This window comes from Lottia gigantea (assembly GCF_000327385.1).
Source record: "Lottia gigantea unplaced genomic scaffold LOTGIsca_96, whole genome shotgun sequence".
Classification (NCBI taxonomy): domain Eukaryota; kingdom Metazoa; phylum Mollusca; class Gastropoda; family Lottiidae; genus Lottia; species Lottia gigantea.
Window position 1 is genome coordinate 111,716 of NW_008711113.1, and position 144,179 is coordinate 255,894.

A 144,179-nucleotide genomic window follows, 5' to 3' on the forward strand; every position below is an offset into this window, starting at 1 on the left:
GAAAAGAAATGGAGTTTTGTATGAAATGAAATGGAGTTTTGTATGAAATGAAATGGAATTTTATATGAAATGAAATGGAATTTTGCACCTTATGAAATGAAATGGAATTTTGCACCTTAAGAAATGAAATGGAATTTTGCACCTTACGAAATGAAATGGATTTTAAACCTAAAAAAATGAAATGTAGTTTCATGCTCTATATGAAATGAAATGAATTGTACACCCTGCTGTTTTGCACCTGCAGATGAAATGTTTGCTATTACATTACTTACCAATAATCCTTTTACCAACAATCCAAAACTTTCTTCTACCAATTTATCAGCGAACTCCTGAAGTTGATTGCTGCAAAATTCAAATGAAATGAAATTATTGATGGGGATAAAAGAGACAGGTTATGCAATGCAGTGTGCAATGAGGGAAATTTTTTAACAGTGTCATTAGTATACTATTAGTATATCAAAAACCATTACCTTATTTCCAAAATGATACAGTCATCTGAATTATACGTTTTGACAGTCAACATGTCATCTAGAACTCTCATATCATAGACACCATCATCATCATTGCAATCATCATCATCATCATCATCATCATTTCCCATTACATCAGATGCTTTCTTCATGAACAAGTCATTGGCCTAAGAAATGATCAAATGTAGTTTTAAAGATGGGTTCCCTTATTTTCATTTTTGAAAATGAAAATGGTAATACTTATATGAATAAGAAAGTAGAGGTGTTCTAATGACTTGGAAAAATACCAGTTTGTCTCACATGTCCATAATTAATTCATAATTAGCTAAATTAGAAGAGAATTACCAGCAGAATCCACCAAGAAAGGTCAAAAAGTCTTTTTTTGTTTATCCAGACTGTACATACATGGGCATTTATGATTGATTATGCAATAACAACAAAATGATATGATTAAGAATATATGATAATTCATTAGTAACACTAAATAATCAAATAGTTGGCTTAATTTGACACTAAAAAATAAGGAAACCCATCTTAAAGGCTTTTTTCATTTTTCAAAACAGTCACAAGTAACAAAAGAAATGAGCTTCTTTGATGAGTTCAAGAGACTTATTTGGCTTTTGGAATGGAAAATCTAGGAATTTTTCCAAATTTTTTTCCACAAGCTTTACTCCCCTCCTTCCATTTGTTCCCCCCCCCCCCACCCCAAAAAAAACCCCAAAAAATATACTCACATCTTTAAACAAGAGAGCTATAACTTGACCTCCAGAAGAACTGAACTTAAACTATAAAAAAAACAACAAATCTTCAATCACATGGTTTTGATTGGTTAATATTCACCCCTCATACAAATCTATTTGGATAAAGTGGACCCTGATCCAATCTATTTATTGATAAAGAGGATGGATGGTTGACTAAGAATATTTCTAACTTACCGAGTCGTCAATTTTTAAATTGTTGAGTATTACATCACTAAACTGAGTATCAAATATTAACCTTAAATACAAAAACAAAACAGGTTAAAGGGGAACAGTCAGCATTTTTGGGTATTGATTTGGGTCTTTATTGTGCTTTAATAGTCTTAAGAAGTACTAAAACGAACGAAAATCGTCATAATCCCTTCAAATATACCTCAAACTAGAAATTTCACTGTCTATTTCTATAATGTGTTTTCACTAAAATTCGAGTTGATTTTACAACTTTCAAACGTGAATAATTATGGATACACATAGATTTGAAGGCTCCAATTTTGGCTTGATTTTTTTATTTAAACCTTTCAGATACATCAAGGATTATTTCTATAGATTTTGGTGTATAGTTTTCACCAAAAAAAATTCAAAATACAAAAAAGTGGAATGTCCCCTTAAGGACACACGATATGTCCATAAATTTGTGCTGAAATAAGACACAAATCAAAATGATCTCCTCTAGGCAAAATTTTAAACCCACTATTAACTTACTTAATTACTTTGTTTCGCTGCCACTGTAAGGACTTTTCACAATTTGTGGTCATATGAAGTAAATTTCTTAAGAAGGCAAAACAGTTGTTGATCATATGTATTATCTCTTCATCACGATAGTAGGCACTGTCCTGAAACCAAATATTAACAAAATAATTAGAAGTGGTAGCATAATCAGCCAAAATGAAAAATGAATTGAATGGAGTTTTACGTCCTACTTTTCTGCACCATATGGGATAATAAAGACAGGCAACGCCATGCAGGGTACAATGAGGGAAATTTTGCCACAACAGCAGCATAGGCCTGCACAGCCTGTCACACAGGGCCTTGGTTTATTGTCCCATCCGAAAGACTAGACGCTTTTTCCATGTCAGCCCCTCTTACCTGCATCACTGACAGAGGGAAACCAGGTGGAAAAATCCGAAGGTTTTATTTCGACCTATGCCAGGATTGAACCCTGGGCCTCCAGGTTAGTGAGCATAATCAGCAAAAGATAATTGCACTAAGATTCAGAAACACAAATACTGTTTAGTCCAAAACCCATATATTTTTTAGCAGTGGGAGAAAGTTTGGAGCACTCAAGGATATAAACTAATGTTTTTGTCATGGTTACCAGTAAAATCTATTAATATTTTAAGTAACCAATTTGTATTAACTTTTAGATTAAAATTATGGTGATAATAAAGCCAAAATTATTCTTGGTGGGTTTCTTATTGCCTGCATCAATTGTTAAAAATTCAACTTGTAAATGCAGAAATCAAATGAAAAACATGTTGGTTTTACAATGTTCAGGGATTATGACTATCAAGTAGTGGAATCTATACAGAAATCAAATGAAAAACATGTTGGTTTTACAATGTTCAGGGATTATGACTATCAAGTAGTGGAATCTATACAGAAATCACATGAAAACATGTTTGTTTTACAATGTTCAGTGAATATGACTATCAAGTAGTGGAATCTATACAGAAATCAAATGAAAAACATGTTGGTTTTACAATGTTCAGGGAATATGACTATCAAGTAGTGGAATCTATACAGAAATCAAATGAAAAACATGTTGTAAATCTAGGTATATTACTATCAAGCAAGGAAGTTTGTATTTACCTCTTTGATGATGGTGCTGATCATCGTGACAATAGCTGAGAGTAAATCGTGATCCACACAGAAGGCACGTGACTGTATATATATATTGTTGATATCCAGTCCTAGCCCTCCTTCTAATGGACTACCATTATTTATCACAAGTGATTCCACCGGATCTGTTAATTTTTTTAGCAATCTGCAAATATATTTGATCATATTAAAGGGACAGAAACAGTCTAATAAACAAGATCAATAAGCCAATCAGTAATACCATTCACAGCTCACCGTCGAAATTTGGGGTTTCAAATCCATGTGTGTCGAGAAATAACTGCGTTTGAAAGTTAAAAAGACAAGTTGTCTTTTCTTGAGACAACGCCATATATAGAAAATACATCTATAGAAATAGGAAAAGAAATTCCTTCTTTGAGATATTTTTGAAGGAATAAGGCGATTTTCTTACATTTCTAGTACTTCTGAAGACTATTTACATATAAGATTTGAACGACATATAGAAGCAAGGAGCACATAGACAATATTATGGAATATAACACTCTTCTTTAATAAAGTTGGGCACATAACGTTTCAACACTTCATCAGCAGACGACACGTGTATATTGTGTTGAAACGTTATGTGCCCAACTTTATTAAAGAAGTGTGTTATATTCCATAATATTGTCTTGTGTTTTGTTATATTTACATATATTCAAGACTCAAATCTAACCTCAAGATGTTAATCTACTTACTCGATGGCATTTTGAAAAGTTTCCAAATCTTTGGTACTTTTAAGTAAAGGCACCAAATCCTGAAAATGAAAGCCCCAATTGTAATGGAGATTTTTTTAGAGGAGGCTGCATTTTTCAACAGAAATTGGCTGCTTCACACAATAAAAGTGACAGAGTGGAAAAATGATCATAAGAATTAAGATACCCCATTGTTAATTGTAAAACCATTTGCTAATGTTAATTGTATACCACTTTGTTAATGGTCATAATAATTAAAATACTCCATTGTTAATTGTATATTAATTGTATACCACTTTGTTAGTGGTCATAAGAATTAAGATACCCCATTGTTAATGATATATCAAATTGGACTCACATTTCCAATAATGTTGAGAGTTGAAAGGACTTGACGTGATTGAAGTTTTTCAGAATCGGCTTTCAATATCCGGATAATCTCCTGCAATATTTCTGAAAACAAATTTTTGTCAGTTAAAGGAATTGGAAAGAGGTTCTCATGTCTTTTTATATGTATTTGGGTCACTAACAGCATCTATTTGCATCATTCCGATGTTAAAGTGATACTACAAATTAAGAATTTTGAACTTGGCGAATAAGAGCCTGTAGATATATCTGGTGTCATAAATAACATAACAGAATCCTTATATAATCCGATAAATCCAAAAAACTTAATAATTATCAATAAATATGTAATTAACTATTGAAAAACGCTTAATATCAAGATTAAATGTATGAATATATACTCATATTGACCTTTTCCAGGCCTTTGCTAGAAAACTTGTTAGATTACAATAAAGAATAAAAATATTAGAAAATGAAAAAGATCCGAAATTATTAAATTGGATTGGACATGATGTGGTAATTCTGAATCTCTGGACTTACTTAGCCACTAGACTATACAATGGAATAAAAATCCCCAACAAAAAATAAGAAGGGAAATTATGGAAGTCTATGGAGCTTACCTGGGCACTCTGTTGAAGCTTTATAGCTATTTTTAGATTTATAACCTAAACATGACTGGAGAGCCGAGAGGCCATTACCATTCATCATTTGCATCTCCATGTTGAAGATTATTAGTTAGTTCTGAAACCACAAAATGGTCATTATTTCGTATTTTTTAGTAAAAACATGAAGTTTAGAAATAAAAAATCTGAGAAATGTTCTTGTCCATGGTAGATAAGATCCCCTTTCATTAACTCCCTGAAGGGAGCCGCGGTGGTTCAGTGAGTTAGAGGCTTGCTCGCTAACCTGAAGGTCCAGGGTTCAATCCCCGCATAGGTCGAGATAATACCTTAGGATTTTTCAACCCGGTTTCCCCCTGTCAGTGATTCAGGTTAGAGGGGTTGACATGGAAAAAGCATCTAGTCGTTCGGATGGGACAATAAACCAAGGCCCCATGTGCTACAGGCTGTGCATGTTAAAGATCACTCGACAGTTGGAAATTGAAAAAGAGCAGGCTAATGGCAAAATTTCCCTCATTGCACCCTGCATGGCGTTGCCCGTCTTCAATAGCTCACATGTTGCAGAAAAGTAGGAAGTAAAACTCCATTCATTTCATTTCATTAACTCTCAGAAGCAATCGCTTTTTTAATCATTTGTTTATCTTGTAAATCTCTCCAGAAAATTCCAGTTTCTGACTCTAAAGTATGACTGGTCAAAAAGAATGGCACATTTGTCCCTTTAAGGACAGCACTCAAAAGAAGTACCGGTATCCCTGTAAGGGAAATTGTTTCCAATCAAATATCAAACCCATTAGTTTTTTAGTCCTTTAGTGGAACATCAGGTAATGGGCTTGATAGTGCTGACACGATATTATCGATACATGAAGATACCTTTTAATCCATAAAAGTTGGTGAATGGAATCACAGATTTTTTTTCACTGACTTGACTGAAATTTATATATCTAAGAGAGTGGGCATTAACCACTTCTATCAACTATATTACCACATATCACTGTTATAAAGTTCCAATTTTTATCCAATTCTACCAATCGTACCTTAGTTTTAGAAACAGGAATTTTTTAGCTAAGCTAATCATTCACCATCAAAGTTTTCTGAAGACTTCGCCATATATAGAAAACATCGAAATAGAAAGTGAAATTTCAAGAACTAGAAAGGATTATGTGATTTAAGAACATTTATAGTACTTCTGAAGACTATTTTCATTCATTCAAGATGAGATTCAACCACTGCAAATACTCCTACTGTAAGCTTAAAATCTAATGCCTGAAAGCATTATAGTCGATCTGCCAAGTCTGCGGTCACAAATAGGGGGCAGACTGACCCAATAAGGGTTCAAAAGCCCTCCCTGTACCCCCACGGGTGCTGCCACTGATTATGGTCTAGTCTTTCGGGTGGAACTATTATCTACAGGCTGTGTACATTAAAGATCACTTGACAGGTGGAAGTGGAAAATGAACAGGCTAATGCAGCTGTCATGGAAAAATTTCCCTCATTGCACACTGAATGGCAATAAAATTCATCATCATTAAGCCAATTCATTTCATTCATTTACTTAAAGAATATTATGACTATATCATATCGACTCGAATATATATATATCTTATAAATTATATATATAATATATACTCATAAATAAATTATGACACGTGACAGAGTGTATGAACGAATAAATTAGAATAAAACGGCTTGAATTGTTCATATCTTCCAAAATATGATGATAATTCGTTCAGAAGACACTTTTAGACACTGTCATACCCCAAATATGGACCAAATGTGCCCAATTTTGTCGGGTTTGGGCTAAAACGGGTGTGACCCATTTAATAACAATCGATATGTTATGAAACAAAACTGAATAGCCTACGTATATACACTCGAGGTTAACCTTGAAATTTTCAGAATTTGACAGCCCGTTTCGCAAGGATTCCGATTGGAATGGATCAACAAGGATTTAACAAGGTTCCAAAACATAAATCCCCTAAAGCTTACCTTTTTTGCGTGAATTTTTCACTTTGAGAATAGATTTATTCCGTTTTAACCCATCTACACATCTACCTATAGAGTATTATGGTTGACAATTTTTCACATTTCTAATTAGGTCACACGCGTGCGGAAAGTGTCGATCGAATCTCGATAAGGTAAATTGAAAGTAGAGAATAAATTAAACCAATTGACACTTCGATTAAACTTGTAAAATGAAAAATCTGAAAAAATGTAAGAAAATCGAAAAATGTTAAGTGAAAATTCCAAAGGAGAAAAAAGGCATGGTGAACTCAGAATTATTTTTAATTTTTTGTTATCTCATTTCATCATATTCAAAATAAAATTCCTATTACATGCCATTTGTCTTAAAATGGGGACATATGTCAAGATATATTCTATTTACTAAGCGTGGCAAATAGACACTGTCCGTTAAAAAACTTCGGGTCCTTTAGAAATATTTTGGAAATCTTGGAATTTAGATATTGTCTTATGACAATTTGCCACCCCACCCCTGTTCAATCATCCCCTCTACCCCCAAGCAGTTCATTGAAACGCTACTGACATACGTACAAAAGCCAGTTTTAAGAACCATTGGTTTTATATTCTTTACTATTGTCAATTCCGTCATCATTAAGCTGGCTATATATATAATCAATATATAATCAATTATCACTCTATTACATCTATTAATAGTAAGAAAGTTCCTGGTTGATTGTACAGTATACTTGGGATACCTTTAATTCCATATTAAGGTGGAGATTTGTTTTAGTTGTTTATGATATAACAATTGCTTCCACTGAAATTGTTAGAAACTTTTTATAAGACAGTGGACATTAACCACTTCTATCAACTATATTACCAAATATCACAGTTATGAATTAATGTATATAGAAATTATGAAGATAAAATGTTAATTTTTAACCCATTACCCCATAACGTGACATGTATCCTATCGTGACACTTGTATTGTGATACCTATCATATCGTGACCCTTGTATTGTGATATGTATCGTGACATGATTGACAATACCCAGCACTAAGACAAAAGACATTTTGTTTCAAAGTATATTTATTTTTCAAATTATTCCCTCAAAATCTTTTTAAAAGAAAATAACAAATTTATTCAAATATAACAATTATAAGATATAAAAATAATACAAAACTTTATTAGTAATTCTATAACAAGTTATTAACAATATTTATCAAGCATTTAGGCAACGTATTTGCTCAATCACCTAATAGAACTCACTTTTAAAAGGGACCAATTTAACTTAAGTTATTTGATAACGAGTTATTGAAATATATATTGAGCATTTAGGCAATGTTAAAGGGAATACGTGTTTAAATATTTGCTTTACTTTCTTAAAGAACTCCATTTAAGCTGTAAGTATCACTTTGTAAAAGTAAAATTTCATGTATGGTTTCTCAACAATCCAATAAAACATTAAAAGAAAACTTATTTCCCAATCAAATGCATAGAGTCTCACAACATTTAAAAATAAATATGGATTGAAAAAAAAATCTAAAAAAAAATCTAAAAAAAAATCATTGCAATAAAACTATTTGCTAATAATTAACTTGTTTATTATGTTGACATCCCAGTTGCAGAGTGGCACCAATACCCCATAAAGGATTGCATGATAATTATCAAGAGATTGTTTCTTTTTTGGCATTTTACCTCCAAATACTATAAAAAATATACCAAAAAACTGCCAAATTCACCAATTCCTGTTTAACCCTGTAAACACTGTAGTGTGAAAAACCTTAAAAATCCATCACACACCGTGAATTCAAAATTATATAACTTAAGTGTTCAGCTGATGTGACATCACTTGGTATTAGGGGGTGAAAGTCATCACCAGTCTGATTCATAAAAGCACTAATCGAGGCATCAGAATTTTATGTAAAAACCACTTAAGACATCCCTGTAATTACCAGTATATTGAAAGAGTTAAGAACACTGAAAAAGCCCCTATCTATTTACAAATAAAACCATTGGGGCCCAAATTCACATATCCCCCCACACCCTCTAAAAAAAGACAGAATTGCAAAAAAATAAAATCAGCCAAGAAGCAATCTAGTCTCTTTTGACAGCAGCCACTGTTTTATCTTTAGAAGTGTCAATGAATTCTTTACCAGTCATGTCTGTATAGTTTCGACATTCTCTGATGGCTGAGTTGGGTACCTAAAAAATATGGGGAATAAAAATAAAAAGACATTTGGTCATAAAATTCCACAGAAATAGTACAAACTTAAAGCCTTCATTGCTTTTTTAAAATGGTCAAGGGTAATAATTAAACAAAAAAACAAACAAAATGCATTGTGCGATCAGGTAAAAAAAAAGAAAATAAATCTCCATTTCATGTGATTTCATTAAAAAGTTGTCTCTATCACGTAAAAATCCTTACATGGATGTTCAACGTCACAGAGACCAATACATAACCAAATGGGTAGCTTCTGTGTTCAGAATGTATTACTGTACCTTATGTAATTTAGTATATTGAGGATGATGATGTTCATAAACTGGATTATTGCTGGCTTTATTATAGGCCGGTATAAACACCCAGCGTCTCATGTCACTGTGGTTTGGAGCACTGGTGTGAAGCAGATTACAGTGGAAAAATAGGGCATCACCTGGAATTGAAATATAACGATGATTATTGAAGGGTGCATGAGTTTGATGACATTTACCCTTGATACAACAGTAAATATCTCAAAAGATAGCTTGCTAGGCAATGTAACGTACGCCCACTGGCAGCTGTCAGAAATGATTAAACAGTCTTTAGTGACTACAGGGTTGCACAATATAGCTAATAGAGTGAAACGTCAAGTCAGACACGATATTTCGTTGAAATATTATCCGATCATCGCGAAAATCAATAGGGATCATCTTCATAATGACATTGACATACAAAATAAAAATCAAAAGAATCTGTAAACAATTGTAGCCTGTAGAGTGAGCACGAGTTGCACAATATAGCTAATAGAGTAAAACGTCAGACACGATATTTCGGTGAAAAATTATCCGATCATCATGAAAATCGATAGATCATCATGAAAATCAATAGGGATCATCTTCATAACGACATAGACATACAAAATAAAAATCAAAAGAATCTGTAAAGAATTGTAGCCTGTAGAGTGAGCACGAGTTGCACAATATAACTAATAGAGAAAAACGTCAAGTCAGACACGATATTTCGGTGAAAAATTATCCGATCATCACGAAAATCAATAGGGATCATCTTCATAATGACATTGACACACAAAAAAAAATCAAAAGAATCCATAAAGAACTGTAGCCTGTAGAGTGAGCACGAGCCAAATGTGAACGGACGGACGGACGGGGTGATTACAATATACGCCCATCTTACGTCTGGGCGTATAAAAATATCTCCCTTTAGAAAATTGGCCGGAAAAAGGGACTAATACATACAATAACAAAAAAGAAAGAAGAGACCAATTTTTTTACTAGGATACCAACTAAGGTTCACAAGGAGTCTTTCAAGAGCTGGTCCTTGACCAATCCTCTCTTGGATCTTTCCCAGATTATCCATACTCATTTACTGATGGCTTGACTATATAACATATTCAGTGTCACCAGACACTCACACACCGGCCTAAATTAGAGCCCACAACTACCATCTGTTTAATGTAACCAACCTGCATCAAGTTCCACATATTTGTGAGGAAAGACTTTCTGCAATTCTTTGACTCTTTCCATATCGGCGCCAGTCTGTCCAGCAACCATCAAATGTTCAATACGCCCACACTTATGCGATCCGTCCAAAATCTACAAACAAATAAATTTTAGTTTGCAATATTGAGTTAAAAAATGTTGTGGAATAGCTTAGTCAGTAGCAAGTCTAATTGTCGTCTGCTAGGCCATTACGTTCTGTATCTTAATTGGTTTTTCTAAAAAGTTAAGAATGAAAATCGTTCATATAATGTCGTGGGCAATATCGATTTTGTCATTACAGTTTGTTCTTCATTCTATTGGCCGTTGATTTTGGCCTTACCTCCAGGCAGCCATTTTCTTTGATACATTTATCTATTGGTAAAAATACACTGAGCATATCTGGAAACAGGCAGCCATTTTTATACCAGTAGCTAAAAGAAAAAAATATATTTTGAGGATGGCTTGTAGCCCAGTTGGTTAGAGTGTAAAAACTCTTTAGTCATTTGCATGGTTATGTCAGATATATGACGGTACATCAATTAGAGCATTTGTGAATTTGGCGAATGCCTGTTTATGTCTAACAAATGGTGGTTGTGGGTTCTAATTGCAGTAAGTGTATGAAAGCGCAAAGTCATTTTTCCAACGACCCAGACCATTAGTAAATGGAATAAAAAATATCAAGTAAAGATCAATGCCTAAAGGTTTGGACAAAGACCAGCTTGTAGAGTGGGAATGGTGCACATCGAAGCTATCAGTGTCCCAAAAAGTTTAAGAAACTGCTTGACAATCCCTTTTTAACACTTTTTACCTACCCATAATCTTGGTGCCAAACATGGCGTCCACCAGTTTTTGGATTTTTCATCATTAGTTTAGTATGGTAGTGGTACACCTCACCACCTAGGAGCTAGAATAAAACCACAATATATCAGTCCTAAACTTTCATCTTGGATCATAATCAACAGACACTGACAAATTCAATCTAAAATCATCAGCAACATCAATCAGTGTGCAATGTGAGAATTCTTATGTAACATCAGTAAAAGTTAACATGTCATGAAGTGTGCAATGAGGGTAATTTTTTTATCAGGATAGCATAAACTTTGCTACTGAGGACCATGGCACTACCATGAAGGCGATGGAATATCAGGAATATCACAGACCTGTTCTGCAGTTCCAGCTAGCTTCTCAGTGCGTACCAACATACCAGTAACATCATTTCCAGGATGGCTCCACAATGCCAGTCTACTGTATCCATTTTCACCATCTGGTAGCTACAACATTATAACATGAAATAGAATTTGGCCAAGAACCAGTTTCAATGCAATGCAGTTTGTAATTTTTTGTAAGACAGTGCCCTTCATCTACAGTTTTCCCATTTCCAAGAGCACAGCACAGCCTGCAGCAGATGGGGCCTCAAAAGGAAATGATCTTCCTTGTTGAACACCTGATACCACACAATGATTTCCACATGAGAGTCCTAATTATGTTAAAAGTAATCCTCTTAAAAAATTCATGAACAGAATGCCCCAACTTACCCCATAAGCACTGTCTGTAAGGTCATTTTTACATTCGACAGCTTTTTTAATATTGTTTAATTCTTCAACATCTAATAATCCTCTAGAATAAAACAAAACAATGCATAATGGAATCTATGCTTGTGTATGCTAATAGGCATAAGACAATGCATAGACATAGACATAGGGCATAGGCAGAAACACCTTTAACATCATTGTTCAATCTAATAAAAGAACAATTTTGTTTTCATTTTTATGTTAGTCAGTAAAACTCTAAACCAATTTCAAAATTCTCATCATATTACACACGGAAAAAAATTGTCTTTGAGCCACCTTGAAAATTTTGTGGTCCCTTCTAGGTCCCAGTCCCGTTGTTAGGGAGGAGTCCGTGAATCAAGTCCCAGCAAAACCTTCAGCTCAGCAGAGATTGATTTATTTTCAGTGTCTTTGTACAAAATCAAAAATATATGTATTTTGATATGTTTTTGGCACCTCAAAATTGTCAGAAATGAGTTCTCTTTAATTACAAAATCTGAGCCCCAGCACCAATTCATTCCTGGCGAGGGGGCTGCTAGGTCCCCTCACCATTCATAGAAACACCACTGTCATATATATCCACTTTAAGGTAAAGGAGTGGAAAGATAAGTCTAGTCAAACTAACTTGATGATAATATATCCCCCTTCTTCATAATCATTTTTCATTTGGTCTGTAACTTTAAAATCTTCTGAATATTGGTAAGCTGAAATTTGAATGAAATTTTTTTGGCATATATCTCTCGCGAGAAAACCTAAATACTCTTAAAATCTATAATGGCCACCCCATAGTTTGGCAAGCATTTTAGGATAAAAAAAACTATAACTCAAAGTAAATTAGACTAAGTTAGATAGTTTGCCATCATCTTTTTTATTTTGCAAGCACTGACATCGGAATTAAGTTAGAAACTGATTTGCTAAGAAGCTTAGGCTAACTGCAATTCAACCAACCAGTTAGTGTACTAGATTAAGTAATGATGTTTTTGACAACTGCACTCTAAATATTAGGCAGCAATAACATTTATAATCCTTGTGGACGATATGCACCTACTTTCCCCTACCGATTTCTCTCCAACTGTCATTTTGCGTTTTGACCTAATTTCTGCAAATGGGGTGCTTAACCATAGAACTGTATACTGTTCTATGGCTTGATACAAAGAGACACTCCCAGTTGAACTGACAGTGAGACAGAAGAATGGAACGGGTTTCCCACAGCAACTGCATGTCGAGTCTAATAAGTTGGCAAGTGCAACTCCAAATGACAATGACATAAAATGACATCTCGAAAAAGTTAGACACAAGCCTCACCTCTCGACATTTTGAATCTTCAACGTCTAACCTGGTCAATGACGGATTTATCAATAGCTGTTATCGGTTTGTTATCGTCTGTTTTCAAGGTCTGTCTTTTTTGTAAAAGGTAAATCCGGTTGGAGTTTTCTTTCCTATTGATAAATTTCGGCCTTGACCTTCTAGCAATATCAAATGCTATATATAGGGATACATGGACGTCTTACGTTCAGACATTTATATAACGGTATTCGTTTCGTTTGGACATAATAAAATCTTACGCTTTTCCAAATACAATTTGTGTAATTCTACACGAGGATGTCTAACAAATATGTTGAAAAATAAGCGATACACATTTTTTTTGGCAGTATCGGGTGCTCTGAAAATGTGAGCATCACATAACAGCTTACAACAACGACCAACGTCAATGGAATTTTTGGATTAAGACTTAGGCCTACCTTAACTGGGGAAGAGATTTTACGCTTCAATTTTAGATTCTGGATTTCAGAGATACCCAGTCTACATCAAAGTTTGTTTATGATAACAATAAGTAAAAGTACAATACTGATAAATACATAGTATAATAACCCAATTTATCACACAACAGTACTGTTCTCGGGTTCATAAAAACGATTTAACTAGTAGCACAGGTTAATAACTATGCAAATCAGGACAGATGTTCATGTACTCTGTACCATGGCATCCTTTTGAAGTTGACTTGAAGGTAAAGTATCAAAATCTGGCAACTCATTTCATAAAGTTCATATTACATAACGATTCGTTGAAGATCCTCCATTGAATAAAACATTTTGATATTGTTATCATTATAAATACGATAGTAGGTAAACGTGCATGTCATCACGTTATTCGCTTCGTTATTCAATATAAGCAGTATTGATCAGTATTGATCAAACGAGTACACTATTAATTTCCCTTCGGTGTTTGAAGACGATATCGTCTAATTGCACGGTGGTTTGTACGGTGGTTGGCACGAAAGATAAAAAGGGGTGGGGACTTCTGATTAGACAGCAGATATTATGCACATGTAAGGTTGTAAACTCCAAAATCGTAGAAACTCCTGAGAAAGGTGAAAATCGAAAGTAACCAGTCTAGATATAGGTCTTCTCGGTGGCGCTTTTGTGAATCATTATGTGAGGGGGCAAAGCATGGGCCACAAAATTATTAAAGTGGGGGTAGAAGGGAGGGGTAGAAGGGATCAAAGCTGGGGAAGCTAAGTTCTAATGCCCATGTTCCCTTCGAAGGAACACACACCATTGCCTCTTCTTAAACTCACGGCAATGTCTGATCACATCAGATGGATGAATCCTGCTATTTTCAATGTTTTATGCCCCATACAATTAATAAGTCAATAATAAGCCCCATCATAAAAAATGAAAAATGATAAAAAGTTCGTAATGTTTTTACACCAAAATCACTCAATATACACTGACAAGCAGACGAACAACCGATTAACTCTTTACGTTGATCTCTTTAAGATGCGAGTTCTGGCGTTTCTCCTTCGTCAACAATTCTTTCCCGCTCGCATCCCATAATACACCACAATCCAATATGGCGGAATTGGGAACCTGCAAGATTCGAGTGTACAATTGAAACATTGAACGGTTCTTCAATAGAGATTTTCACACGGTGCAGAAAAGTAGGATGTAAAACTTCATTCATTTAATTCATTTAGTCAGAACACTGCTATTTCGTTCCTAGTATCGCCAGATTGTTGTTCACGCAAGCAAGAATCAATCATTACCAGTTACTGACGGTGCATGTAGTGTTAAGGATTCCCAGCCCCTTCTCTTAAATAAAGCTCATTGTTGTTGGAGTCTGTAGTGAAGGAAGTCTAATGTTATGTACATTCCTAAGGTGTTACCCAATGTTTTGCTAATTGTACGTGGTGACTAAAAGATCTTAACAGAGTTCATTGTTGTTGGGAACTGCCCTTAAAACTAAAGAAAAATGCACAGGATACCTTATGAAGAGGTGTGTAGTTTGGATGGTGGTGTTCCTCTACTGGATCGTTGGTAGCCTTGTTGTAGGCGACTAGAAAAGCCCATCGTCTCTCCTCGCTGAGATTTGGACCACTGTAGTGGAGTAAGTTACAATGGAAGAACAGAGCATCACCTACACAAATATAATGGAAGTGTTATCCCGACATTTTGGTATTTCTTAGAATAGATATTGTGTGGTGTATTTGGAATTGGTTTGATTCCGAACAGTAATGCTGATGAGTCGAGGTTTTAGGAATAGCTACTTACTATAGCTGGTCGAGTGATGTCTATGAAACACCACTAATTCGTTATGATATTGAATACGATGCCACTAGTAAGGTGGTCCTGCAGATTTGATATACTTAGTTATAGTTTAATGATGTTCTTTTGGGTTGGAGAAGAGGATACTGAAGAATAAGCAGGTATAGTAGATGATGTTCTGTAGGGATGTTGAAGAGGATACTGATGAACAAGCAGTCATTGATGATGTGATGTGGAGATGGAGAAGCGGATACTGGAGAACAAGCAGGTATAGTTGATGATCTGTTTAATGATAATGAAAGGGATACTGATTAACAAGCAGTTATAGTTGACGACACTTTCTTACGCGAAGATGCGGATGAATTAGTAATTATACTATAGTTGATGACGTACTGTAGTCGAAGAAGACACTGATGAACACGCACTTATTACAGGTGATGATACTATCTTAGCATGGTTGAGAAGATACAGATGGCAGGTACAGTTTGATGTTCTGTAGATATGGTGAAGAGATATTGAAGCGGATACTGATGAACGAGTAGTTAAAGTTGATGATGTTTTATAAAGATTGTGAGGAGGATACTGACAAGTAGTTATAGTTGGTGATGTTCTGTACGGACAGTGTATAGGCGATGATGTGCTGATGGTTTGGAGAAGTGTTTATTTGAAGCTTCTGTAGAGATACTGAAGAACAAACAGTTATAGTTGATGATGTTCTGTTAAGATGGTGCAGATGATACAGATGAACAGGTAGCGGTGTGCTGCTGGTTTGGAGAAGTGTTGATTTGAAGCTGCTGGTGCTATTTATCCTGGTGTTAATGATGCCGACAATTAGAAGGATACAGACTGTATACCAAAATTTCGAAATTATGTTTCTATGGATCACTGGACCATATTAGATGATGATGCTGATGCTGATGAGTGTTTACCAGGATTCATCTCCACATATTTCTTCGGGCAAACTTTTTCAATCATGTTGACTCTCTCCATGTCAGCACCGACCAGTTCACCAACAAAATTATGTTCAATTCTTCCACACTTGTGAGATCCGTCCAGAATCTGAAGAAATTTGTGACGTCATATATATACGGTTAAGCATTTCTATAATTACAGGAACCACAGACATCTCAATGAAAAATTGTAATGATGCTGATAGAAGTCTTAAAAAAATATAAACCTACAAACCTCTAGACAACCGTTGCCTTTGTGACATCTATCTACAGCTATAAATACTGTCATCATATCGGGAAATAATGCCGTGTTTCGATACCAATACCTACAGAATACAAGAAGAACATTGTCCGATGACAACGGTAGCGTTATTCGAAGCACCACGATTAGGTAATGGTCAATGAACTGACTCTTTGGTAGTTGCCAGAAAAGGTATTCTAAAAATATTCCAAGCCACAACGGCAGCATATGATGCTCCAATACAACTAACTCTGTGGCGTTTTTTTTGGAATACCTGATGTCATCCTGGGAATTGGTTTTTCAACTGGACCTCTTTTCAGATTGTCTATACATAACTGAGCATTTTATTTGGGTATCACATTTTCACCGATGCAAAACTTTTCAGCTCGATGGTAATACCTCAGACAAGAGTAGTCACTTGAACATGCTTAAGGATGTCCAAATAAGATGCTAATGAAAAACCTCACCCATAATCCTGATGCCAAGCATGCCGTCCACCAACTTTAGCTAATTTCATCATCACTTTAGCATGGTAATGGTACACCTCGCCGCCAAGAAGCTGAAATAATATGCATGTGATTTTCATATTTATGAACGTCAAAATAATGAGATCATTTCTAAAGGAAATAAATCCAAATCTTAAATCTTGTCCTCTTAAGGAACCATTTTGTATCAATAAGTTTGTAAATGCAGTGGGCGGGGGTGGGGACAAATATTTGAGATTGCCCAAATCTCTAATCTAGTTCTCTCTACCACACCCCAACCCTCCTCCTCCCCTCTTGCGCTCCGTCACTACACCAATTTGGTCTCTTCCTTCGAGTAGAATGCCAGGTAAACAAATCCAATAGTATTGTGGCAACTGCCAGCATCATATATTAAGAATCGCGGGTTGTTTGGAAATGCTTGAATTCTTAAATCAAGTTGTCGTGTCAGAACAACATATACCTCGTCCTTCAAACTTTTAATTTAGCATTGTAAGAAAAACAACAAAACAATTGACGTAATGTTTTTAATACAAGACAGACCTATTCCAATTTTCATGATTTATGAACTCTTTAACAGACAAATATCGAGAACTGTAGCTTCAACCAAACCGAGATGTCTATATCAACAGAGACGTTTGGCCTTGCGTTAATCTCGAAAAATATAATGAAAATGAAATGAAATTAAAATGAATGGAGTTTTAGGTCCTACTTTTCTGCACCACATTAGGTTAATGAAGACGGGCAACGCCATGTAATGTACAACGAGGGAAATTTTTGCCTGGATAGTGGCATTGGGCTACTCTTTTTCCGATTTCCAACTGGTCTTTAACGTGCACAGCCAGTAGCAAAGTGCCTCTAAATATTTGTTTTACTAGCTGATTAATCCCAAATGAAGCCATCTATATCACTTTCCAGAACGAAAATCTGAAAAACGTTCGTCTACTACTTAAAAGAGGAGCATACGAGACGCGGACTTTGTCATTGTTATTGCATTGAAGAACTGAACGATTTTTATTCTAAAGACAATACGGATAACTACATGTACTATATTCAGCGTAAGGCGACAATATTCCTTATATCATGCATGGTAACAAAATTGACAAATCTGTGTACAAAAGGAAAAGTTAATTCTAGTTTCATGTATATTAAACTGCTACGCACAAGACCACCCCCCACCCTTTTTTTAAACGAAAGAAAAACTTAGTTGTTATTCAAAGTATGCTAAATCGAAGTCAAGTTAAATTTTCAGCACTATCAAATCGTTTTCGCCCAGTTTAACGTCACGCCAAATGCCCCTACACTGAAAATTTGTATAAAAGACACACGTATCCAATTATCACGCTAACATGCGTTTCTCATTCACGTGTACCTGGTCGAAGGCTTTTATCTTATCTATAACAACAAGTACACTTATAGTCTCAATCAACCAGTCTAACTGTGTTTACGCACAAATGCAATGAAATTTGAATACGAGAGAATTGTGGGTGTAAAAGACTACGGTTCCATAATTATGTTTAATATGACAGTCGCAGTTTGTCTTCCATTCTATAGTACGTTATACTTAGCTATAGCTTTGACTACCTGGGGTTCAAGTATATCTTAGGTCATTGTTCACCAGACGCTTTGCCCATTAGCATTACTGGATCGATAGATATTTCCATCAAAAGCCGTAGATTACTAGCGCGGTTGACAGGTCTGATTCCATCGTTTATATCGAGCTGTTCAAGAGATCTCTCAGCTCCAAGGTGTGTAAGAGACACATTCTTTCAATTTCAGTATTTCCCCGTCATACTAAAGTAGTGGCTATTGCAGTCAGGGTAAAAGTACGTAATAGTTTGTGAAAATAAAATAAAGACCGATGCCAAACATTTCCTTTGCATGTTGCTCACCTCTTCACATGTTCCTGCAACTTTCTTCGATCTCGAAATCATACCAGTGACGTCATCTCCAGGATGTGCCCAAAGAGTTAGTCTTGCAAATCGGTTGTCTCCGTCGTCTACCTGAAACGATCCGGCATCCAATTGGCTAGATATCAAAAATATTGAACACAATAATAGGGAATTCGCAGAATAAAAAGATTATGGAGTTGACTCAAATTTTTGTTTTTTTTTTCTACGTTTCCGGTTTTTCCGGTTTGACAGTTTGGATTGTTTGTCAGTTTTCACTCGATTTGATTTCGTCAGTTTTCACGAATTCAATTTACCGACGTAATGGAGCCACAAACTCCTTCAAAACATCCAAAGTTTCAATTTATACCAGGATATAATCTATATACCAACCACTGCAGAAACCCACTTACTTTTTGAGAATGTTCGGTGACATCGGCACTTTTTTCCAGCGAATTCTTTAACTTATCCAACTCTTGTTCGCTCAATAATTTCCTGCAGAGAAAGGATCAGTTAATAAAAAGTGGTGATGGGAGGACGGGGAACGGGGAACGGGGAACTAGCTATGCAGAGGTATGTCTTGAAGGACCAAAGCGACCTTTGGCCGCTGGCGAAATATCTGAGGTTGCACGAATTCCTAACCTAGTTATGAGAGTCATGCCCGAAAAACATGCATTCGGGGCTGCGATTGATATGATTTTATATATATGCATGGAGGTCAACCCCAATTGGTCCTTTTTTAGTAGTCTCAATTGCTTTGAAATGTTTACCCCATTGCCAAATTTAGCTTCCTTGGAGGGAATTCTGTATCTGATGACTGAAACACGTATTAGCAGCATTATTCAGATCTATTTAATACAAAATTCTAATAGAAAGATTCAAAACCACAGTCGATTGTTACAGTATTAGTCCGGCTTGGAGTACGACCGGAAGTGATGTGAGATATGATTCAAGGTACGTACCTGACCATGATATAACCGTGTTCATTGAAACACATCTTCACATCATTGGAAACCACAAACTCATCAGTGTACTGGAATTCTGGAATAGATGTTGCAAGAGATGAAAGCCAAAGGGAACTCCGATTCCGCCACGGTGGTTTCTAGGCTCCCGTGCCAATTTCTACAATATTGAATCGACTACAGCTCTTTAATTTGTATAGATAGACGACAGCAAGGATACAAAATACCACAGACTGATCAAATGGCTTAACGACCTTAACTTATCAAATTACATTCCATTTAACGCAATGCTCAAAGACGATAATTACCTTTAATAGACATTCTGAAAAGTCTGTTTTCATTCCAAGCTTATAGCTTTCTTCAGTGCACTCGATGATATCGGCCCATCTATGATGTGATATCGACCTCATATTATGTTGTTATCATTTATGATAATATAGATAACAAACTTGTAAATACCGGTAACAAAGTTACATGAACATTTGAAATATTTGTATCAAAGTCGTCCTGAAGAGTTGGATAAAAGGCGAAGGCGAAAATATTCATAAATGAATGAATTGGGTTCTTAAAGATGAGTTCCCTTATTTTCATTATTTTTTTATATGAATAGAAAGTAGAGTTGTTCTAAACACTTGAAAAAATACTAGTTTGTCATGTCCATTATTAATTCATTATTAGCCAAAACAGAAGAGGATTACCAGCAGAATTCCAATGAGTGACAGATCAAGAAAGGTCAAAAAGTCTTTTTTGTTTATCTAGACTGTACATTCATGGAAATTTATGATTGGTTAAAACTCAAAATTATATACAATAAGAACACAATGATATGATTAAGAATACATGATAATTCATCAGAAACACCAATTAATCAACTAGTTTGCTTAATGTCAAAAATAAGGAAAACCATCTTTAAAGCACACATTAGTCCAATATTCACTTTACAATGTCAACAAAAGCCATATTGTTGAACACTGGGAGGAAAGATAGGTCCCGTGTATAATACTGGCACATTATGTTCCCCCCTTAACAATACCGACGTTTTATTAACAGCATAGTTACTATAGCATTAGTGGATCAAACTCTATGGAGACTAGTTGAACCATGCCCACGGGCCCCTTTCCGACATGGGGGTCCCCACCCCCCAGAAACAGAAAAAAATGAAAAAAAAATGTACCAACGTATAAAATTATAATCAAACTAAGTAACCAGCAATATATAAATGATATCTTCCATTAACAGGCATTGAATTTACTTACAGAGAGGTCTCAGAGGAGCATATGTTTTTTAACATTAAAAAACTAACACCTGAGTCCAGGGGCCCGTATACATCTAGTTGAGCCACTTGGTTGTCATTATACGGGAAAATTAAATAACTGTAGTCTGAATAAAATATTCTATATTAGAGTCACCTCCCTTAGATCTAACCTGGAAGCCCGCTAAAATAGCTTTTTCTAATTTGGTGTAGTTTGAAATTACAGTTAATAACTAGTTTTTCATTCAAATTAAAAAATCTAAATCAAAATGCTCAATTTGTACAAATATGTACATTGTAATGTAATGAGTGGATGGTTGGCATAGAGTGTGAGAAAGATTAAGTGTGTGAGAAAAGATGAAGAGACAGAGTGCGAAAAGGTTTATGGAAAGATTTGAGAAAAGATAAGAGAAAAATTGGGAAAAAGAGTGCGAGAAAAAAAAAGAAAAACATTAAGAGTGTGCGAAAAGATTGAGAAATGCTTAAGAGAAAAAGTGTGAGAAAAGATTAAGAGAAAGAGTGTGCGAAAAGATTAAGAGAAAGAGTGTGCGAAAAGATTAAGAGAAAGAGTGTGCGAAAAGATTAAGAAAAGATTAAGAGGGAAGAGCGTAAGAATAGATTGAGCGAAAGAATGTGAGGAAAGATTAAGAAAACCGATAAAAGCACATAACGTTAATTTTGCTGCAACAAAACATTTACAGTTATAGTGTCTGATTTGAAGCAACGGCTGACAGTTACACAAGACTTGTTGTCAAGAACAGACTATAACTATTTTAATTCAACCTATATCAATTAAAAACTAACTCATTGATTTGTAGACGAACGAGGTGTTAGACTTTTTGACGCTACGGATGGCCAAAATAAACTATCAAGATCAAAATGCTCATTTGCATAAATGTAATGTAATGAGTTGATGGTTGGCCTTAATAAAAGTATAAAACAATACAGAATATCTAAATGTAGACCAAACTGTCGTAAACGTGTCAGAACTGTCCATCATTTTGATTGATGTGTTTTGTTTGGCTCGAGGTAATGGCAACCAAAATGTTTTATGCCCATGTATGGCTCTCCTAATTTTTCAATGAATGGGATGTCTGCATAGTTTGAATTCAAGGAGAGGCTGACATAATGCACATAGATTAATGTGATTTTAATTGGAGGTGGAGCTTAATTTTGGAACACAATTAATCTGATTGAAATGCACATGCATGTAGATAAAAAGTAGGTCATGTGTTCACATTTAGGCATGAATCAATGCACAAGTGTTACATGCTTAAAGCTCTAAGGTTCAATGTCCAAACTTTATTGAATTTGAGCTGTTTAAAAAGTACTGTGACGGTTTCTTGAAATTTTGCTTGGTCGTGGCTAACTGACATTTGTCAAGGTGTAGATCAGAGTTCCGGATTATGAAAAAAATAAATGAACTTCACCCAATGACACACTTTTAAAAACTTAAAAAAGCTGCATTGTGAAATGTCAAACGAATTTCAATTCTTTTGTTATTACTGGCATTTATAGTCATTTAACATTCGTAGTAATTTCAAGATCAAACGCGAAGGTTCTATGTATTTATATTGGACAACAGACTGCAGACGAACAGGAAGTGACGTGGGTTTAAAATGTTGTGCGTATTTTAAAGGACAAATCCTGCAAAGATTGAGATTGAGTTGGGCAGGGAGTGTTGAAGGAATGACAGTGAAATACTTTTTAAAATGCCCAATCATAATAAATCCTGTTGTTTCGTTTCGTGGTTTTTCTGTGGGCGTCGCCACTGGTCATCTATAATCTGATGAAATTGGCATGCAGCTCACGTTCTAGATCAGTTAATATTCAACCAATCAAATGCTCTGATCAATAAGATTTCCTTACTTATGTGAACAAATTAGAGATATCCATTATCATTTTTACTTTGTCTGATTTTGCTTATAAACTGAACAATTAATATCATTGATTTCTTGAAGGATCGAAAGTATTACTTCAAGGGCTAGATGCCTAACCAACTCGTGCACGTTTGGGAATCAAGACGACCATAACCGAATTAAAAGCCTCCCCACGAAAAAAAAAAAGCAAGGCAACAATACAAATGTCTTCTGTACTTTTAACAATATATATTGTTTTCTTGGCCTTGACCAAAGTATTGACTTACTTTTTGTTTTTACCCACATTGAGATATTTTTAGTGACAGTTACATACTAACATGTATTCATTGTTCAACATACTTCTATTGTTTAAAATTGACATATGACATTTTGAGCAAGGGTTGTAGCGCAGTTGGTTAGAGTGTTAGAATATTTTCATGACGTCATTTGCTTTATTGCGTCGAATACATGGTGTTCGTGGGTTTCAATCTTGGTATGTGTATGAAAATACGGTAAGTCATATTCCCCAAGAATTTTAACTTCGAAATCAGTCATAGCAATATATGAACGGTGGTTTTAAAGGAATACTACCCCTTAGAATAAACATATTTTTTTATATAAATCTCAAAAGCTGACCAATAAGAGTATACATGTATATTCATTAGTGGACTAACCTTGTGTCATGACTACGTTCGAATCCCTTTAAAATCCGATAAATCTCTCATGCATATGCAATTTTATTGGTCAAGTTTTGGAATATGAATATTCTGTTCAATCTTAGAGTAGTTCCTGTAAGGAAATGGATTAAAAGGCACGACCAACCAGACACTTTTTAATTTTTCATCCCTATGTATAAGTTCATTCATAAATGCACGTCAGTGTCTGATTAAGCTGGGTAAATTGACAGGTATTAATTGATTAGCCTCGTGGGCATACGATAAAACGGTATACAGTCTGTTATCACCCATCTTCATTCAGCAAGGGTTTAAGAAATTGATTTAGCAGTGCATCTTCTTATACCTTGACTGCAATAGCCGCGATTTGTTTGGGTTGTATGTGAGTCAATACAGCCAATCAGAGTCCTCAACAGAAAATCTGTAGACAATAAGCCATAAGTTTACTTCTGTTCTGATTGGATGTATTCGCTGGCATACAATCCAATCAAATCGCTGCACTCGTAATAGCTTGGCATCGCATGCTTTTCGAAAAGGGCGCACTTGGCTGATCCCATTTAAAGGTTATTGTTTTCTTAGACTACGACAGATTTAGGACGGAGTGACTGAGACTATTTTTGTACAATAATTATTTAATTGATTAAACATCTTTGTTTTTGTAGAAATACTCAAGAATCCAATACTCGACATAATTTCTCATTAAAGGGGTCTATTCCTTTAATTTGATTTAAAATCATTCCCATAATCTTATAAGCTCAGACAGATGCTGAAAAGTAGGACGTAAAACTCCATTTCATTTCAGTCCTACCTAATCTGAAATACCCTTTAAGTTCGTTAAATTCAATTCTGCAGTGCTGGACCAATAAAAATGTAGCATTTCAAACCTCTTCTAAAAACGAAGCATTTGATTGGTTGAATTCATAAACATGCTTTATAGGAAAAAGTCTTAAGATCATAGTAGGTGTGAAACATCCCCAACAAAAAATTAGCATAGCGTTAAAAAAACAGAAATTTGAAGATATCATCCCTTGAATACACATGGAACCACTAGAATTATTTTGCCTGGAGGTCTGTCGATACTGGAATTGATGGTACAATGGTAATATATGTTATTATATTGACAGAATTGCGCCTAATTATGTTGACTCACATTTCCTGTCTTGTGTACTTTAGATTAAATATCAAAAACAAATATATTCGTTTCACTTCCTCTTTCTTGAAATTTTAGACAACCAAACCTTGCAACTTTCTTTATAGAAGCAAAGCATTTGTGAAAATTGTAGAGATAACTTCTAAACAGTTTATGTGCACCAGGCACACTGATAACACCGATTTGCATCATTCCAAGTAAAAAAAATATATTACTAGAAGCTTTTGAGAAAGTGACGTCATACTGTGAAGTATTTCTGTAATTACAAGAACCACAGACATCTGATAGCAAATTGGAATGATGCAAAAAGTAGCTTTGATGACCCCGATACACATAGGGTAGCTGGCTATTTAGTGCAATCGATCAAGGATTCTGAAAAGGGCAATCGTATATACTGGATAACCGTGTCTGGAAATCTGAAACTTTCGAAAAAATGCGTCATATTATGCCTGGTTGTCAGAGCCTATAACGAATCTAGCGTCTTATTATCAAAATCTATATCCAGCTATACACCAGTTCGTTTCCCTTCCAGCAGGATAGTATATCATTGTAAATATCTATATGATAGGTATCGAATAAGTCTGGTGACCTCGGTATTTTGAGGATAAAGCTATTAATCACGGAATGTATTTCAAATAAAGTTTGATTTATCTGCCGCCTTCATAAACAATCGATTTCAAAATGAACTTTTTCCTCTGAAATATTTATTGGAAAATGAACCATGCATAAAAAAAAAGTTTGCTTTCGCTTTTTGGAAACGTCGTTAAATAGAATTGCATTGCTAAGCCATTCAGGTGCCAACGTTCTTCGCATGTATTCGACGATGTCACCTTTTTAAGAAATAGCTGGAGGGTATCGGAAGCAAAGCAATTCAATGCCATTCTGCGATTGGGATTGTCAACTTGTTACAATTTTCAAACGAGTCCAAAGTTCGCCCGATATTCAACCACATGTGGGAAATGTTCCGTGTCGTTCCGAAAATACAACACAAGGCCTAGGTGTGCTACAAGCAGGCACTTAATAGTTCTACATAGACGTATGTCGATGTCTTGGCAAAGTGTACAACGGCGTTTGCGCCATTATAAGCCCTTTGGTGTTAAAAACGGAAGACCTTCAACTCTATTACATACTATTCTTACTAAGGTGCAAATTCCATTTAATAATAAAATTATCTAAGTTTTAACACATTATTGTCACTTATGCAACGTGATAGTAGAAGTGTCTAAAACAAGTCATTTGTAGTGTACTTTTCATTTAAATAGCTCTTTATTTCAAACTGTTCAAGGTTACAAGTAGGACTGTAAGGGCATGTTCAAGACAATTATTTAAAATGAATTCGGGTGGTTGGAAGAGGTGGAAGTTGGAAGTGATGACCGTCTTTGGTACTGAAATCCACGAAGTTCCAATTTGAATCATTTCGTAATGATTTTCAACGGCATGGTTCTGTAAATAATGGAAGGGACACCCGACAGAAGCCACAAAAATCCGCTTTTCCGCTTATTTTCGGAAATGTGACCATTATGAATAATATTTAACGTTTTAACCCGAATCTAAATCTTTACCAAGTCTCACTTGACTCGAATTAAAATCTTTACCAAGTCTCACTTGACCCGAATTAAAATCTTTACCAAGTCTCACTTGACCCGAATTAAAAACTTTACCAAGTCTCACTTGACCTGAATTAAAATCTTTACCAAGTCTCACTTGACCTGAATTAAAATCTTTACCAAGTCTCACTTGACCTGAATTAAAATCTTTACCAAGTCTCACTTGACCCGAATTAAAAACTTTACCAAGTCTCACTTGACCCGAATTAAAATCTTTACCAAGTCTCACTTGACCCGAATTAAAATCTTTACCAAGTCTCACTTGACCTGAATTAAAATCTTTACCAAGTCTCACTTGACCCGAATTAAAATCTTTACCAAGTCTCACTTGACCTGAATTAAAATCTTTACCAAGTCTCACTTGACCTGAATTAAAATCTTTACCAAGTCTCACTTGACCTGAATTAAAATCTTTACTAAGTCTCACTTGACCTGAATTAAAATCTTTACCAAGTCTCACTTGACCTGAATTAAAATCTTTACCAAGTCTCACCTGACCTGAATTAAAATCTTTACCAAGTCTTACTTAACCCGAATTAAAAACTTTACCAAGTCTTACTTGACCTGAATTAGTCTCACTTGACCCAAATTAAAAACTTTACCAAGTCACACGGAAGAAATCAGAATATTGCGACAGTAAATCATAATTATAGACAAGGATATTGTCTTTTAAACCGCTTCATCAATTTAACAATAAAAAAACTATGTATCACAATAAACCATACGGGTGTGGTAATAATCAAAAATTAAAGGTATTGCTTTCTCTAAATTACTAAGACGGATATAAGTTCACCAACCTGGAGGTTGAAGTTCAGCACTGTTGAGATACTACCTTCAGAATTTTCAACCCGGTTTACTCTGTCAGTATACAGGTCGCAAGGACCGAGCTGGAAAGATCGTCTAATATAAAAATGGCATTATCACCAACGTTATAAAAAATCTCATATCTATAATTTTAGTAGTGTATAAACTAAGTACTAACGATCTGAACCGCAAAAATAAACCCGAAATCCTTAACAACATAACTTTTCACTTGAGGAAGTATATCAATCATAAGTGAGTAAGTATTTCATAATGAAAAGTGATATCAGGTGTCTAGAAGAGGGCGATAGTCTAGACATTTATAAAACATTGTAAGGTATAAAAATGCAATTTGAAACACAACACAGTGAAAATAACAAGTAAAAAAACTCCAATTCATCACAGTGATAGAAATACGTAAACTTGGATTCTTTCATATTATATTGTCGAATCATTCAAATCTATTATTTATGTTCGAATTATAGCTAAAAACGTACATTCGAAGGCGTATCCAATTAAGATCATCGGGCTATTTAAGTCAACAATATAACAAAGCAATTTCCTTCTAAAATACAATAAATCATAACAGTACAACCTAATAGATATAAGATTTAATAAGATTTAATAGAGGTTGTCAGCAAGGTTGAGATATTACTTCCCTTCTTTTCATTATCTTAATCAATATTATGAGACTTCGTGATAATGAGTTCATTGGCACAGTAAACTTGAACTTGAACACACAGTTTCTAAGTTTGTGAAGTCAATCCCAATCTAAACATAATTGACAGAAAAAATGAAAGTGAAGGTTAAGAGAATGAGAAAAAAATAGAGAAAGAGTGTGAGAAAAGATTAAGAAAACGAGCCAGAGACAAGATTAAGAGAAAGAGTGTAGGAAAAGATTAGGAAAAAGAGTGTAGGAAAAGATTGAGAAAATGAGTGAGAAGAAAGATTAAGAGTCATAAACAAGATTAAGAGAAAGAGTCAGAGACAAGATTAACAGCGTGAGAAATGATTAAGAGTGATAGTATGGGAAAAAAACAGCAGAGAAAGAGGGTGAAAAAAGAGTCAGAGAGAAAGAGCGCAGCGAAAGGGCGTGAGAAAAGAGTCAGACAAAGAACGTAAGAAAGATGGGTAGAAAAGAGTAAGAGAAAAGAGCATAGAGAAAGAGCGTGGGGAAAGAGTAAGAGAAAGAGGAGAAAAGAGTGAGAGAAAGGTGGGGGAGATTAAGAGAATGAGCGAGAGAAAAAAGTGATAGAAAGAGTCACAGTGGTCAACGAAATAACCGGAAATTGTATATTTCGTGCACTTTTATTATAATCGTAGTGTTAACGTTTACAATTTTTCAATATTATGCTATACAGGCTGAAAATTAATACTACTTCGATTCTGTTGACTTGTAGTGACTACCGCTTGAAATATCTTGACATTTTAGACAATATATCAAAACATGGAAATCATTAGCATAAAATAGCCCGTGGTCAATTGAAAATGACCAATATATAAATAACTTACTGGCCTGTGGTCAAGTAAAAGTGACCAACATAATGTAAATAAATGACCTTTCTCGTATTTATAGAAACGGCTTTGTTGACGTTTTACGACTGAATTCGTTATACTATTTTAGTTGAAATGGTAAACAGATCACTTATTTTTCGTTTCCAGTGTAAACAAGTCTATCATCTAAGTTCCGGGTCATTATTCAGATCTGCGTCCGTGATTTATGTTAACTTTATAATGGAGCTTTATGGACTCGATAAGGATGTTTATTTTTTTTTGGGGTGTTTTTAAAGAGTGTGCACCAACTTCATAAAAAAAGAATTTGGATTAAATACTTTTCTCCCAGTGTTCAATAGAGCATGGTGATTTTTCAAGTGTTCGGACAGATCACCGGATGTTGCCCACTGACAATTGCTCACCAAAGACGTGAACAATTTCGCCTCACCTTCTGCCGCATCCCCACCCCCTTAGCTATGGTCTAAATTACAAAAAGAATTTAGTCGTTCAGATGAGGCAAAAACCCTTGGTCCCGTGTTCTAGACTAAGTTTATCGTGGTAGATATGCAAATTTTGCCATGTCCCTCCAAATGTTCAATCTTGAGGACATGTGCAGAAAAGTAGGCCTTAAAAACACCATGTTATTTATTTCTTTGTCTCTATTCATTATTTCACCAACATCTGTCGAGTCAAACCAGTATTTGGCGCATTTACTCAAACATTAAAAGGGCATTCCGCTTTTTGTGGGTCGAATTTTTTGTAGGACAAATTTGTTAAAACTAAACACAAATATCAAGGTGTCCATTGACGTATCTGAAAGTTTTAGCCAAAGCATCCAGCCATTTATTTTTTTAAACGTAAACTATTTCAAAAGTTTACGTAAACGTTCGTTATGCTTTATGGAAGCTGTTAGAGACTAATGTGCGGATTTAGTAAATTGAATAAATAGCATAATTATTTAAAAAATATTTATGAAGTTTTTGTTAATTGAAATTTCGCAAAATGTCCTTTATAGACTATGGTATAATACAGCTATCATAAATTTGAACAATTTTTTTTCAATCTACGAAAAAAACAGAATGTTCCTTTAACTAAAATGACAGAATTCCATGTTGGTTTTTTATGTTTTTAGTTTGTAAACAGATATGAAATTTAAACATCTATAAATTATTTTTTAGTGCAAAAAAGTCACAATTTAATCCCCGTTTAAAATGTATATGATTATGCAACTTTCAAATCACTCAAAATAAAAGTACATTAAAGGGATGTATTTGTCTCTATCTTTGCCCTCCCCCCATTTCTCACTGCCTTCTTCCTATCTCTCTTTGCCTTCTTTCTTCTTTCTGTTTCTCTTTGCTTTCTCTCTTCTACCTCTTCCTTTCTGTCTTCTATTTCTCTTTGATTTATCCTTGCCTTCTACCTATTTCTCTTTGCCTTCTTAGTTCTTTCTACTGCCTTCCCTCTAAATCGCCCTGCCTTCTTTCTATCTATATCTTCCTTTTTATTTCTCTCTGTCTTCCTTTCTAATTTCTCTGACTTCTATTATTTATTTCTGCCTTCTTCATATTCTCTTTGCCTTCTCTCTTATTTGTGTCTTTGCCTTCTTCATATTCTCTCTGCCTTCACCTATTTCTCTTTGCACTTTTGCCCTGCCTCACATAATTTTTTATCTACCTTGTATTTCTCTCTGTCTTCTATTTCTCTGTCTTCTTTTTGTTTAATTAACAAGTTTCTCCTTCGACAAATGTCGCTTGGGGTGGTACATGGACACTACTTTTCAGTTATATATCTCTATCTAAAATAGTGCACATCTTGACGACACGCCGTCGAGAAAACCACCTTAAAGTAGTGATAATCTGGTCGACTTCCGTCTGAGTTTAAGCCTCAATTTTTCAACTCGATTAGTTAATGTTTTCAAAAGATTATCCGAATCCGACCCGACAAGATATAATCTTACTTGAAATTGTAGGACAAATAAATCGTAATCCTTACGTAGTTTTTTTTGCACAAATTATTTGGTAGTCCGAAACATACATACAAACGGCGTGAATTATAATGTACATGTAATGGTAATTTAGAAAAGCTCTTAACCATCCCTTAAAGAACAGACGCAGTGTGAACACTGTGGGAAAGAGTTTGGGACTACCTCATGAGTTCGATTAGGTCATTGATTGAGATTTGTACTTAAGTTTTATAATCCGGTTCGCTATTGGCAATGCTGTAGGAAAAGAAATTTTAATACGACGTTTCTACAATACTTCACTGCACATTTTTAAACGAAACAAATGACGTTTAATCGCCATTGCATTTCTCAATGATCAAAAGGGCAAACTTCATATTTTCAAGAAAAAAGGGCTATTCTATATAGCAGGCCCTTCGAAATGAATTGTTTTTGAGAACAGAATAGTCAAAAAGAACATAATGAAAAACTTAAATGGCACAATTTAACAGCTTTCTCCCAATGTATCTATAAATGAAATCCCAGTTGGGAAGTGGAATCAGGTGTCCTATGTCCTACGTCACAACAAAATGTCGATGACGAGGAATGATCAAATCAAATGCGACGAATTCAATTATTCTGCTCTTAATTGTGCTACTTGAAACACCCTGCAGTGGGCAATGAGTGAATTTTTAACCGGAGATTTCCCTTTATAACTACCAAACTGTGTCGTGTTGTTTTTTAAAAAGTCGTTGACTTTGAAATGTTTTCCCGTATACTGTCATATATTATTTATAATGTGGCCTTAATTCCCGTTATTGTCACTCTTCTTGTCACCGGAGAGAAGATAAAAAAATGTAAGAATGCTGGCAAACAATGTCACTACCCTGATGTGGCATATTAAAAAATGGCTTGGCCTGGAGTCAAGGATATTTGACCGAGTAAAAAACATAACTGTGCCTGAGTTTTGCGCCCTAATTTTTTTTTTGCTCCAACGATTGGGCTATTGAATTCCAAGCAATGGAAATTTGCGTCATTGCAGTGTGCCATGGGGGAAATTTTGCCAGGACAGCAGCATTAGTCGGCTCTTTTTCGATTTCCCACCGTCCTATTTTCTTCAGACTGTACATGTTAAAGACCCCTCGACTGTTGGGCGTTGCCCATTTTCATTAGTACAAAACAGACGCAGAACAATAGGACGTCTACTAGACATCTCGGCTAGACTCTTATCTATATAGTGTCTATTTCTAGCATGTTTATGAGTTATGCCTATGGCATAGGATGTTTTCCAGACTATTGTATTTCAAATATGCATGAAGATCGATCGGGTTTAACTCGGCCAATTGACTGTCTTTCATATATTATAGTTTTAATGGGTGTATGGGTCCAATAGACTACAAGCTTCTGATGCACCGAGTCAATTTTAGCGGACTAAATTTGATTGGTCGAGGACTAAGTTTTCAACCAATCAGATTCATTTAAAAAAGATATGGCGGATATATGATTCTATAGAGAGTTGAGCTCGAAACATTTACTTACTTCCAGGCGAATGTTAAGATAGATTTGCAGTATGAAAAGTGTTCAGGGTTAAATTGAGACCGTTACAAGATAAAATTGAACAAATAGACAACAAGGGTTCTTCCAGAAGCCATAAGGAGTCGTAAAACAAGATCTAAGACGTCTCTTAATGGGTGCTCAAGAACACAAATGCAATGGTAGCTACGGTAAACCGATAGCTGCATCCCTTAAAGAAGACAAAATGTGGAGTAATACAAAACTTATCTCTACGGGCGTTCAAGGACTTTTGTAATCCAAATGGGGCCAACCTGTTCCGATTGTATAACGTTACGAATAACATACTTGCTACTTATATAACTCTATTAATATTCAAATTTATGCAAATTACTTGGGATTATGCACATAGTTGTTATTTTACCAAAATATCCACAGGGCAAGACGCATATATAATGGAGTAATGAACCTCATAAATGTATAAAAATACAAAGCGATCAAATGATAAAAGAAATGAAATAAGTACAAATGCCTCCTTAAGGTTAAGATCGATAAATTTACTATTTTATTGCTAATTTTGTTTATGACTTTCCTTTTAGATTTTGACTAAGATATACATACTTCAAAATATATCCTGTTATGTATATGTAAATTTGCATACTTTTTATACTGAGAATCTTACGTAGCATTCGCCTGCGATTAAATAATGGCGATTTCGATAACAAGCACGAATAGGCTCATACACTTAAGCCGGGTTAAGTGTATGAGCCTATTCGTGCTTGTGATTGGAAATGACATTAAGATATTTCCGGAACAGGGAAACGGATTATATGCGGTTGACTTTAGGTGGTCAGAAGTTCATATTATCCAGTTTCCTGGGGGGATATTGTGGTCTGTACAGTGACTATATAATGACTTTTAGATCGGCCGAGTAAGGGGCCACAGAACTGACAATGGAAAGAGGGGAGGGTGTTAAAGGCAATTATTTTCCTGTAAAAAAATAAAACGAAAAGTAAGAGTTGTGGGGTGGGGGCTTCAAAGTCGGGAGTCATGGGGTCAATATGCCTTCATCGTCTGTCGTATATCTGTGATTCCTGTAAATATCAGAATGGTATTAATATCCACAGAATTTGCGATTGTAACGTCATAAAACACGATGTATCCGATACATATAAGAGGTGAAAAAAAAACTCTTAACAATCCTTTTAAGACGACAATATTAATGAATATATCAATCTGATTATATATAATATAAAGATATTTCCTGGAGGTTTCCGGAACAAGGAAATATGGAATATTCCTCACAATAAATGACAAAAGAATTCAGACAAATATAGAATAATATACGCACTAAACCGAAATGTTCCAGTCAGTGAGATATCGCTATACAAAAGACGACTAAACAATTGGAACTGAGCGTAAACAACAATAAATGAAGGACAAATCTTCATTTTACAGAAGATTCGAAAGGCGTATATAGGTTGGTCGAAAATGGGCACATTCGTTTCAAAATTGTCAACAAATATTAAGAGTCGTGACAAAAATCATGGGGAACCCATTTTGGGACTGGGGGCATCCGAACTATTTTTTCACAAATCATCGACAAATGGGGCTACATTGTTCAAATCACTTAATATGCTTCAAAGACATTAAAAAAAGACACAGGTGGCCCAATATTTTAAAAATCGTTTAAACTCAGCTATGTTGCGGGTGTTTGACATATCCCAGGATGTCATACTTCAAACAAGCTTTTACTAAACAAAGTATATGATTGGGTAAACCAAAGACCCGAACTCCCAGAACTTAAAGGATGTCAACCGATTCATATGTATTGAATTATTATAGTATAAATTTTAACAATAAACTGTCGAACCTTAGATAAGAAAATAGGTGAACGTCCCTTTAAAACATATTTTTTAAGGAAATATACAAAAAGTTATGATATATTATATGACTATTTCATGAACGTCTCGAGGAAAAACGGTAAAATTATAAACCATAATTATATACCCTCAATCTAATATAGGTTACATTTTTATCGGCACGTTTACAGTGTACGTTATGGATAACCTCTCAAGAGGTCGTGAGTGGAGGCAGATGGAAATGAAATGAATGGAGTTTTACGTCCTACTGTTCTGCACCTTGTGGGTTAATGAAGACGGGCAACGCCATGTAGGGTGCCATGAGGGAAATTTTTGCCAGGACAGCGGCATTAGCCTGCTCTTTTTCAATTTCCAACTGTCGAGGGATCTTTAACGTGCACAGTCTGTAGCATCACTGACAGGGGGAAACCTGGTTGAAAAATCCGAAGGTATTATCTCGACCTATGCGGGGATTGAACCCTGGACCTTCAGGTTAGCGAGCAAGCGTCTAACTCATTGAGCCACCGCGGCTCCGGAGGCAGATGGAGCTCGTTACTCTGGAACACCTACTCTACTAGCAATCGAGACAATGTCCCAAATGGCTACAATGCTTATACCAATCTTAATCAAATAAGATGACTATTTGGTATTTGTCCTGATATTTTTTTGTTTCCGTCCGTTGTAATCTAACAAGTTTTCTACCACAGTCGCGTTTTAATGATCATATTTTTTAACCTATCTATGAATGTTATGTAGACTCGTTTCTTACGAACATGTGACGAATTGTGGGGTAGTGAACCCCAAAGTAGAGCAAATGGTTACTAAATTGTGTTTTTTTTTCATTATTTAGTCTTTCAAAAAACTGGAAGCAGAAAAGTAACACATGCATAAGTAACCTGCGTGCGTATTACGTTTTGTAGCGTTCCCATATTACGTTCGTCATTGTGTAGAATGTAAGAAAGACTATTGTGGCATCACCATGCAAAGTCAAAAAATAAAATCAAAAACAAAACTATCAGATATTATTGTGCGTGCATATAACTTTGTAGCAATTTCAATGTCATTTTTCTCAAATACTTTACGTAAATTGTTTTGTAGCGTTCACTTATTACGTTCGTCATGCATAGTGAAAAATGTAAGAAAAGATTATTGTGGCATCACCATGCAAAGTCCAAAAAAAAAAACAATCAGATATTTTTGTGCGTGCAGATAACTTTGTTGCAATTTCAATGTCATTTTTCTCAAATACTTTACGTAAATTGTTTTGTAGCGTTCCCATATTACGTCCGTCAAACTATGAAAAGAAATGATAGTTCATTCCGTGTAGACTATGTACTTTAACAACTTTTCTATCGATTTTTATTCAAACGATAACAAAAGACTAAAAGAAGTCGGTCAAGGAAATATCGATATATAGAAATAAGTTCAAATCAACAAACGTAAGAAATAATTATTTTTTCTGTTGTTCTTATGAGTTTTTACATACATAATTGATAGGTTCACTGACGTACGTTGGTTCAAAACTGCGGGGAGCTTGTCTCTATTTTATTTGCTTGACGTATTTATGAAATTAAAGAATTTGTTTGGACAATGAAATGAAATAGAGTTTATCGTCCTACTATGCTGAGCTTATTATTAGGGTAGCTTGTAAGGATGGGCAACGCTATACAGTGTGCAATGAGAGAATTTGGACAGGATACAGAATTTGTGTACTCTTTGCCTACAGACGGCGTCTGTCCAGAGCCAACATTTTTTATAATTTTAGCAAGTATCCACGGCTTCCAACAAGATTGTTTATGCCTCGAAACGAACTGTTCTGGCATGGAATTGCCTGAAATAAAATCCAAGTAACAAAAAATAACCGCAAAATTCCGAGATAGCGACGTCTTAAGTGCACGGATTCCCGGGAAATCTTTGAAACTATATATCATGAAATTCTATTGAAATTCCTTTGGATCTAAACATAACCCCAAAATTCCCTAATTCCTGTAATTGTTTCAATCTAATATTCGATTTCGTTGTATTTCCCTTCGCTCATAGTATGTATTGTAAACCAAATTTGCATATGAGCAAAGACAATCTTATTGGCGTAATGATTAACCAGAAACCAATTTCAGGACATTGATTGTTGATAACTTGTTACGCTAATTACTACAATCGGAACCTTAGAGTCACGTTTTGTTCGGATTTACTCGTATCCAACTCGCAAAAAAGCAACAATTTTGGCCCAAATTTTGTCGAGTTGAAAATTGAAACTTTGATGGTAGATTTTTGATACACTCGTTAACTCACATAAAAACTTAAAAGATCTAAATATTGTCTAAATTTCTAAAATCGTCCAAAATGTGCTCTCAAGTCACTATTCTGTGCGAAAGACCAAATTTGTACGGAAGTAGTTGAAATTTACGACCTTGCAGTGTCTTAATCCACTTGGCTTGGGTAATGATAGGAACAATGTAACGATCTAGTATTCATGAATTGAATTCCCATTATTTTGGTAGTTTTTCAGAGCGCAAAATTCCAACCAAGATGTCAAATTTGACCCCAATCCTAGTTTAAAGAAAGCTTGACGTTTGTCAAAGCTAACAGTCGATTCTCACGATTTGATATTGTATGTTGGTGCAGAATTCTGCAGTTTTGAGTGTAGCGAAGGGGATTAGCCAGTGCATGTTGAATTTAGAACAGTTTCGTGAGAGATTCCGGTTATTTTGAGTGCATTTGTACGTCCTACATTTTAGTCAGTTTTTTTGTGCCACTTTTCCGAAGTTTTACTGCCTACTATCTGGCCGTGTTTGGACTACGAAAGACGGACAATGCTATGCTGTATGCATAACATGAGGGAAATGTCTTGGGTTTTTTTGATCAGGTAAATGGGCAGTGGGCAATGAGGGAAATCCTTTACTATCCTGATCAAGTAAATTAAGACAGACAACGCCTTGTTGAGGGAAAAAATGTGTAAAACAGCGACGTGAAGTGATTTAGAACAGTTTGGGGAAACAGCGAATGAAATTCTTACAGTGCAATGGTTAAACCACCCTTGTCGAGCTCAAATGGAGCTTTTATCGTTAAAATGGCCCATTTGTACGCTCTACATGTAATTCTTCGCAAATTGCAAAACACTGCGCAATGAGGGAAATTTTGCTACGCAGGTCAAGCTGAGCAAGAAAACAAACTTCGCCATTAAAATGATACATGTATTATGTTGTACAGTAATGGTCTTATTTGTTAATGTTTATGATATTTTCACCAAAGCCACTTATTTTGTGTTAAAACTGTCCAAACACCACGCTTTTAACATTTATTTTCTTCTATTGTAACGTGTCGCCATTTCCTCATCTTGTACGTTTTAATCCTTGCTAAACAGTTAACATTTGTCTCTTTCTTTTTAATTGGCTATAATTTTGTTCAAGTTACAAAGTGGCTAGTAAAAAAGTTTATGGGACAGAACAGAAGGGAGGGGTGGGGGATTTGGTGAGTCAATACAAAAAAGGAAGAAACAACAATATTTGCCAATTAGGATTAACTTAGGTTCACAAAGGGTCCTGGCATTGATATTTTACGGATGGTCTGTACCCATTTGCAGTAGGGTCGACTTCTTCAAGGTCACCAGTCTTTCACTTGCCGACCGAAATTTGAACCCACAGCTACCATTTGTTCCATGTTACCAATCTGTACTGTAGCATGTCCATTTAGAACGTTTTTGGGTATCTGTTATTGGTTAGATTTGCACAATATATATCACGTGACCAGATCATGTAAATCACATGACCAAACCCTGTCAGATTATTGGTTGATAAGTCATCACGTGACAGAACCATGCCAGATTCGCGCAGATTAAGATCGGCGCGACATCTAGCCCATACCTAATTCAATGGTATGTTAAAGGGCCAAGGTTAGACAACTCGACATCAATCATAAACAATTACAAGTATCATTATAATAGTTGTCATAAATCAACTCTTGATGTTTATTACTTGCCAAATACTTGACACAGTTTTTCTTTATCTTATATAAGTACGAAGAGTCGAGTTGTCCCACTGACTTACAATTGAAGGACGTATGTCCAAAACATCATAACTTTAAAACTAATGACAGCTTCAGATATTTTGTTTCATTTATTTTCTTGGGGCTACTTCACTCATTCCATGAACTGACAACGTCTCGTTCATCACATGCGTCAATTTTTAAGATGAAGCTAAAAACATACTGCGTGTTACGTCAAAGTCTCAAGAAAAAGAGTATTCAAACCAAAGAGAGAAAGTTTACCAACTTAAGATCACGAGGATCCTGTCTGCCAACTCGTTCTTGGCCACACACCTGGGCATTCATTTTCCCTATCTGTATATCAATTGGGTCGACTGGAATAATGAAGAATGTTGAATGATTCAAGGTTTCAATACCAACGCCAACCATTTGTTCGACCTGGCAAAGCAAATGACGCCAGCTAAACACCCCAACACTCTACCCTACTGAACTACATACCGTCATCAAATACAAATGTTCTAATCAGTAAGAATTTAGCTTTAGCCTTACTCAGTGACATTTGTACGACTTAACAAATCAAATGACGCCATCTAGATACTCCAACACTGTGCCCTACTGCACAACAACCCCTCATTAAATACAAATGATCAGTAACAATTCACCTTTAACCTTAAGCTTACAGCTCACTCCAATAAAATCAGCAGCTCAAAAACTCATGGAAAAATCGTCAGTTCGTGTGACGGGGCTTTATAATTAGTACAAATGTACGCAAAATATTTCTTTTGAAACATCCTTCGTAATGTAGCAAAAATCTTATTAAAATCTTACAAATCTGTACAAAAAACGTTAATGATCCTTAACCACTTTCGTTCAACACGAACAAATCTTTCTTTTTATCAACTCAAAACCTACTATTTCTTACAATCAGACAAAAATATCCACAACTGAATCGAATGTCATTTCATATCCCTTTTTCTGTCTTAAAGGGATTGTAAAGAGGTTTTCTAAATTTTTTATGTGTATTGGGGACACTGATGGCATCAATTTGTACCATTCCAATTTTCAATCAGACGTCTGTGGTTCCTGCAATTGCACCAAAACTAAGTGTTTGGTGGCATCACTAATCAGAAAGGCATAATGCATTATGTGATTCAAGCATGTTATTGCAATTAGTGACGTCATCAATCAGTTAGATTTAGTGGCATTGCAGGAACGTGTAATAGGAAATTGGAATGGTGCAAATCGATGCTATTTGTGTAGTATATAAAAATTTAGAAAACGTCTTTATCAACCCATTGAGGAGAAATGGTCGTTTATTACTACTGTTTTAGATTTGTCAGAGTTACTTTTTCAGATCCAAGTCTCACGTTCAGTTTGTCTACAAATAGATAAATACGAAGTATCTATTTTCTTGGATCTCAAAATAATTAGCCAAGATCTATCTTAGACTTCTGGTTTTTACTTGACATTTAGATATTTCTATTATAGCCTAAATTTAGATTCTTAAAACTCATCAAAACGAACTAAGTATCGATTTTTCTTGAAATAACACGACCTACCAAAGTGAATTACATAAAAAAATATCATAAAAATCGAATTAACATTTGAAAAAATTATTCTTTCGAGATCAAAATTTTTTTATTTAGTTGATATGTTTAGTACTTTGCAAAAATGAAATACAATACGATTGAATTTGATGTCCCATCGACACGCAAGCAATCTGATTAACATTTGGAAAGTATCGTCTTGTAAGTGAGCAAGGTTTTTTGCTATACAGCTTTTTTTAATTTGTTGAATTGTTTAAGATGGGTTTCCTTATTTTTTATTGTCAAATCAAGCAAACTATTTGATTATTTGGTTTTATAATGAATTATCATGTATTCTTAATCATATCATTATGTTGTTATTGCATATAATTAAGAGTTTTAACCAATCATAAATATCCATGTATGTACAGTCTGGATAAACAAAAAAATACTTTTTGACCTTTCTTGATCGGTCACTCATTGAAATTCTGCTGGTAATTCTCTTCTAATTTAGCTAATTATGAATTAATTTGGACAGGTGAGACAAACTGGTATTTTCCAAAGTCATTAGAACACCTCTACTTTCTATTCATATAAGTATTAGCATTTTCATTTTCATAAATGAATATTAAGGGAATCCATTTTTAATATTTTGCAATAATGAAATAAAATTAGCTAAAACCACCAAAAGAAATACTATCAAAAATGTTCTTCTTTACGTCTTTAGTTTTGCCAAAAATGGAATGGAGTTTTACGTCCGATTTCTGCACATTAAATTAACATTTGAAAATTATTTTGATTTTGTTACGTTTTTTGACTATATGTGCAGCAAGTTCGAATCCTCTCGATCTGTCAAAACTTCTCCACTACTCAGATCAAACTGTGTGCATATCTTTACACACGCTACATGTAACAAGTTTTACTGGCGAATCTTGACGACATTTGTCAAATTTTTCAGAGGCCTGACGACTCATGGGCCCATAAACAAAATTGGGTGCACACTACAAATATCTGTATCACTATGCTTGCATGCAGTAATCACCGATTTCTCGTGTGTTTTGGTTAAATTTATGTTGTCCTCGAGGCAAAAGTGTATTCCGATTTTTTTTCAAAATTAGTCCGAAACTTACTTACGTCTCTGGCCTCTGATAGAAATCAACGAGGTCGACCAGATGAAAATCTTCCACGAAGTATATAGTCCAAAGCTCTTCAGAAGGTGCAAAGGATCAAAACGATTGAAAATCTATAAAATACAAAATTTCAAATAGTAATTAAAGGGCTTGTAAAGAGTTTTTTCTAGTCTTTGTAAGTAGAAATATGACGTCACTAGTCTTGGGTGGCATTTGATAGTGACGTCATAATCTAGTCATGAATTTTAATTGCCGGATTCTCAAAATTCGATTGGTGCAGTGCAAGTGGAAGCTACAAGTGTCCCCAATACTTATACACAGACTAGACAATCTATAACTCTACTTTCGGACTACACGATTATGTGTTTGTTTACAAAATGGCTTGACATTTTAATTTCCAACTTTGTAATATTTTTATGTTTAAGTTTATGATTTTCAAGATTTATAACGACCTTAAGAGGTTGGCGGTGTAAACAAAAACAGTCTAGCTCTAAACTGTGGTCTAATATTTTTGATTGCCCGGGGTACACCGTAACTATTCATTATATCGGATCATTTGATATATAATACAGTAAGCTTTTGAGAGTGACATCAAGAGCCTATATTAATATATCGTTCTTCGACTCACATAAAACCCTTTAATCTTCGTGTTTTGCTATTTACAAACACTGACATCAAGTGGTTGGAATTTGATTGCAGACGGATCGTATGTCAGGTTTACATTTTAAAAGTGATAGAGTTGGATGAAATTATGTTCTTTCTATGTTGCCATGAAATTTGGATTCCTAATCCACCTCCTCTCGTCAAAAACATTTTTTGCCGGTGTTGCTTTGCGAAAAAAGAAGTCCACCTAACGTATGATGCTTAAAGTTTAAAAATATCATGGTTGGTCTCATTTCGCCGCAAGCTTTGACTTAAATCATATGGTTATGAATTGGTTACTTATACTGACATAATCTAATTTTAGATCTTAGACTACTGATCCCTGTCTATCTTCTCCCAAATCAAATCACCTTCGATCTGCATCATTGCTTCGTCAAGGGGAAACTTTTACTTAAACTTTGAACTTTGAAAGACGAGATAATGATCAAAAACGCACAAATTGTTCACGAAATTGTCTACAAATATCGATGAAAAAAATTACCAATAAACATAAATAACTATGTGAACTTTCTGAAAGATGTTGAGTTGATAATCCCAGTTGTTAAGTGGTATGGTGTGTTTTGGAAGGGTCAGCAAGTTCTGTCTCTCAGAAGCGGTTAGGAAACATGAATCAGTACAATTGAGCATAATTCTGACCCATGTAAAATAAAGAGTTTATTATTATTAAACCAGCCTTACATGACACGGTTTGATTGGTTAAAAAATAACGTCATTAGAACGATACTGTACAAGAAAATTTGATAGATTTCAACGGAGACGAAAATATCAGAGAGAAGTCAAAAACGAAATTTTAATTAAATTTTAATTAGATTGGCTCGAAGTATGTTGTCTATCAATTAAATTTTTCTCTGTCAAAACTCGTCCTAGCGAGTATCCCGCATCGCGTCTTTGATGCAGCGTCAGTCACAAGGTGTTTCAATTAACCTACAGTTTATTAATAGATACAAAAAGGTGTATTTTATGATCATATCTGCATATTAATGTAATTTCTTTTCAAATAAAATTGTACCTTTACAATAGAAAGTCGTTTCAAGGAGGTTTGTACAAAACGTAGGTACACTACCGCTATACTTGAAGATGTATTTGAGTCATGCAAGCAAATACCAGCCCCACATCACAACAGGTGTATCAAAAACTACTTGACTGGTTATTTGAACTGAATCCAAATGTAAATGAAATGAAATGAATGGAGTTTTGCATCCTACTCTTCTGCACCTAATTATGCTAGGTGCAACGGACAACGCCATGCAGTGTACAATGAGGGAAAATTTGCCAGAACAGCGGCATTAGCCTGCTCTTTGTCGAGTAGTCTTTAAGGTGCACAGCCTGTAGCACACGGGGCCTCGGTTATTGTCCCGAACGACTAGACGCTTTTTCCATGTCAGCCCCTTACACTCTAAAAAAAAATGGGGGGGGGGGGGAAATTCAATATTAACCACAAAATATCATTTTCTCTATCTTATAAAATTCACGTGGCACACAATACGAACGCCTGAATCCCTTTTTAAATATAAGAAAGAAACATCTTGTGCAAACAATATAATCATACGAGACGAAATGAACTTCATAATATATTGAAGGTTTAATCAAACATTGAAATGAAACACTTATTCACATTTCCCATCATGAATAACTGTCCCATTTTCATAGTTAAAGGGGGTAGATTTCTGAGTCAGCTTTCCATTATATTACTCTCGGTTCGTCTGTAATCACATAAAGACAGACTATAACCAAGTGACAAACTTAATTTCGTATATATAGGGCTGTGACCAAACAAAACGCATATATTAATGGACACTGGGAAAAAGAATTTCTGTTTTATCAAGCAGTTTTAAATCAGCAATCTACTTGTTAAAACTAAACAGATAAGGCAAAGACGTTTCTAAAGGGAACTTAGTTTTAGTGGAATTGCAGGAACCACAGACGGACGTCTAATTGAAAATTGGAATAGTGAGAAAATAATGATGACATCAGTGTCCCAGATTCACATAGAAAATTTAGAAAACCTTTTTTTCAGTCTCTTTAAGTTGTATTTACTGTGATAGTAGAGAAATTTGAAGTATGTAATGCTATGTCTTTAAGGGTTATCATAACCTTTCATAACTCAACATCTTCTTAAGTTCCTACCCATTGTCAATATAGACATATCTCATTATATTGATGAACATTTCACTATTTGTTTTTCAGATAACTAGGTCTGGAATGGGATTTGAGTTGGGGAAGTGGAGGGAAGTGGAGGGGGGAGGGGTGTACCGACCCGACAAAACTGGTAATGGCCAATATTGAGATTTTAAATTCCATGTCCATTCAAAGAGATACAAGGCCTTTATGACGACTCGTGTCTTCTTGAAATTCCTACTTAAAGGCATTTTTGAAGGAATTGTGCGATTTTTGTACATTTCTAGTACTTCTGAAAACTATTTACATATATTCAAGACCAAAATCAACCTCCCGAAATTGACACACCTGTCCCTTTAAAGTAGTAGTTTATAGACACATCCATTTTTTTTTTTTAGTTGGACTTGACTTTTTCATATTGACCTTCGGACAGTCATGTCCATCAGTGAAATAAAAAGTGGCAAAAAACTGGTCAATAGCTGAGATAATTAAGCCATCATTATAATAAAGTACTCACAATGATCCGCTCATTACCGTTTTTAACCCAAAAAACTAAGTTTTTATGTTAACATGGCCATCTATCATATACCAATCACTTTATAACTTATGTAGGCGGTCATTTTTATATAGACATCATTCAGGACACGTCGTTTTTTTTTTTATTAATTAGGACATTCATAGAAATTGATGATAAATCCTGCAGACGGCTATTCAATGAGACGACATTCGGGACACTTCGTCTGTTTTAACAATTAAGACATTCATAGAAATTGATGGGAATTAAATGTCGTCTGTATTTGTCTTGTCGGCTTTGTTTCATATTGAATCTTGCAGACGACCAATGCGGTTTATGACGTCAATTTTGCACAAGCCGCTAATAATATCTAAGAGATAATGACGTAATCAAACGCTTGTTTTTTTGTGGTATTGCAGTAACCACAGACGTCTGATTGAAAATTGGAATGATGCAAATCGATGCTACCAGTGTCCCCATATACACATACAAAAGTTTAGAAAACATCTTTACAATCCCTTTAACACCATTTATCATCAGCAAACACAAAAAGTACAAAAAAGTCAGAAAATTTTATCGACGTATATACATTAATGTATGGTCATCCATCAAAATATCTGAATGTCTGTAGATTGGTCTGCTTTTTAAACGGATGTCGACAATAAAACTTGGTAGAGTATGAAGTAATCGGCTGGGATATGATATGATGGAGTAGATGTACTTGAAATCTCAATCACTTGACAATTGGTAACCCATATCAATATAGGTAATTTATTCACACCTTTCAAGTGTAATGGACTACTTTTATTAACTGGTCAAGAGCGACACAGGTGATCGAACGCAACTGAATTTTAACCACAAGTGTGAAAATCTGAGTTTCTACCAGGTCAAGGCCAAAGACATTCGCGGTTTAACATCTCAATTTTTGAATATTTAGTCAAAATGAGGCAATTATCGACAAATTTTGATATGAGCATTTTGCTTCTATCTTGTCAAGGGTGATTACCGAATTAAGACCGCAGCTGTAAAAAACTGAATTACTACCAGGCCTATAAGGCCAAAGATATCTGCGGTTTAACATCTCAATTTTTGAATATTTAGTCAAAATGAGGAAATTATCGGTAAAATTTCGACATGAGCATTTTGCTTCTATCTTGTCAAAGACGACACAGGTGATTAAACACCGAATTTAGATCTATAATTTTTCGCATGACCCAAAACATTTACAGATTTTTTTTTAGACTACATTTACACATTGAAGCATCTACAAGCTGTATTTAAACTGTTCGTAGGTAAAGTTTCAAAATTTGGACATTGTATATACGTTGTCAATGGTCACAGGTGATCGAACACCGAATTTAGACCACAGGTGCGAAATCTGAGTGTTTACCAGGTCTTATGGCCAAAAATACTCGTTGACTTATATTTTATTTTGACATAAAGTCCAAAGACTACAAGGCGGGTGGTCAAAAATACTTTCGATCTTGGGGCAGATCGGGGTAATTATTTTTTATCTGGTAAAGGGGGAGAGGTATGCAACCAAAAACAGCTGAATCCGTTTTCCATGCGCTAATATATGTATCGACAAACGATGAAAACCTTGAAGTAGAACGTTCCCAAAGAATTCCGATAGTAATGTACTATGTAAAGGAATGGAGCCGAAGTAGCATAGACAAAGGAGTACAAGATAATAGCATATAAGATAATATATAAACAACAATATTTCATTAGATAGCGGAACACTTATACTTCTCCTGAGTTTTATCGTAAAAAAACGTTTCAACAATCTCCATTGTCATCATCAGTTTAATTGTTTCAAATTTCTGTAATTTTTGTAGTTTGAGAAATAATTGTAGTATTTCAGCCTAAATAATTAGAATTTAAGTTTAAACGACTCGAGTAAAATTTCTGATCGATTTACAAGCTCGACTGACCAACAACTGTGTATGTTAGCCATTTAAATACTTTCACAGACCATTAGGCCCTAACTATGTCGAATCGATGTTATCATCGGGTCAAACATTGGATAACCGTCAATAAAACTCGAAAAATACACAAGAAATTTCACGTTGAATTTTAGTTCACCTGGTCAAACGGTGATTGATCGATCCCGAACAATCGGCCTTTCATCTTTTTAAAAAGGTCTTTAAATAACAAAAATTCAAACCATTTTATTCTCTTGTCATAAAACCTTTCTTTTTAATCCCGTCTACTGTCTTAAAACATTTTTATTATCGTTATTTCTTTTGATTTGGTATGGGTGTCACGCAGGGTTCCCTTTTGTCGCTTCAATCATTTACCCGTTATTTAAATGACTTTTCCATTGAACTTTATTTCTTAAAGACAATACGTAGATCAAGGTTATCTTTTGAGCCCTCATGTATTCGTCGATTATGCAAATATATTTTTTTTCTCTATAGGGTGCCCTTTTGATGTAAATTAGATATTAGCTTTTGATTGAACTTTCGAATGTTATGTTTTTATTTGTAACAAATAAACAACAGATTTGAATACTTCAACCTTGTTACATTCAGTACCATGAAAATAATGGATTTCTTATGGATGTCCAAGAAAGAGTAGACTAATGCCGCTGCCCTAACAAAACTTCACTCATTACACAATGCATGACCATACACACGGGCTCTCCCTTGTGATTCTCGTTTTTTTTTTTAAATTTTAATGGAACCTTTGTATCTTTATCATTTTTACGTAACCCAACCGAGATGGTGAGTCGAAAACCCCAGTTAAAGCATGGCATCAGGTGTTCCTTATGGGATAACATGCCCCGCAACGCTATTTGCTTTCCGAGCAAAAATAATCCGACCAATGCATACATTTTTGTTAACTTCGTTGTTTTTGTACTGGTGTTTCTTGTGTGTGCATCACCGCAGTTCAAATATTTTCACTTGTTATTCTTAACCATGACTCGTATGAGCAACTTTCTAAGGTTTTACTGCAAATTTTGTAACACCACAAAACAACGTTGACCACCATTTAAAATTGGCAGTATGAACTAATTCAAAGAGTATATCATAAAATGGTTTTTATCTTAAACGTTTTGAAGACTTGAGAATGAAGATACTTATACTAATGGACAAATTTGGAGAGTTTTTGAAACATTTTTTTTAAAAACGAATAGATTGTAAAGAGGTTTTCTAAACTTTTACAGTGTATTGGGCTTACTGATAGCATCAATTTGCACTATTCCAACTTTCAGTCAGCTCTCTGTTGTTCCTGCAAATCTATTAAATCTAAGCGTTGAACACAGGGAGAAAAGATTCCTGTTAATGTAAATCTTACTCGAAAACCACCTTAAACTAGTTAAAATTAACGACGTAATAATTTGTATAAGTAATTAGGGCGTTGGAGGCCAAGAGATTAATGAAGAAGCGTACAAATTAGAGGAAGTCATTAGTTAAAAGTAGATTACACCGTATGATAGGATATCCTGGACATCATATTTATATGTTATCATTTATATACGAGACGTGCTTAATTAAAGTTCATGAACAAAATATCAAATTGTTTTTTACTTCCGGTGTCATTGGAGATTGACGAAAGGACGAGGTTTTCAGAAACTAAAGTAGCTGGGACGAAAATAGAAGCCATTAATTGTAAAAATCACATTTATTGTCTGTTTTTGTTCGATTTTTCCATCTCGTATAGAGCCAAAATTTTTCCAATCATAACAAAAAGCACATTGATTTATAGGGAGCCAGTAGGTTTTAACGAAAATTTGGCTTGCGAGCATTTATAATGTAACTTGGCCAACGAACTGACAGACGACGGACAACGAACAATATCGGCAATATGAATCCGCGCTGATTGAAAATGTATAACATTCACATGGTTTATGGCATATAATATTCAGAATGACCAATAGCTGAAAACATTGCTTACCTTCCAATTCAGAACTTACAGGTTTCCTATTTGTTTAGTCTAATAAATCACGTAGCTTATAATCCGGCAATGTTATGTATATCCGATTAAAAAACACAATAATGTCATATACTTTTAGAAATATCGAGAATTACTAATCACTTAAAATATTGCTCCGACATCAACCTTTTAGATTATGAATGCCGATGACTGAGTTTTGGCGACTAAACTTATCATTTCATTTGCTATTACTTGCGTAAGAACCCATTGAACAGATCGCCCAAACTCATAAGCTTCATTCAAGGCAATGCACGTGCAATTGATACGTTGACACACTTTCTGTGATGTTTTGATAGTTCAGTCCATTTTGTAATTAGGGGGTTTTTCACTGATTGCCTTGATTTGTATAATAGATTTAAACCTGACATTATTTCGCATATTTTAATATCGCTAAATTCTACAGAAGTAGCTACGATCACCGCTAAGGGGCGATCGGTTTTGAAGAAATCGACAGTTGGCTTAATATAAAGGTAACATCAGAATTATTGGCACGATGAGATCGTTAACGCCTTATAGTGCGTAATGGGGGAATATCTTCATTGAACTTGATGTGGCACAGGGCCACATAAACTGATGTGCGATATTTACACGTAGTGTCCTGTAAGGTGTCGGTTCTCTTAAACAGGACGAAAGAACTCTTGACTCGGATACGGACTTAAATAGATGCACATCAAAGAATGCTGGGAACAGGTACTCCAAGCTTGGTCAAAGTTTTCATTTGCGTCGGCAAAGTTTATATGCATAGTTGATAGCGTCGATAGATTTTAATAAATAGAAACGACAAGCTACCAGAAGGATTTCTTTCAGAGTTCAGTACAAATGAAATGAGTTTCACGTCCTACCTTTCTGCACAATGTGGGCTGATGAAGACGGACAATGCCATGCAGGATGCAATGAGGGACATTTTGCCAAGACAATGGAATTAGCCTGCGAGAGTAAAGTGCAGAAGGACGAATATGTTAAGGAACACATTTTTACTTGTGGCTAGGGTTGTCCAACCATGGTTTATCAAGAGACAACCGGAAAGAAAGTCTATTCAAAGTTGAATGACCTACCATACGACCACCATTCATCAGAAACAATTCATCGTAAACAATGTAAAAACATTCACCATAATTATTTCTATGTACAATGATCTTTATGGTCTTGTTTTCTTCAAAGAACATGACATCAATTAGCTTAACGAAGTCAATGGAAAAACAAGTGGAAATTCAATATGGGTGTGGTGAGATACCGCCTCGGATGTTTAGCAATTGATTGCTTGAACAGTTGAAAATGCTCATTTAGCAATTAGTCAACTTTATCAATAGAAAAATATCAGATAAGATTTGAACGACATTAAAAGAGGAGAGCGCAGAAAAGACAAGGGAATATAATATGGTATAACACACTTCTTTAATAACAGTAAAGTACATATCAAATGAAACATATCAGACGGAAACGCAAGAGCGAGGCGGTGAGACTTTGAAGTTTGCCATTATCTTACATGACCATGTTGTAAAAAAAGTCAACAAATGCTAGCCAAGCAGTCACCAAACAGTCAACAAATGCTCACCAAAAAGTCAACAAATGCTCGTCAAACAGTGAACAAATGCTAGTCAAACATTTAACAAATGTTCACCAAACATTCAAAAAATGCTCGCCAAGTAGTCAACAAATGTTCACCAAACAGTCAACAAATGTTCACCAAACAGTCAACAATTGCTAGTCAACAAATGCTGGCCACACAATCAACAATTGCTCACCAACACCAAGCAAATGTGAACTAAAAATTAACACATGTTCATTTGACAACTAGGTGCTTAATGCACATCAAAATTGGAACTCATTTCGTAGGATAAATAACATATGGTTGTTTAGCACGCGGCTCCCAATCTGTAAAAAACAACTTTTTCTGTCCAGCGTTTATTATGAGACCTTTAATTATTTCCCGGACAGCAAATGACAGTTATTACCCCGTATTTCACGGTTGTAATTTACAGCTCCGTATCAATTACCGTATGTAATGAAGAAAAGGATACACCCAAAGTACGATGGCGTACTACCGGGCGGGTCCGGAACTGAAATGTGTGAGTGTGTTGTGGTGGGGATTTGGGTTTCTGTACAATTAAAAGATCGATATCAATTAGCCAATGTAATGATTAAAGAGACACACCCAAGTTCAATGACTATAAGATATACCGGAGCTGGGTGATTGTGTGTTTGGGGGGAGGGGGGCGAGGGTGTTTGCGGAAACACGACGGAAAATTTGGTCATGGTCTTCAGATGGAGGGATGCCATGTTTTTCATTAAGAACTTTGATTTCAGCAATTACTAGGACAAAACTAAATTGATGATGCCGCTATGTACAGAGGTTTGTCAGCTAGACACACCACAACCACCTCATCCTCACGTAACGCAGCGAAGACGTAGGGAAGTTTCGTTTCATAACTCCTTGATTAGAGGCTTGTAGTGGGTAAACTTTAAACTTAGCGTTATTAATGCCGTAGAGTAAATTACGCTGTGATATAACATACTCGTTAATTAATTATATATTTAATTAATTACAGTTCCAGGAATAATAATCAAAGACAATTTGTTAGGGTGGCGAGATATATTCAGTGCCAGTTATGAAATGAAAAAACGAAATGAAGTGAGTTTTACGTCTTATTTTTCTGCACCTGATTGGGTTGTTGAAGACAAAAATAATATTTTGCCAAGACAGTGGCGTTATTAGCCTTCTCTATCTTCGATTTGCAACTGTCGGTGCATGGACTTGCAACAGGTGCGAAAGTTAGTTGAGTTGTAGGAAGACGAACCTCCCTTTATAATAACGGACTCCTGTCTCTCGGTGTTCAATGATATTTGGGTTTTGTTAATATTGTAAAGTCAATTTTCCTTTTTCTATTGCTACGAGTACCCGAAGCACGGAGCATTGGCCAATGTTTATTTCTGTTACCATACACGTAGTTATATCAATGCCAATTCTATCTATCAATGAACGACTTCATCTAACTGACGTCACTTCCGTTTGTATATTGACAGTCGAATTTAATACGAAAATTCGAAATTTGTTCATGTAAAGGTGAAGGACGGTGCAAGAGAAAATTATCACGTTCTGTATAGCTGACGTGGTGGGAAGAGAGATCCCAGGTGAAAGCACAATGTTTGTACGGCATTCAGCAACCATGTGATGCGTGGGTCGTACACTTCACGAACAATTTTCACGTTAAATTGTTATGACGCGGTCATAGAGTCTATTTGGAGTATTGGCGTGGTCTTCATTCATTCATGCATTCATTCATTCACTCATTCGTTCGTTCGTTCGTTTAAGACATGCTCTGATTGGTTAAAGTCATTAGAACGCGACAGTAGTAGAACACTTGTTAGATTACAACGGAGACGAACAATCTAATCGAATAGCTACATTTACAAACTTCTGTAACACAAGAAATTTAGCTATTACAGTCAAGGTATAAGACGACGTTCGTTTTAGCTTGACATTTTAAAGATGAGAGTTTTCTCAAAGACGATATTTCCACCAGATGAACCAATCTTGTTAATAAGAACGCTCGGTTGGCGACAGTTATCTATAACGTTCATTGAACTTCATTATGAAACCTGGAAAATGGCAAATCGGATCGATTAACCTGGCTGTCTTTGTCCAATTAACGATCAGAATTATTCACTTGGATGATCAGTGTTATCATCTAGAATTTACAAAGCGGATCAGAATTAATTGAAAGTTATTTTGACGTGATATCTGGGGTCATTAGCGGGCAATGCCATATAGTGTACAATGATGGTTAATCAAAGAGCGGTATTACAGGATTACGGAGGTTTATGGACATTTAATTAGTATCGTAGATACTATTTGCTGCATTCCAATTTCCGTTCTGACGTTGGTGATTCCCATAATTCCAGAAAAAAATGGCCACATTATGACGTCACTAACGTAAATACCATTCTAAATTTGATATGGATAAAACGTGGACGACGATGAGATGAGTACTAAAGTTGGAATTGTCTATCACACTTTTTTCTTTTCAGAAATCGCAAAAGTGTTCAACTGCAATTACAATCAACTGGATGGTTCAACATTCCGACCTTTGCCGACGATAAGATTCAATAAGTTTTACAAGGAAGACCAAGAGAAGCTGTTGGCAACTGGTGGCAAATGCCGGTGGCATATGCCATTTTTAGTCGTGGGTGGGCCCATAATGATTTTTAGACAGATTGATGAGATTCCACCAAATTGCTACAAAATTAACGTTCGCTTCCAGACGTTCCAGCCAAAGCTGATATTACAGACAAAATATTTGGTGGTAATCGTAGTAGGATTTGGATCAATTTGGTGGTTTGGTAATGTTGGTTTGGTAGTCCAGAGCGAGTCTATTGGCATGGCAGTGAAGCTCAGAACGTGACTTGAATTACGTACTCGATCTTCTACATACTTCCAAAACTCGTTATGATCAAGGCCGACACAAGCCGATTGTTCTTTAACTTGATTCAATAAGCCACTCAATCGAGCAGTAAATCTCTATTAAGAAACAGCCAATCTAGAATGTTGATCTTGGCTCAAAACGAACACTCCGAGGTTTATCTCATATCTTTGTCAATGTATCGATTGAAACCAGTTTAAAATAACTTTATAATCGAGTTGTCAAAGATATGATATCACAGCTGTAATTATCAGTAATAAATAAAAAAATAGCTTGCCATCTTAAAAATTAACGGGTTTTCAAGAACAAGGGCAATAACTCAAAAACTCAATTTTACCAAGTTTCGTCAAAATCCGACAAGAGTTGTGTTTCATGCGGGGTTATAAAAAGGGTTTTCACGGCCTATTCATTCGAAATTACTTACAATCTGATGAATGAATGAATGAATGAATGAATGAATGAATGAATGAATGAATGAATGAATGAAGAATGAATGAAATCTGTGATTTGTGTTGACCTTCAAACGAACAAATCCTCAAACTTGTAAACGAATTCAAAGTAGATGTAATAATTCAAACTGTGGTCAAGGCAAAGCAAAATTTAAACAAAAATTGCAATGCAAGTTGACGCCATATGCCACGTCATGTCTTTCGACCAGTCCATATCAAGGCAGGTTTACATGGTAATTATAAATGATTGTTAAATTATTGTGAAACGAGGCGCCTAGAATACTGGTATGGCCTGCATCATTGACTATCTTTATATAACAATAAATCATTAAAACATGTGTCCTTGTCACTATGCATCGGAGTTTTCAAATTAAAGGTATTCGGTCGTTTAAATACTTGCTTGGTCGGTGCATGAAACCAAATGAATCGACGTTTTTCCCTCTACATTAAGCTATATTAAGCCGTCTAATTAATTGCTTGGTCCGTGCATGTAACCCTATTGCATCGAAGTTTTTCCATCTACATCAAAGGGATACAGTTGTTTAAATATTTGCTTGGTCTTAAGCTCTTCGCCGTGTATCAGAGTTTTTCCATCCATCTAAAGGTATTCGGTCATCTGAATATTTGCTTGCTCGGTGCATGAAACTAAATGAATCGAAGTTTTTTCCTCTATCTTAAAGTATGGCGTTGTATAAATATGTGCGTGGTTGGCACGTGTAGCCCAATCTTGAGCTCTTCGCCAGGGATCGGAGTTTTTCCATCCAAATTCAAATACATTCGTGTAAAATTTGCTAAATCGATCTCTGGAGCGCATTTGGAGCTGTCATTATCACTTTTCAGATTATAAATTAACGTTTAAACAAAATAGATCGTCATATGTTTATTTGAAGGTATATTTAGGTTAATTCTTATCATTCTAGATCTTATAAAAAAATTCTAACATTTTCAAACACACAGTCAGAAATAATAAATGTATATCTATAACGGAATGTCAATCAAGGTTGTCGAAACTTCTGTCCTTTTCATTCTAAAGCGTTCTTTGAATAACTGAAGTTGAGCTCTAAGAACATGGAAAGAAAATATTTAGACGACCATATCCCTTTAATTACTCTTATTCAAAGCGACCTTGAAAGATGTGCAGACGTCATAGGTCATCACGTGCAGTAACAATGACGTATCATGTGATAATAAATAGTCGACTTCCTTGAATCTTAAAAACTGTTTAAGAAAAGATAACGAGCTTCATGCTTTTCTTATTTGCATTGATTTATAGCTTATTAATATAAGAACCCCTTTTCCATGAACTGCAGAGGTATCAATTGTAGAGCACAAGCATTTGGCAACTCTCGTCGACAATTTCTGTAAAGCTGAATCTATTTTGCAGAGCGCAGAGAGACTCTCTCGTCGAACATTTGCTGATTTTATTGCAGAGCGTTAGCGGAACTGTTTGTGGTAGACCATTTTGCGCTATGCAACCATTCGGCAATCCTCGGCAGTTTCCGTAAAGCTGATTCTGAAATCTGATTGTTTTTTGTTTTGTTTTTTTGTCTGTTTACAGGTAGTCCTGAACGACCAGCATCTGATGTTTGAAGTACCAGAGTTACATGATCACTTGACAATATTCACATAGTTCCGGCAAACAATAATGGCTAGCACACATTACCGTGATATGTTGCAGAAGGCTAGTGGAACTTCTTTGGTAGAACGTTTGCTAAGAAAACTGTCGAGGGACGCCGAATGTTTTTTCGTTTTTTATAAATCATGCACTGTATTCAAAAAAATAAATTGCAACATAAGAGTCAAGTTATCACGTATTATCACGTATTATCATGTAAGACGATCTTTGTTAGTTTATTCAGATAAAAAAGGTTTGCTGGTAACGACGTAACAATGTACATTATATAATATGTAAATTAAATTCAAAATTTGAAACCAACAGGCTTTATACCGGTAATGTGGGCCAAACCATCGAAAAGGTTGTCGGTTATAGCAGTAAGTTATGCATTTTGCGGTAAGAATGCATTCCTCAGTCGTTGAAAATGTAAAAATTGTTATTCTTATATGAGAGGGAGGGAGGGAAGGGGAAGGGGGTATTAAATGCTGATGTCTGGGTCAAATTTCCCCTCATTGCATACTGTATGACTTTGCCTCATTGGCTCAATCTGAAGCGTGGTTAAGATGTGTAGTCGTTCGGATGGAATATAAACCGAGGCCCCGTATGCTACAGGATGTGCACGTTAAAGATCCGTTGACAAGGAATAGGCTAATGCCGCTGTGCTGGCAAATTTCTTCGTTGTACACTGTATGTCAATGCTAATCTTCATGGCATCATTGCATTTAAAAAGTCCACTCAAAGTTAGGATATACCGTTTGGATCTCCACAATGAAGAGTGACAAAATTGGTGAAATTTAAAACAAAACAACATGTTTACTTTCTTTTGACATTAAATATATTTCAAGTTGTTTTGAAAGACATTATAAGAAGAAAAAGGGGGGGTTGACAATTTTTTAAAGGGGTGGGGGGAGAATATAAAAAATAATCTGATATATACATATATATATACACAATAAAAACATTATAAATAACAATTTGCCATTTTTTTTCATTATTCTCATTTTTCAAAATCTTAACAAAAACAATGAACGTATTCATATAACAAATAATGGGGTATAAGATAAAAACAAATTTCTAAAACAAGTAACGTTTAACAATTAACTTAAGAAAGTGTTGTATTATATCTAACCGACTTTTCAAACCACCCATGACTTCGAAAAAGAAAGAAGAAAAACATCGTGAATACCAAATTTTGATATTTACAATGTGACTATTTTCAAGTATCCTTTTTTCGGTCACTTGTGACACGCTAAAACAAACAAAAATGTAAGACGATTTTTACTTGGTTTTGACTGAATTCGATTGTTTTCGTTTTAATGACAGTCACCTAATTCGAATTGTCAAAAGATGGCAGATTTCCATTTTGTGCATGGAAGTCATGAATTTCGTGACTGGAATTCCAATTGCAGTCATGAATTTCATGACAATTCGAAATGTAATTAGTAGGCTATGTTTTCTTTTGACTGAATTCGATTGTTTTGAATCTATAAAACTTTTCAGATCACCCAAATTGTGATGTCAGTTTTCAAAACAAAATAGCTATTCATAAGATTTTTGACTGGATTCGATTGTTTTCGATCAACCAATTCGATTTGACAAACTTTTTAACCACCCAAATGATTTGACAAACTTTTTCAACCACCCATATGAGCTTGACAAACTTTTTCAACCACCCAAATGAGCTTGACAAACTTTTTCAGCAACCCAAATGAGCTTGACAAACTTTTTTGAACCACCCAAATGAGCTTGACAAACTTTTTCAACCACCCAAATGAGCTTGACAAACTTTTTTTAACCATCCAAATGAGCTTGACAAACTTTTTTTTAACCATCCAAATGAGCTTGACAAACTTTTTTTAACCACCCAAATGAGCTTGACAAACTTTTTAACCATCCAAATGAGCTTGACAAACTTTTTAACCATCCAAATGAGCTTGACAAACTTTTTAACCATCCAAATGAGCTTGACAAACTTTTTAACCATCCAAATGAGCTTGACAAACTTTTTCAACCACCCAAATGTGAGCCAAAATTAAGTGTAACAATCTATTCTTATTTGCCAAAAAAAAACAGTTCAAGGTTTATATAAAATTTCTCCATAAAAGGGATAAAACACAGCCAAATTTAGTATCGAAATAGCTCCTGCTCATTTATCAGCTGTCAAACATGCGACAATTTGTCTGGTGACGTTATGTCATATATGATAAATGCCTAGATGCATTAAAATTTTTCATCAAAAGTTACAATCCATAAAAGGACAATAATTGTGGAATGCCCTAATAAATTGTGAGAATTCGTTTTTTCAAAATTCATAATCCATTTACAACCTGATACGAAATTATGTTGGCCACAATGGTGTTTTAAATCTTTAAAATCGCTTCTAAGCTTTTCCAAAATGTGAAGATCGATTATTCGAAATAAAGTTCGAATTTCATTGAACAAAATCAAGTACGCTTGCCATCAAAGCTCATTTTACGTTTCAGTTGACGTTATTTTTTCGAAATTTCGAAATACTACACAAATATCAATGACGTCATTACTTTATGTGTTGTCAATACTTATTTACACAAGTGACAAGAAAACGATCAAATCCGTATATATTATTATAATATTAATATTGCGAAACTTGATTTACAAAATTTGACCTTTGAAGTATACATTTCAGTATTGTGTTTATTTTCAATCATAGCCTAATCGCATTGAAGTCCAACCAAGTGTGGCAAAACTTTGACAAGGAAAGAGTAATAAAATTGATAATGAATTAAATTTTGCCGTAAATAGCTCTTAGGTCACAATTCGAAATCGAACGTTACATTTTAATGAACCGAAACGTCAAACACTTGTCCGAAATACTAAAAACAAATCTTAACAAAGTAATAAACAGAAAATTAAAAACATAATCGAACGTATAACAAAGAAGCGACAAATATATTCAAATTCGGAGGTAAAATATAAGATTACATACGCTGTGTCCGTATATAACTTATAAGTCACACCTCCAACATTTTAATAACAACTAAATAAAGTTAAATAATTGAAGGTAATGACGTATCAAAATTCGAATTTCGTAACTAATTGCTTAACAAGTTTCTAGAACAATTTCGTAACTACGAATTTGGCCTGTAAAATTAGTGCAAAACACTTCCTTAAGGCCGATCCAACCTTTCGACTTTGCCACCCTAAGGACTTTAGAGCTTGTGAATCCGTACAAGGCAAAGTAGACTGGTTTATCTACGCCACAAGGAAGTAGTAATGCTTTATTCTCAATCTATGGGTAACTTGAGATGAAATGTTAACCGGGTTTAACAAAAACATAAGTTTTATCTTATTGTGTCTTCATATGTAGGTCTTATTTAGATAACAGCTGAAGGTTATTTCGACACATTTTGATACTGTTATCACTTCTACAAATTGTTTTGACACTGTTATCAAACTCTCTACAAATTGTTTTGATCCTGTTATCAAACTCTCTACAAATTGTTTTGAAACTGTTATCAAACTCTCTACAAATTGTTTTGAAACTGTTATCAAACTCTCTACAAATTGTTTTGAAACTGTTATCAAACTCTCTACAAATTGTTTTGAAACTGTTATCAAACTCTCTACAAATTGTTTTGATACTGTTATCAAACTCTCTATAAATTGTTTTGAAACTGTTACCAAAATCTACAATTGTTTTGATATTGTTTTCAGATCTCTCTACAAGTTGTTTTGATGTTTGATACAGTTCTAAATTTTGTTTTGATATCGTTACAATTTGTTTTGAAAATGTTCTAAAAATTTGTTTTGATTTTGTTACAAATAGTATTGAAATGTTCAAATAAATTTCTTTTGTTTTGATATTGTTACAAATTGTTATGAAGTTCTCATGAGTTTTAAAAATTTGTTTTTGATATTGTTTAAAAATTTATTTTTGATATGGTTTAAAAATTTGTTTTGATATGGTTTAAAAATTTGTTTTGAATTTGTTACCATCCTCTTGTTTTGAATTTGTTACCATCCTCCAAATGTGGACGTAAACATTCTATAATTGGGTCACATTCTGTATTTAGAAACCATATACAAAAGTAACGGAATAGCGTATCATTTCAGAAAAAGTTTTGCGTCACGAAAAACGATATAATACACAAATTTTACTTAAGTTATAGAAAATATCACCGAATATTACATCTTTAACTTGACTAAGTTAAGTAAGTTAAGTAAGACTATGGGTACCCTATACATTAAGTTACACTTTCATAAGTATTCTGCACTTATAATATCTACAACAACAAAAAGTGTGTTTCCATGTTCGTTTGCAATCAAAGCGATACTGGTATAGCAAAAAGTTCAGTGACACAATTTCTGCGAAGGCATAAACTCTGTTAAAATTGTCTGTAAATATCACAGAAATTATGTGCAGTAGATATCTAAAGCATTATTAAATAATTCTGTTAAATACAGAAAAATGTGTGAAGTGAATGCTTAAAACGCTGTTAAATATTTCTGTAAATATACAGAAAAATTAATTTAGCAGAGTGGCATACTGAAATGAATGCTTGAAAGACCCAATTAAATATACTGTAAATTAACAGACAAAATACTTAACGTAAAAACAACGTAATCTTCTATAATCTTGTGTATTTTTTACAATTAAGTGACAAACACACTTTAATTAGGTACGAAATTAAGTGCTTAGTGCTACTTAATGAAAGTGTAACTTGAAATTAATCCCTAAATTGCACTTAGTATAAACTCCTTTTGTCATCTTATCACGTGGTAATTTAAAGGGACACTGTCGTCTACATACACACTTTATTATCTCATAAAGCCAACAATTAGTTGAACATGTCCCTTTAAATACTCAATAAACTTATAAATAACGTTATAATATAAATATAATTGATGTTTTTATACAAATTTGTCCATTATTTACAATTATCATGATTAGCACACAAATTTGCTAATTGATTCCTTATTTATGTATATATTTATTTTACAATTTGCAAATTCATGATCATTATATAGACAATACATTTTGCTTTGGGCGGCAGATCTGCCAATTTTAAAATTTGCTATTGAAATTGCAACGATGTAATTTTTTTTTGAAAAATGCACCAAATTTGACAAAGTTATATACAAATTTTGAACGATTGCTAGTTCGATTTTGCTATTTTTGCTATCAGATATTTGCAAATCGTATTGGAATACAATATAATCTATACACTATTCAGGGATACGTCGAAAACAGATTTAAAAATTTCCCCTAAAATAGTCCACTACCTTTTCAGACCGGGATATTTTCGACATTTCTTAACGCAAATATACACAATACGTTAATCTATAAGCCGATCCATATTATTGTTTGTAAGTTCTAAAGATCTTTAATTGGACGTCACCCAAAGTCACTTAAAAGTGATTATCGTTAGTGATTACGTCACACGTAAGGCCGTAAATATTTTGTTACGACATTCCTGTCATACCACCAGCCCCGTCACATTGACTAGTACATACGTTACATGCGTTTCAAGTACCGCATCTTTGTCATGTTACGACTATTACCTACGATATCGAGCCAGTTTCCTCGTCCGAATTGTTCGCAATAGGAATTTCACACACGCTGCCCTCCTCCGACACCTCGTCGCTGACGAAAGGGTCCTTAGTATCACCTTCCATGAAGCCGGATTCCGCACTGTCTTCGTCGGAGTCGGTACTTACGGATCCGTCGAGACAGTAACGCACGTCCTCCTCCTGTTGTAAGGAATCAATGTCATTTCCCATTTGTAAGTCGATGATGTGCCTTCGCATTTCACTATTTACAGAAATATTGTCATTATTATCCAATGTTAAAGCGTCCAAAATTTCACTTTCGTCCGATATGCTCGATAAGTCCAAATTTTCATTCTCGTCGAATTCCTCTGCGAGTTCTGCCAGCATGTGTAGTTCCTCGTCTTGGTGATTTTCTGTGATGGAACCCAATCGTGGTGCCGTATTTGATTTCGAAATTGGCGGCTTAAAGTTCGTGCCAGTGCTGAGGAATTGCTTCCTTAGAGGCAGCACCGAGTTGGCAATGGGCAACGATTTGGTTCTTTCCAAAACCAGGCGAGAATTTTGCTTCCTGATTTTCTCTCTTTGAAATTCCTTCAGAGAAAACGACAGCTTCTGATGCAACTGCACGGCCATTGCTTTCGCTTTAGCTTCAGATTTACACAAAACTGCATGGCATCGTAGTTCCATCTTCATTCTTTTGCCCTCGTGTCTGTAAACCCAAACGAAAAGTCGTGGGTAGCTGGGATGGGCTATGCAGTAAGAAATTCGATGAGCTCTGTACTCCGTCAATCCCTGTTCCTTGGTATGCGCCTTAAGACCAGATCCAGTGATATTGAGCTTCATTTCTAATCCAGCATGGGAGCTGCGCATATAGTTGTTCCAGATGGTTCCCACTGGTTTGTCCACACAGCCGTCGCCTTTCATCATGGCGGTTTGGACATTGCCCAAATATCTGACTTTGTAACATGGGTCCCTCTCACTGATATTCAGGTTCTTCTTCCAGCCAAAGATACTCATTTTGTTGATGTCCGACTGACCACTTTAAAATCAAAATTCACAATTAAAGTCCGATTTTACGTCGAATTCAAAATTTCTATTAATAACAAAAACCACGTTTTCACTTCCTATATAGATCCGGTTACTTAAAAAATCCAAATAACTTCTTACAATTCAGGTCCAAATTTAACCAAAGTTTAAAATTAAAAATGGCGTGTAAATGAAGTCCATAGATTTCTAGTTGCCAATAATTGACTGACCTCAAGAATGTCCCACTTTTAATAAAACTGTGTTGACAGTGTGTCACCAGCTGAGAATTCGCCGTGGTTCGACTTCACCTGGTAGAAACAGTACCACAAAACGTGTGTTGAGAACTCAAGAACACAAACAACTGCCGTCTCGGTAGAAGATAACGTCCACTGGAAACCACAAAAATTGGTATACGGTGTCCACAGAGCTAAAACTCTAAACTCTGTATACAATATTATCCCTCTACGAGTAACAACATTTTGTCTTGTGTCTTTTTGAAACTCTACCTGTCGTGTTGAAGGTATAAATAGGTATTTACACGACAAGAGATTTATTGACCCAAGTCACGTGACGCTACCCGACCTTCTCATTGGTTACTTCTGTACGGAAGCAGGACGACAGTGTTAAAGCCAACCGCCTGCGGGGAAATGAATACTTCTAGTCATGTTCGCGCGAAATATTGTCATTTTGTTCAGCTTTCGTCTTATCTTTTATATATAATATACTTTAATTGAGAAATTCTATGGAAAACAATACAATTAGTAGATTACTTTAAGTAGAAGTATTTAGCTCTTATTTGTGTAGTATGACGAATGTACGCCATAGAATCGAACGCTATTTATAGTATCGTACATCATAGGGGCATTGAATACTTTTTGGGAAATACATTTTATAGGACTGAGACCCCCTTAAAACACTGTATGTCGAACATTTTTGAACCGCTACCCTTTACGAAGACCCTTTCTTATATCAAATGATTTTTTAAGGTTTTCTTGTTTTTATATGAGAAGCTGATACGCTTCGCTTCCAAATAAAGTTACAATTTCGTTCTGTTTTTTGTTGGTTTTTTGTACAATTGAGACAAAAAATATCAGAAAAAACAACGAAAATCGAAATCTTATTTTTATTAGATACAGTACGATAAAACTTCCACGTGAATCACTTCTATATCCCGTTTGACGACTATATGAGTCCTGTAATTCTAGACAAACTTGACCAAATATGATGTCATTATTGCAAAAATTCCACTTAATTAAAAGGCATCGTGACAGTGACATCATAATCTAGTTATAGATATTTTAATGCCGGAACCACAGAAGTCAAACTGGAAGTAGGATTGGAGCAAATGGAAGCTATAAGTGCACCCAATACACATAAAAAGACGTTTCTTCAGCGGGCATTAGCAAATAATTTCGAGCATCAACGAAATTTCAGGTCGGCACATCTTGACTTGATATGGGATGGGGTTTTTAATCCTTATACAAATTCATTCACACATACCTTGACCTCGAGGTCAGACCCAGATGTCAATTATTGCTTCATCATCTGGCAATAAAACGTGGTTTCATAACTTTCTTAAAAGTGAGAGATGGCTGTAGCCCGATTGGTAATTGATCAAATTGAATAATGACGTAGGTAACACGAAAAGGTTGTTATCCGCATCTACCGTATCAAGGACAGGATGTCGTATGGCCTTTATGTATAAGGATCTACTTAAAACTAGATATTTATGACGACAATATGGCAAATGTGCCAAGATATTATAAAACCATAAAACGCTTGATATAAGTGGAATTTTGAAATCTGCAGAAGTCTGACAAAAAACTGTGCAAATTGATGATATCAGTGTCCCCAATACACATAAAAAATTAGAAAACCTGTTAATAATCCCTTTTAGTAAGAAAACATGGCTCAGCCTCGCCTTGACGACCTAAGACGTATCTTTTGTTTTTATTTGTGCCTTATGATATTCAAATTTGTCCAGTAAACAAATATTAACCGTCTGTCATACAAGATAAACTTTGAATATAAAAACATTGCGAAATTATCTCAGAGATAACAATAGTATGAATTAATACAACACGCCACAAGATATACTATATAGCGTACACGATATTTAAACATTGATATCTGTTTTATTTAAATGAGGATTAAAATAAGCGTGATTGTGTTCTTACCTTATCTTGTATGTATTGTGTAATAGGAGGAAGAGGAAGAGAGGAGAGGAAGAGGAGAGGAAGAGCAGAGAGAAGGGGGGTGGTAGGGAAGGAAGGAATATAGGTGAAAGAGAGCGAGGGAAGAGAGGGGGAGATGGGGAGAGAACGGAGAGGGAAGAAGGAGGAAGTAGACAGAGAAGTAACAAAGATAGGGATAAGAGAGAAGGAGAGAGAGAGCGAAGGCAGGCGGAGAAAGGAGAGGGAATTAAGGAAGGCGAGAGGGAAGGAGAAAGGACAGGATAAATGACAGAGGAGAGATGGAAGGCTAGCGGAGAAGGAGAATGAAGGAGAGATGGAGCGAAGGAGGAGAGGGAATGAAGGTAGACGAGAGGGAAGGAGAATGAGGGGTAGAAGGAGAGAGAATGGAGAAGGAAGAAGGAGACAGGGAAGATACAAAGGGGGAGAAGAGAGAGGGAAGGCACATGGAGGAGAGGTAAAGAGAAACGGTGAAAGAAGATCGGAGAAGGTGAGGGAAAGACGGAAAGGTGAAAGAAGGTGGAAACTAAAATGGGATGGAAGGACAGAGACAGGGGTATAATGGAAAATAGGGAGGAGGTAGTAAAAGAAGCGGGGCGAAGGGGTAAAGACAGGGGAAGATTGAGGGAAATGGAACGGGAACAGGGAAATTAGAATAGATAGGAAACGAGAGGTGGAAAGGAAGAGAGCAGAAAAGGCACGAGAAAGGGAGGCAATTCTAAATGGTTTTGTAACCCGTAAAATGAACTAAATTATGCATTTTCTTTCCCTGATTCAACCACAATAGTAAGCAGCTTGTCCAAACGAAAGGGAATTTTTATGTGAACCGTATATTAAAGATGTGATATAAATATTGAGACGTCGTCTTTATTTGACGGTTTGGAAGGATGGGTATGACAGTTATATAAACATTTTTAGTAATCGGCTATTTTTAGCTCTGAACTGATGCATATCATTCATATAAGACTTAAAGTTGGATTGCCCCGAGGCATATATTACAAGTTCATTTTAAGGATTAAATCATACCAAAATTACCATTAGAAGCCGAGGAATATGATTTTGATTTGACCAACTAAATCGCATAGTGATATTATGTGTTCGGTGTTCAGTCTTTTACAAACTTAAGGAATTGATTTTTGGGATATCTATGCCCTTTTAGATTTGAGTCAGTAGGGAAAATGACTGTTGGTCACTTAACTTTCGAAAGCTAGGCTTAAAACTGTTTCCATTTTGTTTCTTTAATTTTTGTCCATCAAACTTCGAAGCTTGGATCATGTCAAATTTCTTCGTGTCGTAAACGTTCAATTATCTAATATTAGGAATGGATAACACGAAACGAAATATATTTATATGTTAGTAATTTTGCAAAGTGCAAAAATTGGGCCATATATTTTCAGAGCACAATTAACGCTTTATGTATATCGACTGGTGTTCCATTCCACCCACGAGCAAGGACAAAACGAAATGTATTTTAAGGACAATGTATTAAGTGAAACAGTGCAACGACTAACCCGTGTTACAATTTTATAAAGGATATTCGTGTTTACATTATGTTATTTCCATTGTCTAGGTCAAAGCAGAGGTAAACATACGAATGCGGTATTAAGGTCATTGTGAATGCTTTATGATAATGAGTAACAATTTGAAGGGCTGTTGTATAAGAACATAATCGACATATCTATCAAACACATAACAAGGGTTTAATCCGAAACTATCTATCGTGTATATCGCAGGCTAGTAAAAGTAAATTAGTTTTAAACTAGTAAAATTGCGATCAGAGGCTGGGTAAGAGTCAGCGAGTTTCAGAGTAGTCAAATAGCTATCAGAGGCTAATAAGAGTAAGCTAGTTTTGGATAAGTAAAATAGCTAGTTTTAAACTAGTAAAATAGTTTCAGACTAGTATAATAACTATTATAGGCTAGGTAAGATTCGGGAGGTTTTGGACAAATATCTATCAGAGGCTAAGCAAGATTCGGTTAGTTTCAGACTAGTCCAAGACATTATAAGAGTCTCAGACTAACACGACCTTTAAGTAATATGGTAGGTTTATAGCTTTGTATTGTGTCCATATGACAATATGATTGAGTTTATGAATGGTTTTATAAGGCAAACCCAAGGAATGCTTCGACTCATTATGCAAGTCTAAAGATTTGTTGGCAGTGGCGGAGCCAAGTTGGCGTCCGCGGAGGAGGTGAAATATTTGAGGTTGGCTGAATTTGTAACCTAGTTATGAAAGACTTGCCCGAAAAACTTGCATTCGGGGCTGGGAGGGGCGCGGCTGCCCTCCTCCCCCTGCACCCCTTTGGCTCCACCACTGCTTGTGGAATACCATCTCTTGATGGGCCATCCGCTGAGGAAAACTGCTCACGCTGTTGACACTGTTAACCATTTCTCCTGAATTATCATGGAGATCAACGCAAGCAGATTAATAGCATACAACACAGCAAGATCACCTTCCCCTGCTGAGCCTTCCATTGTGTGTAAATATAATCTTTAACCACCAAGAATAAACAAGAAAACTGTTCACAATGAGGTAGACAATGGGTAATTGATTTCCTTTGTTTAAAAGCACCTCCAAATGCTGTAGAACAATTGAAAGCTTATTCTTCCGGATTATCAAGGAGATCAAGGCAAGCAGATAAATAGCATACAGCACAGCAAGACGATCTTCCCCTGTTGAGCCTCCCATTGGGTGTCATTAGAATCTTGACCGAGGTTTAACAGGAAAAATGCTCACACTGAGGATCATTCCAGCAGATAAAACCAACAATTGTAGGATCTTCCCCCGGCGAGACTTCCATTCGGTGTTAACAGTATACCACTCATTGGAGGACTCTCTCCTGCTGAGCCGTCCATGGGGTTTCATTAGAATCTTTGCATTGGACTTGCCTTTTGTGTTAAGCCTGGAGATCATTTCACTTTGTCAATGAAGTGAAAGATCCCGCTAAGATGTCAATTTAGAGTCGATTTATCAAAAGTGACACGATGTTATTTGGAACACCTAATGCCATTTTGCCATTAAGGTTTCACAACCCCTGGGTGTTTTACCCAGTGGTGACGACAGTGGGGGTACCTCAGAAAAATAGTTTATACTCTAAATTGTACTCCCACTCCGTTGCTTAGAAATTTAGAAAAATGAGCCCAAAATATGTGTCCGAATGCACCAAATCCGCTCTGAGAAATCTTTGATCGTTAGAAGAAATAGAGCAGAATTTGGCTAGTGTGGAACCCCCGATGCCCCACCACTGTGCGAAGTGGCTTATCAACTCGACACACCTTTCATGGACAGACAACTACACCTTCAAAAGATGTACAGCAGCTTGGTAATCAGGGCTAAATGATAGACATGATTATTCCAGTCTGAACAACCTATGGCGGGATGCAGGAGGTCGCTTGCTAGATTGGAATTCTGCGACTGCGTTTCTCAACCGAACAAAATGCTCCATTTCGCGCTGATACATATTTACCAAGAAGAAGTAGAACAACCTGGTAATCAGAGCTAAATGATCGACATATTATCCAGTCTTCGTGATGGAAAAGCTTAATCAATAGATTGTGTTGACCTATTAATAGTGCAGAGCTGTAGAGTACACTTAGAGTACTGTTGATATGATTTGAAGGCATTGCATGCCTGAATGTTACCTCTGGATGACCTTTAAAGGGATTCTGCATAGTTCCAGTTTTTAAAAGGGTTGTAAATTCTAAAACCAAGAATAACAACAACTAAAGCAAGCAAAAAGAAATTGCCAATAACAAGGGTAACACGAACAACTAAAGCAAACAAAAAGGAACTGCAAAAAACGACGATAACAACAACTTCAGCAAGCCAAAAACAAGGATAACACGAACAACTTAAGCAAGCCAAAAGAAATTGCCAATAACAAGGATAACACGAACAACTAAAGCAAGTAAAAAGTAACTGCAAAAAACGAAGATAACAACAACTTCAGCAAGCCAAAAACAAGGATAACACGAACAACTTCAGCAAGCCAAAAACAAGGATAACAACATCTAAAGCAAGCAAAATGAAATGAATGGAGTTTTACGTCCTACTCTTCTGCATCGTGTGGGCTAATGAAGACGGGCAACGCCATGCAGGGTGCCATGAGGGAAATTTTGCCAGGACAGAGGCATTAGCCTGCTCTTTTTCGATTTCCAACTGTCGAGGGGTCTTTAACGTGCACAGCCTTTAGCACACGGAGCCTCGGTTTATTGTCCCATCCGAACGTCTAGACGCTTTTTCCATATCATCACTGACAGGGGGAAACCGGGTTGAAAAATCCGAAGGTATTATCTCGACCTATGCCGGGATTGAACCCTGGACCTTCAGGTTATCGAGCAAGCGTCTAACTCACTGAGCCACCGCGGCTCCCTCAAAGCAAGCAAAAAAACAGACAGTCAAAAACAAGGACACGTAAACAGAAGCTGCACTCACATCAGAATCTGTAGAACAACCACACGACAGAGAGCGTGAATAAGAAGTAATGCTATTATAAATTGTCAATATAAGAAGATATTTTCTAGTTAAAAAAAACTGTCATAAGCTTCTTACTTTTAATAAGCAGATTGATGCTTTCCGGTCTATCGACTTCAAGAACGATGATTGTTGACGACGGATAAAACAAATGCCATAGAATCTGCATTAGATATGTGGACTCCCTGAACGTCATACATGTAGACGTATTACATATTAATGAACCGGGCGTTATGACAAAAGTGAACATGGCGTCATCAGAGAAGTGAACATGGCGCTAGCAGGAAAGTTAACCAAACGTCATCATACGTATTGTATTAGTGAACTGGGCATTATCATAGAAGTGAACAGGACATTATGACAAATGTAAACCGGACATTATAGTAGTAATCAAGGCGTTATCAAAGAAAAAATCGGGCGTAATCTTAGATGATACTGTAAATGAATTCAAATGAACAGAGCTTTACGTCATACTTTTCAGCTACCTATTCAGCATACTCATTTTCGATTTCGAAATGCAGAGCTTGTAGCACATGGTGCTTTTGAACGAATAGATGATATCTCCAAGTCAGACCCTCCGACCAGCATCACTTACAGAGAATGAACGATTGTAAAGTATTATCTCGACTCGGGATTGGACCCTGGAACTTCAAATGAGGAAGCGTCTAGCTCACTGTGTCGCGGTGGCTCTTGGATAATACTGTAAGGTGAATCTGTAGATATACAGAATGAATGGACCGCTGACACGCAATTATGTCATACTGCAAACAGACGAGCCGATAATTAAAATAAATAATGTCTTTAGTTAATTACCAATAACGAGTTTGTCCATTTTCTAGAGATATTGGTGAGAAAAACCTTCAGTTAATCAATCCGTTTTATATCTAGGTCTTCAGGAAATTAAGATAAAGGTTATCACAGATACACGAGAATATCAGTTACATCTTAAAACTTATTAATAAAAGTAGAACCATCATGATAAGTGAAGCCCTACTTTGGGCTAATGAAGACGGACAACGCCATGTAGTGTACAATGAGGGGCCAGGACTTAGACGTTGGGCTACTCTTACAATTTCCTACTGTCAAGTGCATAAAACTAAAGCAAGTAAAAAGTAACTGCAAAAAACGAAGATAACAACAACTTCAGCAAGCCAAAGACAAGGATAACACGAACAACTTCAGCAAGCCAAAAACAAGGATAACACGAACAACTTAAGCAAGCCAAAAGAAATTGCCAATAACAAGGATAACACGAACAACTAAAGCAAGTAAAAAGTAACTGCAAAAAACGAAGATAACAACAACTTCAGCAAGCCAAAAACAAGGATAACACGAACAACTTCAGCAAGCCAAAAACAAGGATAACAACATCTAAAGCAGGATCTAGGTCTTCAGGAAATTAAGATAAAGGTTATCACAGATACACGAGAATATCAGTTACATCTTAAAACTTATTAATAAAAGTAGAACCATCATGATAAGTGAAGCCCTACTTTGGGCTAATGACGACGGACAACGCCATGTAGTGTACAATGAGGGGCCAGGACTTAGACGTTGGGCTACTCTTACAATTTCCTACTGTCAAGTGCATAAAACCGGTGGCATACTGGGGCTCTGGTAATTGCCGCATCCGAACGACTGGATGATTTTCACTGACAGGGGAAACCAGTTTGAAAAATCAGAAAGCATCATCTCCGATGAATGCTGGACCTTTTGGGTAACTCACTGAGCCACCACGACAACGATATCGCATGTAGACTTTTAGTATCACCCTAGTTGTAAGAAAAAAGCTGACGCCTATGCCTGTGCTTCCGGGATTCGACCCGGTGTCGGCTTTCGGCCCTGATACCTATTTTGAAATCCTTCCAATGACCGATGAAAACCTTGCCAAAGGATAAGCACCACATCAGCAAATACCCTCATGTTAGTCCACGTTGACCGATTGTGCCCTTCAAAAGCCTTGGACACAGACTTGAACTGTCAGTGGCTTTTGGCCTTCGACGAGTGGTTAATAAACACAAGGAATCGTCATGATAATTAGAAAGAAGTCAAAACAAAGGAGATGTTTGGTTTCCTGGAGGCTTTGACTGTCTTTGATTCCGTTGGCGATACTTTAGGCTGAGGAATCAAACCAAATGTCAAGTCTTGCCAAAAGGACAATGAACAAGTTCACAAAAGTATAGTCTCTGACACCAAGACTTCTTTTAACCTCGACAACTTCAGTTAGGCGAAGACAAAGTGAGGCTGGATGATAGACGTTAACAAAATCTTGTGTTAGCGCAACGTTTTCCCACTTCTACCATTTTATCTTTTAGTATGTAAATCTCGTATTTGTGACTGAGATATTTAAATTCATGTCGTGGTTTTCAAAAAACTGCCAATCAACTCGATTACACCTAGATATTTTTGCGTTTTGTTTAGTAAATATGAACACACGAGATGTAATTATTTTGCAATGAGGAAAATTTTCAACTCGGTTACACCTAGATATTTTTACGTTTTGTTTTGTAAATATGAACACACGAGATGTAATTATTTTGCAATGAGGATAATTTTCAACTCGGTTACACCTAGATATTTTTACGTTTTGTTTTGTAAATATGAACACACGAGATGTAATTATTTTGCAATGAGGAACATTTTCAACTCGGTTACACCTAGATATTTTTGCGTTTTGTTTTGTAAATATGAACACACGAGATGTAATTATTTTGCAATGAGGAACATTTTCAACTCGGTTACACCTAGATATTTTTGCGTTTTGTTTTGTAAATATGAACACACGAGATGTAATTATTTTGCAATGAGGATAATTTTGAAAAAGACACCTAGATATTTTTGCGTTTTGTTTTGTAAATATGAACACACGAGATGTAATTATTTTGCAATGAGGAAAATTTTGAAAAAGCAACATCATTATCCAATACTATATCCACCCTAATTTTTGTATTTAATTACCTATATTATGCAAACGAAGCATGGAATATTAAGAAATACGGGCTCCTAATGACAATTTTTTTATCCAAACATTCTTAAAGGGACAGATGCGCCAAATTTTTGACCGAACAAACCTTAGTCTCAAAAACGGGAATTTTTAAGCTAAGCCAATCAGTAATAGTGTTCACAGCTCCGTAGAAATTTGAGCCTACAAATCCATGTGTGTCCAGAATTTTCCGCGTTTGAAAATTAAAAAGACGAGTCGTCTTTTCTCGAGACACTGCCACATATAAAATAGACATAGATAGAAATTGACGGAAGCTGTTGAATATTTATAAACTTTTGTTTTCGTTTCATTTAAATTAAGTTCCTGTTTTTGACAACCGAGAACGTTTAAATCTTAATAATTATCAGAATTATGACGTTCTCATTGTCATGTTTGTACGTTTCCTGCTTTTAATTTTGATATACAACCAAATTAACCATATAAAAATCGAAAAAATGGACGGATCGAAATTGTACTTTTTGATTTTGTTAGGTTCTACTGATTTAGCCAGCTCAGATATTCTGTATTTCCAATTTCTTAATTCATCGGTCAAGTCTCAATACCTTGTTTTTGTTGGCCTGTTCCTATTTGTAGTTAAACGGCTATGACGGGTGTGGTGCATAGAAGAGTATGCTTACTTTTCTGGACACCTGATACCACTTTTCATTATGAAATACTTACTCACTTAAAATTGATATACTTGTACATATGAAATGTTCATTAGCTGCTACCAATGATTCGCTAATTATTATGTTGTTTTAGATTTCGGGTTTCATTTTGCGGTTAGGATCGTTGGTACTTGGTTTAGTTATTCCAACCAAACCTGTTAATGTACGTTCGAGAAATTTATGATCGTATATGCATTTCCCTCTCCAAATAAATTTTTTGCCAAAGTCCTAAAAATAAGCGTATCGTAAAGAATCCGTACAAGAAAAACAATTTCGTCCGAAGCATGACAAAAGCTGGTGCAAAATTATATAGCGATGAGAAGTACCATCAGGTGTAATTTCATATTCATAAAGTGAGTCAGAAAGCACTGAATATGTTTTTTACAGATTTTGACAGCCGAAAACTTTTGCACCTAAATGTCACACAGAGTTTATGAAATTTGTCATCGCACTTTGATTTGATTTTTAATACGAAAAGTGCATCACAAATTGCACTGAAATTTAAGGGCATTGGAAATAGTTTTGACATCCGATGAATTGATGCTTTGGTCATATTTTGACGTTTATATTATTTGTTACCTTGCCTCCTTTGAAGTGAATTTTTTGCCAAAATTAGGAATAATATTGAACATGTCGCTCTTTGATATTTAATATTTTGAATTGTGCGTTTTTTCAGAGATCATAATTTTGAAAAGTCGCAAATAGCATCGATTTTTTTGCATTCTGTTTTTGAAAACTTAAAAAGCTCAGACAAAATGGTCATATATTTTGACGTGCAATTATTTGTAGTTTTTTTTATAGGCACTTCCTCGTTTTGGGCATTCCCTTTGAAAACGCTGATTTTTTTTGTATACTTTAATGCGTCACAGACGGTTCAGGATATTGTAAATTCGATATAAAACCTTGGTTTTTAATGAACCTTATGACATAAAAGAATGCAGTGTGCACATCCATCAAAAGATGACAATGAACAAGTGTTCGTTTGATTGCAATGAGTTCATCTCGATCACACAGTACGTCAGAGTGTGGGTGGGCTATAAAAAAAGGAGAAGAAAAGTTCCAACATAAAGTCAACAGATGTTTTGGATATTTATCATCATCAGGACATTTTGTTTTTAAATGGCCGATAATTGTGAATGTACACGACACCGGACACCTTTAGGGGCTGGGTGAGAAGCACGTATAGCAACACAAATTCACATCAGAGTGCCGTTATTATTAGCATTTGTATTAAGATACAAGCAAAAAGAACGTAAACTTCATTTTACGTAAAACTAACGGTGAAAACATTGATCTGAAACAGCCAATTGGTGTTTCATTAGTCAAATTAGTCTCGAATAATATAGTTTATCAAATCAAAACTTATATGTCGTCACTTCCGTTTACTTGACCAAGATCTCTAGATTTTAGGGCAAATATCTGGAGGAATAGAATTTTCTATCACTAACGATGTCAACAAGTTGTTCTGGAATATTGGAATCGCTAATTAATTTTAATTCAAGGTTCCTGGCTTTTAGCCTGGAAGTCTTGGAGACTGATTCTAGAACCTTGACATGGTCGCATATCTTCTGGAATGGACTAAGGCGTAATGGACTGGGGTACAAAAACACCTTATAATACGCTCAAATGATGTTCCAGCACAGTCAAGAGTGGAATGTTCTATTACGATTGACTGATTACTACAAAACATTTTGACGCCTATGGTCGTTTAGAAAATACCCCCTAAGTCAATTAATAAACGGCATCATGGCTAATTTTATCCACATAAATGTAGCTTCTTATAGGGCGGGGAACGAACTTTTTCATACGAGAGGGGTTACAGGTAACCATTTCTTATTCAGGCGTGTGTGTGTGATCAAATTTACAAAACAAAACTTAACAAAGGTTAAGCTTCAAGCATAGGCCTATTGATTAACTGGTTTGAAAATCTGGCGACGAAAAAATTAATTTTAACCTCGTTCCGAAATATGAGGTTTACCTGCTAAAGGGAAACACGGTAAGAATATGTAATAGTTTCATGAGGCTGCTGGAAGCCATAGATTAAATCATATCCAGATTACAGAAAATCGAGGGCGTTTCTACAATCGAAAATTCATTCATAAGAATGTCCAAAACAGCTTAAAGATTTGCTATAGAACGAGAGCTTATTCATAAAGTCAACTGCGAACTGCTTCTTAAACCTTGACTACAATAGCCACCTTTCTTGTTTTAAATTAGTTTGTGTAGGACGTAAAACTCCATTCATTTCATTTCATTTAAATTAGTTTGTAAATGCAGCGATTTGATTGAACGCTATCGAATTTAGCCCATCAGCTCCCTCTAAAAGTGCGATTTGGTTTTTATTGTTTGCGATTTATTTTTCCATTGATAGTGCTTTATTTTTCATTATTTGCTCGTTGTTTCCGCATATATGAGTTTTTTTTTAGTCGAGCCTCTTTGTGCTTTGTTTGTGCTTTGTTTTTCATATTATGCGATGTTTTTTATTGTTTGCGCTTTGTTTTTTCCGTTGTTTTCACAAAAGTGTCATTGACCAGATAAGGCACACATGTTTGTCGCACATCCAGCACAATGTCCTTGATGATTTCGCCAATTATGAATTCGTGAAAAACACCCGAGATGATGGCCACAGGAAATGAAGAAACTCGATAATGATTTTGGCTAATTGAGAAAATTGTTGTCATTCTGTTATTAAAGTAACAGTTTGCATATCGGCAAGATTTTTGTGGGAATGTTTATATCATTGTCGTAATGAAGAGTGCATGAATATGAAAATTGTTTGAAATGAAAGTAAATGGGGTTCATTAACAAGAATTTATCCCTCTACATCCTGTAGATGTAAATGAAATATCAAATGAAACGTCCTACTTTTCTGTACTATGTGGGATAATGAAGACGTGCAACGCTATGCTGCAATGAGGGAAATTTTGCCAGGACGGCGGCATTAGCTTGCTCTTTTTCGATTTCCAACTGTCGAGGGATATTTATCGTGCACAGTCTGTAGCGCACGGGGCCTCAGTTTATTATCCCATCCGGAAAGACTAGACGCATTTACCATGTCACTGACGGGGGAAACCGGACAGAAAGTGTAAAATTGTATCGTTCTGCAAGAGAATGGTCAAAGGGCAACAACTCCAATTAACCACCCTAATTATTTAGTTTGAAACAATGAAGACCCTTCACTAAAATTGCAAATTTTACAGCATAAGACTCAATAAATTGGGCTCTGTTAATTTAACAAACGGAAAACTTAATTTCTCGTGAAAGCAGTCAATGTCCTAAAGGAAGATATCGACATACAGCTTGCAGATATTTTGACTTAATTGCAACATCACATCTACTGATATTGTAATAATGAGGTTCTTGTAGGCATTAATTGTTACATAAGCTCAAAGCTACATAAAAGAGGCCTATGACATTAGCATTTTGTCCTCATTACAGAAGTGTAAAGAGGTTTTCTAGACTTTTTATATGTATTGGGTCATTTAAGGCTTCTTCGATTTGTCTGTGGTTCCTGTAATTTTAGAAATGGTTAACTGTATTTGATGTCACCATAGCAAAAGCTACTGATACTATCTAAAGACCTCATAAAATGTTAAGTGGATTTACAAGTACCATAGACATCATACTGAAAATTGGAATGGCATAAATTGATGCTATCAGTGTTCCAGATACATATAAAAAATTTAGAAAACCTCTTTACTATCCCTTTAAGAAAGTTGTTTTTCTACATAACTAAAGAGACAAAAATTAATAAAAAAACACAAAGATTTTATGATTTCAAATGTATTTATTATGACACATCAAAATCATTTTGCTCGTTTAAGTCAATACGTTGTTTCTTTCTGGATCGATTTATGTGCACATTTACTGGTTGAGAATCTTCTATGATAAACAAATTAGAATCTAGACTAGAGGACTGTTTTATATTATTTCCTGGTTGGGTTTTCTGCACTGGCTCCTCACAGCTGTCTGATTCAGTGTCTGTGAATTTGATTGTGTCTGGTAAGAATTTCTGAAGCAGTCGACTTTTATGTCTTAAAGAGTTGCCTCCCTTGTTTTGTTTCTGCTTTGGTTTTTCTGCCAATGTATAGGCATTATTGTCTGCTTGAGTATTAGAATCAAATGACAAATCGTCTGTTTGATGAGTTTGTTCCTCCAGACTTTGGTCTAGACATTGTTCCTCTGGAATGTCTGCTTGGCAGTGTTCCTGTAGCTGTTCTTCTGAACACTGTTCCTCTGAATGCTGTTTGTCTGGTTGCAGCATATCTGAGGAACAGGGATCTTCGTCTTGAGAGTCAAAATCAAAATCTTGTACGTGTTGTGTATTTAGATCTTCTGTGTTCAGAGTCACATTCAGCGTATGATTTTGGAAATACTTTGTAGAGTCCACACTATCACAGAATTTGGAGGAAGTTTTTGGATTTTGAAGCACTGATTGGGAAATGAACTCTATTTCACTATTCTCTGGGATCCATTCCAAGCCATTGTCTGCCTTTTTTGCATCTTTATTGCACTTAAGTTTCAGATTTTTGACACTGTTTGGAGAATGCCTGCATCCTTTTTCATAATACTTTGGAACTGGCCTTGACAATTCCTTGGAATTTTCAGGAACTTTTGGAATCACCTGATTATATCGGCCATGCTCTGGAAATTGACTGTGAAATTCAATATCACTATAATCAGAATCTTGTTCTGAAATTATAGAAGATGTACACTGTTTTGAATTCAAATGCTTTTTCCAATTGCTTATGCTTAGTTCAGCATTTAACTGCTTGCTTTTCTGTTCTGGACATTGACTCAAAAATTCTATATCATCACTTGAAGTGTCTGATTGGAATTTGTCTTTCCAACGATCCTTATTAGACGTTTCCTCCACGATACTATATCCAATTATTTTTGATTCTAGAGAGGATTTTGGAGGGTTTACATACTTTTCGACAGTTTTTGGACACTGGCTTATGAATTCTATATCACTATCTGTATCAGTTTTGGATTTCCCATTTTCTTTCTGATCTCTACTGAATGTTTTTTCAATATTTTCAACACAAGTATGTTTATTAATTGCCAATTTCCCTGTAGATTCTAGAGGGTTTACATTTTCAGGACATTGACTTATAAACTCTATATCACTATCTGTATCAGTTTTGGAATTCCCATTTTCCTTGTGACCTCTACTGAATGTTTTTCTGATATTTTCAACATAATTATGCTCTTCTATTGCATTTATACTCGTAGAATTTGGAGGGTTTACATATTTTCTCGCTTTTTCAGGACATTGACTTATAAACTCTATATCACTATCTGTGTCAGTTTTTGAATTTGACATTTCAATTCCTTCAGAGTAATTTTTCTGTTTGACATTCCTGTTTTCATTTGCATCTGGTTGACTAACAAAGTCTATATCACTGTCATCAGAATGGTTTCTAACGCAGACTTTTATGTCCTTTTCCTTACAATTTGACGAGAATTTAAATCCACTAGACATTTTGCAGTCATCATTGTCATCATTTGAGGCATCAATGTCACATTTGACCTGACATTTTGCAGAATCATTTTTTATCACTCTGGTGTAAGACAAAGGGATGTTTTGATGCCCTTCTTTTTCATTGCTTTCATCTTGACTTAAAAATCCAAACTGTTCAGTTAAATCTTCTTGCATGTCAACATCAATTTCATTCAAGTCATCAAAACTTTGTTCATTGCTTTGATCTGAAAAAGAAAATTTGAAACATGTACAAAAATTAGGCCTATTACTTTAAAAATACATATGTATATATTGTAATTTCAAATTTGAAGAAAGGTTAATGTAATATGCTATGTAGTAAAGTCATCAGTAGGGCTGGGTATCCATTACCAAATTGAGATCGATTAATGATGGCAGACTACTGATCAATAATCAATTAATAATCGAAATAATCCAATTGAGAAACCCTGTAAATACTGAATTAAAAAAATTAAAAAGTCAAAATTCTAAATTTCATGGGTAAGAAGTATATTCTTGCTTTGATCAGATATTATACTTTATTGTGGGTATGTTATGTGCTGAGGGAAACTACCGTATATTTTTCTGAATATAATGCGCACCCATGTATAATGCGCACCCCTTCCTTTTCCAATAAAAATCGGGAAAAATCCATTTACCCGTGTATAATGCGCACCCCTTGTTTACGAAAAATTTGAAGACAGACTTGGCACATCACAGGGACCATTATCATCCCGTATATTTGACACAATATCATCTATAATATAAACGCATTTCTTTGTACAATTGAGTTGTTGGCCTATCGAGAATTGAGAAGTGATGACTAATCATGTTGTTTTAAAAGGCTAAACAAATCGTGAGTATATAAACACACTTTCATTGAAGGTACTGCATCATTCAATTAAGGTAGGTTATGTGGACAGTGGAGAAAATGTAACATATAATCGATTATGAAATTTGATAATCGAAATTAAAAATTCCTGGCAACGATAATCGATTATTTCGATCATAGTACCCAGCCCTGGTCTACTCTTAATGCCTACTTTCCTGTAATGGGTTTGGCTGGTAAAATAGTACAAAAATTGAACATTTTTTGATATCAGGTACCTCAAAAAGGTCATAAGAATGGGAATACTAAAACACTAACCTGGTTTCGAAGTAAAATAGGACATTAAAACACTCTGTTTGGTATTAGTGTATATCTGTGGTGGTGGTGGTGAATTTTGAGTCAATTTACACAATTTGGAACTAGATCCTGTTTTAACCAAACGTAGTGCTGCACTGTGTTTTTTAATCATAGGAGTAGGCTTTGATATCTGAAAAAAGAATTGAAACCCTAAGGAAAGAATTTATTGCAAGAAACAGACTCAGAACTAAACAAGATTTCCCTCATTGCACAATGCATGGGATTGCACTGAATGACAGACCTGCAAATGCAATCAAATAGGACGTTAATCTATTCTAAGGATGTAAATTTATTCGTAAACTAGGGTGCCACGCCTACTTTTCGAACATATATTTACTTTTTGGAAAGTTGTCATACATTTTGACATCACAATATAGGATCTTATTTTTCTGACAATACCTTACCTTTTTCTTATTTCTAGTTGACAACCATTCGTCACATTTTTCTTGGGCGTTATTTACGTTTTTTGTCTTCATTTTGAATACATGCACAGATGTTTGTTGACAAAATTCCCCGCTTAGACTGAAATTGATCTTTTTATAAACTAAGAATATAAAGGGAGAAAACTATATTAAAATTTTCGACTTCAGACTACAAATAACTGTTCAAATTCAGAACACAGTTAATTTCAAGACTATAGAATACAAACAATTCTCTTGACTTCAGACTACAAAAAATTTCTTAGGCTTCAAACTACAGTTAAGTATGTAAATTCAGACCACAGTTAACTATTCAAGGGACGTTATTAGTACTAAAACTCAGACTACAAACGACTATTCAGGGGACACTACTTGCTTTTTAAATCAGACAACAATTAATTATCTATTTCTAATTCGACTCTCTATTTCTATATATTCATTTAACGGCCAACGATATTTTTCTTAAACAGAAAATTTAAGACAAATTCAGCCCACGAAGAAAGACATACAAAGGAACAACCTGAGGATTCCAACCAAAACTTGCTAAAGTAAAAAGTTTGGTGCACTGTCTACAATGACTCATGAGGTCTGCAAATGCAGAAATAATTCATTATTTTCTCAAATGAAATAAATTTAGAAATCTTAATTTTGAATCGCTTTATAAAATAAATTACTACTAGGCATCAAGTCAAAAGTTTACATTAAATCGTACCTTTAACTGACGTCAAGTGAAGGGAAATTCCAATGTATCATTAACAGTCAAGACGGTACAGTATATTTTGCACACTTGAAAGTTCTTCACTTTTTGTATGAATACAATTTTAGGTAAACAAATGCAAATAATTTTTCAAAATCTTTTATGTTGATTGAAATGGTTTCTTTGATTGCAATTGCATAATTATTTCTATTATTTATGTCCCGAGCCAGCCTGCACGAATAGTTTGACATTCCTTTCATGTTGTTCCGCCATTTTGGGTGACTCATTTTTAATGGCCGACTTGTCTAGATTTCGGAGCTGTTATCAAGTCAAATTGACCCACAGACAACCTCGCTAAATATCGATTTCGTAAATTAAAGGTAAGCTCATTCTTTGGTTTATTATTTAGCTTTGTGGTTTGCAAAATGTGATGCATAAGGACCGTGTTTAGAAGACATTTAAGTGGCCTATGAAAAGGACGACGAAAATAGGCAAAGGTGCACTCTATTACATTGTCTGGAACTTGTGCCAAAGTTTGGATTTTGTCTGAAAAGTTCCAATAGACCCAAGGAACAAACACTATGTCCAAGCATTAACAAATTGGACATTTCATGTGCGTTGTAACACCTAGATATGTTCAATTTCATGTATTTTTAATGATATTTTTTGTGAAGGAGGTAAGCTAAGAAACGGGGTCAATAAGTGAAGTTATGTCCCCTGAACGTCAATTTACGGTTTAAAGGGACAGTCAGAGGGCAATATTTGGAAATGGGTGGGAAGTAGTGAATTTTATTATATTCTCTACTACAATATCAGATGATGGCTTACTTGTAGATGTTTCTCAACTTTAATTATAATTTTAAAGTAATGAGGCCTACTGTCACGGGATAAACTTGTTTAGAAAACAGTTTTAATTTTAAAGTTAAAAATAATTTAATCCCAACAAATCTAAGACAACCAAATGAATCAATTTAACAGGAGATTATTTCCTGTGCCAAAAAATTATTTCATTAACAAAAATTATGGGGAAATTCAACTTTTTAAGAACACAAAACAAATTTGGATATCAGGGTTTAAGCTTAGATCTACCCCAAAATAACAAGATTTTTTTTGTCGCAAGTATCATACAAGACAAATAACAAAAAGGTAAAAAAAAACAAATTCTTCAACAAAATGGTTTAATTTTTGTAACAAATTTCAAATGTACAGTAAAGTTAAATGATTTTAATGAAATAGGGTAAGAATGTTATCTTGTCTTTCTTATCTAAGGAATGTGACCATAGATTATATCTAGTTATTGTAGAGAGTTCACGCTGTTTTAAGCCAGTGTGGAATGTTCTTTGTTTAAGTGAGACATTCTTTTACCTATAGTAGCTAGGTTTAACTAGGCTTCACACCTCACTGCAGTTCAAAGTAGCTAGGACTTGATGTTATTTTATATATTTTATTTGCAAATTGTTTTAGATCCCAAGAGCGTTGTTATATCAACTTTTATCGATTAATTTTATGCAAATTTGAATACCAGCTTGGCAATAGTTGGTCTTAAAAGTTCTTTGAGGGTGATGACCGAAATTAGTCAACTGATTAAATATTTAGACAACTGAAAGCACAGTATTTGTAAAATTACAAAGGTTTTATGATAATGTGCAAATTTTTGTCATAAGCCTTATTCTTAATATGTGGTAAAACCCAAGGTATAGCACCTTTAAAGATGGGTTTCCTTATTTTTTTGTGTCAAATGAAGCAAACTATTTGATTAATTGGTGATTCTAATGAATTATCATGTATTCTTCATATCATTGTGTTCTTATTGTATATAATTAAGAGTTTTAACCAATCATTAATGTCCATACGTATGTCTGAATAAACAAAAAAAAGACTTTTTGACCTTTATTGATCGGTCACTCATTGGAATTCTGCTGGTAATTCTCTTCTAATTTACCTGATTATGAATTAATTATGGACATGTGAGACAAACTGGTATTTTTCCAAGTCATTAGAACACCTCTACTTTCTATTCATATAAGTATTAGCATTTTCATGTTCATAAATGAAAATAAGGGAACCTATCTTTAAGTGATTTGAGTAAATTGATTATAAATAGGAACTAACTAAACCAGGTAGGCCTAGAGTAGTACTGTACTGATTGATATATTATGAAAACCACATTACAAAGTATCCAGTACTCTAATTATATTATATGACTGTAGATTTTAAATATTTGTGGTCAAGTAAGGGATGGTCATATAGTTTACCAGTAGGAGATCAAGACTTGAAATTTTCCATGTCTATTTTAAAGGGACAGTTCCACCATTTTCAGTGGTTGATTCGAGTCTTGATTAAGCTTATATTTAAATAGTCTTCAGAAAGATACAAAAATAGCATACCGGTAACTCTTTCAAAAATACTTCAAACTAGGAATTTCTCTCGCTATTTCTATTTAAGCTTTTATGTCTTTTCTATACAGTATGACAGAGTCTCAAAAAAAGAGGAGTCGTCATTTTAACTTTCGAACATGGATAATCTGGACACGCATGGATTTGAATGTTCAAATTTCAATGGTGAGCTGTTAACACTTTTAGTGATTAGCTTATTTAAAAAATATTCTAGTTTCTGAGACTAAAGTATGATTGGTCAAATGAATGGCCACAAGTCCCTTTAAAAGTTGAAAGTCCAAAAAGAGTAAGCAAATGTCATTCACTAATTATTTTATTTCAAAATTTCCTTCAATTGCATACTGCGAAGACCCAATGGTAACATATTAAAGAGTATTAAATCTATTAAAGAATTTGTTTTGGGTGTGCCCACATTAATGTTGTAATATAATGTAAAATATGTAAATCATTATATAAAATTGTCACACTACTTGAGTTATAATAAAATAAATGAACTCATAAAAAGATGATTTATGAATTTGACACCATATTAACATTCCATTTCAATTTATTTTATTAGAAATTTTTTAGAAATGAAATAGGAGGAAGGCATAAATAACAAAGAAATTTTTATGAATTAGGATACTTAAATTATGAAGGGGAAAGGGAGGAGCATGAACATAATTGGAGATTGTGTTCTATTAGAAAAACAAAAAACACTATTGCAGGAATCAATTAAGCGCCTTGATACCAATAAAATTGGCATGATTGACCTTTTTATGTGTATCAGGAACACTAATAGCATTGATTGCACCATTCCAATTGTCAATCAGATGTCTGTGCCGCATCTACTAATCTAAGTGTTTTATGAAGTCATTATTGCAAAACCTGTTAGTAATATCTATATGTATATATATAGAATGCTTAGTCTAAGTGGAATTGCAGGAACCACAGACATCTGGCTGAAACAGGGTAGTGTATATCAATGTTATTTGTCCCTGATACACATACAAAAAAGTTAGAAAACCTCTTTACAATCCCTTTCAAAAGGACTGCATCAGGTATTCAGAACATGCCATGCAAATTCAACAAATGCTTGAACTTATACTTAAGTGCTGAATACCCTAGGCAAAAAGCACCTACATTCAAAAGTGATTTGCCATTGGCCATACCAAACCTTGAATTTTATAAATTTAATTATTGAAATAATTAGGTCATAGGAGCACAACCTTTAACCTCTTATTGATAATTAAAATAAAATTTCCAGTAGGGTATGTATTATTGTACTCAGTATACTTATAATTGTAAATATTGTAAAATAATTTGGAAACTGGCCAACAAATATATATTAGGTTGTTTTGAATGAAAATATGCTAGGCTAGTTTATTCAAATATATAATATAATATCTCATGATGCTGACTCACGTTTTGGATATAAAATCCTTTCCAGGACAACTGGTTTTGAAATTTGGTTAAGTTTTCATTAAGAATTGAGGCAAAGAAACATCAGAAAATTCTTTATTGATAAGCTAAAGTCATCACTTAAGAAAATACAGACACATGAGAGGAGATGAAATACTTAAGACACATGAGAGAATATGAAATACTTAAGACACATAAGAAAATATGAAATATTTTTAAGACACATGAGAGAAGATGAAATACCAGGTACTAAAGATACATGAGAAGACATCTCTCTTAAGAAAATACAGACACATGAGAGGAGATGAAATACTTAAGACACATGAGAAAATATGAAATACTTAAAGACACATGAGAGAAGATGAAATACTTAAGACACATGAGAAGACATCTCTCTTAAATACAGACACATGAGAGAAGATGAAATACTCAGGACACATGACCTGTTTTTTCACCAGGTGGACTCTTGATTTGTGGAATGTCAGTATAATGTCTTTGTGTTTCACCAGGGATAAAGTTGTTTGATCATATAAACAATTAGGTGAGCAGTCAAGCGCTAAAACTGAGTAAATAACTCTGACCCATTCAGCCTCACCGAAAAATTCTTTCACCGAGAAATGTTTTTCTTTTCAAGTTTTTAGGCAAGTACAAACTTAATCTACTCATTCACCTCTTACATTGTGGTAAATATTTTCATCTGGGTGGGAAAATGTTTCAGTTTTTATTGGTGACTTCAACCTTGTCTGAACACAACTTAGGGAGGTTGAAATTTAGAGTCTTTCTGGCTCATTTAGAAAGAAGGTTTAGAGGCTGCTTACCTAGGGCTTGTATCTCAGGCTGCCAACATGAGTATGTTTCCTATAATACTATTTTGAAATGAGTTAACTTTCTAAAATCTCCTAATCTGGTCAAAAAAATCTTAGTACTAGGATGTCCTAGAAACACTCTTAGAAGTTTTTCGTGAAAAAAAAAAATTAGCCATGCCATGGTTAAAAGACATATTTGTATGTTAAAAATCGTCATTTTCCTTATTTTGGAAACATGACCATTGAAATTTAAAAATTTTCGGTTGGTATTTGGCTGTTTTGCTAATGTTCGGCTGTGAAAAGGCACACATAGTTACCTCCCTTATGGAAATTGTGAGACCTGATAATCTTTATTAAGTGAACTAAACATTGGAATCTCTTCATTATTGACTTCTGAGACAAACTGGTATTGTTCCCAATCAATAAGAACACCTCTGTTTTCGATTTATATAAGAATTAGCCGTCCAATAATGGAATATATATATATAAATAAATGAAATAAGGGAACTGACCATTAATGGAAAGAAATGTTTGGCTATAGATCTCTTTAATTTTGTGAATGCTATAATAATGTAACCAAACTCGCTTTAAATTTTCAAAATTGCTTCTTAGAACATTGAATAGCCTACTCTTCTCTCAAAGCCTTTAAAATTAGAGAAGCTCACATGAAATTAAGTCAGTTTCTTCCAGTACTCTTTAAGAATGATCAATGAATGAAAGTAGCTTATTGTGTATTTTTAAACCATACCAAGTACATATTGCCAAAATATTTATTGTTTTGTTAAACTATCCTTTCCTTTATAGTTTGATTTGCCAAAATATTTAACATGCATATTAACCCGTAAATTAAACAGAACATGATAAATTTTAAAATAGCATTCTGAGTTCAAAAATAGCTTTTGTTGTTTGGTTGGGGGGTAGCAGGAGGATCTGCCAAGCTTGCAGAAAATTGTAGTCCATCATAAAATTGTTGTTTGAATCACAAAATAAATCATTTTCAATAATTTTTAGTTAGTTTTATGGGGCTTTTGAATTTAATTTTGTATTATGAATAATTCCTTAAAACACAAAACATATTAAATGCAATAACATTTATTTTTCTTTGGGAAGGGGGATCCTATTTTTGTTTGCCATGTGATATGATAGGCCTACTGATACAGCGTGAATTATGAATTATGTATGTATTAGTAAGTATGATTGTTTGAAGGGAGTTTGAGCCTTCTCAGACTTTTACCTTTGATCCAATTGCTTATTTGAGTTAATTAATTAATTGATAAGATATTATACAATCAGAGGTTCAGATTGGAGTTTTCTATGTGTAAGCTTATAGTGATCAAATTGTCAGCCAGTGAAGGGCTAGATGAAATTAAAAAACACACCATCACCAAGGGGGATGGAGGGTGGGAGGAGAGCGAGTGAATTGACATCTCCAAACAAACTTACCTCTACCAAAATTTACAGCATGGCTTCTCTGTGTTTTGTAGTCTAGACTTCTGAAATTACATCAAAATTGTGTAAAAACTTATTATGCATAAAAAAATTAAAACCAAAGATAACCCAAAACATTTACATAAAATCTTGTTTTTAAGAGCTAAAATGCATTAAAGAAGTGAAAAAAATGGTAATTCGAAACTAAAACGCATTAAGTGAAAGAATTATGTCTGAAAAACTTCAATACAAACTTTGAAAAATGCACATTTTGCTATGTGTAAATTTTAAAAAAATGGGAATGAAAAAGTCAAAAATTTTGAAATATAAAATTTCAAAATTGAAGCTAAAATTCACTTAATGAAAGTTAAAGGGGAACAGTCAGCATTTTCGGGTATTGATTTGGTTCTTTATTGTGCTTTAATAGTCTTAAGAAGTACTAAAATGCACGAAAATCACATAATTCCTTCAAATATACCTCAAACTAGAAATTTCACTGTCTATTTCTATAATGTGTTTTCTATATATGGCATAGTCTCACTAAAATTCAAGTTTAATTTTTAACTTTCAAACGTGAATAATTAAGGATATTCATGGATTTGAAGGCTCAGATTTTGACGATGAGCTGTGAACACTATTACTGATTATGTAAGCTAAAAGAAGTCTGTTTCTGAGACATGATTGGTCGAACGGATAGTGAAGGTGCTCCTTTAAAATTATTCTTATCAAATACCCATTAAAACAGAATCCGAAAAATGTAAATAGCAGAAAGTCTACAGAATTTTAAAGAGGTTTTATATATATATCAGGATTCGGCGACACTGATAGCATCAATTTGCTTCATTCCTATTTAATTTTCATTCAGATGACCTTGTAGTTCTTACTATTCAACTTAAATGATAGTGTTTTATGACTTTTGCGAAATCTAATTGCCCTTGCTCTACTCACACAATCAAACAATGAGTTTACTAAAAATTTGTAAAGGTGCAAAGTGATTCTATCATAAAATGAAAAGAAAATATCGTCACTTTAAGATAGGAAATCAACATAAACCAAAATAACAAAACTCAATAACAAGAAATAGTTGATGATAGTACTATTTCAGTATCATGATTAGTTACTTATAAACTTTCGGTAAGCCTACAATTATGTGGAAAATGCTAATGGAATGTGAAGCCTGATGATATGGTAAAAAAAAATTCTTGAGTAGTTAAGATGGGTTCCCTTATTTTTATTGATGAAAATGAAAATGCTAATGCTTATATGAATAGAAAGTAGAGGTGTTCTAATGACTTTGGAAAAATACCAGTTTGTCTCACACGTCAATAATAAATTCATAATTAGCTAAATTAGAAGAGAATACCAGTTGAATTCCAATGAGTGACCGATCAAGAAAGGTCAGAAAGTCTTTTTTGTTTATCCAGACTGTATACATGGACATTTATGATTGGTTTAAACTCTTAATTATAAGCAATAAGAAAATAATGATATGATTCAGAATACATTCATTAGAAACACCAATTAATCTAACAGTTTGCTTCATTTGACACAAAAAAATAAGGAAACCCATCTTTAAGGCCAAGTTTAGAAAAGAATGCATTGGTCATCGGTATGCAATGTTTTTCACAAGTCAATTTGGTTTGTGTATTATAAGTGTATAGCAGACTCAATACATTTCTAGTTATAATTAGGCGTGAAATGCCTGTAGCAAATTATTTCTTTTATTAGCTGTTTCACAAGTCAGCCAGAGTTGGAGATAAATAAACAGGTCACTTGGATAGGGGTCAACTCTAGGGAAGCTCTATCTATTCAATTCTCTTGATCTAAATATTTCAAATATGTGCACTCTCTTAAGCTGAGATGATTCAGTTTCTTTGTCAGTTTTCTTTGTTATTTTACATGGCTGTGGGATTTTTTTTTCTTGAAATTGATGTTTTGTTCAAATTTTGGGCAATTCATGGGAAATTATTTGGTTTTTAGGTATGTGGAATTTAGCATCTATAGTTTTCTGAATTTTTGCATTTTTTAGTTAATTTCAGCCATAACATTTTTCAAAATGAAAGTTAGACAACCAGTTTGTCTGCAATTTGATAAAAATGTTATGTCTTACATGCTGTGTAGTCTGCAACAAGGAAAATTTGGTCAAGCTGTGGCCTTTGGCCATTTGACTCTCACACCTTTTGTCCTTGATTTAGGAAAAACCTGTTAGTAATTATCTATGGTGGATGGTACCTTGTTGAAAACGCAAGCAGTTATCTCACCTAGCATCCATGGCCCTCCATAACTGTTTAAGAAATTGGTGTGGCCTTAAGAAATATTTAGGGGAGGATTTTCACTCACTTAACCAGTGAAGTAGAAACTTTAATCTTTTCATTCAAAATTTACCAGAAAACTTTTAGTGCACTTTTTTTATTTTCAACACAGAAGAGTTATGACTCAGACAACAAATATTTCCATTGAAAATTAATTACTCAAATTACATACCAATGCTTTTTATGTTTGTAAAGAATGTTTGGTCTATTATGCATAGTATTTAAAGATGCATTGTCCAAAATCTTCAGAGAATTTAGTTTTTTTACTTTGCTTTATTCTTTACATACAGTGAATAGAGTTCAGAAGGACTGACATGGAAAAAGCGTCTTGTCGTTCAGATGAGACAATAAACCAAGGCCTCTGCTACAGACTGTACTTTAAAGACCCCTCAACAGTCAGAAATCGCAAAAAAGTAGGCTTATGTCACTGTCCAGGAAAAAATTTCCCTCCTTGCATACTGCATGGCATTGTAGGTAGAACCTACGGCAAAGTAGTCTGACAAAAAAATTCAATCCAGAAAAACCACAGACTTCTGAATGAAAATTGGAATGGTGCAAATTGATGTTATCAGTGTCCCCAAAACACATAAAAAGTTTAGAAAACCTCTTCACAATCCCTTTAAGCTGTTCACAGTACAGATCTTTGGGGCATGTAAAATTTCTAGTCTGCCATCCTTTAAGCTGTGCACACCAGACGAGTTATTTGGAGCATGTAAAATTTCTACATGGATTGTTAAGGTGAAGTGTCAAATTGAGACTTGTTTACCCACAGTGAGTGAATGTAAGGAATGTGTAAATAGATATGATATGAATGAACAATTTAGATCAAGTTATTTTAAACTACATGTACCTCTGTCATTGTGATATGTACCTCAGTTTTAGTCAGACATGTTTTTAGAGGCTAGCTTTGTGAAATGTTAGACTAAGGACTATATTATATAAGGATATACTTAATTTGATTTTAAGGATTCATGTGCCATTAACTATGGGTGCCGGAGGTAATTATGAATTTTTGAATTAAGGATACAGTACTTGTTTTAAGGATTGATTTAAGGATTTTTGATGGTCAATTTATTATGGGTGCCGTAGGTAATTATGAAATTTGAATTAAGGATACGGTACTTGTTTTAAGGATTGGTTTAAAGATTTTTGTTGGTCAATTTATTATGAGTGCCAGAGGTAATTATGAATTTTTGAATTAAGGATACGGTACTTGTTTCAAGGATTGATTTAAGGATTTTTGATGGTCAATTTATTATGGGTGCCGGAGGTAATTATGAAATTTTGAATTAAGGATACAGTACTTGTTTTAAGGATTGATTTAAGGATTTTTGATGGTCAATTTATTATGGGTGCCGGAGGTAATTATATAAATTTTTAAATAAAGGATACGGTACTTGTTTCAAGGATTGATTTAACGTTTTTTTAAAACGCTTAGTTGTAGTTGAATTGCAGGAACCAAAGACATTTGATTGAAAATCAAATTTGGTACAAATTGATACTAATAGTGTCCCCGATAAACATAAAAATTTCAAAAAACCTTTTTACAATCACTTTAATGTTCATCAAAAAAAAAGGATGAAAAGTTCTGTAATAAAATTTTTTAATTTTGTGGAAAAAAAAAGAAAAATTCATTTGTATTTAAAGAAAATCTTGATTTAATTTAAGCTTATATTATATGTAAATTAGTAAAATTTGGTGTTTTTTGTTTATTTGAAATATTTGGGTTGAAATGATGAATAGGCTAACCTAAAAAAAAGGAGAGTTATTTAAGTTACAATCCTGTAGAAAGTGATTTATTGAATGTATCAGTGATAAGGTTTATTTAAAGAGATTACCATATAAGGTATGGTTTTAATAAAAAAATGAATAATATTTTGAACTTTTTAGAAAAACTATTTGGTATGTAGGATATTTTGACAATACTCGCTATTATGACAATACTCGCTATTATGACAATACTCACTATTTTGACAATACTCGCTATTATGACAATACTCGCTATTTTGACAATACTCGCTATTATGACAATACTCGCTATTTTGACAATACTCGCTATTTTGCTTGCTATTATGACAATACTCGCTATTTTGACTATACTCGCCATTATGACAATACTCGCTATTTTGACAATTTACTCGCTATTATGACAATACTCGCTAATTATGACCCAAAAAAATGTTATTATAACCTGAATATTTCATACTGGTAATTGTAACTGTACTGCCAAATATTTTTATTAAAAATCACAGCTGCCAGTGGGTGTATATTACCTTGCCTGGCAAGCTATCTTAAGAAGAATATATTGAAATTATATTGCGTTGAAAATAGAAGATGGTCAATGCCATGCAGTATGCAATTAGAGAACTTTTACAGGACAACATCATTACTCTTTTTAAATTTCCAAAACAGAGGTCTAATAGATGACTGGACAGTGTGTGGACAATGACTGGACACTTCTACTAATTAGTATGCACACCTGCTAGTGGTCAATGGTGGTATATACCTCTATTGTCCAGCTGTTGTTTCAAAATATCCATTGTTTAAAATCAAGTGGACACTACATTGCACCTGTCCCAGTCAAGCTTTATGATATGGTTATAGATTTATACTCTTGGAAACCATAGTGATACAATTTTAAATTCAAAAGGATAATTTGAAATTTATACTTAATGGTAGGGTTTTTTTAATATATTTTCTTATATATAACGAGCAATAAACGCAGAAAACAAGTGGATTTTCTATGTCCTGGACAAGTTAAATTAAAAAGTGTCCTTCTTGCTAGGCTCTGTTTTTGGATAAGTATTTATTGGTCTTCATGTATTTAAAGAGATTTTATGAAGTTTTATGTGTATCGGGGACACTGATAACATCAAATTTTCTATTCGATTTTCTATGGCAATCCCACTAAAAAGGAGCATTTTCTGACGTCACTATCACAAAGAGAGCGATATTTTGCAGTAGTGGCATCGTAAAACACTAAGTTTTAATGGAATTGCAGGAACCACAGACGTCTGATTGAAAATTAGAATGGTGCAAATTGATGTTATCAGTGTCCCTGATGCACATAAAGAATTTAGAAAACCTATTTTTTACATTCCCTTTAAGAGAGAGTCAAGCCACATGTACATGCATTATTCAAGAAAAGAATACTCTTTTTTTTTGGAGATAAAATAAATGTCACAGTATGCCCTTGTAAAAGAAATGTAGTATGTTAATTTATGTCAGATATGAAGTAATAAATCTTACTATAGTGAGACAGGGGTCGAGTGTCGTTACTATAAATAACTTGGACTAATATGTTTGGTATTAGTAGGCCAAATGACTTCAAGTCTTTAATTACACCTAGATTTACTTTTGACACTCTTCAGATTTCCTGTCACATTTGTCTACCTGTCATGTCCGTCTGGCTGAGGAAATACTTGGATAATTTATTTCCATTTTTTCGGCTGCGGAATTCAGACTTTTTGGTAATTTTTGGGTTTTATTTCTTTTTAAATCAGACTTACTAAGATTAAAGTTTTAGGTACCCAGTATCAGTATTTAATATTAACTTTTTAGAGTATTTCCTGTCACATTTGTCTACCTGTCATGTCCGTCTGGCTGAGGAAATACTTGGATAATTTATTTCCATTTTTGCGACTACGGAATTTTGACATTTTGGGTAAATTTTTGTTTATTTCTTTTGTTAATTGAGGTTAATAAAGGGTAAAAATTTCAGTATTTTAGTTTCGTTGGCAATTATAACAATATTTTGTCATGACAAGTCATGTTGTTTTTTTTTTTTTAAAAATATTAAAATTTTGTCAGAGTTAGTTTCTTAGCTCTGTCATTTCCGTCTGGCTCAGGAAATAATTTTACGATTTCTTCCATTTTTCGACTGCAGAATTTAGACTCTCTGGGTAATTTTTTTGTTGGTTAATTTTAATTCAGGCCTATTTTCGTTTGGGTCGTTTGGTTGCCTTTCCTGTTTGTTTAGTTCATTAATTTTAGTGTCAAATTAAGCATCTGTTAGATCAATTGGTGTTTCTAATGAATTATCACGTATTCTTAATCATATCATTATGTTCTTACTGCATATAATTAAGAGTTTTAACCAATCATAAATATCCATGCATTTACAGTCTGGATAAACAAAAAAAGACTAATTGACCTTTCTTGATTGGTCACTCATTGGAATTCAACTGGTAATTCTCTTCTAATTTATATAGCTAATTATGAATTAATTATGGACATGTGAGACAAACTGGTATTTTTCCAAGTCATTAGAACACCTCTACTTTCTATTCATATAAGTAGTAACATTTTCATTTTCATCAATGAATTTTAAATTGCTATCTTTCATCATTATGCCATGTTTTTGCAGATTTTTGTTTTAAGATTCTTTTTAGTTAGGTTCTTACATCATATTAAGTTTTGGTTTTTTCAATTTTGTATATTTCAGATACTTTAATACCATGTTGTTATTCAACCAACTGTAGTTATTGTGAATTAGATTATTATCAAGTCTTAGCCATGCAACAACAATATCGTGACCCGCCACCCTACCCTGGTCACTCTAAACAACTCCATCAACCAGGTACGATGGTCTCATTTTTTCTTTTGAAATTGATCGTCTATGTGAAAAATGTTAATGATCGCTAAGATGTTTCTAAATCAGGGACACTGATAGCATCAATTTGCACCATTGCATTTTTCAATCAGACGTCTGTGGTTCCTTCAACTTTCCACAAATAATAACTACCGTATTTGATGATGTCACGAATCGCAATTAAGGCAGGCCCTTCGCGATCAGTGATGTCATCAAACGCTTGAGTTTAAGAGGAATCGCAAGAGCCACAGACGTCTGACTGAAATTGGAAAGGTTCAAATTGATGCTACAAGTGTCCCCAATACACAAAAATAACAAGTTTAGAAAACCTCTTTTAAATCACATTAAAAGGGTAGTAAAGAGTTTTTAGTGTTTAGAAGACAAATATTTAGTTATGTATTATAACCAGTTTGTTTACCTCATGCATAAAGAATGTGTTGTGTTGACTGTATTTTTTGTTGTCATACATGTTATCTATTCATTATGATTCATTATAACACATACCTTTCTTATTACGCAGACTTGACTAAGGGAGATAACTCTGCCTCCGAGACGGCTGTTACTATGGAACAATATCAATGATAGACATGATATCCTAACTTATTGATAATATTTATCATGAATGTATGAAAATTGATGCAAACTCATATAGAAATAGAAAGCTCTTGAAAGGCACAAAACAGAACCTGAAACATGTTGTTACTCAGAGTTCATGCTGTGCAATCTTTAAACAACTGACCTATGTCAGCCTACATCCCTACTCAAATTTGACATAAGTAGTACTTATTCTCTTGTCTGAATTTTGAGACAAGTTTGGATTAAGAAACAACAGTTTTATGGATATAAACACATTTAAACACAACGTTTCATGACACATACGGGTTACGTTACCAGAATGTAATGAAACGTTGTGTTTAAAGGGATACTACGTCTTAGAATACACTGGTCCTATCGCTAGTATTTATGTTCAACAGTGACCATTGGTTAAATAATTATGCATTCCACACTTTATCAAGTTTGAAAAATTGACAATAAAACTATAATCAGAATTTTTTTAAAAAGTGAGCATGCGATGAATCTGTTTAGTTTGAGAAAAATAGAGTCTGGTTAATCAACGCTAAAACAGGAAACTATCATCTTCCAGTGTCTACAAACAAACTTTGCCAATGATTAATATTCGTTGAAAATTGTGTCAGTGGTGGAGTATTCATTCTAAATTATATGAATTGCTTTTTCGCGGAGTTGCTTAATCTCCTACGAGGCATTATTATTCCGTCTTCAAAATATGTGTCTGACAATGTCGAGGTCAGTTCAAGAGTAGAGGTCAAGGACGCAGGAAACCCCACTTGAGAGTTACTGCCCCTTGTGATTACACCGGATTTCCTAGACTCACGATTTGAAAATCGCTTAATGGATGTATTAAGCGTTTTATAATTAATTACTTGATTTTGTGGGTATATCGGATTATAGAGGGATTTTGATGTATAGTTAGGACACCAGGTAAGTCCACTGATGGATATATACTGTTATTGGCCAAATTTGAGCTAAATTGAGATGTATCCCTTTAAATACTAAATAGAAGTTTATAACCATAAAACTGTTGTTTTATAATATGCTGTGATACTTCTAAATATCATATATAAAGATTTGGATTGTTGGGTTAAAGAAGTGTATATTTATTAAAATAGTAAAAACTTGCTTTCATATTTTCTATAATCTAAAATAAAGCTGCATGTATCTTACAATATCTCTCAGTATTTTTTGAAACAAGATATACAAAAAAGGCCAATACAAAAGTCTGTCATTAAATTGGCCTTGGCAAGTCAATAATGCCTAATTAGGCAAATTAGGTACAAATCTATATTCTAATCAGTAACGTTTCCATTTCAGGTGGTCGGCAAAGTTTTTCTGGTAGTGAAACCAGTACAGATGTTTCGGTGTCGTCCATGGAAAATCTGGCAACGTCTATTCGCCAGGAGCCACAGGGAGAGGAAAATCAGTCTCAAAACCTTTATAATCAGATAGATTTGAACAATAGCGATGGAGGCTATAGTATACTCGCCCGTCTGGGTATGCCTCCGTCCAGCCTTTCGGAAACCAAATCAACAAGTGTGCCGGCATATCTAGTGAAAGGACCTTCAGGAGGACAAATGTTTACAACTCATAGTGAACCGGCCTCCGCGTACAATAGTCAAGCGATTCCGCAATGGAAGCAATCAAGTGTTCCTCAGTTAACCGTGCCAAACACGGACTACAACCGGGTACCGGTTTCAACATATCACGGTTCTGGACCGTATGTGAATGCACAACATTGGATCATGGATCCCGTGGAAATAGCACAAAGCCATAAAATGATGCAGTACCTGGCAAATCTCCCCCCTCCCCCGGAATATCCGGGACCCAAATCCGAGCCACCAGTGAAAATAGACACATATCATCATGGGTACGACATGATGGAGAGCGCTAAAGTGGAATTAAGCCGGTCTCAACCGGATCTGTCTCGTTTAACCGAATCTCAACCTAAAACACCTCTCTCTAATCCTGATCTTAAAATACACACGTCCACTAGGTAAGTTGATTTCCATATCCTTGCCACCAAGGTTCAACACGGATATCATTTCGATCTTTGTACGCCATATTCCGACCTCACAGAAACACCCGTTATTCATGTTGCTAAGGTGTCATGGAGTTGCTAGGGTGTTAAGATACAGATTATTTTAAATTTTAATTTAACTTCTGCACTGAATAATTTGTCAGTGACAGGTCACCATTTTTGAACTAAATTGAAGTTTTTAATTTTCTTAAATTCATTGAAAATTAAGATGCTCTCAGATACAGCAATTTGACAGGGATACCAGTTGCATGGCCATCAAATGGTTCCCTTTCATTCATCCAATAATGATATTTCATTCATTTATTCTGTGTATTTTTCAGACCAGAGTCAGCATATGATATGACAGGGGGAAAGATAACAGATATTGATCAAACAGAGATAGTTAACAGAGCTACACAGTTAGTTGAAATGTTATCCAAAGAAAACAGAACTCTGTTAACTCAAATGACTGAATACACCCGCAAAATTGCCAAATTACAAAAAGTAAGTTGAAGAGAAAGCCTTATTGCCTAGCAGATGACAATCGAACTTGTTACCAACTGAGCTATTCTACTGCCACAAAGATTTCATGGAAAGGCTGTTCAATGGCCACTGGTTTAACAATCAAAAGCATTGGAATTTTGTTTACACATGGGAGAGAGTTGAACCTTTGGCACCTAATTACCTAGCAGACGACATTTGACTAAGGTTTCCATTCTTTATTTCCAGTTGGAGTTAGAAATTGAAAAGGTCCATGGTGCTTATGAGTCATTGTCTAAAAGCGCCCAGAAGCGGGAAAGGCTTGACATGGCTTTAAAACAAAAATTAGACGGGGAAATTAAAAAAATCCAAAAGGAGAACAAAGAATTAAAAGGTAAACTTTTTGAATGATTTGATTACTGGCCAATTTTGTTGTGTGAAATGACAAGGCAAACTATTTTATGCTCACTTTTTTTCTGAAATTGAGACCTGTAAGTTTCAACAATGTCCTTAGATATTATTGTGCATTTAAGGTGAGATTCCTTATTTTTTAGTGTCAAATTAAATGAAAATAAGGGAACCCATCTTTAAGAAACTAAAAAAAAATGCACAAATAGTGTCTACAAGATCAATTTCAAATTGTGTTTCTATGATTTTTTTGCAGAAAAATTAGACAAGTGTCAGTCGCCAGAACAAAAAGATTTTGCTAAAGCAGAATCAGATATGAAGGCTAGACTAGCTGAGAAAGATACAACCATAATCAAACTACTCTCTCATAGTAAGTTTTGAAATGTTTCTCACTGGGTAGTGTCTAATGCTTTTGTTTGTGTCACAAAAATCCCAGTGTTGGAGAGGGAAGAAATTTGATTGGCTGGCAGTAACATCAAATGGATGAATGTTCAAGAGCTGTGTCTTAAGACCCTAACAGGAGTGGCTAAATTAAAAAATTAAAAACGAAACAGTCTGGACCTAAATGCATTTGATGGTTAGTTGCAACAATGCTCTGTCCTGGCAAAATTTCCCTCATTTCACACTGCAATGTATTCATCTGTTTTTAATCAAACAACTTTTTTCATGTCTGAGATTATTATTAATGGTGAATTTCTATTTTTTAGATAAAGATTTATTAACATCAAAAGACAAACTAGAAGAACAAGTGAAGAATCTAAAATCTTCCATCACTGAACAACGAGCGCAGATTGATATTCTTGACAACGCATTAACTACAGTACAGGCTAACGTCCAAGAAGAGGTGGGTACATTTTTAGTGGTTGACAAAATTATGGAGGAGGTTATGGGAGTCATGGTAACCAAGGAGCCGATGTAGCTTATTGGGATAGACTTTTGGATTACTCACTAAGTTTAGAGTCTGGGTTAGATTCCTGTTTTCCAACCTTTGGACGTTAGACGGGTCTGACATGGACAAGTTGCTAATCATCCAATGGGACGCAAAAAAACTCAAATATCACCAAATTGCATATTGTATGGCATTGTCAATTTAGTAACACTGTAGATGTAGATCTTAATGACTTTCAAATCCAAATTTCATCAAATCATGAATTTCTTTTAACTCTTCAACAGGGAGGTAAAAAAGAAGTATATAGTAACAGGGTGGATCAGTTACAGAAAGCTTTCACAACGTTACAGACAGTAACAGAACGTCGAGAACAGAAAGAAAAACAACTTCGGGCCAAGTTAGAGAAAGAAATTGAAACTTTACGCAAACAATTAAAGGTAGGTTGAATTTGATTTGAAATGTTGTCGTCTGCCAAAGAAGATTTTAAATTCAGATCTAGCAGATACATTTTTGTAATCAAATTTTTGGAATGATAGACCATTTCAACTTTTGTTGCTATGGTGACTTCACCAACTCAAACTAACATGGTTAAGTCCTATATTTTAAAATGAATTCTATGTTTTTCAGTCTTTGCCTGGTAAAATACGACAGGACAGTAACCCTGAAACTAATGATATCACTTCATTGAAACGTATGGTGAATGAAAAGGATTCGAAAATTTTACAACTTGAAGCTGAACTTGTCAAGGTAAGGCCCCTTTGCTATCAACTTTCACAATTTCACATCGGTCAAGCACTGGCTGTGGCATCGGAATGTTACTTAGGCCTATGTTGAATGAAATTTTCGTCATTCAGCATTCAACAGATTGCAAACATTAAAAGATCCATGAACAATTGGAAAAGAAAGAAGACAAGGCATATGCCACTATATTGACAAAATTTACCTCATTGCAAACTGCATAGCCTTAACAGTCTCTGATTACCATAGTAATCTATAGAAAAGTTGGATATATAACTCTGTTTCATCAAAGAATGGTACATTTGACCATAAATTCATTGTTCTGACTTTTGGTGAAGAGTAGAGCAAGGGGAGGTAACTAATCATGTCATTTTATTATTTTCAGTGGGAACAGAAATGTTTAGAAGAAAGTACAATGAGACAATTAGCTTTAGATGATAACTCTAGACCAAAGTAAGTATTCCGTCATTACGTTTTGGGCAAACTCAAATTTACATTAGAATTTTGATGGCAACAAACTTTAATCTGCATGCTCTTATGTTCAATCAAATCAACTGTAAATGGGTATGGATAATCTGGGAAATATCAATGCCAAGAAGTTTGGACAAGGACCAGCTGGTAAAAGGATTCTCCTGAACCTAAGTTATTATCCTTGTAAAAAAATAAAAATTCTTTGAAACTTTGGTGTAACTGCCAAATTTAATTTTTGAGATTTTTTACTAAGTTCAGGGGCTCTTATTAAGTTTCAGCATTTCTGTTCTAGGTTTGCTGCGATCGAGAAAAGCTCAGTGGAAGCTGAAAGGTTAATCAATGAAGCTAAGGGTGAGAAGTTAAGACATATGGAGGAACTGTATCAAGCTAATAGAAGAGTAGCTGAACTTGAAGCTAGGTAAGATACTATCCAAAAACCTTTAAAAAGGCTCAGTATTGGTCGAACATACATTTTTATGAATTGAACGACATATAGAAGCGAGGAGCACTTATAACAAAACACAAGACAATATTATGGAATATAACACACTTCTTTAATAAGGTTGGGCACATAACGTTTCAACACAATATACACGTGTCGTCATCAGATGTGATGGCAAGAGAATAAAACATAACAAAATATATATTAGGTGAATTGCTAAATGCATGCAGAAATAATGACTTTTATTCTCAAACCAAGATTAGAGCCCACAACCATCATTTACTTGTCGTTATCCAGCAAATGACATCAGGTTAAGATTCCGTGGCTGTAATCGATTGTGCTACAGCCTGCCTCAAAAGTGACCATGGGGCTGATAACATTGTATTGGACTAGCTGTTTATCAATCTTAATGTTTATTTTCAGTGTTCGAACTCTTCAGTCTCAGTTATCAGAAAAGGAAGCTATGGTGAAAGTATACCAGCGTTCACCTCTAACACGGAGTAGCAGTGTTCAGATGCTCTACTGTTCACCCTTACACTCACCCCGCCCTTCCATCCTCTCTCCCTCCTCCTTAACCTCACACCAAGCTAGTCATTCAGATTCTAGCAGTTACATCCGTCATGTCAAAACAGGTTAGTTCTGATTGGTTATTAGATGTTAGGGGAGTGGCTTAAAAAAATTAGTGGAATGGTTAACACAAGTAGTAGGAGGAGCTAATATAAATCATAGGAAAGGCAGATGGCTAATATTGATTACATACGAGTGGTTCTAACAAATTAACACAGAGCTTGGGAGGAGCCAACATACAATATCAAGTGTGATCCGTCCCTAGGAGAAGTATGCTTCACATTAGTGAAATCTCTTTGATCTCTCACCTTCTTGAAATGACCAGGAAAGAATAAATTTGTTTGTTATTTTAGGAAGTGAGAGTGCTCTAGATACTGATAGAAGATTGTCTTTAGAAGATGAACTGAGAGAGAAACTTCATAATATAGAACTTGAGGTAATTGTTTTGAAGGTCTAACCGTGCTCCAAAACCACCAGCAATTTCTGTCTCTCTGGACTCTCCAAGACACTGATGGCATCAATTAAGACCATTTCAATTTGCAGTCAGACGTCAAACTAAGCATTTGATGGCATGTCCAGTAGACTAAGCAATTATAAGCGCACTTTGTGATAGTAATGAGAATTTTACATTTTCAATTTTTGGCTAGAAAAAGATGTTATCTTAATGCTTATTTTCGTACTTTTATTTTGCAGAAGAAAGCAGCAAAAGATCAAGAATGTCGTCTGTGGCATGTTTAAAAATGTGGAATATTTTCGTAACTGTGTGTGCATAGTTCTTTATGTGATAAATATATTCTGATAAGTGTGTGCTAAAATCTGCTATAAGCTGAAAAAGGATTTTTACATATGGATATATTTTTTTTTTCGTTTTTATTTCACATTGTTCTAAGAACAATTTCAAATTTTGCTGCAAAATAATTTTAAAATTTCGGAATGAACGTTTTTGTTCGTGAAACAATTTAAGGGAATATGTAAAATCATTTTCACAAAGTCAAGCTCTCCATTGAAATTCAGCTAAAGGCATACATCTATCTAAATAATTGATCAAGCAAGATCTTAACTAGGTGTATCACTTTTCAGAATAGAAATCTGATGTATAGTTCGTCAACAATTTAATGATAAAAATCGTACTAGTGGAACTTTTAGTATACCTTAATGGTGAAATTAAGTGTTATTGAGAGTTTGGTATTTTGAAAATGAGACCTCGATAATTTTTTCAATGCAAAAGAAAGAATTCTACCTAAGGTTGTTCTTTAACACCCTCCTTGCGTTCATATAAAAAAGATTGTTTTTCACAATAAAATTCGGAACGCAAGTGTGTTATCCAGAAATCCCTCAGTTTTGAAGAGCAAGAATAATAATTTCACTAAAAAAAAAATCTGAAAAAAATGAAATATTGCTTTCTTATCCAGTGATTGGTTAAGAAATTTAAATTTGTTTAAAAGATTGACGTATCAGATGTCGTCAATGCAAACAAATTACTTAAGAGCAAATTTACCCCTGTCTGATTGGTCAAAATATTTAACTTCAAAATCAAATTTAGTGATTGACCAATCAAATAACAGAAACACTCAACACGAAATTAAAAGAAAAACCTTAAAATTTCGAAAGAGTTCTATCTTTTGTTATGAAATGAATAGAGGTACATATCCCTTTAATATATTTGTGTGCAATACTGTAAATATGAATTCATAAGGTGCTATATCATTTTGATTTATCAAAGGTATATGAGCTTGTTTCACCTCAAACCCTTGATACAGGAGACAGATTGGAAAATATGGGCCTTCTGGATCAAGGGTTCTATGTTGAACATGCTCATGTACACTTTGTTAAATCAAGATGGTTTTATGTATAAAGATATATATTTATATTGTGACATATTGGTCTCAAAATATGACAAGGAACAAAGCTTCAACTCTGGCAAAATTTCGGAATATCAGTTTAATTAAAAATGCTTTTAGCCAATCAAAATTTCAGTTAAAGACCAAAGCTCTAATTCGCTAAAAAATTGTAGAATCGAAGTTAAAGCTAACCTGTTCTGGAAATAAAACTAAAGATTACTAGATAAGTTTAAAGCTAACCTGTTCTGGAAATAAAACTAAAGATTACTTGATAAGTTTAAAGCTAACCTGTTCTGGAAATAAAACTAAAGATTACTAGATAAGTTTAAAGCTAACCTGTTCTGGAAATAAAACTAAAGATTACTTGATAAGTTTAAAGCTAACCTGTTCTGGAAATAAAACTAAAGATTACTCGATAAGTTTAAAGCTAACCTGAAAAGCATCAATAAATGAACTTAATATTTAGACGAAAAACAAAAAATTGCTTGATTCATTCAAAGCTAATCTGAAAAAAACAAAAAAAAGAGCTTCATACTTTAAGCTAATCTATTCTGTAAAAAAAAGTAAGTCAGGCTTAAAGCTAACCTGAAATGAGACAAATTTTATAAAAACCTTTTCAACTGCTGACTTATTTCTGTTGATTATTTTGTTGTTTTTTTTGTTGCTAAAAAAATGAGTTCTTGCTTTGAGCTTTTAAGCACAGAGAACAAATTTTGATATATGTCTTCCATTGTTCAAAATTTTGTTTTGAATAATATTTGGTAAAATCTTTGTTTTTGATATATTTTGTTTTGAAAATGAACATAACTTTGTGTTTATATATGACTATAATATATACTGGTTTATTTAGGTGAATTTTGTTAATTTGTATTACCCATTTTGCATACTTTTGGACCTATACATATATTGGAGTGTATTTTGTTCATTTGTAACACCGAATTTGTATATGTGCATGACGTAGACCTACATTTTGACCTGTATATGGTGTATTTGAGTGTATTTTGTGACTTTGTATTACCAATTTTATTCTTATGATATTTTTGCATGCACAGAGACCAATTTTCTGGCCTGTGAACAGTTTATTTGGGTGTATTTTGTGAATTTGTCAAACCGATTTTATATTTGTGCATGCTCAAGGCATCAATGTTTGTTTTGACCCATATTTTGATGTGTACATTTTGAAGCAAATATGCAAAAATTTCAAAAGACCATCTTCAAGGACACGTGTATTTAAAGATTTTTTTTTAAATGCTGCATTAGCTACATTTTGTGCACATGCTTTCTTTTTCTTTATTTTGAAGAGTTACGTACTACTTATTTACCTTCAATATTAGAGAGTAATATTACTTTTGCTGAATTTGTACCTTATTTTATGAAGATCGATAAATAATCTGATATTACTTTGGAGAGCATATTTCTCCTTTCTACCTTAATTTTGAAGAGTAGTATACTTTATCTATCTTTATAAATTGAAGAGTTATATTTTATCTACCTTTATTTTGAAGAGTAGTATACTTTATCTATCTTTATAAATTGAAGAGTTATATTTTATCTACCTTTATTTTGAAGAGTAGTATACTTTGTCTATCTTCTTAAATTGAAGAATGATATTTTATCTACCTTTATTTTGAAGAGTAGTATACTTTATCTATCTTTATAAATTGAAGAGTTATATTTTATCTGCCTTTATTTTGAAGAGTAGTATACTTTATCTATCTTCTTAAATTGAAGAGTTATATTTTATCTGCCTTTATTTTGAAGAGTAGTATACTTTATCTATCTTCATAAATTGAAGAGTTATATTATATCTACCTTTATTTTGAAGAGTGGTATTTACATCAATTATATTGCTTCAATTTTAACCAATTATTTTTTAAGTTTTGTTGACTTTATTTATTTTGTGTCCTTGCTTTGAGGATATCATTCACATTTATTTGCATTTATTCTTTTTGACTCAATTTTATAGTTGATAAAGATACTCATAGAGCCAGTTCTGTAGATTTAGGTGAATGTGCCAGTCATGTCTGATTGGAACTCCAAAATGTCAGTCAGTTCAGTTACTTTGGACATGTACACATTTCCTTAGTAGGAGAATTTCCAATGTTTAGACTGAAATTTTTTTTGAATTAGTTGGCCAGTATCACAAATTCCTACCCCACAATAATTTTAGTGATCCAGTTAATCTTAGTGCTCTGACACATTTAAGCATTTGAAAAGCCTATTTCTGCGATTTTCGAAATGGTAACGATTCAAAGCCTGCCAGCATCTCAAAAAGATGAAATTAGGCTGTGCATTTGCTTAAAATATAACAATGTCTCCTTTGAAAATCTTGTTTGTGTGAAGTTTAGTTTGAACTTGTTATCCTTAGTTTAAACTTTGTTATCCTTGTTATGTTAGTCATGTACAGAAATGATTATATTTTGTTATCATTGCTAAATCATCATTCATCATCATTGATCACAATTCATCATTATCATAATCATTTTTTTAACTTTCATTTTTGAATCATGCTCAGTTTTGCAACTGAATTTGTTAATATTTTGAAAGACATAATAAAAGATATTGAAATACCTAAAACTGTTTTTGACTTTTTATTTTGGTGAGGTGAGGTGTATTTTCACCAACCTCAGTTAGCTAAGGTTGAGATGGTGTTGGATGGCCCAAGCAAAATAGGAGAAAAAGGATATCTTGGGAGGGAGCTGAAGTAGCTCAGTGACTGGCATTTCTTCGATTTATGCTTAGATTTGGATCATACCTTTGGATTTCCACAGTAGTGCTGCAATGGGTCATAAATTGAGGTACTGATTGCCACAGCCTGAATGGGTGAGGTGGGGCACATGGGATTCCAAAAATTGAAAGCCTATACCATTGTCTGGGAAAAATTTTGTTAAATGCAATCTGCAAAGCATTGTCCATCTATTGCTCATTTGTAAAGTATAACGTAAACTCAATTTCCATTTTTGATGAGGCAAAAAAGTAAAATAGACATTATGATCAAAAGGAAAAGTGCTAGTTGACAAGCTCAATCAAAGAATGACATCAGGTTTTCTTGGAAATTGAGCAAACTAGAGCTTGAGCTTGGCTAGCAAATAACATTAATAAATAAATGTGCTTACCTGAGTTTGCTATCCAATATCAAAGGTTTTATATGAGGAACACTATATGGTGCCACTTATTTAGCATCGATTTCACTTTTATATTTAATCCATTGTACAATATATATATATAATATTCCTATTACAACAAATCACTTTGTTTCGTACGTGCATTTCATTAAGTAAAATCCTCATAAATTGATCATATAATAATTTTATTTCTCTCTGGGATAGCTTCAAATGCACGTGTAACCTAGATTGTATGAATAGTTATACACAATCTGTCTCTCGTCAGCGTCTAAAATCAATCCATTGCACTTTGAACGCAATATATACCGACAAAGCGCATTAAGGTCGTACGTGCATTCCAATTTAATAAACCGGTTCTTTATCTTTTATTTTTTTAGTTTAAAAAGAGGCACTATTTGAGTTATAAAGAGTATATTATAAAATTACTCCTGTTATTGAAATGCACGTGCGTTCAAATTCAGTACTACACCTCTCAAATCGAGAGCACAGGTTTTTTATTCGGGGCAAATTTCTTCATTTTGAAATAATCTTATCACTTTTTGAGACACGGGTTGAAAGAAACAAACACAGTTGAATATAATGATAACTATTTGAACTCATATTAGTTAGATGCACGTGCGTTCAAATTCAGTAACTCACTCCTTCAACTACCTAGAAATGCACGTGCGACCTAGTTTTAAGAATAGACAAATGACCCATTTCTCTTCAGGGGTCACATATTGATGACTAATTATATTAACTGCAGGGTGTTGGTCGCTTTCTCGTGGGAGAAGTCGAGAGTAGATATGGCCGCAGCCGGCTTCCATATGGTTGATTTCTTGTGTCTTGTTCAAAAAATAGAATGCACACGACTGTGTAGAACAATGTTTGCGATAAATGCCGCAATATAGATGACAATACTATGGTTGTATGAACTATTGTGTTGATATTTTTGATCAAATTAGTTATTGATTTCTATTCTGTGTCAAATTATGTAAGTCGATATTGTATTGAATAACTCCACGGGAGTGTGGTATCACGGGTTGGACGTCATCTAACCAACTCGTACACCCTTGTTAAATCATGACAAAATACATGGAGAGTTTGAGTGTGTATCTACCTTATATATTGGAACTGTTGAAAACATTAACATGAGAGTGTGAACCTGTGACATCAAGGGTTTGGTGTGATCTATCCAGCTCGCACCCCTTACATCATGATGACAAAAATCGATCATTTGAGTGTGTATCTATTTTATAAAGTTTCAGAAGAGATCCTGAGAATTTCAAGCTGTTTTATCAAGGGTTGCATGTCATTTAATCAACTCGCACACCCTTGATTAATCATGGTGATACAAAACGATAATTGTTCTAGTGTATCTCTCTGATATATTTTAAGCTGTTTCAGATAAAAACACGAGAATATGAAACTGTGGTATCAAGGGTTGGATAAATTACCAACTCGCACACCCTTTGATAAATCATAGCAATATAAAGGGACCCTTTGAGTGTGTATCTATTTTATAATGTTGTTGAAACAGTTGCAGTCTATCCTTCCTTTGTTTGATTAAAGGCGTTTTGTGTCCACATCGACAGTTTTTGTCAGTTCAAAGCAAACAAATACAGGCAATCTTAAAAGTATCTTGTCGTCATTGAATTGTTTTGTATGGGTGTAAGATATATTTGGTATGCGATATATTTGAGGTAATCCACGATGGTCAATGGAATGGCAGGTAAGTCCCTTCTAGTTTGACCGTTTGGAACTGCGTTGGCTCAGTGCGATTTGCTCGTTAACTTGAAGATCCAGAAGACTATAACCGGCCTCTCCCTGTCAGTCATCAAAGGAACTGACATGGAAAAGTGTTTGTCGTCCGAAGTCCTTTTAGTTTTACCGTCGGAAGCTGTGGTGGTTTAGACGCCTTGCTCGCTAACCTGAAGGTCCAGGGTTCAATCCAGGCATAGGTCGAGATAATACCTTCAGTTTCTCCCTGTCAGTAATACAGGTAAGAGGGGCTGACATGGAAAAAGCGTCTGGTCGTTCCCATGGGACAATAAAACTTACACGTTAAAGATTCCTCGACTGTTGGAAATCGAAAAAGAGCAAGCTGAAGCCGCATTAATGGAAAAAATTGCTTCATTGCACACAGAAGGACGTTTCTATTGCAATGTCGAATTTCAAGTTGTTCCAACGATCTGAAAGATGAATCATAAAACGTTGATCTTTTTTATTAACCAATCAAATTACTTTATTTTAAAAATTTGAATTCCATTCTTTGTGTATGTTTCAATGAAATATAAGAATCGGTTCCATGTCGTTCAATTTGACCTTTCAATGTTTCTAGGGTTAAGTATTTTGTCACGATCTGCCTACAGATGTTCCGTATTTTTATTTCTCCTCCCATATGACAATGTTGCCAGTGTATACTTATAGCACCATCTTCGTCTTATACCTTGACTACAATAGTCATCTTTCTATCTTCTCTGTAACACGGAATGCAGCGATTTGATTGGATTGTACGCCAGCGAATGCAGCAATTCAAAGCCTTCGACAGAAAGGCTGTAAACATTATGGCTTTGTGTTGTCAAGGTATAAGTACGAAGTTTGTAAAAGCTTGACACTGTGAAGATGATGATATACCACATGAACCTTGGTCTCTTTGTGAACTCTCTAAATGGAATGTTGAGTTTACAAAGCCCGTTGTAGAGTTGAATCCAATTAAAATTGTAGTATTATAGAATATTATATTGTGACAATATTGATAGTGCTTTATCAATATGATGAACCTTGAATTCTTTGTGAACTCTCTGAAAGAAATGCGGAGTTGAAAACACCAATCGCAGAGTGGAAAATGATAATGTATTCTTATTTCCTTTGCTGTTTTTGCTTCTAACATTATCGGAAGTGTTTTTATGATTATATCAAACGAAACGTAATTTCTTTGTAAACCCTCCAAAGGAATTCCAAGAGGATCCACCCAATCATAGACAACAAAAGAAAATCACACCCATGTTTTCAATATAAATATAAGTAGTATTTTATACCATGTGAACCTATGTGAACACTATAAAAGAATGCCGAGTTGACAAATTATTAACAAAAAAATTGTAATTGAGGCGGGGGGCGGGTGCTGAGGAGAAGGGTTGAGTCGGGCAAGGTCAAGTCCAAATTCCCTATCCCACTCCCGTAATCGCTAGGTTTTTTTTTAACTTGTTTGTGGTCTCATTTCAATATACATGTATAGGCATATTGCTATCAGCTGCCCTGATGGGGAGTGTATATCCAAAACACATGTCGGCAACATGAAATGAATGAAAAGAAATTCTACATATCTGCATCTGATTAGGCTAATGGAAAACAAATAACGTTGCAGTGTGCAACAGGGTAAAATTTACCCGCTCGCTCTTGTTGTATTTCTAGTTAATTAATATCTAAAGGAAGAAGGTTATTTCTAGCTAATGGGAAACGGATATCTTGTGATATAAGAATCGCGTTTGGTTTTCATAGAACTGTTTAATCTATAGTAGATATACTGAATGATTCATTCAACAACGAACTTGATTCACATCTATGGGTGTTTCCCACCAAATTGTTGTTACAAGTAGGCTGTAGGCGTAGGAACTGGTGAAAGTGTTAGTGATCGATGGAGGGAAAAAGGGGGGGGGGGGGGGGGGGGTCTTGTCAAAATCCCACTAGGCACGGATTAATTCTTCTGCCTCTGTAAATATTTGATTGACCATTGTATGACCCTGATCATTTTAAAACCAACATGTGTTCATGATATTTCTACATTAGTATTGACTATTGAACTCTTTCATCAATTTGAGCAAATTATACATGAGTTTAGAACAAGATTTTTATGCCAGTCTCAATGCTTTCGAGGATCTACAATGTTCTTTTATATCTCATCTCATCTACCCAAATTATCCCTAAAAACGTTTCCTATCGACCTCTTCTCCTTCCATAACTCCCTTCCCCCCTCTTCTTCTCCCACACACCCTTTCACAAAAAGTATAACCTGTAGGACTATAAGATACCCCCCCCCCCTCCCTTATTTTCAATTTAAGGGGCATGTCGATGGTGGGGGTAAGAATTCCCGGATTTAAGGTTGGGAAATACCGATCTATGATGCAATGATCAAAGCGGCCAGACCCAGATAAAACCAGAATAAAACGGTTGACTTGAAATAAACGGTTGGTTTATTTCACCGACATGCTCTTGCATTCTAATATGTTTCAGAATGTATAATATTGAGCGCTTAGGATTTCTTTTTTGGGAGTTTGCAGAGTGATTCTGACTGATATACAAAAACATAGACCGGGGCATGAGGAATGTTCTTGTCTTAAGGAAGGGGGGGGGGGGGATTGGAATATACCGTCAATATAGCATAGTTTTTATTCAGTATCACAAAGTCTTCATAAGATTTCATTAACGGAGTCCACACAATATGACTTCATTAAGCTTTCGCAACGTATGCAAAAAACGTCATAAGATTATTAACACATTAACCGAATCCCGCCCTTAAAATAGATTGACTTCATAACATCTTCACTATGTCAACCTTTTATGAACTTTGTACTCGACTGAACTATTCATCGTTCTTACGTAATAGAAGTGAGTAAATGAAACAATTTGATTGTATTGTACGCTAGCAAATACAGCCAATCAGAGGCCTCAACAAAAAGTCAGTGAACGACAAGCCATAATGTTTACAGCCTTTCTGTCAAGGGCTCTGATTAGCTGTATTCGTTAGCGTACAATCCAATCAAATCACTGCATTTACAAACTTTCGTAATACAAGAATATTGCAGTCAAGGTATATGTAGGTAGTTCGTTATAGCTTAACATTGTGAAGATGCATTAAGGGCAGCACGGCATGACGTACCTACCAAAGCATTGCACGGTCACTCGGATCTAAAAATAACTATGAAACATTAGATTTAAGCGTATAAACGGCGTATAGTAGTAACACATGTTAATTTGCTCTATTTCGTATGAATAGACTATCTTAGTCGTACTACGATATTATTACATTTTATACGAAATATTATTCATATAAATCATTCAAAACGGATACCAAAAAAATCATAATGCTTTTATTCGCCAAAGGTAAGTCCAGTTATTTTTGTTTACCTGTTAGCGCACGTTAAGGGAACTCTTTCCGATACGAGAATCAGAGGAGATTGCTCACTCCTGTTCAATAAGCGCTTAGGTTCGTTATAATACCAGCGCGCTCATATTTACGTTGGTTATGCTCGTTTTTTAGAGAATCTTCTCGATTTGAGAATCTTTGTAGATTGCTCATTACTGTTCGATAAGCGTATGGGTTTCTTTTTTTCCAGTTTGCGTTATATTTCTTTAGAATCTTTCTGATTTAAGTATTCTCATAGATTGCTCATACCCGTTCGTAAAGTTTGGTGGGTTTCTTTTTAAGCCAGTACAGATTTGATTGAGTACAATATTGAGTTTTTCAAATTTCGATTTCGTTCCATGGGTTCGAATCTGGATAGATTGTAGGCAAATCTAATGGTTGAGTGACTAAGGGTAGAACGTTGTAACTTTCTATAAGACCAGTGGGTATTTTTTGTGTGGAAATATATATAGCTTTATCTAGTTAAAGCTTGCATTTATCCGCTTTGGACTAGTTTTAAGAATTATCACGAGCATGCGTGGTTTAATTAGTGGCACAATGACAGTTATTTTCTGTCTTGCGACAAATCACAAAAGGACCTGTCGTTGGTGGTCGATTGTATTAAGCGTAGACCGTTCTCGGTATATGTGTTCTTAGCTTAAATATTGGAAATTGAACCCTCATTTACATTATTTACCATCTTAGCTGTCCTGACGAGGGTTTATATCCGAAACAGCATCTTTGAGACCAAATTTTCGTACTTTATATAATATCGTCTATGTTGCTTTCAAAATATTGGCCATTTAACCCCTTATTTAAAAGATTTAAACATAAGCTGGCCTGACGAAGTTATATATCCGAAATACGTGTCGAAAGCATAAATGAAATCTTTGTCCATTTGGCCTTCCTTCAACGTTGCATTTAACGTCAAATTTCGTCTTCCATAATGTCAAGACAAGCATCAAACGTTCGCTTCGTCATATGGAAAACATAAGGAAAAAAATTCGTTGACTTATAAAGTTTGATTCAAATAATGCGTGTAGGAAATGATTTGCGTAATGACTTCCATATGGCATGACTTCCATATAAAGGATCCCCTCGACAGATGGAAAACGAAACGTATAGGCTTATGCAACTGTCTTGCCAAACTTTCCGCCATTGCATACTTCATGGCTTGTGTTCGTCTTCATCAGTCTAATTAGAGGCAGAAAGGTAGGACGTAAAAATCCACTTCGTCTTTCAGAGCTGGTCTTATTGCACTCGAATTTTATTGCTTACAAAGCGTAAAAATTTATTTAATGCGGTTTTTGGGGCGTTTCTAAAAATACATAGGTGATCAAAGCTACTTTCATCATGCGTGTCGAGGTCGACCTTTCATGACTGCCCTAGTGACGAATAGCTTTCTATGTTGTAGGTTCAATATTTGAACTGAATAAAGCTCTATATCGTGGAAGAACGACTTGAGCAAGGTAAGAAATTTCCTTTAGGACGACGAATTTACATCGATGATGATGATGATGATAACGAGGACGAATGATGATGATGACGATGATAATGATGAGGACGAATCATGATGAGTTATAATAGTAATGATAATGATTGATGATGATGATGACCATAAACGATTAATGATGATGATGAATGATGATGCCATGATGAATGATGATGATGACGACAATGATGTCATGATCACGGTCGGTTAATTCTTATTTCGACTAAAAGGTTTATTTAATTGTTGAAATGAAATTACTATGAAAGAAAGATGTCAAGGATCTTTGTCAGGGAATCGTTAGGGAACATTTGTATATTTGTATATTTTGATTTTGTTTGTATTAAATACCCAAAATGGGTTTACATGTATATATGTTTTCAAAGGCAGCGTTAACAAATCATGATTATGATAAATATATACCTGATATACATATCAATCTTTACAGTATCGTTTTTCTTATACCGGGGTTGAGACGGGCTGCTGTATTGATAGAAGAGGGACGTTGGGTTAGGGCCTTGGGGGGTGGGAGGGGGGGCATAAGTTCGCAAATATGCAACAAAACTGTGCCACAAAATATCAGATTGGAGCATTGGGGTGGGGGTGGGTGTGTTGGGGTGCAAGATACACGAGGGGAATCCCGCCACCCCAAATGCAATGCCTGAAGTTCACTATTGTAGGAGTTAATTGAACGAAACCTTTCATATACATTTTGATATTAGGCCTATTAATATTTGCTCTTTGCCAAATTTCCCAAGAGACATAAAATCAAATGTCGCAATAAGGCCACGACTAAATGATTGCCACAAAAGTAGGTTTAAAGGGATATTGTGTGCAATCATGATCCAAAGTTTCATCAACTCCCATTTCATTCCGTTTCATCTGATTAATTAATCAGATACTGAAAATGGTCGTTAACGTTTCATATTTATTTTATCCAGTGCGTTCATAAAAATTTAAAGCTAATGACAATCTTATTGGTTAAAATAAAGCTCAAAAATTAAATTCATTATGGTGATCTACCAATCATATCACTTAAACACTAAACTATCCGAAATCTCGATTTTGTGACGCAGGGTAGAATAGGAGGTGTTAAACTGAAACTAAACCGTCATATTAGTTACTATGATAATGGCTTGACGTCATAGTGCTATATCTATTTGAAGTCGCAGTTTTTGTTTGGTGTTAACATTCTTACAAAATCTTGTCATTTCAGAGATGAGCGGATGGGATGTTTGGACTCGGCAATTGCTGCATAGAAATATTGATGGAGTTTCATATGTCAGCGCTCATCACGGTGGATTATTCGGTTTTGATGGTAAATTGTGGGCGGGAACAGACGACTTCATGAAGCGGGTAAGTATCAGATTGTTGCACTTTTACAAGGATAACAACTTCGGGTCTTAGTCTCACTAGGTTCCATTCTACCAGCTGGTCCTTGACCACACCGCTTTCCCCAGAACCCATTTACAGTAGGGATGGCCACATTTGATGCCTATCAAGCTCATCCATGTCGATCTTGGCATCACCCCAGAAATGCGACCGACCCGACATTACTCTCCTCCGATTTCAAAGTTCTCATCATTGAGTTTTTAAACGACTGGTGCAGTGAGCCTCCTTTCCCCTTAACAGCTATGTGGTCCCTTAACGATCCTCTACAGCCTACCTTGCTGAAACTTGTCACTAAGTTGCTTCTGTTTTTTACATTTCAGATAAATCCGACCTCCTTGAAGAAAATGCACGACGCTATAGATCGTGGAGCGGCCGCAGTCAGTAAGGTAGAATTGGGCGGAAAGAAATACTTCGTTTTAAAAAACGATCCGTCATCCAATTTTGTTATATTGAAATCTACTGACCGGGGAGCAGGCTGTACCGTGGCTAAATCTAATACATGTAAGTATACCTTTTCCTATTTTTCGCAGAGATAACAACCGTCGATTTGGGTTGTATTGTATTTGTATGTGGATCACAACCATCATACTTGTCATTTCATTCTTTGTCATAGAAATATGATAACAACTTTGTTTTTTGTAATTTAAGGATTGGGTGTAAGAATGTAGGATAACAACCATCGCAAATTCATTTCAGACTTGGTTGTAGGAATTTCCGATAACACCATCCAATTTGTAGTCCTCCATTTAACGGCTTTTTCAAGTTTCGTTGTAGTAATTTAGGATGTATGTAACTCTAAGGGTATGGTTGTAGAATTTGTGATAACAACCATCTGTTTTGTAATTGTAAGTTTGATTGTATGACAATGATTACAAACATCTGGTTAGTCATTTGGTACAAACATTCAATTGTCTTTTCAGGTTTGGTTGTGGGAATTTATGATAATGATAGTGTACAACCAGCTAATAACACCAGCCAAATTTGTGACATCAGAGATCATTTAGTGGATGCTGGATACTAAATATCAACCACCTTCCAAAGAAAAACATTGCGTTTTTTTACGTCCACTATCACATCAAAGTTTCGATGCATTTTTTATGAACCATCAGAAACTTTGGGGCTTTTTTAGCCTTCCAATAGGACCAAGTCTCAATGAGGTAACATTCCAAAGATTTTGAATATGGAACTAAAATAGGGCCAATAATGATTGATACAGTCAATATTTTGCATGGGACAAGTGGTTAGGGTAATGCTTAAAGTGGAGGTGTGGTTTTTTTCATATGTTTTTCAATTCAATTGTAAATAGAGTGCCTTTTTCTATTGAATTGGATTTGTTAACATTTGAATTTGAATTTCTAACCACTGAATCTGAATTTGTTAAGAAATTGTTAACATTTAAATCTGGATTTGTTAATATTTAAATCTGGATTTGTTAACATTTGATTTATCAATGTTTGAATTTGGATTAGTTATCATGTCAATCTGGATTTGGTACTGTTTTATCTGGATTTGTTGTTTCAATCTAGATTTGCAAATGTTAACATTTGACTCTTGATTATTTGAATCTGAATTTGAAAATGTTTGATTTGTTAACATTTGAAATTGAATTTCTAACAACTGAATTTGAATTTGTTAAGAAATCGTAAATATTTAAATCTGGATTTGTTAACATTTAAAATTGGATTTGTTATCATTTGAATCTGGATTTGTTAACTTTTAAAATTGGATTTGTTAACATTTGAATCTGGACTTCATATGTTAACATTTGAATTTATTATTTTTATAAAAAGTATAAAAAGCATGTAAAATGCCTCTGACATGCTTATATTTTGTATAATAATGCCTTCTATTTATGTTATTGTATTTTACAAATAGTAGCCTATTCAAAGTGTTCAACAGGTTAAAATGTCTCTATTTCCTGTAAACCTTGTATTATAAATGCCTGTGATTTATAATAATGTTGATTTAAAGCACATAACCTTTGAAAATGCCTCTGATGTGTTTACATAACTTATTATAAATACCTGTTATATTATTGTATTTTAGCAATAATAACTTATGTTGGTAAGCATTTGAAAAATGCCTCTTATGTATATAAATGCATTTAAATTTTGTATTATAAATGCCTTGTAAATGATTTGCAGATGCCTTTTTGTCTGCCTTTGTACAAATTTTTAAGTATAACTTTATAAAGGCTCTTTTATGCCTTGTTTTTCATTAACAAATTTTTTCAAATTTATTTTATTATATATAAGCCTGCTTAAAGATATTTTTTTGGTAGAACACAACTCATTTTATGTGTTTAAAGTAGGGGCCAATCTTGTCTACGGTATATATACATAAACTCAAGTTTATTTTTGATATAGTTATATTTTAATATTTTAATAAGCTTAGATGACTTTATTTTAGTTCATCTTGATAAAGCATATTCAATATTATATTATAACAGTCAACTTTGTTATTGTTGTTATACTTGTTATACTTGTTATTATTACATTGTAAATAATCATTATAACTAATTTATTAATAAATAATCTATTTTTTTTTTTACATAAATTGTTTCTTTTTTGATCATAAAAACTCTCAATTTTCAGTTAGAAGTCTTACAGTTCCAGTAAAACTAAGCATTTTATCAAGTAGCTATGGCAACGACCAAAGATATTACTAGTAGCATTTGTAACATATGCAGCTTAGCATTTCTATGATAACAGGAACCACGGACATCTTACAGAAAATATGAATAGTGCCACAATATAGTCATCCTGATACACATAAAAAGCTAGAAAACTTATTTACAATTCCTTTATGTCATTTGGAAGAGACCAATTTCGCTCTTAACTAACAAGCAGAACTACACTTGGCACTATTGTAGGTTTCTGAAGAATGGATACAGTTTTTTTTTGCGCTATGTTGCACAATATGGCCAAAAAGTCTTTTGCATGTTTAAAATGGTAACCCATGGTATTTCCTCTTTCATTTTGAATCACACAATGATTCATATGAATATTTATTCACAAAACAACACATTTACAATTGAGATGAAAATATTTCCTTATAGTAAAAATTTAGAGTGCCACATGGTCACCTTTCTTATTTTTGGAAGTGATAGGCACTTTCAGAAATATATTGAACTTAATGTTTTAAGTCTTTTTTTAATGTGGTAGGCACATCCGATAAAATTTTATAACAAATTTCACCAAAACTTCTGGATAATGTAGTCTATAGATCTCTTAGTAGAACAATCATCAAGACTGTTCTTTATAATGTCTTCATTTTGAATAAATATGACAATTTCAGCATCAAAATGTCTGATTAATGCCGTCTATAGATCTCTTAATAGAACAATCATCAAGACTGTTCTTTAAAATTTATAAATTTTGAATCAAAATGACACTTTAAGCATCAAAATGTCTGATTAATGCTGTCTATAGATCTGAAGTAGAACAATCATCAAGACTGTTCTTTATAATGTCTGAATTCCTGCTCAAAGTGACTGGTCAATGTAGTCTATAGATTTCCTAATAGAACAATCATCAAGACTGTTCTTTATAATGTCGGAATTCAGGTTTCAGTTCCCACATATTCTTATGAGGGGCTCTCATGTTGTAAGTGCAAATCTCTTTTAAAATTTCTTTCACATAGGGCTGAAAATAAAAATTTACGACGGGATTGTCAAGGGTCATATTACAAAAAGACACTTGTAATTTTTTTTCTCACAATGTCAAGGTATTAAAAACTTTGTCTTATACCTTGACTGCAATGGTCATATTTCTTGTATTAAGGAGGTTTGTAAATGCAGCGATTTAGCTGAATTATATGCCAGCAAATACAGCCAATCAAATTACTTGATAGAAAATCTGTAAACAATAAGATATACAGTCTTTCTGTTGAGGGCTCTGATAGGCTGTATTCGCTAGCATACAATCCAATCAAATACCTTCATTCCATAATACAAAAAAGGTGGCTATTTCAGTCACGGTATAAGACGAATAACTTCCAGTCAATGACTGAATGAACAAGGTGCCCAATGAAAAAATACGAAACTTACAATGGGTTGGTTGGTAATTCGAACTAAATCTTGTACATTATAATATTGATGTTTTTCAAATGCTGAAAACAACATGTCCATAACCTTATCTTTATCAGCTCGTGATCTTTTATTTTCTGATTTCTTTTTACGATTTTCTTCAAACTATAAAATAAAATGAAATGGATATATAGGTAATTTTTATTGGCATCAGATTGGGTTAATAAAGACAGGCAACACAGTGCAGTGTGCACTGAGGAAAATTTACATAACAGTTTTGAATGCATCACATTTAATTGTTTCGATTTGTGTTGTGTAACATATGAAATCCAGATTCAAATGTAAACAAATCCAATTTTGAATATTAACAAATCCAGATTTAAATGATAACAAATCCAATTTTGAATATTAACAAATCCAGATTTAAATTTTAACAAATCAAACATTTTCATAGTAAGATTCAATTGTTAACAAATCAAGAGTCAAACATTAACAAATCAAACATTTGCAAATCTAGTTTGAAACATTAACAAATCCAAATAAACCTTTACCAAATCCAGATTGACATGATAACTAATACTATTTCAAACATTGATAAATTAAAAGTTAACAAATCCAGATTTAAATATTAACAAATCCAGATTTAAATATTAACAAATCCAGATTTAAATATCAACAAATCCAGATTTAAATATTAACAAATCCAGTTAACAATTTCTTAACAAATTCAGATTCAGTTGTTTAAAATTGAATTGCAAATGTTAACAAATCCATACTGTAACAAAATTGGTCTGCATCTCATGTTCTGGACCATTTTATCAAAATGCATTGTTCCAGTTTTCAGTCATACACGGTTGTGGGTCTTGCAATTCCACTTAAACTAAATCAACGCAAGGTTTTATAGACATCTGAGTGAAAAATTGAATGGTGCAAATCGATGATATCAGTGTCCAGAATACACATAAAAATGTTACAAAACCACCTCTGTTTCATAATATATGTAATAAAATAATAAAACAATACTCACAGCAGAAACATAATCTTTTGGTTTATAAACCTGTACTATTCTATCTAACTGTTTTATTTCACGTTTAGGTTTATTACCTTGTTCAAAATTAAACCTAGAAAATAATGATTAATATAAGTGTGACACTAAGAGCTACAAGGTGTCAATAGAAAGATGATAAAAAATGATACACAGTAATTTCAAATGAAAATGTCACAAATTTTGGATGAATTTTTCTCTATTAAAACAATTTCCAAAGTGAAGTATACTATTTCACAGCTGATATTTCAATTCTCATTGAAAAAATTATTTATAAAATTTGCATTTCAGCTACAATTCAGCTTTTAATGAAAGGAAAAATGAATGGAGTTTTACATCCTTTTTTGAGGATTTTTTTCCATGAGGAAAATTTTACCAGGCAGCGGCATTTAGCCTGCTCTTTTTCTTTCTCCAACTGTTGAGGGATCTTTAACGCCCACAGCCTGTAGCACACGGGGCCTCGGTTTATTGTCCCATCTGAACCACTAGACGCTTTTTCCATGTCAGCCCCTCTTACCTGCATCACTGACAGGAGGAAACCTGATTAAAAAATCAGAAGGTATTATCTCGACCTATGTCGGGATTGAACCCTGGACCTTCAGGTTAGCGAGCAAGCGTCTAACTCACTGAGCCATAAGCTGTTAATGACATCACTATTGTAAAAGCCGCAAGATATTAGCTAGCTTTTGCGATAGTGACGTCATTAAAGGCTTTGAATGATATTAAAAGAACCATACCTTTTTAATTTTTTATATGTTTCATCTGCTATAGGACGACATTCAGCTCTCTGTATTACTTTTCCATCTACTGCTATTTTTTCTACAAAAAATCAAATATAACCATTTTCAATGCAACAACAATGCAATAACGACATGGCGCTGACTTTAGAAAGCACTGGCAGTGCAATCAGAATTTTCCTTTTTGCGCCTAGCAAATGACAATCCAACTCACTACTGACTAAGCTATTCCACTGCCAGGTAGGCAGGTAGGTGACAAGTTAACGTTCGCTTCCAGCGGATGCTGATATATATATATTCCACTGCCACATTTCATTAGGCTAATATACTATACACAGGTAAGGGGAGATAATGAGGATAATTTTTAATCAAGTATGTAGTTACATAGAGCTCCTTACCTGAGACCAGCTCTTTGGAACCTGTAGCTTTACTTTCTTCAAATATGAAAAAAAATCAAAATAATAAAACATTTAATCATTAGGTTTGAGTGAAAGCGCCTGGTCATTCAGTCAGTCTCAATCTCAACTGCATCAGCACGAAATGGGAGTCTTAAGAAAGTTAAAATTTGCCAGGACAGCTGCACTGCATTTGCCTCCTCTTTTTCAATTTCCAACTGTTGAGAGATCTTTAAGGTGCACAGCCTATAGTTTGCGATATCAGCATCTGCTGGAAGCGAAGGTTAACTTGTCATCTACCTACCTACCTACCTGTAGCAAATGGGACAACTAGACACTTTTGCCATGTTAGCCCCCCGACCTGCATCACTGACAGGGGGGGAAACTGAGGTATTATCTCAACCTATAGAGGGATTGAATCCAGGTTAGCAAGCAAGCATCTAACTCACTGAGTCACTGCAGCTCCCAAAAATGTAAAAGACCACATACCAGCATATATAGGAGTCTGTGAAAAGACCACTAAATTCTGTGTACCAACACCAGTTAACACAAACTTATGATCTTTAGGTATATCTGCTGAGGTTTCTTTGGCTGTAAAGACAACTTCAGGCTTCTGACCAGGCAATCTGTAAAAAAACAATAACAATGTGGAATATTGACAATAGTTCAGAGGATGGTTTGTAGCACATACCTTTTAGGGCGTTGACATCTTTAAATGACATCATTTGCTTTCTTTAGTCATAACTAGGTGTACATGGGTTCTACTCTTGATCAGTGTTTGACCTTGGAGTACAGCAGACTGTAGCGCAGTCGGTTAGAGTGTGGGAATTTGATAATGTTAAACAAATTGTGTGTTTCAATTTTGGTCAGCGTGATGATTTGATGATCCTGAATAAGTCCTCATTCCTCCAGTTGAAAATGGAAGTGGACAATCCATAGAGACAGAGAAATCAGTGTGCAGTGAGGGACATTTTCTGAATACAGCAGTCATAAGTCAACTCTTTTCTAATTGCCTTGCATCAAGAGAATCTGCACAGTTTGTGGGACAACAGGCTACTAAGACATGATCAAAATTGATATCAAAAATCTTACTTTGATTTTGTTATTTTGAGTTTTCCAACATCAGAATTAGGTGGAGATTCTTTCCAGATTTCTGATAAGTATTTTGGTACCTGAAAAAAACATAACAAAAATGTGAAGTTTGAAAATTTGACCAATCAGGCAGGTTTGATTAGTATTATTTAGAAAACAAGTTTGTTGCTTCTATCATCATTTGAACTATTCCTCTTAAAAAAATGATGTTATTTGCTTCACTTATATGTCTATTTCAAATGTAAAATTACCCTATATTTCTATGCACTCAAAGCACAAGTGATATGCTATCAAAGAAAGTTGTTTTCATTTGAGAAATAACAGAAGTAACAAAATAATAATCTCCTTTAACTAATCTTTGTAAGACATATAGAAGCAGGAAGGTAAACTGTGTAAATATGTTCTCTCTAATGCCAGGCTGGAACATTGTCCCTTGTGGCAGTGAAATAGCTTAGACGATAGCTAGTTGGATTGTCGTATGGTAGGCGTTAGGCATAAAGGTACCTTGAGTTTGAATACTACTGAACTTAAGAAAAATCTAATGCCATAGCCAGTGCTTTCGAAGAGTCCCAAAGTCAGCTTTCAACACCTATCACCAAAGCTTACAAAAATTGACAATGCAATTAAATCAAGCCAGTAAATAAACCTAGAATAAAGATTAAGCATACCTTGACAAGCCAGACACCACGACCAGCAGCTGCTGTATCTACTTCTCTTACTTCATGAGCTTTTTCAACATTCATTGTGGCCATTTTGACAACTCGGACTAGTTTAGTATTCTACCTGAAATATATAGAACCATCAAATAATAAACCTAGCTATTGGAGCTGTTTCAATTGAATAGCTCAGTCAGCAGTGAAACGTATTGTCGCCTGCTGGGCGATTTGATGCAGACGCTTTTATTTTCCTGCTCAAGAGAAGAAAAATTTGGACGCCACAGCTAGTGCTCCAAAAGGCCGAGTTTTAAATAAAAACATATGTGTAGGCCTAAGCTGCAAATTTAATGGACTTAAATTTGCTATGCTTGAGACACAGGGAAGACCATTTTAAACTTGTTCTCAAAGAACAGTAGGTGTACATGACCCTAATGGTAACATCAATTTGCCATAAAGTATATATTGAATTTTCTAGAACCACAGACGTATGATTGAAAATTGGAATGGATGAAGGAAGGAATCATACAACTGACAGTTTGAAAATTGAACAAGCCAGACTTTGGGTTGAAAATTGATATTAAACAAAAGCCATTCTGACAACGTTTTCTACAGTGTCAAATTTTCAAGTCATTGTGAATTCGAGAAATAAGGCATTTAACTAAATTTTACTTCTATTTTGCTTTTTTCAATGTTTTCCTTTTCTCAACTGGAAGTAGAAATTTTCAATGTAGAGGTGTGAAAGGTATGCATTTCCGTTTTCTAATTTCTCGATTTCCCAGTATTTCTTAATAAGCAACTGTTGGGAATTTACGTCTGGACATCCTGGAGTGAAATAGCGGGAAATAGTGGGTATTATTTACAATTTACACTGACTAAAAACAAAAAACCTATTCCTGAAAGTGAAAGTTCACCAACAAAAAGTAACTATTCAGTTGACATGAGCCAAATTGGTCTCTTCATGCATCCACATAGGATCTGGAAAGGATGTCAGACTCACAATCCTTGAAAACAAACGAAATTTTGTCTTATCATTGTCAAAAATGATGAAAGGGGGTGGGGGCTGGTACTTATAGCCCTACCACTGCCTTCAACTGTTGACTGATCTTACATTCAAGCGAAAAATTATTCTATCCACATGCGGTAACTTAAATTTTGTACCAGGTAGCCACAGTGTTGAGCGTTAAAAATTGATAAAGAATTTTTTTTTTTTGCAGGAATAAGAAAAGATGCAGGCATTTTTGAAAGGAGGAACCACTTCTTTACAGAAGACTAAAGACAAAGCCAGTAGTTCTAGTAAAGATACAAAGGACACCAAGAAACACATACCATGGGTGGAAAGATAGTAAGAAATTATCAGTAATAAATAGATTGGATGGTTTAGGTTAACAAAATGGTTTTCGATTTTAACTAATGAAATCAACTGAGTTTTAAATTGCTACTTGGAAGCCTGTTGATTGGCCTGTATAAACAATTGGAAGTGTTCAGCCTGCAATTCATTAGTCTTTGCCATTATTTTTCAGTCGACCAAGATGTGTAGATGATGTTGCTTTTCAAGATGAAGTGGTTTTAGTTCTGAAGAAATCTTTGACAGGTTCTGATGTAAGTTTTGAAGTATAAAATATATAAATTCGGACACTTGGGATGTCAGAAAGTAAAGTAAAGGCTTCTATGTGTCCAGTTTTGACCATAAACCGAGGCTCCTTGAGCTACAGACTGTGGTCATTGAAATTCACAAAAAATAGGTAGCAAAAAAAATCTACAAGATTGGCAGCCCTCGCTAAAAAATTCTCTCATTGCACACTGCATGGTGTTCCTGTTTCATTAGCCTGACCAAAAATTTATGTTTAATTTCATTATTTTAGTTACCTAATCTGTTATTCTATGGTCCACCTGGTACTGGTAAAACATCAACTATACTCGCTGCTGCTAGAGAATTATATGGGTAAGATATCATTTTGACAGGTATCAATCAAGAAAGAGCCAGATTAAAATTTAAGTTTTATGAGCCTATTATGGCACTTTTATACATGAAATGTGGAGCATATATTGGCATCGCCCATGTTCGTTGTCCAAAATTGCTCATAAACACTCAAGAAGACACAATTCTTGATGGATTTTGAGGAAACTCAAATTGTTTATTATCACCAAAGAATAAATCTTATTGAAAATCAAACAAAATAATTAACATGAGTTATTGTTTATGTTCTTATAAATGCTCGTAAATATTCCAGAAGGCACAATTTTGATTTTGATAACACTTAATGAAATAGTTCATTATCACTCAAAGATTATCTCTTTTTTTATTAAGTTTTTGTTTATTATTTTTTTCCAGGCCTGAGTTAATGAGATCTAGGATACTAGAGTTAAACGCCTCTGATGAAAGAGGTATAGATGTTGTCAGAGTTAAAGTCAAGAAATTCTCTCAACAAACAGCTTCAGGCACTAGATCAGAGTAAGAAATTCCGCCACATGATACATATATACCATTTATTCTGTCACTATGAAAGTTCCAGGGAGCCGTGGTGGCTTAGTGAGTTTGACGCTTGCTCCCTAACCTGAAGGTCCAGGGTTCAATCCAGCAAAAGTCAAAATAATACCTTATATATTTCAAACCAGTTTCCCCCTGTCAGTGATGCAGGTTGGAAGGGGCTGACATTGAAAAAATGTCTAGTCGTTCGAATGAGACAATAAACTGAGGCCCCATGTGCTACAGGCTATGCATTTTGAAGATCCCTCACTAGAGAGAAGGCTAATGCTGCTGTCCTGGCAAAAATTCCATTTCATTTCATGATTTTATGAAGCTTTCAACATGAAAAATAAAGGTTTGAAACGATAATTTGACTCCATGCAACCTGCTATGCCATAGCATGCGGTATATGCCCCTTTTACACCATTTGTGACATAGCCTTTGGATTATTTTCAGTGGTAAACCATGTCCCCCATTTAAAATAGTTATATTAGATGAAGCTGACTCCATGACATCACATGCACAGGTAGGTTTCTAATGGCAAATACAGAGTTCTAGTTATTTAACCTGAAGACTTGGTATTTTGATTCAGCCTAGTTAAGAACTTACAGAATTCAGGTTTATCTGCTAAAGTGAATCATGGTAGAAATATGTAATCGTTAGAATACTGTGTACGAAATAATTCTAGATGGGTGAAAACAAAAAAATCATGATTTTTTCTTTTCATAGAAAGAAAAATAAAATCACTGCTTGACCCTTTGAGAATGTTCATTTAGTAACGACAGCAAGAAGTTCACATTTGACGAGATATGAGATGCACTATGCTACAGGCTGTGCTCATTAATTTCCACCATTGCACACTGGCAGCTTAGAAAGACATCACATTATTTTGATTATTAGTGGTTTTATTCAAGTTCTTAGAACTTTTTCATTTGAAATTTTGCAAAAAGAAAGAAACAACTATATTTTACAAGGATAACAACTAAGGTTTCTTAATTAATGATCATTTCTACCAGCTGGTCCTTGACCAAACCTCTTAGCATTAATCTTTCCCGGATTATCCCTACCCATTGCATTTACAGCTGGGTTGACTGGAATTATGAGTGAAGAGTTTGTATGAAGTATGCTTTCATGAATGATTCTCAAATATATTTCATTGCAGGCAGCCTTGAGACGAACAATGGAGAAACAGTCTAAAACTACGAGATTCTGTTTAATTTGTAATTATGTTAGCCGTATTATAGAGCCTATCACATCACGATGTGCTAAATTCAGATTTAAACCACTAGCTGAAAATGTTCTTAGTGATAGATTGAAACTTATTAGTGAGAAGGAGAACATTACCTGTAGTGATGAGGTGGGTTCAATAGACATGGTTGTCTAGATATTTGTTACTGTGGGGTAGGGAAATCTTTGGGGACAAATATTAAAAATCATAGCCCCCAAACAACACGTAGGAATGAATAGATTGCAATTTCGTATCTTTTTTGTTTTTCGATATTTTTTCTTCTTCATTGTAATCTGACAATTATTCCGCTGCAGTCCAGTTCTATTGATGATTTTTTTTGACCAATCAAAGCATGTCATGTAGAACCTGTATGTAAGGAGACTGCAATATTTCATTTACTATGAATCTATTGTCTATTTTGTAGGTGATCAAGGCATTAATCGATACATCAGAAGGTGATTTAAGAAAAGCTATAACTTATTTACAAAGTGCTTCGTCCTTACATAAAGATGATACAGATATAACAGTTGAAGATATCTGTGAAATAGCTGGGGTAGGTCACACTAAGTGATCAAGGGTTCAGATATTGAAGACTCGTAAACCTTTATTGAATCCAGAGCTATTTCACAAATATAACAAACATCAAAATGTGGGCGTTCTTTTCTCTGGATCACCAAAGGATCTAGAGTTTTCAATATTTCAACCCTTGATATTTTACTCTGATTCATCAAGGGTTCTCGAGTCTCCAATTTCTTTACCCTTGATTGTTTACATTTCAACCCTTGATTGTTTACATTTCAACCCTTGATATTTTACTCTGATTCATCAAGGGTTCTCAAGTCTCCAGTTTCTTTACCCTTGATTGTTTACATTTCAACCCTTGATATTTTACTGATTCATCAAGGGTTCTCGAGTCTCCAATTTCTTTACCCTTGATTGTTTGACATGAACTGGACACACATGGATTTGAAGGCTCAAATTTCGTCAGTGAACACTATTACTGATTAGCTTAGCTAAAAAAAAATTCTGTTTGTGAGACTAAGGTACGATTGGCCAAACTGATGCCTAATCTGCCTAATTAACTAAATTTTTAATTAAATAATACTTAATTTTAGGTTATACCTACAGATAATATAGATGAAGTTTTGAAAATTTGTCATTCTGATTCCTATGAAAAATTGGATAAAATTATTAAGGTAAGGGGTGTTTTGAATAGGTTATTCCAAGGGTAGCTTTGTAAATTAGGCATTTTAAGACTGGGTTGTTACATTTACATATTTGGAGGAAGTAGACAGGGTCATGTAGGGTCACTGGGTGCTTGTATCCTGAATGTTTTTTAGACTTTTATGAAGAGAGTTCGCTTTGGGTTTGGATTCTGGAATGGTGGATATTGTACCTACCTATGTTACCCGGATTCCCTTTTGTCATGTGGGTCAGGTACAAAGGGAGGGGGGGGAGGGGGGGGGAAACAAAAAAATCCCAGGCCCTGTTCGTAAGATTCTGCACGTTAATGATCACTGACAGTTGGAATTAGAAAAGATTAGCTTAATGTTAGTCCTGGCAAAATTTCCACCATTGAACACTGCGATAATATAAGAAATTAGGATGTAAAACTCCATTATATTTCAGACTATGATTAATAATGGATATGCTGCTACACAAGTTATAAATCAAATACACGATAGAATAGTTATATCCGAAGAACTTACGGACACTCAAAAATCTGTCATCTGTGAAAAAATAGCGGTAGGTATTTCAATATTTGTCATTTAAAGGGATTGTAAAAAGGTTTTCGAAACCTTTTCGTTTCGAGAAACTTATCTGGATAGCTGCGTTCTCACCGTTGAGATAACTTTTGATTTTTAGTAACACATCATGGAACTGAACTACAATGTTAAAGATGGGTTCCCTTATTTTCATTTATGAAAATGAAAATGCTAATACTTATATGAATATAAAGTAGAGGTGTTCTAATGACTTGGAAAAAATACCAGTTTGTCTCACATGTCAATAATTAATTCATAATTAGCTAAATTACATACGTTGACAAATATGATTGGTTAAAAGTCTTACAAAAGGGGACACCATTATGAAGTGTCCAGTCACGTGATTACCCTCTTGATATTCTTATCAGGATATTTGGTTTGGCACCGTCACTTATCTAGATGGTATCCAGCAAAATCAATTGATTTTTCTATCTAGATAACTTCTGGTTATAACCGAATTAGGATGTAAAACTTCATTTTATTTGGTAATGTTTTCTGTTTTTTTTTTCAGCTTGTGGATAAATGTCTACTAGATGGAGCAGATGAATATCTTCAACTTATGGCTTTATTCAGTGTCATAATGACTCAAATATGCCATGGCAAATGAAGATGGGAATTGAAGATGCCATGGCAAATGAAGATGGGAATTGAAGATGCCATGGCAAATATAGATGGGAATTAAAGATGCTATGGCAAATATAGAATTACAGTTCCCAAATATGCCATGGCAAATATATGAGTCACTGGCACAAAGACTGTGTTGTAGATATAGTTTTGTTAAGAGTCATCATGAGGCTAATGATGAGTCATTTTTTGAGAATCGAGTCCAGATATTGTTGTAAAATATGATATCATATTAAAATAATAATTTGAAATGCCGTGTGTTGATTTAAGATCTTTGTAAACGAACTTAAAGGGGAACAGTCGGCATTTTCGGGGATTGATTTGGTTCTTGATTGTGCTTTAATAGTCTTAAGAAGTACTAAAACAAACAAATCTCATAATTCCTTCAAATATACCTCAAACTAGAAATTTCACTGTCTATTCCTATATATGTGTTTTCTATATATGGCATAGTCTCACTAGAATTCGAGTCGGTTTTTAAGGCTCAAATGACGATGGGCTGTGAACACTATTACTGATTATGTAAGCTAAAAAAAAATTCCTGTTCCTGAAACTTAGATATGATTGGACGAACGGATAGTGAAGGTGCTCATTTAATTTGAGAAAGGCCAGCGTAGTATCTCAATTAACAGCAAAGGGAAGAGAGTGATATGAGAGCTTTAGGGGGGCTTTGCCTTCAAGACCCCTGCACACCTCCAAAACCCTGTACTCTAGTGCAACGCTACACTACACCAACTCTGCTTATTATTTAACGTCATGGAGTTTTGGCGGTTCCACACATGACATGATCCCCCCCTCCCATTCATACCAAGAGCAGATAAATAGGATGTAAAGCAAGTCTTCTAACAAAATAAATGATTTAATAGTGGTCTAGATATATTACGATTGTCTCCCTTGAATCGTTAATCGCGATACTGCAGCTCTGCAATAAATCAAATAGGCATAATGGCTTGTACTAAAATCATCATATCACCCAGCGCAAACTAAAACAAGCTCTAATTTACCTACCCATAACACTTCTCAGAGTGATTACCTATGGTTCGTGAACAATTGAATAAAATATTTCGGCGAATTCATCCGTTTGAATGCAACAAACTGCCCAGGTAGTTTAATCATAGCCAAATCGTACATTGAATATTCATTTTAAAAAGAGATACGGATAGATGAAACAAATATCTAACCTTAAGCGACCACAGTAGCATTTTGAGTGCAGACCCTTCTATCAGAGAACTCCCCACCCCACTCACAAAGGTCAAACATTGAAGACTTAATGAGTGTATCTAAAATAGTTTTATAGACGTCCTTCAAGGGATAAGCGAACTAACGTAAATGATTTTCGCTTAATGAACGTAAATACAGTAGGATTTCGAAATACTTTGTACTGTATTTTTGACTAAAAGCAGTCAAGAATTGCTAGAAGGATGGTGTGGTATTTTTTAATAGAAACTACTTCTTCTAATAGCCACAATATTGACCTTGAGTTGCTACCAGCTTTAAGGCCATAGATCGCCATTTTCGGAGGTTGATTTAGTTCTTGAATATATATGTAAATAGTCCTCAGAAGTACTAGAAATGTATAAAAGTCGCACAAATCCTTTAAAAATACCTTAGAAAGAATTTTCACTTCTTTATATCTATGGCAATGTCTGAAGACGAGAAGAGAAGACGACTCGTGTTTTTAACTTTCAAACACGGATAATTCTGGACTCACATGGATTTGAAGGCTCAAATTTCGACGGTGAGCAAAGAACATTATTACTGATATGCTTAGCTAAAAAACTTTGTAAGAGATTCTGTGTAGCTCTTGCCATAGTGACGTCATATACAGTTAAGTATTTCTATAATTACAGACACAACATATATAATATTATTGCAGGCGAACTATATGCCAGGGTTCCATTTTGAAAAGACATACAGTAATTAAAATCTTAGCTCTATCTGCTAGTCAACTAAAAAGTATTAGAATACAGTCAAGTAACCTAATTTCGTGGAAACCTATTATTCGTGGATTTCCGGAAAGGATTAATAATTTACATGAGCGACCTTGCGCGACCCCCGCATTAGTTTGTTTTAATAAACATGGGTTTTCTCTACAATGTCAGTTATTAGAATGAATCCAGTAGTTTCAAGCATGGTAAAATGTATTAACGTATACTTTGACAAATACAAAATGGCGGATTTCACTTATTACCAAACATCACCATTTTTTATCGGCCTAATTTCCTTATAATCCCAAGCGGTAATCGGAATTCCAAGTGTCGTCTGCTAGAATGTATTCCAACGAATGAAGTCACGTGATCAACTAGCGGGTTCCGTGTCAGCAGAAAATTTCTATGGAACACAAAGTGGGCCATATTCTTATGTTGTTTCAGTGACTTTTAGCAATAAATCACGCTACGTATCATATTTTGTCAGTCACTATTTTTTTTTTAAATCGTGGTTCTTTGAAGGAATTGTCACTAGTTATAATGAATTGATATTAAAGATAAATACTAAGAGAAGTTAATTATACCATCCGGTATCTATACAACGTGTTTTTCTCGACTTATTTATAGATCAAACATTGTACACGAAAATAGGTGACGCATTCTGCCGCCGTTGCCGAGTTGGTTGCTCATGAAATATGGGTCAAAGTGAAGGATTCATAAAGAAAATCAATTATAAACAATTTTTTTCGTTTTTTTATCTTTGACGAAATTCGGTGTTGAATCTTTATATCCACGAAAATAGGTTACACCACTGTATTAGATTATGTTCCTTTCAAGTTCCCTTCGAGTGCCATTTAAAAAGGGGAGTTCAGGCTAGAATGAGTGAAGTACCACACAGAAAGGAATGAACCGAAAAAAAAAATAAGAGATTCGTTTGATTTCAATTGTGTCTTTAGCAATTTCACCAATTCATAATACCTACCATTTAAATTGATTCAATTCAGATGTAACTGCCCCCACCCCACACACCCTCCCCCTCAATCTCGCCTTCCATCTTCCCACCCTCAAAAAGATGTTATAGAGTTCCATTTGGCTTAAGACTAATCAAGCATTTCAACCTACTACGCAATTAGTAATGACGTTGCAAATCACGAGCACATGAAACGGCTTCGATTGATAATGCCTGCTAATACGGCTTTCAAGACCTACTTAAATATCTCAATTTACCAAGACGTTTTAAGCATGTTTAACAAACATTTTAAAATGTTGCCTGTCAAATTACCAAATATTACTTCTTAAGTGTTTCGTGCATGCTAAGTACTCAATTATTGAAAAACAACTAAATTAGATAATGGAAACGTCCATTCGCAACCGTATTGCCGATCGTACGATTTGATAAAAACTCGTATCAATGAACAAGTGGTTAGTTTCTAAAACGAGTTCAGTAATGTTATTGCTGAGAATTTAGGTGATATAAACATGCATGAGTTGATATTGGAAAAGGTTTTTTTAACCAGGTTTTGTAACTTTATCTCTGAGCATTAGGGCGAGATAAAATCAAGCACTGTATTGTTTTGAACACCCATGCGAACTCAAAATTAACAAATTGTTCGAGACCTTAGTTCGGAAATTTTGGCTAAAGGATGGACCCATATAAACTCGAACATCCTTCAAAAATATAAATGAAGAAATCAAGAAATGAAATGAAGAAAGCGCCTAAATAAATTTAATTAGAATAAATTAAAGACTTCATCAAGGGACGGATGTCGTATAAACTAGTAACCCCTTGTGAAATCAAAATGATATTCCAAGCCTATTGGATCAAGGGATCGATGTCGTATAAACTCGCAGACCCTTCAGAAATCAAAATAAAGTTGTATGATATTCCAAGCCTATTGGATCAAGTGATCGATGTTGTATAAACTCGTGCACACTTTGTGAAATCAAAATAAATGTTGTATGATATTCCAAGCCTATTGGATCAAGGGATCGATGTCGTATAAACTCGTAGACCCTTCAAAAATCAAAAACTGACATATCGTCGAGACCTTAAATAACTAAAATTTGCCAACATTCCAGAATGGAATTTTTCTTATATTCACATTTAAAATCTTAATATTTTATACTGTATCAAATAGCCTTCATCAAAAATACACAATTTTTTCCTTCAATTTTCAATTTTTTTTCCTTTTAACAGATAATTTTCTGTCGTTTACTTTTATCAAGTGTAAACTGTTATTTGAGAAACAATCTGAGAAAAACGCTTTAAGATTTCAAATTGAAAGGCATGTTTTCATGTAATTTGTAAATGCCTTTGAACGAATACCAATAGATAGATCATTAACGAGATTGAAGGGGGGGGGGGGGGAGGGGGTGGGGGATTGGGGGCTAAAAAGTTCATAGGCTGACACGGAAGGAGTGATGCCACAGCAATGAAACTTGGTATACATTAAAGGGACAGTTGCTACATTTTGGGGGTTTGATGTGTGTCTTGAATATATATGTAAATAGTCACTTAACAGTACTTCCATCCAGAAATTTTACTCACTATTTCTATATATGTCTTTTCTATATATCACACAGTATCTTAAATTGACGAGTCGTCATGTTAACATTCAAACGTAGATAATTCTGGACACATATGGATTTGAAGGCTAAAATTTCGATGTTGAGCTGTGAACACTATTACTGATTAGCTCAGCTAAACAAATCCAGTTTCTGAGACTAAAGTATGATTGGTAAAAAAAAATGGCTTATCTGTCCCTTTAAAATCAACATTTTACCTATAAGGGGAAAAAGGGGTCTCTTTTCCTTACATCGATCGTCGTTTTAGGTCTGGCACTGTTTGAAGCAGACCCAGTCAGTTCCCTTACATGTTTCTTCACCCAAGATAAGTTTTGGGACCGTTCCAGAGCCCAAATGACAATCGACGCAGTGGATGCACCCCCCTCTTTCTTTCCAAAAAAACAAAGGCGATGTCTCTCGTTCTTAATTTCAAAGCCTTGTAAATTGCAAGAAAGATCTCCTTTAAAATGTGTCTTTTAAGCCGTCAAATTACTCAGCGTAGACAAGTTTGAAAGCTATTAGACAATCGTATAGAAATTTATAATCATATTATTTTTAAATTAATGTACGTCTTTCAAATCATTTGAAACATTAAAGACCACTTAACTTTACTTTCTTTGTCTTTTAAAAAAATGATGGGAATATTTGGGTCGAAAAGTTCGCTTGTTCTAGCTTCTTCCGGAAGGTAGGTGTTACATTTTTGTACCTAATTAAGGTGATGAGAGACACAGGCGCAAAGTGGTCTTATCATTTAAGTGGAGCTCAAATTTTAATTAAGCTCTCCGGAATGTTTCACTTAGATGGGTCTATCGTTTTTAAATACAGTTCAAATTTTGATAAAGCTCCCAGGAACGTTTTTTTCAGTACAGCTCAAATTCTAATTAAACTCCCAGGAACGTTTTTCTTCTGTACAGCACAAATTCTAATTAAGCTCTCTGAACGTTTTGGTTAAGAACAGCTCAAATTGTGATTCATATCTCTGAAACGTTTCACTTCACAAGTGGGGCCCCAATTTTGATTAAGCTCTCTTGAAAGTACTTAAGTATAGCTATCTGAAACGTTTCATAAGTAGAACTCAATTTGAATTAAGCTCTCTGGGGAACACTTTACATAAGTGAAGCTAAAATTTGAATGAAGCTCCGTTATGAAATTCGGTAACTCAGAAATTGAAATTGAGTCTTATCAATGACCATTACTATACTTCTTTACATCAATTTTTGGTTAGATTTAGTTGGTTTGTGGTGGTTGCGGTTAGTAGTCACACCTGTTGTTTAAATTAGAAGTACTAGGTAATTAGTGCAATAAAAACGGTTAATGATGTAGTCGCCCACATCTCAGAACCATTGCTCTCAGCTATTTTGATCCTATATCAATGTAAATAACTAAATCATAACTAAATCATTAATATGCGTCACTTTGTTAATAAGGCATTTATTTTTCTTCGATTTTGAAGGGATGGCACTGGAGACACTGATCGCATCGATTTATACCATTCCAATTTTCAATCAGACGTCTGTGGTTCTTGTAATTCCACTAAAACTAAGTGTTTTGTGACGTTACACACACCGCAAATGCAACTATCTAGGAGGTAGTTGCGTCTTAAAATGGCATTGCAGGAACCACAGGCGTATGTCTGAAAAATTGAAATGGTACTACCAATGTTGGAATAATGACTTATTCAAGGTCACCAGACTTTCACACGTCAATGGAGAGCGAAATCAGGCATGAAGCACTATACGCGCACCAAGCACCGTAATAAACAAGCTAAACCTTTTCAATTTTGAATATAGACATGTACCATTTTCATTTTCGAAATTTTGCGACATTTTTAATCACGCAGACACAAACATGCATCAAGTATCTATTCTGCAGTAGTTGATGACGTCATGTCTAATACTCCAGGCGCTAAAACACGACCGATAACTCTCATGAGCTTTGGGCTACAATCAGTTGAATTTATACATCACCCGAAGTCTTACTTGCAATCATATGTCGTCATCTATGCCTTTTAAAATGACCATTTGCCCTTTGATTTTATCAACATAGAAATTTGGCATCATGGTAATTACAGCATAAAAAGAATTGCCCAATTTAGCCAATTTTTTTTCTCAATAAAAGGTTTCATTAATCTACATACTGTAGGTCGCTTCAATGACATTGCCCCCAGCTTTCCCCTATTCAAAATATCAAACCGTATTTTTGGGTTGTCTGATATTTTTGTTTAGTATGTGATAATTTCAAGAATTAAAAATAGCAGTTAGATTTCAATTTAGCACTTCAATACAGTACATAATGAAGCACATTCGGTGCATTTGAAAGGGCAGCGTTTCACAACAATGAAAGTCATTTGCAATTCTGATCTTCAACATATAAAGTTCAACCTTTCTGTCAGTGATGCAGGTCGGAGGGGCTGACATGTGAAAACTGTCGAGTTGTTCGGATGGGACAATAAACCGAGGTACCATGTGCTACTGGTTTTGCTTGTCAAAGATCCATCGACAGTTGGAAATAGAAAAAGAGCAAGCTAATGCCGCAGTCCTGGCAAAATTTCCCTCATTGTATCCTGCATGGCGTTGCCCGTCTTCACTAGCCCACATGCAGAAAAGTTGGACGTAAAACTCCATTTATGTCAATTAATTTTGCAATTTTTTCAACATTTAAAGGGATATAGTGTATAGGGGCAGACTGGCTTATTGGGAGGGGGGGGGGGGGGTGGCACTTTCGCGGACAACTGCAGAAAATCTGTGAAGTGCTTGGGAACAAGCCTCCCATGGAACGTCTGAGAGAGTTATCCGTACAGAAAATATTTGAAAATAAGATTTTAGTCTTGAATATATGTAAATTGTTTTCAGACTAGAGATGTGCATATCGGGTGTGCCTTGATCTTGCATTTTTTGACGTGGTTTTTAACATCTTGAAGTATATCTGTGAGAATTTTGAAACAAATGAGATTTATCGCATAATTCCTTTAAAAATATATCAAACTAGGAATTTACAGTCTATATGGGATAGTCTCAAGAAAAGACAAGTCGTCTTTTAAAACTTTCTAACGCGGATAATTCTTCACACACGTGGATTTGAAGGATCAAATTTCGACGGTGAGCTTTGAACACTATTACTGAATAGCTAAGCCAAAGAAAACCCGATTCCGTGACTAAGGTGCTATGGTCAAACGAATGGCGAATCTATCTCTTAAAATAGAAAATTTGACTACAACTATCTGCAATTTCGCGAACGTTGATTGGAATATGCCAGCACGGCGTTCAGCCTTGAACGATTTTCTGATCAAAATTAACTCTCAAACACTTCCGAAACCAAACAAAAAACTTCCTTTAAAATTACCCCCGAGAGCCGCAGGTGATCTAAGAGCTATTTGACAATTATTTTACATTAAAAGACATCTTATTTTCAATTTATTTATCAGCGATAATGGCACCCTTGTAGGTCTCCTTTACTTAAGAAAATATGGTAAAAAACAAATCTAAATTAGCCTATCCATTTGAAAAAAATGGAATCAAGGTTTGATCCGATGATTTTGTGGTCTCGGTAACTCATCTAATATTGGTCTTCATGGACGCATCAGTTTTGAAATATCGTAGCTGATAAAAACCGTCGTGTACACGGTGTAAAATATTCCTACAAGAATACGGCGCATCATCTTATTCCTGACGATGGCGATGCACGTTTCATTATATACTTCGTGTTTCCGTGGAGAAGAGCAAAGAGCTCTGATTGGTTGATTCTAGATTGCATGAGTCGAATAAACCCTATAACATTAGTCGGGTGAGTGAGACGAATACTACTGATGCGTTCTCTTTATAACATCCAAACCGGAAGTCGAATAAGGAGACTCAACCAAGGCAACAAATCAGAATTTGGCCACTACAGTGAGGCTAATGCTACAGAGGAGCCATCCTTGTAACATCCAAATCGAAAGTCACAAATCTGCATTTTGGCCTGGTGAACTAGACTAATATTCAGAGGCGCCATCTTTAAAACACCCAAAGTATGATGGCTACAAATTACAATCTACCAAAATTCTAGTATGGCCAGACGCGTCAGGTTAATCGTAATACCCAAAACGGAAGTCGAATATGATGGCTACAAATAACAATCTACCAAAACCCTAGTTTGGCCAGGTGAGTGAGACTAATGCTACCGTGGCGTCATCTGCCAGCATACACCGGAACTTCAGTAAGAAAATCATAGCGCTAATTGTAGCTGTAGGCTATTGCATGCCGGGAGATTTCAAATTGACTTCTATTAGCCATTTGGCTTGATGTTTTGGCGGAAGTGGGAGAAAGGGTTATTGCTAGCTAATTGGGTATAATGAGAAATACAAAGATTTTCTTCTCTTTTTTTTTCGTTTTACATAAATTACATAATTTTAAAGTCAATGCCTTTCTCTGTTGAGATGCGTGTGAGTCATTTTCTGTTTCTGTAAATTCTGTAAACGTACTACCTCTCTGTTTGTTATTTGCCCAATGCCTGTTTTCGAGGAATTTTTGAAAGCACACCTCGAGTAGCACACGTGAACTTGGTTTATTGTCGCTGATAAGAATTGTTCACTAATGTCATGGACACATACGAATGTCGGCGATGCATTTTTTTATATCTAATTGTTGTTGAGCCACACGTTGAGCGTTCATTCAGGAAAGTACTATGAATATCTGGGCTAGAATTGAACTTATCTGCAGAATTGGTCTGCATTCTTTTAAATAATTTAACTGTCAAGTCATCAAAACTTTCTTCTCAAAACCAATTTTTTTTCAAATGGGTGGTTTTTAATCCCAATCACCCAACTTCCCGAAACACCCCAAACGGACATGAAAATTTATCAGTATTGTTTATTTGAATGAGTACGGATTTCATACCACGAAACAGACTAAGCTCATCAATACGGTGGGGTTTTTGTGAGGTCAATTCTATGGAATCAAAGATATTTTCAAATGAAACTGATTAAATTAATATCTTTTGGGGTTTGGGAGGTTTGGATTAAAATCCCACCCTTTTCAAAAGAATATGCTCGAAGCTGTAGCATTTTCAATGGAAATGCTGAAGGTCGTTCGAATCGCAGTAAAGACGCAATTTAAACGCCTTGATCTCAGTACAATTTTAAAATACCAACTGCTACGTCAGAAAGCAAGAGCCGTGGGGATAGAATTGCCAGACTGCGACTGTGCATTAATGAAACAAAATATCATTATTAGCCATGTGGAGTCTCCAAAGGGGATGCTGAATCGACAATCCATATTCATACCTTCAGGTAACTATCAACTATTTCTAAATCTATAACGAATGAAAGAAAAATCAGCTGTGAAGTCTTCAATTACGTCTTTATTGGCCATTGTTTTCGAGCATGACTTCAATGCTAACTCGATAATGACGCTTTTCGAAAATGAAGCACGGAGCATGACTTCTCCCGTTATGGTTCTTTCTGAAGTGGAGTACTGTTTCCCAGCATGACTTCTATGCTAAATCGATAATAACGCTTTCTAAAATGGAACAATGTTTACAAGCATGACTTCCCTTGACCTCCACACCATTCATTGTTTTCGAGCATGATCTACCCTTGACCTCCACACCCTGCATTGTTTTCGAGCATGACCTGACCTTGACCTCCACACCATGCATTGTTTTCGAGCACGACTTCAATGCTATATCGATAATGGCGCTCTTTGAAATGGATCAATGCCTGCAAGCGTGACTTCCCATGACTTCTCCCATCATGAAATGAGCACTGTTTTCAGGCATGATTTAAATTGAATTCCCCTACAATGACGCTTTCTGAAACTGAGCATTAATTTCGAGCATGACTTCAATGCTCAATCGATAAGATGCTTTTTTGAAATTGAGCACTGCTTACGAGCATGACTTCCCTTGACTTCTTCCGCCATGAAATGGAGTCCTGATTTCGGAGTTTCAGAATTCCTCCGATTTACCTTATCAAGACGCTTCTAAAACTTGAAGGTATTTGATATAAGAATGATTTCACATTAAACGCCCGAAGACTAAAAATGAACGTAATCGAGCTTGTCGCCTTGGCTTTGTCTATATTCTCAGGGGGTGGGGGTATAGTCCTAACCCTAGAATACAACTGTAAAGAGCTGACACAGAAAATGATTAGTTTAATACAGCTCTCTGACAAATTCCCTTGTTGCCATTGGGATCGAGAAAATACCATCATAACCTACGTCTTCTATTAAAGTAATTGCCTCTAAGATAATAAATTTTTATAATTGTCGTAAATCATAAATCCGAATTCTTCTTCTGTATTCAGAAAGTATTTTTTTTATGTGAGCTGAGAGTAGGTCTTCATTAAGAAATATGGAAATGCTTTTAACTGATTATTACAGAACGTTGAGTAAACGTAATAAGGTTGTATTGGTTTAGTGAACCGGTGGTTATTTAGCGTCAAATTCCACGTACTAATATGAGGTATAATTGCAAAGTTTAGGATGCGGATGCAAGTTAATCTTTGAAATAAAGACAACTTTTGTTTTATAATTAATATTGATGATATGCCGATTATTTGATTATTTGGTGAGATCATCGTACGTTTCGGGTTGTTTTCATAAGCTTTTCATTTATTTTAATGTTATATTTGCAGATAAGAGTAAGAGAAAAAGTGAGGAAGAAAGACTAAGAGAATGAATAAGAAAGAGTAAGAGAATGAATAGGAAAGAGTAAGAGAGAAAGTGAGGAAGAAAGACTAAGAGTATGAATAAGAAAGAGTAAGAGAGAAAGTGAGGAAGAAAGACTAAGAGTATGAATAAGAAAGAGTAAGAGAGAAAGTGAGGAAGAAAGACTAAGAGTATGAATAAGAAAGAGTAAGAGAGAAAGTGAGGAAGAAAGACTAAGAGTATGAATAAGAAAGAGTAAGAGAGAAAGTGAGGAAGAAAGACTAAGATTATGAATAAGAAAGAGTAAGAGAGAAAGTGAGGAAGAAAGACTAAGATTATGAATAAGAAAGAGTAAGAGAAGAAAGGAAAAAAAGTGTAAGATTGAAAGAGAGAGATTATGAGAAGGAAAGGGTTAGAAAAGGAAAGAGTAGGAGAAAGAGTGTGATAATAATTAAAAGATTAAGAAAAGGAAAGAGAAAGAGTGTGAGAATAAAAGATTAAGTGAAGGAAGGAGAAAGAGTGTGAGGATAAAAGATTAAGAGAAGGAAGGAGTAAGAGTGTGAGAATAAAAGATTAAGAGAGGGAAAGGGTTAGAAAAGGATAGAGTAAGAGAAGGAGAAAGAGTGTGATAATAATTAAAAGATTAAGAGAAGGAAAGAGAAAGAGTGTGAGAATAAAAGATTAAGAGAAGGAAAGAGAAAGAAAATAAAAGATTAAGAGTAGGAAAGAGAAAGAGTGTGAGAATAAAAGATTGGGAGAAGGAAAGAGAAAGAGTGAGAAAATAAAAGATTAAGAGAAGGAATGAGTAAGAGAGTGAGAATAAAAGATTAAGAGAGGGAAAGAGAAAGAGAATAAAGGATTAAGATAAGGAAGGAGTAAGCGTGTCAGTATGAAAGAGTTAGAGAAGTAAAGAGAATGAATATGAAAAGGAAAGAGTTCGAGAAAGAAAGAGAAGGATAGATTAAGAGAAGGAAAGAAACACGAGAAAGAAAGAGTGAAAGAGTTAGAGAAGGAAGGCGAAAGAGTGTGAAAGAAAGAGTAAGAGATGGAAGGAGAAAGATTCAGAGAAAGAGAAAAGCATGATTTTCAACCCACAATGAATCAAGTCAGTATAAATCTAATTTATAACAAATCACAGTGGTCAATGAAATAACCATAAATGGTTAAACGTTTTAAATATTTTTTTTCACAATTCAAGTATATACGATAAATCTTTGTGTGATAAAACTGGGATTCTCTTTTTTTGTAACATTTTTTGCCTATTTTTTTTCAAAATTAAAATGGTCCAATCACATCACTTAAAATGGAACAGAATACGCCATTTACAACGATGAAGCAAAAATACCATCGCCCTTTCAAACAAAGAAGTAAGTTTCAAGAATATACAGGTTATGGATCAAAGGTATATTTCGTCGGAATCACTCGTAAACGCTTGAAAGATCGAGATGTGTTCCACTTAGAAAAAACAAACAAAAACAAAAAACTAATTTTTTTTCGATAAAAGCAATAATTAAAATTTCTAATTAGTTTACTAAGATGTTTGTTCAAGTTTTAATCTATAATATAGAATTATCGAGAACATCGATGGGACGTAAAAGTGTGGCAACTTCTAATATTTAAAGGGATGCAGTCGAAAAATTTGCTACAGAAAAAAACCGAAAATGATGAACCATTGCCTCTAAAAGTATTGTGAAGAGGGTTTCTAAATTTCTTATGTGTATGGAGGACAACGATAGCATCAATTTGCACCATTCCAATTTTCAATCAGACGTTTGTGGTTCTTGCTATTCCACTAAAACCAAGTGTTTGATGACGTCATTAATGGCGAGAGCCTTAAGTGATAAAGCATATTTTGCGATTAGTGACGTCATCAAACAATTAGTTTTAGTTAAATTTCAGGAAACACAGACGTCTGAATGAAAATTGGAATGGTGCAAATTGATGCTATCAATGTCTCTGATACACATATAGAATTTAGAAAACCTCTTTACAATTCCTTTAATGAAAAGAATGTTGCGAAAAGAAAACCTTTTAATATCGCTTTGTATTGTTGATGGAATACTAATGTGCTAAACAAAATAAACGCCTCACTGTAGAGAAATATGTCTCCAACTTATTCTAAAAGGCTTCAACTAATAATATCGAGCCATTATAGGCTAACACCAAACTAGTTCCAAATGCTTAATTATCAATTAGTGCGCTTTAAGTAGATATACAATAGTAAATAGCATATTTTAAAACCTTTTTAGCTATGAACATTTCGCATACTCCCACTTTAAGAACGACCTCAACCCATAAAACAAAAACCACTCGAACGCAAAATGGAAATCGTTAAGCGATCTCAAATTTCAACGAAGAAATAAAACATCCTTTAAACGATGTCTTCTAATAGTTAATTTACTTTTAATTTGTCGATATCCTTTCACGAGAATCGATTCTTTCATTGAAAATAAACTCTGTTCTTTATCTGATCAAACGAAATTCAATATTTCACAACTAAATTACTTCAAATATTGAAAAATATTTCCGTCAATATGTTTTCTCTCAATTGCCGGGAGGTCCTTCAATTCGACCTCGAAATTCAAGTTCTAAAAAACTGGTCTCCACTCCTACAGTTGTGCCGCGAGTGGGGGTAAAGGAGGGCATTTGGCCTCCTAGAAAACTGGTTTTTATCGCCAATTGTATCCCCACTTCATTTTCTCAGCAAGTTAATATTTCTTTCAGCGACTCGGTAACCATTTTTCAGACACCCAGTCTATGTTTCTCTCAGCCACTCAACCAATAAAGCTCTCAGCTAAACAGTTCCTATTTTTTTTTACATACTCAGCCAATATTTCTCTCAGCGACTCAAGAATATTTCTCTCAGCGACTCAAGAATATTTCTCTCAGCGACTCTATCAATATTTCTCTCAGTGACTCTATCAATATTTCTCTCAGCGACTCAAGAATATTTCCCTCGGCGACTCTATCAATATTTCTCTCAGCGACTCAAGAATATTTCTCTCAGCGACTCAGTGAAAATACTCAACCAATATTTCTCTTAGCGAGTCGAAATTACTTAGCGACGCAAAGCGACTCAGTGAATTTTTCTGATAGACGGCTCAGCGCCACTCAGTATTATTGGACAATTCTTGAACAAAATCGAAAGTGTGTCACGAGTAAGTGCCACTTACGAGTACATTAAGCAAATTTCAAGTTGTTATGGGCTACGGAGACAGTTATAATTCATAGTTAATTTTTCCTTTTAACCTCTTGACATTACGGCCACTTTATCCTGTCAGCTAGCGGAAGTCGTAATCTGGTCATGATTTAAGACCCATTTGTGGCATTGATTGTCGTTCAAGAGAACATCGACTTAATGTTGGCAGAAACTAATTCATAAAAAGGTTATATTACACCCGTTTCCGTTTAATGGACAGTCTTTCTCATATCGTAGGATAAATTGGGGTTTGCTTTTAGCGAAGTCATAACATTTTTTAACATCTCTTGGATTTCTTAAATTCTTATTCTTTTGACGGTTTTAATATCATTTCGACTTTTTTACTTTGGCTTACATCATGTAGGTTACAAAAATCAACTGATATACTTTCATTATTAACTATGGGGACTTTCTAGAGTTGACAAGCCTAAACGCAGTGTGACACGATGTGTTCTGATGGTTAATATTATTTTGACTTTTGTGCTTTGACTTATATTATGTTAGTTACAAATATCGACTGATACATTAACGTTATTAGCCATGAGGACTCTCTGAGTTGACAAACACAATGGTAGAGTTGTATTGTGTGTTACAGAAGAGTGGAAGGCTTTATGTCATCATTATGGACTATGTACTTTAGCTATCATTATGTCCGATACAAACATCGTGTTAATACATTAACTCCATTAGCTATAAGGACTCTCTGAGTTGACAGACACAATAGCAGAGAGGTGTTAAGATTAACGGTATTTTCGATCATTATACCTTGGCTTATATTATTTCGGATACAGAACTATTTGAGTTGAAAAACCCATGACACAGAGTCGCGCCTTAATACAGAAGCCCAAATTGTGCTTTTTCAGTACAGTTTATGGACTTGAGCTCAAAAGGCGAGAAGTAACTTTCCGAAAATATTGGTCAAATAGGGTTATCCCCCTTTAGTTGTAGGGTTTCATTATTTTGTGACACTGAAGTACATTTTCGCTCTTACATTAGATCCATCCGAAGTAAGAAAAAACATAGAATTTTTAAAAGGGACAGATGCGCCATTTTTTTCACCAATCATACTTTAGTCTACAAAAACGGGAATTTTTTTTTGCAAAGCCAATCAGTAATAGTGTTCAAAGCTCACCATCGAAATTTGAGCCTTCAAATCCATGTGTGTCCACAATTATACGCGATTGAATATTAAAATGACGACTCATTAATTTAAGATAGTGAGTAAAATTCGTAGTTTGAAGTATTTCTAAAGAAATTATGCGATTTTCTTACATCTCTAGTACTTTTGAAGACTATTTATATAATATTCAAGATTAAAATCAAGCCCCCAAAATGGCGACATAGTACCTTTAAACTCGGTTTCATTTCATTTACAAAATTAGAAGCAAAATAGAGAAAAGGGGAGGCGGTGGACGTAAAACTCTATTTCATTTCATTTCTAATAGTTTCATTAGAATGATTGTCAGTCGATGATTCATTGGTTAATTCAATAATACGATAATTGTAGTAGCGTTTATATGTCGCCAAGCAATAGAACATTAAATGAGGCGCACTATTGTTAATGGAACAAAAGGCTTACACTTGTAATGGCACCAGCTAAAGTGCCCCTTATATCATTGGAGTGTTTTGTATAGTGGCGGATAAAGGCCGCTGCTCGACGTCCAAACATACACGCTAAAAGCTTCATGTTTACCTCTAAGAGCTACTTAAATGCCTCGATAAGAAGTATAAATGCGTCCATTAAAGAGGGGTTCCCGCGAAATTGTCATAGAATATTTTCTTGGCTATTTGAAAATTATAAGTCTGTTAAAGGGCCATGGTCGTCAGCTGATGATAAAGCTTAATGTCTGTTATCCGTAACACTTTCCAGAATACAAATCAGAAAACATTTAATTCGTTTACAATTTTACAAAGTGTATTGGTAGTAGACGTTAAGATCATTCCAAATTTTCTTATGGTTATGAACATGCGCTTGTGATGATATTGAAAATGATGTCATAATTTCGGTAATAACTGCATTGTGGAAACCCAAGATTGTCGTCACTTCCGGTATTCAAGCCAATGCCATTATTGTAATAACTTAACGATTATTTCTGCGACAGTACTTTTAGCTCAAAATTATTCCATCGCAACAGTTCGCCATGTGGGCATCGCATTAGTCGAGTTCTCAAAATTTATTTCCTCAGTGGGTGTCACCCTTTAAAACTAATATTACAAAGTCGAAACGTGTGTCATTTGAACATGTGAAAGACCAAATGGACGTTTAAATGGAAACTTCATAGTTAATACGGCAATTAGGCAATTTGCTTCCATTAAAATTTTGTCAAAGTTTTTCGAGGATATTATGAGGGGAAGGCAAAAGAAAATATAAAAAAAAATATGTTAAAACCTTTTAGCATGAGTTTATAAGTTTTTTGTAAGATTATGGTGAAAAATGTCAAAAAGCTTCTAGAAATAACTATTAATATTAATAGATCTTGGGAAAAAAAGCTTTTCAAATCTTTTTACGTCGACGACAAGCTGGTGTTGTTACAGGCAATGGTCGGTGATACGTTTGAAAACTAGGTTGACGTCTTCTGCTGATACGTTTGAAAACTAGGTTGACGTCTTCTGCTGATACGTTTGAAAACTAGGTTGACGTCTTCTGCTGATACGTTTGGAAACTAGGTTGACGTCATCTGCTGATACGTTTGAAAACTGTTGACGTCATCTGCTGATACGTTTGGAAACTAGGTTGACGTCATCTGCTGATACGTTTGAAAACTAGGTTGACGTCTTCTGCTGATACGTTTGAAAACTAGGTTGACGTCTTCTGCTGATACGTTTGGAAACTAGGTTGACGTCATCTGCTGATACGTTTGGAAACTAGGTTGACGTCTTCTGCTGATACGTTTGAAAACTGTTGACGTCTTCTGTTGATACGTTTGAAAACTAGGTTGACGTCTTCTGCTGATACGTTTGAAAACTAGGTTGACGTCTTCTGCTGATACGTTTGGAAACTAGGTTGACGTCTTCTGCTGATACGTTTGGAAACTACGTTGACGTCTTCTGCTGATACGTTTGGAAACTTAGTTGACGTCTTCTGCTGATACATTTGGAAACCAGGTTGAAGTCTTCTGCTGATACGTTTGGAAACTAGGTTGACGTCTGATACATTTAGAAACTAGGTTGCAAACTTAGTTGTCTGCAATACGTTTGGAAACTAGTTTGTCGTCTGCAATACCTTTGAAAAATAGCTTGGCGTCTGCAATACGATTGGAAACGGGTGGTCTCTGTATTTTGTATTCTTTTGTAGTTGCGATTATCACAAAACTGTTGGCTCATTTGATATCCTTTTGCGGTTACCTTTGTTTCCCGCAGAATTTTTCAGCCCGATAGGGATTGTCGACTTAGTCAAATCTGAACGACCAAAGGCATTCGCTATATTATATTGACGGTAAATAAGTGTTTAAATCTTGAATCGTGAAATGAGAAATTACAACAGAATTCATGTGAATTTTTTTAACTCAGAACAATGATCTATTACAGATAAAATTAATTAACGCCGAAAACCAGCAATTACCAGCCATGAATAGCCGAGGTAAAAGAGAAAAGGGGAGAACTTGATTACAACAAATTACAACCTCACAACCGCATTAACCATTCAATGGCAGTTAATTTGAAATATCGGTATCGTCGTCTGTCGACATGGGGTCAATTAAAACAATAACCTTTGACCCTTAGGCCATGTTTAACCCGGAAGACAAATGAATTGCCTCGTTTTGAATGAAGAAGTAACGTCTGCTTTAATGGTCGCCATCTTGGATTGGCAATGAAATACGGCTTCTTGGACAATATGACATAATTTACGAGCCGATCAAATGAGTACCATGTAATTTATCGCCGCTGATGTTCCCATCCTATGATTTAAAAGCTTGTAATTATTAGATTTAAACGTCTGTTGGAGGTTCACGTGAATTGCCCCATGATACACACCGCGAGCATTTCTGGTTTGGTCTCTCTAAGAGTCAACGAATTTAGCTCCAATGAAACTGAGTGCCACAAGGAAGCCGCTTTTGGGGATTTGCATGATCATTGTCTAAAGGAACACATAATGCGACTTTGCGATTGTGTTTGTCAACTAGATATCCCATTCGAAGCTATTATTAGGTTTATTTTGTACATAACAGAAATGGATCATTGGCTATGGC

The 144,179-nt window shown here is 34.7% G+C and overlaps 9 protein-coding genes across 9 annotated transcripts; 3 read left to right on the top strand and 6 right to left on the bottom strand.

Annotated features, from left to right (window-relative positions):
- Positions 1 to 7,753: 7,753 nt before the first annotated feature.
- On the bottom strand, positions 7,754 to 13,349 carry LOTGIDRAFT_223496 (hypothetical protein). The gene is made up of 9 exons (XM_009068906.1): positions 13,233 to 13,349; positions 12,553 to 12,631; positions 11,913 to 11,994; positions 11,538 to 11,648; positions 11,190 to 11,281; positions 10,718 to 10,808; positions 10,362 to 10,491; positions 9,181 to 9,332; positions 7,754 to 8,883 (listed from the first exon to the last, which is right to left on the bottom strand). Exons 1-9 carry the CDS (start codon positions 13,240 to 13,242, stop codon positions 8,776 to 8,778), a joined length of 855 nt encoding a protein of 284 aa, XP_009067154.1. The 5' UTR covers positions 13,243 to 13,349; the 3' UTR covers positions 7,754 to 8,775.
- A 1,265-nt stretch (positions 13,350 to 14,614) lies between these two features.
- LOTGIDRAFT_198205 (hypothetical protein) lies at positions 14,615 to 20,076 on the bottom strand. The gene is made up of 6 exons (XM_009068907.1): positions 19,993 to 20,076; positions 17,131 to 17,222; positions 16,658 to 16,748; positions 16,402 to 16,531; positions 15,193 to 15,344; positions 14,615 to 14,797 (listed from the first exon to the last, which is right to left on the bottom strand). The coding sequence occupies exons 1-6, from the start codon at positions 20,029 to 20,031 to the stop codon at positions 14,681 to 14,683; spliced, it is 621 nt and encodes a 206-aa protein (XP_009067155.1). The 5' UTR covers positions 20,032 to 20,076; the 3' UTR covers positions 14,615 to 14,680.
- A 6,394-nt stretch (positions 20,077 to 26,470) lies between these two features.
- On the bottom strand, positions 26,471 to 38,689 carry LOTGIDRAFT_170273 (hypothetical protein; the record flags this gene model as incomplete). Its single annotated transcript, XM_009068908.1, has 3 exons — positions 26,471 to 27,031; positions 38,464 to 38,504; positions 38,629 to 38,689. The coding sequence occupies 3 exons, from the start codon at positions 38,687 to 38,689 to the stop codon at positions 26,471 to 26,473; spliced, it is 663 nt and encodes a 220-aa protein (XP_009067156.1).
- A 21,738-nt stretch (positions 38,690 to 60,427) lies between these two features.
- LOTGIDRAFT_55984 (hypothetical protein) lies at positions 60,428 to 61,033 on the bottom strand (the record flags this gene model as incomplete). The annotated part of the gene is made up of 1 exon (XM_009068896.1): positions 60,428 to 61,033. A coding segment is annotated over one exon (606 nt), but the record flags the coding sequence as incomplete, so codon positions are not given.
- Positions 61,034 to 75,148: 14,115 nt separating this feature from the next.
- LOTGIDRAFT_237124 (hypothetical protein) lies at positions 75,149 to 79,191 on the bottom strand. Its single transcript, XM_009068909.1, has 4 exons — positions 79,177 to 79,191; positions 78,450 to 78,578; positions 78,007 to 78,175; positions 75,149 to 77,086 (listed from the first exon to the last, which is right to left on the bottom strand). Exons 2-4 carry the CDS (start codon positions 78,519 to 78,521, stop codon positions 75,168 to 75,170), a joined length of 2,160 nt encoding a protein of 719 aa, XP_009067157.1. The 5' UTR covers positions 78,522 to 78,578; positions 79,177 to 79,191; the 3' UTR covers positions 75,149 to 75,167.
- Positions 79,192 to 88,489: 9,298 nt separating this feature from the next.
- On the top strand, positions 88,490 to 99,421 carry LOTGIDRAFT_237125 (hypothetical protein; the record flags this gene model as incomplete). The annotated part of the gene is made up of 14 exons (XM_009068910.1): positions 88,490 to 88,502; positions 91,949 to 92,083; positions 93,986 to 94,664; positions 95,030 to 95,192; positions 95,418 to 95,562; positions 95,833 to 95,946; positions 96,284 to 96,420; positions 96,750 to 96,902; positions 97,093 to 97,212; positions 97,589 to 97,656; positions 97,967 to 98,092; positions 98,540 to 98,748; positions 99,037 to 99,119; positions 99,377 to 99,421. The coding sequence occupies 14 exons, from the start codon at positions 88,490 to 88,492 to the stop codon at positions 99,419 to 99,421; spliced, it is 2,190 nt and encodes a 729-aa protein (XP_009067158.1).
- An 11,180-nt stretch (positions 99,422 to 110,601) lies between these two features.
- Positions 110,602 to 114,190, top strand: LOTGIDRAFT_237126 (hypothetical protein; the record flags this gene model as incomplete). Its single annotated transcript, XM_009068911.1, has 5 exons — positions 110,602 to 110,770; positions 111,462 to 111,601; positions 111,958 to 112,138; positions 112,558 to 113,038; positions 113,061 to 114,190. 4 exons carry the CDS (start codon positions 110,602 to 110,604, stop codon positions 112,656 to 112,658), a joined length of 591 nt encoding a protein of 196 aa, XP_009067159.1. The 3' UTR covers positions 112,659 to 113,038; positions 113,061 to 114,190.
- Positions 114,191 to 115,170: 980 nt separating this feature from the next.
- LOTGIDRAFT_135195 (hypothetical protein) lies at positions 115,171 to 119,676 on the bottom strand (the record flags this gene model as incomplete). Its single annotated transcript, XM_009068912.1, has 8 exons — positions 115,171 to 115,281; positions 115,686 to 115,829; positions 116,692 to 116,785; positions 117,447 to 117,528; positions 118,212 to 118,238; positions 118,331 to 118,467; positions 118,934 to 119,013; positions 119,602 to 119,676. The coding sequence occupies 8 exons, from the start codon at positions 119,674 to 119,676 to the stop codon at positions 115,171 to 115,173; spliced, it is 750 nt and encodes a 249-aa protein (XP_009067160.1).
- A 740-nt stretch (positions 119,677 to 120,416) lies between these two features.
- LOTGIDRAFT_198206 (hypothetical protein) lies at positions 120,417 to 125,922 on the top strand. The gene is made up of 12 exons (XM_009068913.1): positions 120,417 to 120,438; positions 120,804 to 120,931; positions 121,110 to 121,188; positions 121,452 to 121,531; positions 121,922 to 122,041; positions 122,513 to 122,582; positions 123,219 to 123,413; positions 123,709 to 123,837; positions 124,400 to 124,480; positions 124,914 to 125,030; positions 125,562 to 125,641; positions 125,673 to 125,922. The coding sequence occupies exons 2-12, from the start codon at positions 120,816 to 120,818 to the stop codon at positions 125,686 to 125,688; spliced, it is 1,083 nt and encodes a 360-aa protein (XP_009067161.1). The 5' UTR covers positions 120,417 to 120,438; positions 120,804 to 120,815; the 3' UTR covers positions 125,689 to 125,922.
- The last annotated feature ends 18,257 nt before the right edge of the window (positions 125,923 to 144,179 follow it).

Excerpts from the sequence above, each read along its gene's own strand:
- LOTGIDRAFT_223496 (XM_009068906.1), bottom strand. Across the intron at positions 11,995-12,552 it reads GGGGGATATATTATCATCAA|AGGATTATTAGATGTTGAAG; the intron begins GTTAGTTTGACT and ends GTTTTATTCTAG. Across the intron at positions 11,649-11,912 it reads TTACAGACAGTGCTTATGGG|CTACCAGATGGTGAAAATGG; the intron begins GTAAGTTGGGGC and ends ATAATGTTGTAG.
- LOTGIDRAFT_198205 (XM_009068907.1), bottom strand. The coding sequence starts at position 20,031 with ATGTGTTTCAATGAACACGGTTATATCATGGTCAGGTAC. Across the intron at positions 17,223-19,992 it reads GTTATATCATGGTCAGGTAC|CTTCTTGGCGGCGAGGTGTA; the intron begins GTACCTTGAATC and ends ATATTATTTCAG. Across the intron at positions 16,532-16,657 it reads AAGGCAACGGTTGTCTAGAG|ATTCTGGACGGATCTCACAA; the intron begins GTTTGTAGGTTT and ends AAATTTCTTCAG.
- LOTGIDRAFT_237124 (XM_009068909.1), bottom strand. The coding sequence starts at position 78,521 with ATGAAGACAAAAAACGTAAATAACGCCCAAGAAAAATGTGACGAATGG. Across the intron at positions 78,176-78,449 it reads CAACTAGAAATAAGAAAAAG|ATATCAAAGCCTACTCCTAT; the intron begins GTAAGGTATTGT and ends TTCTTTTTTCAG. Across the intron at positions 77,087-78,006 it reads CTATTTTACTTCGAAACCAG|ATCAAAGCAATGAACAAAGT; the intron begins GTTAGTGTTTTA and ends TTTCTTTTTCAG.
- LOTGIDRAFT_198206 (XM_009068913.1), top strand. The coding sequence starts at position 120,816 with ATGCAGGCATTTTTGAAAGGAGGAACCACTTCTTTACAGAAGACTAAA. Across the intron at positions 120,932-121,109 it reads ATACCATGGGTGGAAAGATA|TCGACCAAGATGTGTAGATG; the intron begins GTAAGAAATTAT and ends ATTATTTTTCAG. Across the intron at positions 121,189-121,451 it reads AATCTTTGACAGGTTCTGAT|TTACCTAATCTGTTATTCTA; the intron begins GTAAGTTTTGAA and ends TCATTATTTTAG.